The sequence below is a fragment of the Amphiura filiformis genome, chromosome 17, assembly GCF_039555335.1.
Source record: "Amphiura filiformis chromosome 17, Afil_fr2py, whole genome shotgun sequence".
In the NCBI taxonomy this organism is placed as follows: domain Eukaryota; kingdom Metazoa; phylum Echinodermata; class Ophiuroidea; order Amphilepidida; family Amphiuridae; genus Amphiura; species Amphiura filiformis.
In genome coordinates this window covers 63,080,852-63,225,030 of record NC_092644.1, presented here as the reverse complement: position 1 = coordinate 63,225,030, position 144,179 = coordinate 63,080,852, and the positions used below count along the sequence as shown (strand labels likewise).

Below are 144,179 nucleotides of genomic sequence, written 5' to 3'. Positions count from 1 at the left end.
AGACTGAACTAAAATAGTGTTATGGTCCGGGGTTATGGTGTACACACAACACTAAACATTAAACAATTCATGAAAGATTTGTTAATTGCTTTTGATCTGATTTGTTGGGGTTTGACCCTGCATAACCCAAGAAAGCTTCTTTTGAAACTGATTGTCAGCTACATGTGCACATGTGTACATATGGCTCTTTTGTACACGTGACCGACGACTTAACGTCTCCTCCGAAGGACGGAAATCACCCATGGTTCATTTCCCAACTCTAAATGCACCATAAGAGACCAGAAGTTTAAATTTAATCGACAGATGTTGCCAATTAAATTCAGACTTTATTTTTCCAGGTCACTATCCTAGCAAGTTTTCCCACTACCGGGAATCGAATCCGGGACCTAATGCACCAGAAACGAGATCTCTAACCACTGAGCCACACACTACCTTAAAATCTAATACAATCCAATTTGAAAGAAGATCAAACATTTTGAATTTGACTTATTCATTTCAGGTTTACCTGTGACATATAACTACATTGGCTGCCTCAAGGAGGCCTACGTCGATTATGATAACCTTATCGGCGGCGTCAAGATGAATTCGTCAATGATAACCTTCAATGGTGGTACCCCAATCTTTGAATGTGTTGAGCTAGGACATACCCCTCTCACATTCCCTAATAAACGATCGCAGTTGATATTGAATGAATGGACGACCGGAGAACTCAATTTAAAGTAAGAAAAAAGTACCAAACTGGCAGGGTTCGTAGTTGTTATTTTTTTGTATGTTGTAAATGATAATTTAAAAAAATAGTTAATAATAAAAGCAACATAACAAAACAAAGCATTCCTGAGACGTACCATAAACAAGGACTTAAAGCCAGAACCACATGTCCCTTTGTGTTCTCAATTACATGATACTCATTTAGGTAACAAATGGACGGTTAATTATGCCCTCCATAATAAACTTTGGGGCATATGCTTGCATCTAACTAACTGTTTAGGTGACCATTCATATACGCCAAAGTCACTGCAATTTATTATGGAGGGCATAATAAACCGTCCATTTGTTGCCGAAATGAGTATCATGTAATTGAGAAAACAAATGGACATAGGTGGTTCTGGCTTTAAGCCCGAAAAACTGCAACATTTATGTTGATATTATATTGCATTGGTACGATTTACTTAACATTGCATGTATTCAACCGTCAACGAGTGTCCAGCCGTCAATGAGTGTAACTAACAAGAATATAATTGCACTCGATGCCAAAATATTGCCCTCGTCTTCGTGCTAAAGTTGCGTCTATAAAGTATAGTATTATGCTCGTTCCATGGTTACTATTAGAAACATTTAAGAAGGAATCAAGGATATACATTTCAGAAATTCATAGGAAATTAAGAAGAAGCTGAACATAATGTAGTTTAAGTTTGACTTGCGCTTTTATGGGAGGGGTTTCATTTACAACAACAACAACAACAACAACAACAACAAAAGATGTATATGTGTTTTAAAAATACACGTTATTGCTACATTTTGGTCCATTCACGTTATTGCTACACATTGGTACATTTTGGTCCATTCACGTTATTGCTACACATTGTTACATATATTGCTACATTGTGCTACACATTGCTACATTTTGCTCCATTCAATATTGCTACACATTGCTACATTTTGCTCCATTCACGTTATTGCTACACATTGCTACATTTTGCTACACACCCCTACATTGTGCTACACATTGCTACATTTTGCTCCATACAGGTTTACCTTCCGTACATCTTTCCCCGATGGCATCTTAGTTCACGCTCTTATCAGCATTGATGACACTCCCGACGGATTCCTTAACGTAAGTGGCAGATTATATCTCATAGATTTATATCATAATCCATTATTCATTGTTGTCAATCATGTAGGACTTGACCATAATGGAGTTTGCTCCACCGTAAGATTATGTTAAATTGCCCGTAATATGTTTTAAAAGGTTCAATCTTTGATGATCTCTCCTAATCTATGACAGTTTACAAGCTTATGTGTTCGTTGTCCCTTCAATAACAGGCTTATGTGGTTGATGACCCCTTTTGAAATCTTGCATTGTCTTGATCAAACTTTGCGCCTGATACCAGCTATACCACCAGCCAGTGAATCAGAATTATTGTCGCCAGAGACGACGACCTATTGACTTTTGGCCAATGAACAAGATAGATGTTCTTAAAGAAGCATCAAAGCGTTTGTGATCATCAATTGGTCAAATTCCGGGGTCAAATTTTAATTACTTCAGAAATATAATTGTTTACTAGTGGATATGATATGTATGAGAATGATCATATTAATGTATCTTAATTTTACATTATCCTTACAACAAAAAGAACGTTCACTATTTGTTTGGTTCCAAAACCAATCCATAATTAGCACTGTAACATTTCTGGCGAGGCGGTGATGAATTTTAAAACCACTCTATTTTTGTTTTCTTTCCCATTTAGGTACACATGGTTAACGGCTCCCTAGAATTGCAAGTTGATTTAGGCACGAATGGAGGCACCAATCGCCAGAAAGCCGTAAATGTAGGCACCAGCCTTCATAACACTGCTTGGCATGACGTTCACCTTGCAATCAGAAGCGGGTAGGTTATACTACTTTTCATCAATAATTCTAAAGAACTAACTTTAAGCAAAGGTGGATAGCCCTCCTCTAAAAAACATTGATGAATATATTTTATTTTGAAAATAATTGTTCAAAACTGTTGTACACTGAGTGCCCCCCCCCCCAGAATTCCCAATAGAGTCCATTTTTTTATTATCAAAATGTTTATGAGTGCCTCCATTCAGCCCTGGCAATATAATAGCTTTTATTTTGTATATGGGTACATACAATGAAAGCTAAGGAACAATAATGTTGATCCAGACAATTAACAGTAACCTAATAAACATCTGAAAAAAGTAATTACCCCCTTCATATAATGGCCATTATTCAAATCTGTATAATGCGTTGGAAGCAGAATTTATTTCTGCACATTTTGACACCTCATTTGTAGCAATTGACTAAATATCGACGTCACATGGTACATTTAAATCAATATTTGAAAGTTGCAGTAAACTCTATTGATTTGTATTCAGTATAGTGGAATGACGTTTGTGTAATGATATCCGAGTGTTTTTGTATTGTTGTAAGTGCAACTTTCAAATCTGGACCTCACTACATTAAATTGACCGGTGTTTTATTGTTTTTTGGGCTATCGTATCAAATGAGGTGTACAAATGCGCAGATATAAATTCTACTTCCAACGCATTTTACACAATTGTAACACAATAGCCCGTTTTTGAATAATGGCCATTATTTAAAGGGTGGTAATTACTTTTTTTTAGATGTTTACATAATTAGCCTTACACAATGGAACTCTTATACCATTCAACCTAACTATTTTACTAATAATCTGATTTTATAAAAGAAGCTTTCGTTCTTTTTTGTAAATTGATCCAGGACTTCGCTTTGATGTTGTTCATCCTCCTCTGAATTACTTGTATTTTATATCTGTAGGAATATTCTATTGACTGTCGATGGTCGTATGGTTGGAATACCACACAAACATAGCATGGTATCAAGAAGCGCTATCTACCTGGGATCAGACGTGTCAGGCGCAAATACTGGTAAATATATTGCGTATGTCTAAAAATGCGTTTGTACATACATGGAGACTATAACAGTGATTTGATAGAAAACATGGTTGTTTCACCTTATGAAAAATCTTTTAAGGACTTCTTAGTAAGCTTATGTATGGTATCTCCAAAAGTGGCTAGAATACTTTGGTATCTCATATAGTATTTTTTTCAAGCTCATTTGATCTAAATGTTGACAAATGTACAAACATATTGCGAAATTATGCTAATAAAGCTGTTTCTATAATACACATGTACTGTCCTCGTTCAAGTATCACTGTTTTGCTGTACCAATTTGTCACGAGCAGTTTTGAGTTCATCGACTTACCGTCTTATATACATCACATGTACATGCACTTAATAAGCTAGAATATAACTAATTTCATAAGTTGATTACGTCACAAACTTGGGAAAGAATAAGGTAATAAAAATGTTGTTGCGTTTTAGGTTTCGAAGGTTGTATGAGACAGATTCATATCCAAGGTAACACTCTGTCACCACTCAAAGTCATCAACTCTGATATGGCCAATGGAGTTACCATCGATGGATGCCAGATCGCACTCAATCCTTGTGCGAGCGGGGAATTAGAATGTGAGAACGGTGGGGCATGTACGCACGAAACAAATGGTACAAAATGCACATGCAATGCAAAGGAATATACCGGATCAAGATGTCAATTCCGTAAGTACCTTACAAAACTTTTGATGTTGACAAAATATAAATAATAAATCTTGTGATTTACATTGCACTTCTCAGTAGCACCAACACCATTTCAAACTTATACGGCCTAGCGCACACAAGAATACTGTTTGGGCCGATTTGGGCGCACTATAGTTTTTCACTACAGTCTTTCTTAGTAGTCAGTTCTGACTTTGTGCGGAAAGGCTGCATCGTAAGCAACACTGTGCTGAGTGTAGCTGAGTGTGAATGACCATTTGATTACTTTTTCTAAACCACTGAACTGAACTGTGCAATGTGTCTTATAGTATAAGTTTCTTATTCTGCAACCACTGAGATACATTATAACCATTTCACTTCAACAAGGGCAAGACTGTATTGTAGCTCCTCTCAGCACTTGTAACAAGTTAAAATTATCCCATAACAGCTACCCATTACATCTGAGTGGGCGAGGCAAGGGTGGTGAAGCAGGGATTCGAACCTACAATCACAAGCTGCCTCCTGATTATGGGTCGGAGCCTGAAGCTAATGGTATGAAGTGTTATGGGCTATTTTGTTTCAAGAACACCATCCAAACAGGAAACATTATGTTATTTATTTATATGACAAGGCATTAAAAATCATCTAGTAAAATATCAGTCCCTGCTCCCTGCTCGAAAGAATTTATTGTCTTCGGTAATTAATGAATTACTTGCCACTAATCAATAATCTCATTAAATTATTACAGCATTGTTCAAGAAAAGTTGTGCCGACTATTACCGTGCCGGTGATCGTGAATCAGGTCCGAAGCGTATTGATGTCGACGGTAGTGGACCAGTTCCAGCCGCTCATGTTATGTGCGATTTCTCGTAAGTCTCAAACATTCTTAAACATTACTCGTATCTGCAAATGCATAGGCAGAACATAATACAATCCAAAAGTTCCAAGTTTGAGAGTTTTTGTCGAATTCCATATTTTGGAATGTGGTGGATGTATATAATAATCTTTCGACTGTTTTTAAAATTAGTAGATTAACAATAGATTAACAACATGCTTAATATTAATATAGATTTATCGTGTTAAAAATTATCATTCTGGAAATAATGTGTGCACTACGATTACCTGTAGGCCTATATTAAAACATCCTACAGTAGGTAAAACTCCGACACACCATAATATGTCCCATTTAAAGACGTAATCATATTTTCTTTTACTATATATTACAGAACGGGAAGGCTTAAAACAACCATAGAGCACAACTTCAAAGCAAAGACACTTCTCCGATCATATGGTGGACCACATCTGGATTTCAAACTACAATATCGCGATATGACACCAGAATTATTAGCTGCTTTTGTCAAACATTCGTCAGGTAATTGCAGGCAGCTATTCAGCTACTGGTGTTATGAATCACCAATAAGGTAAGTGTGACTTTATATCAAAACATAATCTTGACATACAAAACTTTATATTAGCAAATTATTATATTTTCAAACATCTTACTGGCATCTAAAAATGCAAAACAGGTGACAATAGCAGAAAGATACTATTAGATGGTGTGTCACAACCATTACGGCATTACTGCTCAAAAAGTATCGTTACATTTAAGAAAGTCATCATGATTGAAAAACCAAAAGGGTATTGAAATAATCAATAAATTTGCTGAATGCAGCATTTTATACTGCAAGTTTTGACACCTCATTTGTTGCTTTTCGATCGCGTTGAGCAAAGTTACAAACATTTCAATGGTAAAGGGTGGGATTTCAATCCTTTGTGTAGGGACTTCTGCATCTTTTGAAATCCGACACTTTACCATTGATATGCTTTTAGCTTTTTTTCATTGAGATCGCAGAGCAACAAATGAGGTGTCAAAATTCTCAATATAAAATGCTGCATTCAGCGAGTTAATTAATTTGCTTAATACTTCTTTAGTTTTAAATCATGGCGACTTTTTCAAGTGTAACGATACCATTTCCAAACAAAGATATGATAGCTAAGTAAAAACGATGATACTTTATACGAGTGAAATGTTAGTACAAAACATTTTTCTGGATTATGTGAAGATGGGAGAGCCGTTTAGGATATATGGTACGTTGTGGATTCTACTACCTAAGATAATCATTAGCTAATTTTATTATTAAACGTCAGTGTTCATTGTTGCTTCTTTATTCAGATTGGGAAAATTTACTCGTGTCTATGGACCAACAGATAATGAAATCAGCGAATACCCCGACCGATTCAAAACACAGTGTAACGGCAACAGACAAACGTAAGTACAGAAAACTGTTTTATTGACTACTTAAAGCCATTCTAAATTTGACTTGCTGATAAACCAATACATATTAACATATATTTTTAAATCGATTTTAAAATGCACAAAAAATTGGCACATAACAATGAAATTTCAGAATATCGGTCGATATATGATATAGAGCTAATAATTATTCATGTGTCATTATTTTATGGTCAAGTAACTTGCGTAAATAAAATTGAACATTCAATGCTTATGTTAATGCCAAAGTTCTTCCGGTAATATGCTATAAAAGAAATACCATACTTTACAACTGCGTATGTGTGCAGGTGGCAGCAAGACATTGGTTACATGACAAGGAACCTACCCATTACCAGGATGAGAGTTTTGAACAAGAAACAAACCGAGTTCACCAGAGCAACACTAACACTGGGACCACTGGAGTGTTTTGAATCAGGTAATAGCATTAAACCTACATCGTGCGGATGCAGGAGGTTCAATGTAGGGTTTGTGGCTATCAGATACTAATAAACGGCGTCGTAGTTGCATTATGTTGATGATTTTATGATGAACGAATTTTTAACAAGATCACACTGTACAAGAAAGATCACACACAGTGTGATCAGATTATTGTATATTAAAGACAAAAATATTAATATTAAGTGGCTTATCTGTAACTTAACAATGAAGAAATCACTTGAACGACATGGACAAGAGCGCCGAGATGCGTCGCCCTTACCATTTTACCTGTACGTATCTTCTCTCCCCTTTTCCGTTGTATTGAAAACTGACCGCTATAGATTTATGTACACAAGTGGGAAATCTACACATATGGGTCTCAAATATATTTCTTTATCAATTTGTTGCCTCTTTTCCACAGCTGCTGCTTCCAAACCAAACACAGTAACTTTCTTTACGCCTGAGAGCTACTTGACACTTACACCCTTGAAGAAGTCGTTAAGTTTTATTTTCCGCGCATCTGCAGTTGGAAATGTGGTCTTCCATCAAATGCGAGGAGACAAAATACCTAATTCAATACTTGGATACATTGCCGAAGGTAATTCTTTCACAAGATAGAAGCATATTTGTGTTCTATAAACAGGAGCTCTCTTCTTTTAAATTGGTAGTCAATGGATTATTTTGATAAATGCAGTTAAGAAAGCTGAAGAATAAGGATACTGTAAGCATGGTAAGAGTAGTCTTGTAACTATACGTCTAAATCGTTCCACCTGTTTTTGTTCGTACAGAAAACCTATTCACATTTGAGACGAATCTAAACGGAAAGACCGATGAGGTCAGTGTTGCTACCACCCGTTCTATGATAGATGGCGAATGGCATACGATTACTATTGATATCAATGAGCCCGATATCTTGTTTATCGTGGACAACGACAGTGAGATACTATCAGTACCTATAGGACAATCCATTGGACCATTCAGAGGCCGACTAAGACTCGGTGGAACTCCTGAGTAAGTAATAATCCTAAACTAGAATAAAGGCCTACAGTTTGATCAGCTCGTAATCGGCGGCAATTGTTTGGCTCTAACCACTACGCCAAAAAGTAGACACACGTTAAGAGCGATACAGTTGATTTATCTGGTTTGTATTGTGTGTGTTAAATAAAGTAGACAAACTATAGGACATGAATTAAAAATTTGTGATACTTCTGGCGAGTTTTCACAAGACACTTCTCGAAATGAAAATGGTTGATATTAATCCGCGATGTTATAAGGCCCTCCCATTACGATCTGATCAAACTATAGTTCAGTGGTTTGCTGAACAAGAATAACCTAAAATCAATCAAAATTCAAATTTTGGGATTTTTTAAAACAGGCATTGATGTGCTACTGAAGTATACAAATGGTAGCGTTAAAACAATCTGATCAAGATTAGTTCAGACATCAAAATGAAAATGGAATAAATATACGTTCGTGCACTCTTTGCCCAACTCAATGAACCACCTTCATATTTTTGCTAATTATAATAGAGTTCCAGCTGGAAAAGAAGGCTTGATGGGATGCATTTCTGCAGTGACTAAGGATAGCGTAGATATATTCCTCTATGACTTCTACAATGAATTCAAGTAAGTAAAATAGAGTCTAAGGTTTATTTTTTTAGATGAGCAGCCTAGCTTGGTTTTATTATTTTGTGCTTTTAAACACTTCTAACAGTCACTACATTAAACCGACGATGCGAGTATCTAGTGAACGGCTCTTTGCAGAGCCACCATATCCTTAATACACAATATATAATGTGCTGCTCTTTTAGGCCTAAGTAATATGCCCCGCACATTAAATAATGGGTATAGTATACAATTTTATACATACCTTTTTCGCCGTTAATAATTCAAAGATGCCACGCCCTGTCCAGTGATTTGCAGTAAGATGACGAACATCTTCAAAACCGCCCATACACAAAATATTCTTAAGGTTATGTAACTCTAGTGATTAGAAAAAAACGATTAATTGTATCATCTTCCTCTTTTATTTTGTTTAAGAGAAGAACACGAGTTTTAATATACATATATATTATATTAATTTGATTTGTCTAATTTTACAGGCAAGATGCCATCCAACCCGGATGTAAGAGCAAATGTGCAAAAAATCCATGCAAAAATGGCGCCCAATGTGTTGACAAATGGACCTCGTATGAATGTGTATGCGCTCATCCAGCTCAAAAGGGCAAAAACTGTGAAATCGGTAGGTAATGTGATTTGACATGTAATACACAACATATACTATACAATGCTGGCCATAAGTGTTGGGACGGGTTTGACAGGGTTTTTAAATAAGCCCCACTCCCCCGGTCAATGTGTAATCCTACTTTTTTGGTCACGCGCGCCTAGTGGCACCCAACATTGTTTGGTGGGGAAGGAGGAGGATCGGGGTGTTAGGAAAATGTACACGCTTGACACCAAAGAAACTCCCATTTCACCACGTTACAAATTACAGAAATAATGCTTTAATATGTACGTTTTACATAAGTGTCCCAACACATTTTGGCCAGCATTGTAGTAATGTGCAGCTCTTAAGCGGTAATTGCACCTACATTATTTCTTAGGTTATACGCTGTACACGCTGTATAATTTATAATTTGCTATCAAGTATCATTACGGTTATCCTTCATTTTACTCGTAACTATAGGGCTATTCCTTGAGATGCTTGATTCTTTATATATCAATCAGACGTATTTCTTTACTTTTCTTATTAATTTACTTGGTATTTTGTTGCTGTTTATCTCCACAGATAACACCAAAGACATGGTTTCATTTTCTGAACCTACTGTTCACCTTGAATACACGCCCTCATCGACCGAATTCCTCACATCTAATCTTCATCTTAGTTTCCGAACCTACCAATCAGATGCACTGATCTTCTATGCAAATGATCATCTGCATAACTTCGTCCAGTTAGAGTTGATGGACAGCGCCGTGTTGATTTTCAAATACAATTCTGGACGGCAGATTGTTGAGGTCATGGTTGATTCACGAGACGGTAAATATTTATTCATAACCTCATTAATAAACGCGATGCGTGCGATCCAATCATATTTTATTATTTGTGAAAACGCGAACGCAAATCGAGGTCATTAATATCTCACAATTGACCGCAAAATGCGTAATTGTTCCAATGTCGCACACAATTGACTTCTGCGTGCGCCGTATTGTGCGTCCAACGAACTTCGCGCGCGCTGTCTGCCGTATTTGGATTGCGCGCTTCCATATTTGCACAGATTCTGATACGCACTTTTGTTATTGGTCGTTTTGTTTTAGCCTGATCGATTTTGGGAAAGGGAAGATGTAAAAATTGTTTATTTTTACAAACTTTTGAGGAAAATTTTGTGTTATTTTGTAAAGTTAGAAGATCAAAGTGACGAAAGTTATGAATGAGGTTAATAACTTTGCATCGGTTATATGTATCGGGCATTGTGAAAAATCTAAACATTTTGCTTTGGACCTCGGAATATCCTCGGGGCTGCGCCCTCGGGATATTCCTCGGTTCCAAAGGCAAAATGTTTAGATTTTTCACAATGCCCTCCAAATAACCGATGCGCAGTTATTAACCTCTAAATCACACTTTTCATATGATCCTTTTTTAACACAATCTCATATTAACAATGTGAATAACAATACAAATACTAGACGTTGTATAACATCTTGCACATTTTATTTATCAGTATCTTAATTGCACAATATACTTAATTAATAGTGAAATTATAGACTCTTTGATGCACCAGTACGAATATATAGCCTAAGTAATTTGTGTATTCGTATGTTTTCATATGCGAATGCGTCATTCTGTGAAATGCATATTACCGAACATCATTATTTGTTGATGATAAAAACACAACAATTAGGCTAAGAAAACAAATCCATTCCAAATCACCGACGTTTCAGCTGGAAAAAGTGGGTAATAACTTATAAATCATACCATGGCCAAAATGCACCTGTTACCCACGGTTGTTTGATGTATATAGAATTGGCTTCATTATTAACTAAATGCAAACTATAGATGGCGCTATTTATCCTAAATCATATTTCTTTATTTGCAAGGGGTAGGTGATTAATACCGCCATTAAAACAGCCGGAATAGGTGAAACAAGCAAGAACGACATTTGATAAATATATTTCATCAAACAATAAAAATAATTATCTGTATTAAAAGCTTGAAAGAGTAATTTCCAGTAACTAAATAGCGCCACCAATGTTGTCATTAATAGATACATTTTATTTCAGAAAAAGCTACAAAAATGCTATAAAAGTGAATAATTTTGTAAAAGAGGGGAAATCAAAGTTGAGAATGACTCAAAAGCATGTGTATACATTAGCATGATATCATATTTAGCTGTTAAAGCCTAAAATTTGGTAGTAGATGATATTTTGTTTGAAAAACTAATAAATGATCCCATCAAATACCATTTGTATAAACATCTGACAGCCAATTGCCTCAGGCGAGGGCACTTTCTGGAAAGCTGTACTGGGATTTCATGGGAAATAAAGCTGTCAGGAAGAATTGCTGAACATTTTAAGGAAATCTCTAGTCTAATGATAGAAAGAGGAGAACCGAATCTAGACATTATTAATTATACCCATCTTGTAAAAGAGAAAAAAAATGATTTACCATGAGGTTATGGAGTTCTCATTGAGTTGATTTTTCTATCTAATTGTCACACTATGTTATGTAACGGTTGTAACCTATGGTTTGCCAGCTGACGATATCACAATCATATGTTTTGTCAAACAATGCACACTAACTTCACATGTGTCTTACCAACTGCACACCGATGTATAACTAACACACCACACATGCATGTTTGTTCCCTACCCTACTATGTTTATTCTGTAGTGTCCACAGACGATTCCGAATCAAACAGCACTGATACTATGGGTAGGTTGCCTTGCATCATCGTCGATTGAATGCGTTGTTATATACACTTTTCTTAGTTCTTGACACCACCACTTGTTGCCCTAGACCATCACTCGACGACAGTCGCTATTCATTATAATAGAAAATATCGTACTTGAAATTTATAAATGAAGTTGTTTTAATCTCTCTAACCTATATAATTCAAGATCAGAAAATTCCACCGAGACTCGAACTACGTATTATAGTTTATACCACTACCCCGGGACCACTACATCACACAGTCCGAGACATCAGAAGATTATGTATATATTAACGGTATATTAGACAATCGACTGGGGTTATGGTTAACTGCTGCGATCTTACTAGCACTGCGGGGCTCTTCTAAATTGGATCAAGAGCTTTTAAGCTCTTGATTCAATTACCAAGATCTTGTGCGTGATCTGATATAAATGAATAACACGAGGCTATTACTATGGTCCAGGACAACTAGTGGTAGTCAAGAATTAATAAAAGCTTGTTATTACTATGCACTGACATACTGTTTCATCTTCTTGCATTCAACTGTCACACTCCAGATATTCATCTTCTCTGTACTTAAAACTGCGTTTCATCTTAATTGTTTCGAGCGTCTAACTGTTCTTTATTCTGTAATCATGCACTCGGTTTTCTATCATTTTTAAAATCACTGCCCCATTTGTCCTTGAAGATTTTGACTTGAATATTTCGAGCACTATTCACGTTATAATAAATATGGAATGTTGGTTATTCTGCCTTCAGGATTAGAGCGACCCGTATTGACATGTTGTTTATTCCTTGATAAATTAATAAGCTTACTAAACATGAGATAATAAACTACAAAGACTGGTTGATTTTAAAATGGCCAGCACTTTATGCTTATATGACTAGCTTATTATCTGGAGTGTATAGGAAGCGACCATCTGAGTAATCAATGAGCGGCAGTCAGAGATTATCTGGTATGATTTCTTGAATGGCTTGCATCGCGGGGTCTCAAAACTAGCTATAAGCAAAAACCGATCCAATAGGAGCAAAATGAGTGATTTCGATTGTTTAAAAATTTAAATATACCTCTGGTACAAGATTGAACATTAAGCCGATCTCTATTGTGGCCAATAGACGATAAACCAAGAAACCTCCCTTCGTAGCTGACGCTCTTTAATCAACATTAATCAACAACGAATCATTCTTTGAAAAGCGACTGAAAAGTTCTAATTCATGACAAAAACGTTTCTAACAATTGCACATTATTTTGTACATTGAGAGAGCTGTTCCAGCAGTCTTTGAAGCCCTTCCAAAATGAGCCCTTCCAAGCCAATCCTAATCCTATTATTACCTTAATTTCTTTAGAAGCTATGCTACTGAATGACGGAGCTTGGGTTGATGTATCCATTGAGCGAGATGCTGAGATTACTGTGTTGAAGGTTAATGGAGAAATGATGCAAGAAGCTGGAGAACCAGTCAACTTGTTAACACAATACCACGATGACCCATTCAATGGTGCGGAAGGTGAGCTTTAGAAATTAACATTTTACAAAATCTGAATCGGCTACAACGTTAGTCAGGTGAAAGTATCATAGGATTGTTATCTTTTAATGATTGCTTACAGAACTTATTTTAATTTAGTTATTAGTTGTCCATGATTAAAAGCACTGAAATTAAATGAAATACTGGAACTTACGTTTCGTTAACACAATCTTTCGTCCGAAACTATCGGACATCATCAGGTGACTGATTCAGGTCAAATAGGCTTAGAAGAAAATTGAAAGCGACTTACAGCGTTGTAACACAGAATGGCCTTTTTGAGTTCCAAAGAATGCCATTTGGCTTGCACAATGCGCCCGCGAGATTTCAAAAGGCAATTCAAGATGTTCGAGAGGTCTCAATTGGAATTGAAGTAAGAAAACTGCATTAGTAAGCAACTTCTTCACACCCATGCAGCCATTTTTTCACCTATTTCCTCTCTGCCGTTGTCTTATTCTTCACATGTGTCATTATTTCAGAAACCGTCATGCCTCCTCGCGTCTTCGTCAGTTCTGACAAGGTTGACAATTACACATTGGCACTGATTGGTGGAGCCCCAGATTTGATGACGTCATTGCCTGGATTACAGGGATGCATCAGAGGTTTCATGATTGGTGATGAGCATTTACCCCTAAAACCTCTGGCAACTAGAAAGATGCAAGGTAATGTTGGTTTTCTGTTGTAGATTAATCAGTAGTTGCATGTATTTAGTAATATTTAATCTAATAAGTTAGAGATCAAACTACAATAATATTTTTCAGAATCTTGTTACTAATCTCTTTTATAGCCAATATCAAAGTAAATCCAGAATAATAAAATAGATATAACAAAGTGTACAAGTTGTAATTTAATTATTACACTCTACAACCTTACCTTACCCTCATGAACCATCAAGGGTTCTCCTGGGAGGACAAATACAGAAACCTTTTGGAACCTTGATTTCTATGAGTAATAATAGCCCATTGCTTTAAAATTTAAACAATAACGGTTCTATGAAATTTCACCAAAAGGAATGCTGCTGGTATCTTGTCATTGAGCTATTCTAGTTAAAATCCATACACCCCATATGGAATGGAAGACATTACCGTAATATCTCACACAGGGGGGTGTAGATTTCAAATGGAATCACACTCCCTGTGTAGGAGATTAAGGTAAATTCTTCCATAGGCGGTGTATGGATTTTAACTTGAATAGCCCATTAACAATCAGAACGAGGTATATAAGAAGTTCAAACTATGGACTAAGTTGGTAACAGAAAGGGATAATTATAATATCGATGACTTTCTCTTTTTCTTATCAGGTGTGTCCACACAGTGTACAGACAACTGTGCTCAAGGTGCTTGTCAAAACAACGGTGAATGCACTGAGTTATGGAGCAGCTTCAGATGTAATTGTACCAGCACATCTTATTCAGGAAGACTTTGTAGTAAAGGTAAGTACCAATAAGACAAAACAACTAAGATAAATTTATTTTAAATTCAGTGGTTATCTCTCTTTAAATGGGATCTTCTATATAAAATATACACTGCCCTTGTGGAAGATTTGTGCAGGGCCAATTATTTACTTGGGTCCTGATGGGTGCAATGTTCTTCTTCTCAAAACCATTTATATTTATCACAACATGACCGTGTATAAGTAAATACATTATTTTTATTGAGTTTGAAGAGTTCCACAATCCACACTTATAAGTGAAAACGTTTGACTTGATCCGTTGAATGATGTTCTATCAATTTTGCTCGTGAACAGATGTTGGTGCAAATTTCCAGAGTGCTAGCCTCTTGGTGTACCCATTTACACTGTATGAGGATGAGTCAGATAAAAGTACAGAGATGGATAGTCTTACGTTTGGATTCAGTACCGAGACCGATTCAGGAGTGCTAGCATACATCAGGAGTGATGATGAACAACAAGATATGGATAAATCTATTGTGGTTAAGCTTATGGATGGTAATGTGGAGGCTAGCGTAGACTTTGGCAATGGACCGAGTAAGTACTAGCTTGTATTCAATTGAAGTGAATCGAATCAACTTATTGTCCTAAAAGGTTTTTAAAGTTCATTCTAACTTCTCACTGTTTATTGCTACATTCTTTCTATCGTTTTAAACACTCTTGTTGCTGAAAATTCTGAGGCAGGAATTAATTCCTTATGTTTGGATCAAAAGTTTAAATCAAAATAACTCTTGTTGCTTATTTGTTAAGTCCCCCTTCTTTAAATCATATACGTGGAAAAATAACTGATAACAAGATTATTTACTTTGAATAGAGGGAGTTACATTTGTCTGAAAAAGGAGCTGTTTTAAATGCGTCAAAAATTGTGTATTTGACGAATATCCCGTTGTCCAAGTGATCTATACTCTATATACTTTCATCCTTTCCACCAATCTGTAGAACTGTAAACTACCTCTTGAAATACATTTACATGTTCATATTATATAATGTTATGATCATTATTTTTTTCGCACAGCAACTATCAGCATTGAAGGACCTTTCAACGATGGCTACCGCCATGTTGTCGCTTTCAAACGATTTGGAAACAGAATCTTGTTTGATGTAAGTATACTATACCTTATGAACTATGAATTTATGAATTATTTGGTTATCCTTTTCAATATCAAGTTGCGCTTTGAACCATGTATTTTCCTCATGCACTTCTGTACCAGCTGTCCAATATACATAATGTAGGAATACAAGTCATATACTTCTATACGGTCTTAACATATTACTGTAAATGTTGTAATTGTCATATCTCTATTTATTGGTCATAACTTATTCTAGGACTCTTTTAACCAATCTCTGATATACTTTATTATGCGCATACAGGTTGACAATCAAGATGGTAATTTCACCACCCTTACGGACGCCAGTCCCGTACAATTCACCAGGAGAGCAGCTTTGGTCGCTGGTGGTGTTGAATATAATGTGACAAGATTCGGACTTGATGGAGCTGGAGGCTTTCAAGGATGTATTGCAGGTAAATAAATATTGCAAAATAGGAGTGTTTTACCAAATCTTGACTCCATAAAACTCTAACTTTTTTAACCATCATACCTCACTCATATCCTAGTCCAAATCCATCCCAAAGTCGACACCTCACATTATAAGCTAAAACCAAAACCAACCAAACGCCAATAATAATCATTGTAGATTCTATAATACATTGAAGTATTGGGAAAAGGTTAAAGGTCATTGGACCTCGACCATTGTCCGAAGTATAGTTAACGGAATTAAGAATCATTGATCTTTTCCTAATTGCGGAGTCAGTGAACCCGTCAATTGATAATGATACGGTTAATACATGCACAAAAATAAAGGTTACTCCAAACAGCTGTGGAACGTATAAATAATCCAAACCGTTAGTTCATTAACATATAAAATAAACAATAGCGGTCCAAATATTGAGCCTTGTGGAATTCCACAAAAACTTCGTTGGCCATTAGACTTTGAACCATTTCCTTTGAACCATTTACACCAATTATATGATATCTACCACTAAGGGTAACTTCTGGGGGTAACTTCTTCCGAACCAGTTGATAACATGATCATTGTACAATAGTTGAAAATGCATATACAGCTCACACTCTCCCTTCCCCACCTCATATTTTAATGTTGGAAGAGTGAGACTCTATTGTAGAAATGGCGATGATGTTGTCCAGACTTGATCAACATTGCAATAGGGGAGTGGATGTTGAGCAATTTACGTTTTGGAGTGGCAATTCCACCAGGATTGATTTGTAGTTTATCCAGAATTAAGTCTTGTATTGACAGTGTTCTGAAAAATAATCCTCGCATTATTCTACGACCACAGAGTTCATGACTTTACGCAATGCCATAACATTTTATTTGTTTTATGTACTAGTGCTATAATAGCTTATGTAATAACAAGCGTATATATTATTGTTTTCCCATTACTCTAGGTCTTGATTACAATGGAATCAAACCTCTAGAACTACTTTTCGGTGCATATGCTCCATCGGATTCTATTGGAGTGTCAAAGGCTCAATGTGCCATGCTCAAAATGGACGAATCCGAGTCATCAGATGGCGACAATGGTGATGGTGATATGACTAGTGGCAAACCAGCTGGCAGTGGTTCAAGTCATAGTAGAAGCTCAGTAAGTTAAATACTACCCAGAAGAACACTATTTAAGCTAATGATGGAGATTTTCTAAAACAATAAGAGGCCCCTATTTTCTTATTTTGATCTATTTAAAATATTTAAATAAATAATAGCAATGATTAAATTGCAAAAATAAAAATAAAATCTGTAAATGCTTTTGAAAGCTTAAGTGATAGTTTTGATAATGACATAGCCAGACAGGCAGCTGCCCCTTGTAGAACACATTGTCTCTCCTCTTTGCTCCCTGGGATGCTGACAGCCGTGATATTTCAGAATTTTAGACATTTTTGACCACTGATTTTTGACAATTTTACCTGAGAATCCCCTTTCTTCATTTTCCCACCGCCCCTAAATCCTGACGCCACTGCGTTTTGTCTAGATACTATATGGCATATTGCATTTTAATTTGTTTTATTAAATCCCATTACAGCAGTCCGGAATATCTTCAGAATGGAATGTCAAACCAGCTGAAGGAGTAGAGTACGTCGAACCCAAAAAGCAGAAAACCAAGATCGATCCAGAAATTATTAAATACAGTAAGTTTCAGCATTAGGGCTGATGCATACTTTGTTTTTTGATCGCATATTATTTGATCTAACAAGTATTTCAATTTGTTTTTGTAACGAATGTTTGTTGACGATAATATTTGACATCCAATATCGAGTAAAAACACATTATCGATTTACGTCAACAAATATTTATTAAAAATTACTAGAAATATGAGTAGAATGGAAATGAAAACGAATAATCTCTTATATTACCTTCCAGTCCACTTCTATCACTTGCAAATGACCGATATTTTGAAGCAGCCTTTGTTTGTTCAAGTCTTGATATCATGGATATAGAGTAACATGGCTGAACATGGCTGAAAAAAAATGCAAAGGGAGAAAGCTTTACTTTGTTTTCTTCCGATTAAGACAATTGAGTAATATAGTAATTTTGGAGATAAAGTTGCAACAAAAATGAATTGAAATCAATTTCAAATGACATTATAACAAATTTAATAAAATATATTTTCATTCATTTTTCTTTACTTTTTCTAGGCATCATAGCAGCTTGTGCTCTGGTCATCTTACTCTTATTAGTGTTGATTATCCGTATGGCATGCAAACTAAAACAGAATGATAAAGAAGAAGAAGCAGCAACCATGGAAGAAATGACACCATTACGTCGTAAGGTAGGTATTTGAAACGAGTAGAAGTGCGTCAAATTTTATCACAATTTATTCTAATGAAAGTTTTATAAGCTTAAAGGAAGTCTCCGGCAATCACATCATAAAGCCTTATATGTTAGAAAAGTAATTATCATGCACAAATCACATGGTTTTATTTAAAGCAACTTCATATTAACTATTAAAAAAACGAATAAAAACAGTCGTCTCTCAACACGCAATATTCAAAATTCCCGCGTCGAAATTGTCTAGGCTAATGACGACATGGTTATTTGTGCTCAACTGTCGCCAGCCTTCATTGTATTACTGGGACATCATTACACCAGATAATTTCGGCGCCGGGGAATTTTGAATATCGCGTGTTGAGGCACTGCTGTTTTTATTTGTTTTATGGCAAATATGAGTTTGTTTCAAATAACACCATGTGATTCGTGCTTGATAATAATCTTCCTAACATATAAGGCATAATGTTGTGATTGCCAGGGACTTCCTTTAATGTGAAAGAGTGAAAAACTCACTCTCCAATGAGTAAGAGTGAAAATCACTCCTAAAAGAGTGAAAACCACTTCGTCAAGATATGATATAAGGGACATTACTGGAAAAAGAGTAATGTCCCTTATATCAGACATTGAAAGAGTTATTTCCATTCTTTTAGGAGATGTTTTCACTCTTTTAAGAGTGATTTTCACTCTTTTGGAGTGATTTTCGCTTTTCTCACTCTTTTGGAGAGCGACCTTTTCACTCTTTTATAATGCTTTAAGTATAGCAACCAAAATATCAGTCAAAACAGACGTGTCTAATGTCTAGAAATCTTGTTGAAGAAAGGTTAATGAGCACTGGATGTGTATCAGTTAAGAATTCGTCGCTGTTGTCCATGGGTTCCCAACGCAACAACAAAAGAACGCTCTACCTCATTGGTTCATTATGGTTAAACTAATCACTCGTTGCTCAGCGACGGAGTTTAAATCAACTTAATGTAGCTGCTTTTAAGACATTAAGGGCTTGGATAGCGATGTTTAGGCAGTATTTTTGCGGGACCTGAAAGCACATCAGATACACCAAACTGCATTCTGAATACGAGGACTATCCTTCTGATGTCAAATAATTTTGATTTTTTACAAATATATAATATCTCCAATACGAAAGGTCAAACTTTTCATATGATGGATGGTTTTTCATCCTAGCTACGTACACTTTAAGTACATATCACCAATTTTATAAAGTTTAAAAAAAAGAATGCAATTTGGTGTGTCTGATGTGCTCTCAAGCCCACAAAAAATACTGTGCAAAGGTGGGTGACCGATCCCTTAAAACATCCTTCCTTTCCTATTCTAGGATTTGGAACAGATAGATGCTGCTCCTACTAGGAATAGAACATTAGCAGAAGGAGTACCGGTATCGAATTCCAACTCATATACACCAGTACCTCGTGAAGATCCACAACCACTGCCATCACAACCACCATCACAACCACCACCATCACCTCAACCCCAACAACAGCAGCCACCTCAACCACAGCAAGTGCAAAGCGAGCCCCAGGTAATATTGGAATGGCACCATGAGTCGCGCTAATGTTTTGTTTAGCTGCTTGGCTTACCTTGCTCAAATTGCCATGTGATTTCTCGATATGTTGTATCAGTCGTCTGATCATACCAATTGCTATCGACTCATAATTATTTTCTTTTATCGTAACATTTGCTTAACTATTTTAGCTATAAGCACATCGCTTGTGCTTCATTTCTATATCAATGGCCAATCTTCATTGCACTGAAGAAACTTCTGCCTTTGCTGCTTTTAACTTTCTTATCTGCACAAAGTTTTACTGCTTATTAATATTATATGACAATAATCATGATATCGGTTATAGGTATATAAAAGAAACTTGGAAATGTGTTTGTGCAATCTATCTTAAAATCCCGTGGTTCTAATGAAAACAAAATATTCAAGTTGGAGAGATGAAAATAAAGTTATTGTTACTTCATACTTGCATTGAACATGTAAACCCATCTGTTGTACATCAGAAAGTTAAGATACGAAAAGAAATGAGCGTTTATTAGTAGAAAAGAATTAACAATTTCTACTTCGGAGATTAACTACAAATTTGTGTTTGATCCCATTTGTTTAGGCCCCTATATGATATGTAATAGTCAACAAACCTGTTTAAGGCAGTTTAATTAAAACTTCAATCCAAAGACTTCATAAAGTTGTAAACATCCGAATTAAGCATAAGATTGCTTTTGCTTGTCCCAATTTGTATCAAAAAGTACTTGATCATCATCATCATCATCCGTTGAAATACGTCTTACAGGTTGTAGCTACGGGACAATTTACCGTTGAAGCATCCCCTGAACTAAAAGATGAGCCACCAATCCCGATGATAGATGATGATGTAGATGATGATGAGATTACTGAAGCCACTCCTCTTACCTCTAATGAAGATATCCCTCCTCCTGTGCCTACCTCGGCTCCTCCTCATTGTAAGTATTCATCATCATGATGTTGTGGTTATGGTGATTGTGGTTGTGGTAGTGATGTGTACATGTATAGTGGTGGTACTAATGGAAGTACGGGGTTACTTAATTGGTCGACTCACTTTCGATAATGAAACAAATTTCAAAGTAGAACACTCTGGCGAAATAAGAAAAAAATGTTCGACATGAACTAGAGCAAAACTGCCGTTTGGTAAATGCTGGTAAAAGTGTCTTCTTGTATTGACCAAGATATAAACAGATAAATATGTTTTAAGCAGATGTTGCAAGTTGCTGTTTTTTTCCTTTCGCCTAAAGCGTCCATTCTGATCAAGTTTAATAAAGGTTGTAGGTTCGATCCCCATTAGTTAGGGCCAGCGTGTTGTGTCCTTGGGCAAGACAGATATATTTTGTCTTGCCTGTTCCACTCCATTCAGGTATGAGTTGTTTTAGGGATAGTCATAACACTGTTGTTGTTGGCAGCCATGGTCTGATATATCCTAATGGCAGCGGGATAAATGTCAAACACTTGGGAATATAGTTTGAAACTGTAGAATTCTGACATTTATTATTTGCTAGTGCTAGTACATAATGAAGCTGGTATTTATGATAATTTAGTGTCACTTCCCACCGTATCACTAAATGCCCGATGTTACTTACTTTGTATTTTTTTCTCACTATTTTTTTCAGTAACTCCACCTCAGCCGAAGAAAGATATTCCCTCAGAAGACGCCCCCAATGGACACGAGAAGGACGTACCCTCAGAAAGCGTTCCCTCAGAAAGCGCTCCCTCAGAAAGCGCCCCAAACGGACACAAACCATTGGTTAAAAATGACTCCATACTCAGCGAATCAGAAACAGCCGTCTAAAGATACTCAGTGACTAATGACGGCAAACATATTTCAATTCTTAATATGAACATGAATTAGTGAAAAGAATTTCATGTAAATAAATTAGTAATCAGAGCCCGTGGTCTTTAAAAGTATAGTCTTTAATAAAGTTTTTGGGTGTGTGGGTCTGTTAAAATCTTAATAAACGGGACTAACCTCTGGGACGCCAAAGCAACAAGACTCTAAGAGTGGAGGCGAAAGTAAACGTAAAAAGTAATTAAAAGTAAGATTATGAGAAGAATGTCATGTAAAATGTCTTAATAAGTATATAATGTTGGGGGAAAGAGACATAATATATACTGTGAGAGGGAAATAAAGCTACCCTAAACGTCTTTCTGCATGTGCGTAAATCCTACTTAAGTGCAATGTCAGTAGATCATGCAATGTTAGTGGATCATGCAATATCTGTAGATCATGCAATATTTAATAGGTCATGCAATAACCGGATGATGTGCGTGTCAAGATGTGCAATAAGTGAAAAGACAATTACAACAATACAATGTGCAATATTTAGCTATAGACATTCGTGTTTAGATTGTATTCACAAAAGATTTAGAAGAAAATGTAATACTTGAATTTGATCATTGCGTGGAAAATGTATATAAAATCAGGGACTTCAGGGCAATAACAACGTGCTGTTGTTTTGTTAAAACTATAGTGTTCATAAGTATTTCTCAGATTTGTCATGTAACCATTTTTATTTAATTAACTGTTCAAAGGCATTTATTATGGTCAAGATAACTTAGGACAATTATAATGGTCCGTGGTCCTAATGACGAAATACTGTCTTCAACTGTATATTATGTAGGTCTATTGTTTTTTGTGCGATTGTATGTTTAGATTTAAGATTAATCCGAATTTTGACGGTATATATATGACAGTAATGTAGATAAAACATATAATAATAAAATTTCTTTTTATCTGTTAACTGTTAATTACCTGAAATAGTAGAAGAGAAAAAGCACCAGACTAGATGAGAGCTAGTTAGATATAGACCTAGTAGGTCAATGTAATGCACGTCGAGTAGTGTTGATTTGTTGGTTGGTTATTGTAATGCATTAGACGATAGAATAAAAACGACTGTCACAGTTTATGTATTTATCATTTGTATTATTTATTTATTTATTTATTTATTTATTTATTTATTTATACAAAATAAACATCTACCAAAAAGTAATTACCCCCTTTAAATAAAGACCATTTAATATTCCTAAACGGTTAATCGTATGCCAAAATTGCAATATGCAGTCGAAGCTGAATTTATTTCTGCGCATTATGAAACCTCATTTGTTGTAATGGTCCCAATATTGATGTCGCAACGTACATTTAAATGAAAGCAACTTAAGATTTGAAAGTGGCAGCAAAGTCCTATTGCCTAATTGTATTCAGTCTCCATGGAAGAAATCTTTTTTCTGCGCTCATTGGATTATTCTTCTTGTTTCGTGAATTTGGAGGAGGTCAAAACATGTAATTATAAATTTAGTAATAAAAAAATGTCATTATTCATATCAGTAGTAATTGTTTACTTAATCCCATATTAATTAAAAACATTACAAGTTAAAGGCTTAATGTACGATTTCCTTCAAATTTTAAATTTGTCATTATATACTCAAAATGCTGAAATAATACTAGTAATAATGATCGGGAATGGTTTCTGTCCATTTTGAGCTGAAATAACGAGGTAACGTGAAAGAAACACTGCTTGTTATTTTGGCCGTTTAACACGCAGTTCTATGGGCGGACATAAAGTCATAATTTCTTGAATTATGACTTTATGTCGAACTTTGCTCTGTTTACCTACAAACACAACAAATTTGGCTGATTCCATTTAGGTGCAAGTTGTGACATGTGTAAACATTACAAATATGCCAAAAAATCAGGTTTGAAAAAATTAACCAAATTCATATTATAAGATCGTACATTATGACTTTAATGTTTTCTGTGACCAAGCTGTTGTGAACACCTCCCAATCAGTAAATTTTGAATCTAATTTTACCACTGAAAGGACAATTTGCAAAACCGTAATTATTGTAGGCCATTGATGACCTTGCTAGTCAGAAAAAAATATTCTTTCTTTCAAATCTTAGGTTACTTTCATTAAAATGTACGCTGCGAGTGCGACATCAATATTGGGACCAATGAAACAAATGAGGTGTCATAATGCGCAGATATAAATTCTGCTTCGACTGCATATTCCAAATTTGGCATACGAATAATGGTTATTATTTAAAGGGGTCCAAATACTTTACGTGTTCAGTGGCGTATCGGGGTCAGTTGTCTGAGTAGGGCAAAGATTTTAAAAAAGCAATAAAAAAAACCCCCAAAAAACAGGGGACATCATTTATACCGCGACAATTGGACGCGCTACTGTGCGGAAAATTTACTATTTGAACCAAAAACAAAGGTGGAAGTGCGTTTATCGGCCAATCTTCAATTTTACATCATTTTAGCCAAATAAAGTAGGCTTACCAAATAACATTTTGGTCAATTTCTAATGTAATTTAAAGGGGATTTTTACAACCAATTATTATATCAGTGGCATACTGGGTGAAATTTCTAAAATGGCCAAAATTACACATTTTTCTACACGCACCAAAAAACACATATTATGACAAAATCGCAAAAAAACTTATACAGAGATTAAGTTATGGGTTAATCTGGAATTCCAGATTTTTTTTGTCCAAATTTCCGCACTTTTTTTTACATTTTCAGCCCGGTATGGTGCGTTTTAGTTCAGATTCACGCGCTTTTCCAGATTTCTTTCCAGATTTTCCATGTTTTTTTCTTCAGGCCTACTTACATCCCTGCTTATACTTTTACACTTAGGGACCATTCACAAACACTTGTTAGCGGGGCCTGATGCAAAAAAATTATCGCGAAAATCCCCCTTACAGACCTCGAAAATTTCAGCCCCCCCTTTTTTATATGAAAATTATGGGTCAACCCCATAGAAAAGCATATAAACTCAATTTTCCCAGGAAAAGTTGTGGTCATTTTTTCAGGGCCCCTTAGGAGGGTCCAAAATTTTCAGGGCCCCCCCATTTTTGCATCAGGCCCTCCTAGCAAGTGTTTGTGAACGGTCCCTTTTTTGAGCATTTTTCCCAGTTGCTTTACTCGCACAAATGTAGCTACGGCACTGCACTGTATGTTTTGCAAAAACAAATTGTTTAGACACCTGAGAAATTGAAAACAATAATTTGTCCCCCAAAAGGTCATCAGCGTCCCCCTCCCCTACATTTTGATTTTGCCCAGGCCCACAGGCGGGTCAATATGTGCAGACATGTGGATATTGACCCGCCAGTAACACGCCTCTCACGTTAACGCTCTCCCTTGTATCACAGATCCTACTTGTATTGAGTCTCCGATCAGTCTCACGCCCGGGGTCTCACGACACAAACTTCCTCTTCCCTCTCTCTTTTCCTCACCCCCGTCTCTCTGTATGTGTCTGTCCGTCTCACTATTTCTCTAAATCTATCTGTCTGTCGCTCGTTGTCTGTCATCTATCTGTCTGTCTCCTGTCGAGTGGTTTGAAATCAAATCGATAATTACCGGTATTGCAAGAAGTGGTAAAACTACATTGATTTGGGTTTTGTACGTGCGCCAATACCAGTATACTATATAGTAATTTATGTGCTACTATACTAATTCTGTAGCATCCCGTAGTACTTCCTAGTGGTATGATATACCAGGAAAGTTGCAACGCATGTAACATAGAAGAAATATTACTCTTTAAAATAAAAAGCGTTTTTTATTGTTTGCGTTTTTGTGTATTTGCGTGAGCAAATTTCAAACCTTTTGTATCTAAAAGAAATCAGTAATATGTGGCCCCTTTGGTGTATAAAAGTTAAGAAGTACACAAAAAAACAATATATTGTAAGTAAGTGTCACTAAGCAACATTATAGTGCAGGAAATTGAGATGATAATACTAATAATAACACTAATGATACTACTACTACTACTACTACTACTACTACTAATAATAATACTAATAACACTTCTACTACTACTAATAATAATAATACTAATGATAATAATACTACTACTACTAATAATAATACTAATAATAATACTAATAACACTAATAATAATAATAATAATAATAATAATAATAATAATAATAATAATAATAATAATAATAATAATAATAATAATAATAATAACAATAATGATAATAATACTACTACTAATAATAATAATACAAATAATAATACTAATAACACTAAATAATAATAATAATAATAATAATAATAATAAAAATAATAATAATAATAATAATAATAATAATAAGAATAATAATAATAATAATAATAATAATATAACACTAATAACACTATAATAATAATAATAATAAAAATGAATAACAATGATAATAAGATTTTGTATTTTGATGTTATGGTGTTGAAATAAGTTGATTTGATTTGATTTGAAATGGGCCAAATGATAATTGTATACTGCTGAAGTTAGTTTTTAAACCAATCATAGCAGCTACACCACAACTGACAGAACAGAAGTGATAGGCACATAGCTCTAACAACAACATCACTACATGAACAGACAATAAACATATTTCAACACATAATTCAATAAAACAGACCTCATTAACTTCAATCTGATATAACATTATGCATCTTCAAATAAAATCTGAAACAAGGAGGTGAATCTCTCATCTCATAAACATCACAAGTAACTTTTGATGCACGCGGCGCATATCAGAGATGGTAGACATACCTTAAAAGGTCATGGGATTGGATGATAGTCACCACGCACGCTTATACCAGCTTTGATATACTTTGACTACCACACACACATACGGAAATGATTGCAATTTCTTGTCTTCAAGCAAATAGCATAAATGCCGTACAACATTGTGGTAAGTCTTTAACATATTTTATTTTGTAGGCTTTAATATGTAAAACTAATTCAGTAATTTGATTTCAAGTGATTTCAAATTAAAATCTCTGTAAAAATGAATTTTTAGGGATATATTAATTATTATATTAAAAATAGCAACTTAAAAAAAAATTTGTTAGATTTTACCAACTTTGACATCCCCCCGCATAAGTGGCCATTTTGGTTTTATGCAAATTTCTGCATCTTGCATTTTTGACAAGATACTTACAACCCAAACCATTTCTGTTGCCATTATTTCTAGGTCAAACCATATATTATTGACTGAACTATGAGTACTTTTGAGTATAGTCCTCTAGCCGGCGACGGTAATTGCTGATGTACAGCATTTCACAAACTGAAACTTTCCATTCAAGAACGCACCGGCGGTTAGACGAGTGTCGCCGCTGTTATAAAAGCATTTTCAAATAAATAGATAAATATGTATTTGAGGATAAATACAGTATTTAATAACAAATGCTTTTGTTATGAAAACAGGAACAGTTGAACGAACTTCATTAGGTTAGTCGATTGATTTTCGATGCGCAACATATATTATCCTCAAAAAGAAAACCCCTGATGCTGAGCTCGGCTTTGTTCTCCTATTGACCGTGTATCTCAACCTTCTTTTAAAGAGTTTGTGTATGTCATAGTCTATTAGGCCCTATATCTATTTTGTGTTTTGATATGCGTGTGAGAATCATCATTCTCATTTTCTGCTATGTTATCTTTACCATTTTTTAGTGTCATCTACAGCAACATTGTCAAAATGGTGTGTGAAAGCGACGGTCAATACACGTTGGACATACTGACTGATGATGCTCTTTTGCATATATTTTCTTACCTTAATATACTGGACAGGTCCATTGCAGCAAGGTGAGTGCACTTTTCTCTGTACAGATTGTAAACAAAACAATTTAAACATGAAGAAGAGGGAGAGACGGGGAGCGAGAGAGGGATAGAGTGAAAGATGGGGGGGGCAGATGGGAGAGAGAGCTGACAGACAGGCAAGACCATTATACTATACTATACTTGTCTCAGACACACAGAAATTGGACGGATAAAGACAGAGAGAACGAGACTGGATGTTGTTATCGGAGAGACGGAGTTTTACAATGCATGATAAAGTTTGATTTATAGTAACATTCCTCCTCTTGATGTTCGTCTTGACTCCTTCACTGCACCATGTAGTCAAAATACCTGCCAACTTTTATTTCTTTTGCTCCTAATCTTCACACACCTTATACTTTCATTCTAACTCCAGATGTAACTGTGCAATCTACCCACCTTTCAGCCGTCTAGCTTGCACTTTGTCAAAGACGTTCTTCCATCATGGACCCAAATTGTGGAACAAGTTACCAGAACACTGTGTCTGTTTTGTTTTGTCCCCGGCTCCCCATTATTTAATTTTAGTTGCTTGTGTTGTAGGGCTTCGCTTCCAGCATTTTGGGTTCGGTTTGTGCTTTTTGCCAAATGTAATAAATAAAAATAAACTAAGAAATAAATATACATTTGCTGCTAATAAATATATTACTATTTCTTTGTATCTTACAGAGTGAGTCGGCGTTGGAATTGTCTAGCGAAACAAGGCGAGCTATGGAGGAACGTGAATCTCAATAACGGAATCCACACTTACAGCGAAACATCACAATCGTACTATATTCTCTCTTATCAAGAAGCCGCTATTCTCAATCTCATCAACAATTACCTAGGACCATGTTTGAGGCACATTCAATTTCATATTCCAGTGACGAACAAAATATTACGATTGCTTGCTTTACGCTGTCCTAATTTAGAGATGATTGATATACAGGGTGATCCAAGCAAAGTAGATCTTTCCCTGATATCCTGTAAACTTATAACTATCTACTTACATCTTCCATTGGAATCTGTCAAGAGATCACCCATTGGAAAATTCGCATTATTTCCTTTATTTCGTCTTGAGAACTTCTACCTTCAACATGGACAAGTTACAGATAAACTACTCTGTCGACTCATGCAGAGTTACAATCTTCACAGTGTAGCTTTTGAAGGATGTCACTGGCAGTTGAAACCGTATAAAATAGCACTGATGAGTCTTTGTCTTCCAGAGTTAACGCATCTTGAGCTTGTCTCCTGCCAGTTCCCTTCCTATAGATTTTTGAATAGACTAGTTCATCACGTTGCAACGAAGTGTACGCATCTGGAGAGTTTTATATTAATACAGCCTTCTAGTATGGATGGCGCTCCAGCAGATTGCAGCAGTCTTATCATAGAGATCTGTGATCAGAAGAACCTAAGACATTTACAATTAGGTGGTATTCATGGTTTAACCGTAGAAGCAGTTGTTCTAATGTCACATTCATTACCCAATCTCACAGATATCGGATTCATACATTGTCATGTAACTAATGATATAATGAAAGAAATCAGCCATGGATTCCCAAATTTGATATCTTTAGACATTACGGGTAGTAAATGTCTCTCTAATATTGGTTTGAAGCATCTTCAAAAGCATGCCAATATAGAGATCTTAAAACTAGCGTCATGCGAGAATTTAAGTTGTGACGTCATTGTAGATACTGTTCTTACATTACCCAAATTACATACACTGGTTTTGCCAGATACAACCAATTATGAATCATGTGTAGAAATTTTAACGTCCAAGAAACCAAAACTTGACATTCTAAACGCTGGCCTTTTAAATCCATAATGTGCGATTTCACTCAAGTTTGATTTTGGTTACCAAAAATGATGAAACAAATAGATAGACCGAGATAGGCATAATGCGGTAAAATGAATGTTTTCTAGGCCGTATTTAACTCTACCAGGATTTAATATCGCAGTTACAACATTAATTTCATAACATTACAAAATATGCAAAAAATCAAGCTTGAAACTTCTTTGACCAGTTTCATTAAAAAAATTGTTCATATAGGCATATGGCTTTAGATCCACAACAATTAACATTTTGGAATGATTTATGTAATTCGTTTGTTTATTTTGTTTGTTTGTTTGTATGTTTATTTATGTGTTTCTTTTTTCTTTCTTTCGTTCTTTCTTTCTTTCTTTCTTTCTTTCTTTCTTTCTTTCTTTCTTTTCTTTCTTTCTTTCTTTTTTTTTTTTTTTTTTTCTTTCTTTTCTTTCTTTTTTTCTTTCTTTCTTTCTTTCTTTTTTTCTTTCTTTCTTTTCTTTCTTTCGTTCTTTCTTTCTTTCTTTCTTTCATTCTTTCTAAACATTTAACACTTTTAACACCGATTTTAACATTATTTAAAAATTGTTACCACCATTTTACACTATTATAACGTATTTATGTTTACCACTTCCGTTTAGTAAAATGAACACATGTTCAAATTTTTAAAGAGTTTTAAGTGTTTAAAAAGGCGTTTCGCAATTGGTGTTAAGATATTAACACTTGTTTTTAAAAGTGCAAACAATTAAAATGCAATTAAGCCTATTCCATTGTTATTGGATTGCAATATTATACCCATATAATGACTTATTATCAACTTATTGAAATATTGATGTGCTATATAAATAAACTTTATGCTTATTATATTTTTAATAAACTTTATCAACTTGAACTTGTTGCTTCCTATCCCTCAATTTATTGTTGTTGTGTTTACATCTAATTTGTATACATTTATTGTGCTATTCCAGAAAATAAGTGCACACCCCCCTATAGAGGAGTAAATTTTCAATAAAAGAAATGTCTGGATCAGTTTTCCAGGTTTGCTTCCTCAAAACGACTGCATTTCCAGTTGCCAATTTTACTGGAAACAGCTTAGAAATGCAATAAAGTGTATAAACAATCACGGAATTGTTCGAAATAAGACCCTCAAATTTAGGATTTTCGATTGTGAACTATTTTGTGCTGTACTTTTTTTTTTTTATATTTAGACACTTTGAAAGTTTGAATTTCCAGTAATCATAACTGTATGGTCAAAACGTCTGAAAATCCAAACTCCTCTATATAGGGTGTGTGCATAGGGTTTATATTAGCTCCATTATTGTAATGCACGTAGAAAATGAATACAATAAAATATAATCCACATTATTTCTAAAGATACACATACATTATTTTATCAACAAATATGACATTGCGATTTGAGCCCGGGGATTTGAGTTAGTTGTGTGTGTGGCAGAGGATGATTTAAGGAAGCCCCATCATGCACCGTAAAAGTGTTATCACTAGAGTTTCAACTGCCACTTTACTTTTCAAATCCCATTGAACTCTGTGCAAAAGATGTTGTTTTAGAATTGCCCGTGTGTCGTCATTACTTGGTCGATTTTAGATCTAAAGTGATGTATGCATGAAGGATAATTCACACCTTCTGTAGATAACATAAAATGTGAAATCGACCAACCTTTAGAAGGTGTTTTTATTGTAAATATATCTGTCCAAATTCAAATTTAACCATGCACGTGTGTATGCAGTGGGCGGGCAGTGGTGTCATGTTCACTCACACAGCTGTGCTAACCGCAAGACTTCTGGGAAGTGCTTAAATCATCCTCTGTGTGTGTGGTATGTGTGCATTTTGTACGAGCATAGATCAGTGTAATCGGTATTGCGGTGAGTGGTAAATCGACATTGCCGTCGGTTTTGCATGCGTGCATGCACTCTATGATCATATCGTGTGGGATAGATACGGAAGTAGGTGCATGCGGGTATTCAAGTCTTCAGGTGTATTTGTGATTTATATGATTGGGTTCTGTGCCGAAATGATAAAACTTGGATTTAATTTTAGCCCCCCATTTACACCTGTAAACGGAATACACTTGCTCGTATACTGTGTAATAATTCTGATTTGACAAAGGAAAACTACATGACTATAACAAGATTTTACAATCATTCGTAATAACAATTGAATTACTCATACTTATAATTAATTAAAATTATATTTTGACGTGTGGCGAGAGAAAATAATCTTAAGTTGAGAGAGTAGAGACAGAGTTGAATTGAATAATGAAATTCGGATTATTTAATTATCAGTACACGTGTTTATAATGTTATCTCAGTACGTTTTCATATGATTGAATTTCTAAAAAGTAGCTTTTATTATTAAATATTGTAACTCGAGATATATATGTCCTCAATACCCATGTATACCGACAACAAGAAAGAGATTTTTAAAGTTCACAACAACTAATGTGTGTTAGAGACGGAGTTATGAATGGGTTTCATTCTGTATATTTTCGCATTTATGGAGAGAAAAGTCAAGCATGCATACCGGTATCGTCGGTTTGATTGTTTTTCATAATAACGTGTTTGGATTAAGTGTTTTTAAAAATGTGTTTCATTATCTTATACAAAAAAAGGGGTCACATATTTCAGATACCCTAGAATATAAAAGTATGGAGTAAACGCGGTAAACGTGCAGGCAGACCCGTAACTCATAGTGTTTATCAGCAGTGATACCAGGCGAGATGCCGTGTAAAATCCCGGTGTAAAATATCCTAGGTAAAGGCAATGGAGTCAAGTTACTCTCAAGCGCCTTATATGGATACTGCTCACGCTCCTCCATGTACTTCATATACGTACAAACTTCACTCTTTCAGAAAAATATCTTGGAAGTTTTCATGTTTTAAATGAATTTTTACTTTTTTTTTTTTTAATCGTGCAATTTGTACACAAACTTATTTATTTTTATTTAGAAAATATACTTTGTATGCCGTTAATTATTGTATATTAGTTGCGATCCTGAACTGCTTGAGGAGAAAATGCTATGGGCGTCGAGTAGACACAGAGTGATGGATGTAAATGTAAACAAATTCACCTCTCCCTGAAAAAAATTAGTTGATGCTATCAGTCACTCTCAGCTCAAGGCGACGAAAGGTAAGCTGATTTTTTTTTTAATTGATGTGTTTGATTTTTTTTCATGTGATAATGTTGATATTGAGCAATTTTATATTATTATTATTATTATTATTGTGTTATAATTATTATAATTATCGTTTATTGTTTTGTTTAAAACGTTTTAAATCATTTGTCAAATGATACAATAACCATTATGGTACAAATAAAAGATTTGTGGCAACTTTTTTTATTTTTACACCTTTCGTTACTTTTAAACCCAATAGTTAAACGTTTTCTGTCATTTTGTAAATGCTAATGAAACTTTTTGTGTCGGTTGGGGTGTACAAATAATTGCCCAGGGAAAACGACTTTTAAAAATCATTTATCACAATTTTGCTATAATAACGTTAAATAACGGGTCTCAAAAAGATTATAAAACGTTTTAAAATCTTTGATATTGAAATAACACAGTCTTATCTTGTTGAAACAGTTGCCTTTTATACAAGTACAAAATGTGTTCAAAACGTAACGAAACGCAGACCCCCATGGTACATTTACAACACGTTTTGTCATCATTTGAAGAATATTATGTAGCAATTCTTTTTGCGACAATGCAAATTTGTGTATTTTTTTTGAAAATGTTATGAATACATTTTGCGTCATATGCGACAATGCAACATTTGTGTAATTTTTTGAAAATATTATGAAAACGTTTTGCGCCATATATATTACCATAAAATGCAGTGTTTTTTCATTATCTTTTACAGGCTTGTTCAAGTTCAGAAATGCATGACTGTAATATTGATGCTCTGACAGATGACGCTCTACTCCATATCTTTTCCTTTTTAACACTTTTGGAAAAGGGCAGAGTAGCAAGGTTAGTATTGTAACTATTATTCATGCTTTTGTTCAATATAAGCAGACATATTCTGTTTATACTCCAATTAAAGCTAATTAAACTCAATGGAAAAAATTATCTCAATCTCGCAAAGTATTGAGTGTATTTCAAATAGAGTCAACTAAACCATTAAGGCAACCCTATTTGAAATTCCTTCTCCCTGTATGATTAAGAGCGTGTCTTCTGCAAAGCATGGTGTAAAGATTTTAACTAGAATAGCCCGTTTTTGTCTGAATTCCTTCTATACAGAAAGATCCATTCGTATAAACTTTGCATACAGTTTCATATCTACTAAATTTCGCCAAGTCCAAGTAGACGTAGAAGAAGATGATGATGATGAACACAAACAAAATCTAACAAACTCCTAGAGCAGGGACCCTGACCCCATTTGTTAATGATGACGATGATGAAGAACATGATGATAATAATGATGAAGACATATAAAATCTAACAGAGAATGTAACCCCATTTGAAATGGGCCATTTCTTGATGCTGACGTTGATGCTGACGTTGATGATGATGATGATGATGATGATGATGATGATGATGATGATGATGATGATGATGATGATGATGATGATGATGATGATGATGATGATGATGATGATGATGATGATGATGATGATGATGATAATGGCTCCTTAACCTTATAAGTATAATTTTCTTTCTTTCATTTTACTTTCAGCGTCTGCAAACGATGGGACACAGTGGTATCAAATCCCAGTCTTTGGCATAGAATTGATCTCCGTAAACTTATTCGTAAAACCAATGCTACCACCAGCCAATCTTCAACCTTCACTGATTGGTACTGGACATTTCCACGGGACTCTTCTATGGTTCACAATCTTTTACGTAAATACGCCAGTGGCTCACTGAAGCATCTCCGAATCAATGTGACGGTTGACAAAGAATTGCAGATGTTGATAGAAGATCGTTGCGCACAATTGGACTCACTGGAATTTGAAACAGACGGAGAAGACAATAGAAATGCATTGTCTTTTCTTCCGTCTAAATTAAAGCGATTATATCTTGCATTGTCACCAAGAACAAAATGGCGGCCTTTATCCGCTGAGTTTGTTTCTCCTTTTAAGCATTTACAAATTGTATCTCTTCGTTACGTAAGCATTAATTATGAGTTATGCACCTGTTTAATCGAATCTGCGCATCTTCGTGTGATGAGATTGGACGGTTGCAATTGGCAAGTGTTACCAAGTGAATTTCGGTTTGTATCCGAACATCTGTCTGAGTTACGAGAACTATATCTCATTTCATGCCATTTCCCCTCTCCATCTTGCATTTATGGCATCATACATCATGTTTCCAGCAAATGTAAGCATTTGAAAAAGCTTGAACTGAATCAGCCTTTTATTATGGGTTATCAACGCATAGGTTTGAGCCACCGATTGGACGGTATCCTTGAAGCGATTGGTAACTGTAGAAGTGAACTGGTGTCTTTGAAACTCGCAGCCACAGTTGGTCTGACACTAGATGGTCTTATTACAGTAACATCTCTAATGACAAATCTCAAAGAACTGTCACTTGTATCTTGCGTTGATATTACCAATGAGTTTATGCAGCTGATTAATAATAACCTCAACTCGTTGAACTTTCTGGATATTTCTGGTTGTAGAAGAGTAACTGATAAAGGTTTAAAGTATCTGTGTCATCACAGATGTCTTGAGCAATTACATCTTTATGGATGTTCGTGTCTTTCAGAAGATGCAGTTTTGATGACGATCAAGGCACTGGTTGAGATAAGAATTGTGACTTTACCTGGCTGGAGAGGATACGATGTTTGCGCTGATCTGTTGCGAGCACAGAGGCCAAAAGTAAAAGTCAAATTTTGGTGAGATAAGATCTAACCCCAGAAGAGTACAAAAACACTTTGAATCTGCACTAAATGAAATATACTTATTTTTTGAAAAGGACTTTGTTCCGTTTCCAAGGAGCAAAACTAAAGAATGATATATCTAGTGATTATAGTGTGCAATCATGGTGCAATGCAAGTGCGTTTGTGCCATAGGTAAGTGTGTCTTGAGCAATTACATCTTTATGGGTGTTCGTGTCTTTCAGAAGATGCAGTTTTGATGACAATCAAGACGTTGGTTGAGATAAGAATTGTGACTTTACCTGGCTGGAGAGGATACGATGTTTGCGCTGATCTGTTGCGAGCACAGAGGCCAAAAGTAAAAGTCAAATTTTGGTGAGATGAGATTAACCCCCGATGAGTACAAAAAGAATTGGAATACATATTTTTTAAAGGACTTTATTCCTTTTCGATGGAGCAAAACTAAAGAATGATATATAAATGAATCATTGTATTATTGTGTGCAATGCATGTGTGTTTGTGTCCATAGGTATAGGGGTATGGAGGTGGATGTGTGTGGTGGGTGTGAGTCAGTATAGCCAGAGGGGGGAGGGCAGCTTCCCCTTCCTGTGAGACACCTCACCTCCGCCGGATGCAGGCCGCCGAGATATTTTAAGATTTTACAGTCTTTCTTGCCCATTTTTGTGTACCTGTTGAAAGTTGCCTTCCTTTGCAACCACTATAAAAATCCTGGCTATGCCACTGACATATGAGGGTGTGGGTGGGGGTGTGTGTAGGTGATAAACATTCACAAGTGAACTATAGATGACAAAATAAAACAGAAAGACAGTATGAGTTTCTTTTCAGCATTATTTAATATTTGAAGAAATACCAAATCCACAATATTAAACTTGAAATAAAAAATAAAATAAAATTGCACTGCTGGTGTCTATAATTATCATCTTCTAAGAGAGGCAAATAATTATCTCCTGTTTGCAATAGAGTTCAATATAAAATTCACAGCAACTCTTTTTTTGAGTGAAAAACTCAGTAGACTTGACTAATACGAATACTGTAACAACAGTGGCGCATCAGGGGTCAGTCATCAGGGTGTGCATCGTTTGGCCAGGCATGGCTATACCAGGCAAAAATTGTAAAGTCTTCATGCTGACCAGTTCCAAACCGACTTTACTGGAACAATTGAATGTCATGCATGCAAAAATGTTGCCCATGCTCAAGATTAATTTTGGTGTAAAACAGGTCAAAAAGATGGTGCACACTGCAATCCTGATTCAATAATGTGCCAGATAGATTGAGTGTCCATCACAGTAACAGCTGTTGGAAGGTGGGGTGGGGGAACTTGCCCTTGCCTAATAGAAGGGTGCACGCCATGGTACAGTGTATAATAACAAGTTAACAAGACAAATCATATCATACTTGTTGAGAATTTACACTTAATAGCTATTGTACTATTACATCATGTATGCACAAAAGCAGCACATAGATATGTGTGCGCCTGTACAGGTCATCTGTAGAGTTGGACACCCAGCTCTCTCCCTTGCCTGATGATAATACCATTTGTTCCCATCATAGCATTGTCAAATTATACAAATGATAATTTTTATCATATATTTTCATAATACAAAAGATTTGTTTGTCATATTTTCAAAAGGAAATGTTAGAAATATCATAAATATTGTTACATTGTTAGCGAAAAACTCTGAAAATCCTCATAGAATTGTAAAAAAGTAACACATGTTACAGAAGATGATTCCAACAAACTCTGAATACCACTGTCTTGGCAGTTATGACGTAAGGCTGAAATGTTTATCATAAACCTATTTTACAATGGATTTGACCATCAATGTGCAACTTGAGGCATATATTTATTATAAATTACAATTAACATTTTAAGATTTTGGTTTTCATGCCAGCTAAAGGAAACAAATTTTTTTCTTTTTGGGCCGGGGGTCTGAACATTTAGTGCATAACTGGTTTTACACATTTTAGTCAAAGTTGGTGAGGATATTCTGCTAACAATGACAATGACAAATACATTACATTATGAATTCTAAAACACAATATCCACTGTTATGGTTTTACCAGTTCCTTATATACATGTACAAAAAAACATGTAAATATCAAGTGATGATAAATTTCTCATTAACAAAAACCAATAAAATTGCTTTCACAACATAGGTTGCAACAGTTACCAAACATTACTATCTTATTGGCACGTGTTTAGTATAATTATATTTTCTATAAACAGTTACTCTTCGGAATGTATAAATTGTGCAAATAGTATAACAAGCTTGGTACAAATTTACAGTGGGAATTTTTGACAGTTTCTTTATCAAAATACACATACATCATACATGTACTTAAAATTAATACATTCAGTGCAATAAATAGGATGGCAGTTCACAAATCATGACCTTATATAGTCCGTGTAGCTTTCCTCAAGTCAGTAAAGTAAAATCAAATTTGGTATTAAACTGTTATTTTTTAAAGAAATTTGTGCTAGTTGGATTCCGTACATCATTTTTGTCTGAAAATGTATACTTATTATTGACATCTCATCATTACATTTCAAGATACAATAAAAAAAAAAAACCACACCTAAATTATGGCCTTGAGAAAGGTATACAGACTATAGCCAAGGTGGGGGTGGATTTCCAAAATCAAGGTGACCATTATGACAGCAGGGATGTGTATTAAACAATAAAAGGTTGCAAATTTTGAGTCTATTCCTTCTATCGGTTTTAGTTTCATAACTTGGTTATTTCTGCATCATTTTCCGTCATCAATATCTCAAATTAAAGAAAACATCCTTGTGGACATTATGGCTACCTTGATTTTTGCAATCGACCCATACTTTATAATACAAGGCCCAGATTCATGAACTGTTACCCTATTTATTGTGCTGACTGCTGACTGTTTATATAGACTTGTGTTCTTTAACAGAACCTGATTGAGATATTGTCCATCAAACTCAGAACAAGTTATCACAGATGCATATAATCCCTGCACATTACTAAAACCATGTGCTTGAATCAAGTTTATTTTCATTTGACTCCAAATGCAATATTATCACTTATAAAACAAACATTTTCCATGTTCATGTTTTCCAAAATTGCATTGCTATTACTTCTTTGTGATGCTTCCAATGGTACAAAATGGGCATCATGTTCATACGGTATCTAGTATCAATATCATATATTGACAATAGTGGAATATTCATATTGCTCATAGAGTTTACTATAGAGGGCAGTATTTCTCTTTATTAGTGGTGACTTTAACTTTGCTCAACTGGTAATAGGTGAGATACATAACATCATGGATTGATATAGAAAGCCTGCAATTGGACGCATATGAATAAACAAATACTTTCACCTACGTCATTGCAATGTTGAACGAAGAATAATATATAATATCTATTATTTATATGTAATATTGGATGGCTTTGAGCATGATACGAGAATATACCACATGAGTCATAAAAATACTGACCAAGCTGAGGGTGACTTCAGTAGTTTCATGACGAATGCAGTATATTCTAGTATTACACAAAAAGAAGCCATTCAATATTATTATTATATAATATGAAGCTTTTTGATGCTTTTTGCATGCCAAAGTATCAAATTAAACATGTTGGTGCCATTTGGAAACCAGTCATTCAGTGTTATCATTTTCATCATGTTCGCCTGTGGTACAATACACCAAACTGACGCGTAACATAATCAATTACGCATGCTTTGGTCTCTCTAGTGTGCACAGTATAACATGCTATGAGTTGCGCGCCAACGCAAAATGTGCACACCTGTTCAGTATCAGTAAATCTTGCATGGTATTACTGTGCACTATTAAAAAATTGTGGTATAGATGAGTTGACCTCAATGTTTATCAACAAAGGCAAGGGACTGGTATATTGATACTTGAGTGAACCCCATGCAACCACTACACTGTTTAATAGCCTTATTGTGATGTGGCGGGAGTTTTAAAAACACGAGCCCTGAACACAATATGATGCGTGTGCATACTGCCAGGCAAAAAACAATGCAAATTGTGATGATGCGTGCGCATACTGCCATGCATTGACATCAGAAGTCAACTCATCTGTAGTTAAAAGCTTCATATTATATAATAATATGCAATGCTGTATGAAATAACCTTTGTAATGCATTCCCTTTCTCAGATATGCTAATTATTATACACTAACTTTTCAATGCTATTCATGACAATCCAATGAGGTGCACTTCCTCACTCCTCACACTCCTTAAATCCTTTCTTTGGAATTCCTTGGTCTTGTCATAAATTACCATAGCAACTACACAAGTTGACAAATACATAATACAATTCAACATTCAATAATGGTATTTAACAATATTTTACATCATTAGTGCTTTCAGCCAATCTGCATTCAGTCTTCATCAAGGCACAAACAGTGTTCATTTTTAATAATACAATCTTTCAAAACAGAATTTTTGATAAATTTTAATAATAAGCATATATCATTTTCAGTAAATTATGAAAAACAAAACAAACATTTCAAAACAAGATAAGATCAAGCAACATCAGTATTGAATCAAATCAATTGATCAGATGTAATCATTAGCCCAAATCAAGGGTTTATTGCATGAAGGACTATTACAATAGCTGCCTGGTGTTAGAAGCTGTAAGAGTTGACACGTTGATCACTTGAAAGAACATAAGTAGCAAACGGCAGCTATAATTGCAGATGAACCCTCAAAATAAGAAATCAGGATTATATGTGGTATATATTGAAAGGACTTTTGGGCAGGATCATAAATGGACAAAAGGAGAAATAGCAAAAACATCTGCCAGGGGTGATTTTTTTCACAATTTGGGTTTATTGCAAATTTGTGATGTTAATAATGTTTAAAAATTAATATTGTCTGATAATGTTTCAGACCGGAATATATATAACTGCCATCTTGTATTTTTTCAGACATTTTTCAAGGTCATTCCTACTCTCACATAGTCAATAATATTTTTAAATTCAATTTCAATTTCTAATTTTATAATACCATAACTTACGAACTCAATATCTTTGCTTAGGAATGTCCAATTTCATTGGGGAAAACGTCCTTGTGGAGCAAAATATCTTTATATTTAAGATATATAAAAAACTCAAAATTGATAAACTGCCCAAAAGTGCCTCTTTTTATACCACGTCACATATTCTCAAATCAATCAAATAACACTATTCTTTAATACAATTGGTGTATATTGTGTACCTTATATTCTGGAATTTACAGTAGTTCCCAAATTTGATCCCAAACACACAAAGAAACATAAATCTTCTCTTGGATGATCCTCATAAAACAAAATGAAGTATAATAAACATGAGAAACATTTTTGTTAAACAAATATTAGTTACGTAACATATAAACTCAAAAAAGGCATCCAAATAAAGACTAATACTGATAGGCAAAGTAAAGGAGCCCATTTCATACTTTTGTCTGTAATAAACGGCTCGGGTGTGCAGTTTTATGAAAGGGGGACATTTATAGAAGCAAATTTTCTTAGGAAAAAGCTTACAAATCAGGACAAAAATTGAAAGTATGACCGATATCCGGTTCATTTACGGATTCAATAAGGCGGTGCTCACATTTCCAGGATATTCTTGTGGTAAACAATACGAAACAACATCTGTAAGTGTATTTCAACCAAAATGTGATTTACTTAGTGAAATATTCTACCATCATTTGGCAATGAACAGAATAATATTTGGTAGGATTTGAAAACCCATAAACTCCATATAATAGCAGCAATTTGGCTGGCATATATGTAAAGATGCATGGCAGTTGATTTACTTTTTATGTAAATAATATATACTCTTTGGATACTGAAAGAGTAATAGTAAGTCCATCCATAATCGGTCACCAGGCACCAACCAAAATATGTTAATAACCAGTTTTCTGGGGAGAATGACTTCATAAATTCCTCATTGCACAACTGGTTAACTAGTCAAGGTCTCAGTGCCATACAGGGCTCCTGTATTACTCAAAACAGTGAGTTATATATATTTGATCATAATATATGTTATGAATGATAGTGCTTATCTTGCTCTAACTGAAAATCATGCTGCATGGCCAATATGGCAGCATCCTTGTGCAGTGAGCACTCTATGAAAGAAAGGCCGCGTGGTCTGGGGGATTCCTGGTGATTGATAATACCAAGTATTCAACAGAAAAGTTGTTGGCCTTAGCGGCTTACTATTCAAATGGCTTTGAAATACCGTAAACGTTCGCCTAATGGCGCACCTGGGCTCCTTAGCCTTGGGGGTAAATTTCATGTACAAATAGAGAGCTCCCTCCTCTAAAAATCCCAACAAAATTAAGGGTATGTGCCCTTATTTGCTGGTGGGAGTTTTATGAGAGGGCACTTTTAGTATGTGTCTAAAATTCAAGTTATGACAAGGGAGCCCATAGCGCCATTAGGCGAACGTTAATGGTATGGACTTGGGTAAACAATAAACAAACAAGCAAACTTTCTCAGCATCTCTCTTTTTTAGACATCTTCCAACCATCATTATTTTGACCCCAATCAATTTACAATTTTTCATCGCAGTCATCTCAACTCTCCTTATCTTTATCTGGATCCTCTTCCTCCTCCTCCTCCTCTATCTCCTCCTCATCTACCGGATGATGTATTGGAGGGCTGCTAGGGATACCGTTGTCATGGTTATGGCCGCATGCATGCTGGTGGCTTGTCCAATCCTTACGTTGACAGAAACTACTGCAATAACTCACTCTATGGCAACCTGTGCATTCGCTAAGTGCCTCACGACCACAGTTCATACACGTCTGTAAGGTGAAACAAAGTAGAGTTCATCAAATCTCAGTCTCAAAAGATAATACAAAACTACAGGTATTCAGCTGACTTCAGCTCACTATTCAGTGGTCTCCACTATACTGAGAGCAGGTCTCTTATTTTATCCCTTGAGAAAGAAAAGTTTTGTCTTTTCGAAACGTCGGGTTTTTAACTTTGTTTATATGTCTTATGTTACTCCCCCATTGGATGTTGTGTCATATTTTCCCTGTTTTTAATTACAAGTATATAGGCACATGCAAACATTGTAAGCCTTATCAGTGGGATATGTAATTATAACGTTTTTTAAAAGAGTTTGCACAAGGAAAGTCTTCAAATTTCCAAACATGGAGTTTATTCAGACAATGTGTGCTCGTAGCGTAAAACATTTGGTATTCTGCACTATTTTGGCACATGATCAGGGTGAATTTTGGTGGGAAACAGGCTCCTTGCCTTTTCTTTTCCTCTTCTTTTCTTTTGCCTTCCTGATTTTCTCTTAAATTTTTTGTTAGAGGGGCAATTTTCTCTGTCAAATTTTATCAGGGGGCACTCTGCCCCCTTTGCTGGCTACACTACTGAACAAGAATATTTTGCTAATTGTGCAATTTGCACAGGAAGCGGTCTACTTCCCAACAAATATACAATTACCTTAATAAGTTGTGCCGACTTTGCATTGGCTACTGCCTCTACTTTTTCTGCTCTGGCTTGGGCCATGGCCTGAGCTACTGCATTATCCTTCTCTGCTCTAGCCTCCATCATTGCACGGGAAAGTTGTAACTGGGCTTCCATCCTGGCATGCGACAGAGCCTACAGGGTTAAACCACAAGAAAAAACTGGTATTTGTAAACCATTTTATGTGATAATTTTGGGTTTTGGGTCCCTGAATTAATGTCTGATATAAAATTGGATGGATATAGCACAATACTCAAATTTATTGGTTGAAATATGAGCTTTTGAATATTTGGCGAAACCGATAAATTTGTATATTAAGTAACAAATTCCATCCAATTTTATCATTAACTCTCTCCACGCTGGTGTTGACTGCAGACAACAATTTTCAAATTTTTCTTTAATTCAAAAATTTCAGAATTGTACATTTTTAAATTTGAAATCAGCATGAAAAATGTATTAAAATGAGTACAAACAAGCCTAGTATATAGGTTCAGAGGCTCTTGAGGTAGCTCTTGATATTTTGAGAAATATCCCAAAACTTGCACTTTTATGTTGAAACCTATGGCTTGCATGCAGAGCATTAAAATTATGTAATTTGATGATACTTTCTTACCTCTTTCTTTTCTGCTTCAAACTGTATCTTTGCCTGTGCTACAGCAGCATCTTTGGATGCCATTGCCTGTGCCTTAGTCTGGTCTATCATCACCTTCAACTGCTGCACTTGTTGTAACAATGTCAGGGCCATCTGATTTCAACAACGAAATCCAAAACAAGAGTTCATTATTATTTTAACTATACAATTAGGTGACACAATAAAAAGTGTTCTATGGGCAGAAGGACCTTTGCAGTAGGGTTGGACGATAATCATGACAGTGTAGACAGAAGGCTTGAAGTAGTCAGCCTCATTCCAATTAGAAAGTGCAAGAGTTTGGCTTGCCAGGCCATGGTGAATTACTCTCCAGAGAGTTGAGGGGTTTCACTCAAATTGTGAGTGGAAGAGTACTTGAATAATAAAAGTTCCCCTACCTACTGACCGATACATAAATGTTCACACAGCCCATTGATGTTGCAACTTTAGAGACTCTAAATCTCTTATAATTTGGCAAAATCAAAGGAAAATTCTGTACATCAAAATTACTGTCATGGTTCGACACATGCAAAAGTAGCCCAATTTTAGGCATTATTATGTTTTGGTGAATCCAATTGTGTGTAATGACTCGATCCAACACATAATAATGATAAAATTGGATATTTTACGCCCAATATTTATTGGTCTTGCTATGAGTTTTAAAATATTGGACTCGACTATGTCTCGTCCAATATTTTAAAACCCATAGCTCGACCAATAAATATGGCCTCAATCGATCCAATTTTATATCAAAATGCGGCACGACTTTCAATCGATCGTCAATCTGCCTAAATTGTGTCGTTAGCATTACTGTGAGTACATACTGACCTCTTCTAGATGCCACCAGTGTTGCTGGTCAAAGTCTGTTGCCTTGGGTGTAGTAGGTGGCATTGGACTCAACACCAGGTTGCCATCGGTTACTGTCAGATGACCATTCTGACTGTCCAGACTGATGGACCTTGTTTCATCTGCAGCTGTGAGTAGATAAAAAAGAAAAGACAAATTAAGAATAAAGACTATCACCCATGACTTCAGGACCTTGGTTGGGCTATAGGATTTGAATTCCAGTAAAGATTAGGATAAGGTTTGGAAGAAGCAGAAGGATATGAGTTGGAATCAAAAGAAGTAGAGATTTATGCTCAGGTTAGGCTCCAGTTTCAAATTGGGATGCAAAAACTTGCTGAACAGTATGGGAAACAACCCAAAAAGATTGATGTCCTATAAACAAAACTAGCTTCAAAAGGAGGGGGTGCTTAAAATGTTTGATTACGTTTTTTTTAGATGCTTACTGAAAACTTATTTTGCGCCACTTTCAGTTTAATAACAGACAAGGGAAGAAAGGAGATCAGCAATGAGGGAAGGGGGTCAGCAATGAAACTAGATATATGTTTACAGGACATTGTCAATTTTGGATTGTTCCCTTAATTAAAAGACCTCTTCTAAAATATTAGTGCCTGCCAAAATCAAAGCAAACATATCCATTCCATATATATTGTACTCCTGAAAAGAAATTTACCATTTGATATCATTTTCCATCTGAACACATAAAACATTCCAAAGAAATGAGGATCACATTAAAAATGGATTATTATGTACCATAACATTCAATTTCATTCAAATATGAAATTCAGGATCTGCTCATTGTTAAATGCTAAAATCTCCAGTCATATTTTTGTTTGATTTTGTTCATTGGAGTATATAGCAAATTTTTTTGGGTGCCATATTTTAAAGAATTTCTATGGCATGTCAAAATTCGGAACAGGTGTATGAGCCCAGGCTTGGAGCAGTAACCAACTACGACAGCGAATACTATCAGACGGTGATTGATGACTAAAACAATATAAGCGCCCACCCAAAATGACTTTGTTAAGTGCCCTAGGCGGATATTGGAATGAATACGGTACATGAAACCAATCTTGACAGGCTTACACTTACCATCTTTGAGTTTGGGCTTCCTCTTCATAGTCGGTGTTGGTGGTAAACTGTCACTTTCATTTCTCTTACGTCTCTTATATGGCACAAACAGACGTACTGGACCAGACTGTAAAAGATAAATATGATCCACAAAAATGTGGTCAATATGATAAGTAGAGACTATGGAAATGTTAAAGAAGTCCCTACCTCACACTACTTGCTTGGTTTGATGCATTTTCTGCCCATTTGAACTTGGACACTGTTGTCTTAGTGGAGATTTCCAAGGCTTTTGACCTTCTTGACCATATGTGTCTCAGGATACAAGATAGTTGCAAGCAGTATATAGTTAGTATCCAATATCATTCTTCTAAGAATCTTTTAGTCCCATTATTCATGATCCACATGCATCCACTACTTTTAACAAAAAGATAATTCATTTTAATGTTGACAAACTCAATGTCATAATTCTTTCAACTTGTTTTGTTGTATGTAGCATGCTGTGTGCAAATGAAAGGGCTGGTCTGGAATCAATGGGCTATTCCAAGAGCTTGGCTATTCCAGTTGAAATATTACACCCCATGGAAGACATGACCTTAATCTCCCACACGGTAGCCCAATCATGTCATGAAATATCAGATGTCATGAAATATCAGATTTCATAAGTCGATTAAGGGAAATCTACGGGAAGAAGTCATTATTTATTTTGGTAGATAAAAGTAGTTTCAAATCATACCTGGACGTTTGAGTCCGATCCGACCTAATATAAAGAGAAATAAAAGATTTTATGCTGCAAATTTGCACCTCTCGTTAGTTGTGCGCGCAGTCATTATCCCAAGCAGTGCCAACATTCAATATTTGTATAGCGATACATGTGTTAAGCCTCAATAAACTGAACCAGAGACTACTGGTAAGGGGACAAGCTTTGCATAAGACACAGTGAAGAAATTTAGTAAATTTATATCATAGACAACACACCGTGTGCACAGTCTTCCTTCATTTCAATAGTGAAAATTGAGGGGATTAAAAAGAGATGATTTTGTAGTTGTGGAAATTTTAGGTGTGACTAACGCGCACACATTTTCTAATGCATGTGGGAGCTTTGAGCAAACATTTTTTTAATTAAGCCCAACTTTGATGACTATTTTTTTGATGACTATTTTTTTTTATGACTATTTATAGGTAAAGATGTAGGTGGCCCAAGTGCATGAATGCAATTAAGGTATGATCAAAATATGGGTGGTGCAAGCAATGGCTATTCCAGTTGAAATCCATACACCCCCTATGGAAGACATGAGCTTAATCTTCCATACAGGGCGTGCAAATGGAGTCACCTGAATGGGTAGGTCTATTTGAAATCTAAAGCCTTTCTCTGTGGGATATTAAGGTCATGTCTTCCATAGGGGGTGTATGGATTAACTGGAATAACCCAATATATATAAACAACCAACGCAACTGAAATCAAATTCTAATCAAAATTAACTTGGTGCATGTAAACCAATTTATAAGTATAAATTTCATGTTTAAATTTCCTTCTACATTATGAGGACATACTACGTGTACATGTTGATCTGTAGTAAACTACCACCACCATGTCAAAGTCCAACATTACAACACCTGCTTGTAGTATAAAAATATTGACTGCTATAAGGGGCACTGTTAAAACAATACACCCAAGGTGATGATCCAAGGCAGAACTGATGGTTACAGCACGGTTTTAAGATCACAAAGTGCTATAATTTTAACCATGTCCCGAATATATAGCAGTCAATATTTGTTTTATAATTTATACCATAGGCCTACTAAACATATAGCTTTTTTTGTCATCTGATTTGGTAAAAGAACCCTTCTGCAATATTAAAATACAGACTTCTTGGCCTTATAATGCATGTAATTTTGTGAGCGTTTCCCAAGTCTGTGTTTACATGCTTTCTTGCTCTTCTGGATGCTTTCAAGTTGCTGATGTGACAAATATTGTCAATCCCCATGGGGTACATTAGTTTATACCTTTCCTTGTATGCTGTACAGTGTATACATACACCTCAGAGCTGCAAGGAGATTGTGCATTCAATAGTTTGTTTCAATGACAAAATTCTCTGAAATAGCTTCAACCAATCAGATGACACAAATCTATTTGAGGATAATCGCACTACTATGACTATAATAGTCACAGTCATGGAAAGCTATAATGAAAGACAGAAATAAAAAGATTTTATCGCGTCTGATGTCACTGTCAATTACGATCCTTGATTGGTTTACACATGTTAATAGCGTGTAAAAGGAAAGCTGATTTATCTGGTGCCGATCGGAGAAAATAGCAGCAAATGGCGTAAAATTACGTACTTCTACAAGGCAAAAAGCAACTTCTTTAGGCATTGTTGACATGGTGCCTTCGCAAAAGAAAGTTTCCTGCTATAAAGACCTAACTTTTGAGACGGTTTGTATGTTTGAAGGTGCAAAATTAACAATAAGGCACCCAGTTATACCGCTGCATCCAGCAAGTCATCATCACGACAATTGTAAACAAACCGTGCTCGAGTTTGATTGACAGATGACATCAGACGTCTCTGTCTTTCATTATACAGTATGGTGATAAAGGACAAAGGTACATCACCATATCAGATACTTACCACAGATTCATCATCACAACATGATGCACAGGTACATGATGCTGCATGAGGTGTTAATATACCTTCTTCAATCAGACAAAACAGCGTTCTCCCTCCATACCGGATACTTCTCTTCCAATCCTTGCTGTTACCTCGTCCACACAGACTTTCAAAGCCTGATGGCGTGTACCAATTGCCTTCAAATCGGACGCATCTACCTTTGCCACCTGAAATCATGTGACACGATAAGAAAACATTATGACTAACTTAAAACATTATTTGATGATGTTTGGTAGGTATATAGCAGTGTTGTATTTCCGTGATAAACTACTACAAGCACGCTCGTAATATCATTATGCATTTAAAGTGTATTTTGGTCAATCATACATAGTAATGCTATTCTAATTTAATTATATTGATTTAATTGTTACTACCTAAATGTATTGATATTTATTTATACCAATGACTCTTGTTTACATTTAACTTTATTACTTTGTTGAGCTATTAGTATCACTTGTATATTGATGTTGATGATTGATGAAAATAAAATATGAATGAATGAATGAATGAATATAAAGGCTTAAATTTAATCTAATAAATTTGTTACTTTTACTAACTTTGCAGTAAAGAGGGGCATTGATGAAAATAAAGCAGGTCCTTGGTCATGGATATACTGTGAATTTGGCAGAATGCCAAATATTGATTTGTCTGTTTCTTAATTTATGAATTTTCTTGAATTATAAAACAGAAGATCACAGGCAAAAATGACACTCCTTATCAAGCCTTGGGATTTCTTTGTAGAACCCATACCATTCCTCTTGTGTGCCAGTTTTTTTAATCATGCTCATCTCCTCTGCCCTGCCTTAAAACAATTAGTTATAATATCGCTCCAGCCGTTTTGAAATGAGAAGCATATACCCATAGAATAGTATCCTGTGCTGTTACTTTTTATGTTTTTGTTCACACCATCTAAACAAAATATATCTTGGGTGTTAACTTTTACTGGGTAATATTAGAAAAATAAGAGCTTTCTTCTGATACCAAAATCTCAGTTTTTATGAAGACAAATGAGGATGAGGCTGTTGGTCTGGTCACAGACCTTTCAGACCATCAACAAGATGTTTCAAGTAATTTAGAGACAGAGATTATGGTTATAATGTCTTACCAGAGCCTAGTCTATGCTTATGTAATTCAGCACTTTTATTTCTGCATCTGACAGGTAAGATTGGCATATTAATTGTGTCATCCCATGTATAGGCCTTTCTCTCTCCTCCGGGTGTGATTGGTGTACAGGGTGTGGCTGGTGTCTTGAGTCCATCAACAAGATGACTGGCTTCCTGTCATAGAGTGAATGATAAAGAACATCCTCCCTTAATCTAATTCTAAAATTGGTGCACAGTTATAAAATGGTTCCCTTGACAGGGGCAGCACCATGAGAGTTTTGTAAGGCAGGGGGGCAATGGGGAGGAGAAAAGTGAAATTATATTACTGCTCAAAATAGTGGGGTTTTCTGTGATTTTTGAGAGCGTCCTCCTTGGCTTCGCCTAAATCCATTGGTAATAGGTCAGTATGAGTAAATCCAAATGTACTACCAATTATTTTGTAGTAAAACAGTATGGTCGATATAAAAACTAGAATTTCGCAGTTCTTGTCTTGTGTTCTTGACACAAAGTGTTGACCACAATGCCTCCACCTTGACATGCATAATTTTCATCAGAGCATTTTCACTGGGGTAGTGCCAAAAATTAAAAAAAAATTGAAGGAAAACAAGGAGTTGAGGAGGAGGTATGCTTAGTTACAGCAGTTCCCTTCCACTATCATTTTTAATACCAGGGACCGAATATTTTTTAATACCGGGGAAAAAAATCAAAATCAAATAAAAACTGCAAATGAGCTTAAGGGCTGGGGTATGAACGTTTGGACAGTATTTATTGTGGGACATTAGAGCACATCAGGCATATCGAATTGCATTCTGAATACTAAGAATGTCATTCTGATATCAAATAATTTTGATTTTTTGAAATTCGCAATTTAATACACATTTTATGGCAAATCATTAAAAATTGATATTTTTGATATTTTTAAACAGTACTTGAAGTAAACTTTATAAATCTGATGATTTATACTTAAAAGTGTATGTAGGTGGGATGAAAAGCCGACGATCAATTGAAAATTTTGACCTTTTCAGATTGAAGATATGGATTTTTTTCCCAAAACACCAAAAAAATTAGGTCTTTTGGGGAAAAAATCCATATCTTCAATATGAAAGGTCAAAATTTTCAATTGACCGTCGGCTTTTCCTCCCTGCTACATACACTTTAAGAATATGTCATTAGATTTATATAATTTACTTCGAGGACTGTTATATATCAAAAATTTGAAAAATATCAAATTTTTATAATTTGTCATAAAATTTGTATTATATTGTGATTTTCAAAAAGTGAAAATTATTTAATATCAGAAAGACATGCTTCGTATTCAAAATGCAATTGATGGGTCTGAGGTGCTCTCATGTCCCACAAAAAATACTGTCGAAACGCAATAAACGCTCATTTTAGATCCCTTAAGTACACAACCTAATGGAAACCTATGGCATTTGTAGAGTGCTAATTGCCACCCTCCTCCAAGGCACATGCTGTACCAGTTTCGAGAAATTGCACAACCTCAGATTTTGATTTATGCAAATGAATTTTTATAATATGGCTTTAAAGAGCAAAGTGGACGGACAGATCGATACATCAGTTTTGATAAAAATACACAAAAACACAGAAAAAACACACACACAAAAACAACAGCTTCTCTTACTTGATGCACAATAGTGACAATTTGATGTGTGGTTTTGAGTGGTAAAGTAGCATCTTGTACAGACACAGGCAATCCGTCAGCAGTTAGTATGGCAGTAGGTGTGGCGGTGAAAACTTGGTCTGCTACAGAGGTGGTTATTTGTGGAGCGTCAGGAGAGCCTGCAACTTTAAAATTTAAAAAAACATTTGTTTCATCACTGATTAAATTAAATTACCTTAATATTGTGACCCTCTAGCACATATGATCTGTTCCATGAAATAAGCATCAAATCTTTACGCCCATTTCATGTGAGTAGGTCTGGTCACATTAATTTATGGGCTTTTTGGAGATTTTCAATTATTTTTGTTATTTTTCTTCTTTGCTCCATTACTTTGTTTCTAAAATTGTTGAATGAAAAGACATGCTAGGAAGATCTTGGTTATCATAAATTATAAACACATTGCAAACATTTTCTTCAAGCTAGGTGTGTTATGTTGTGAGTCGGTAAATTACCGGTTATATTACCGGTTAATTTACATGGTAAATTACCGGTAATTTACCGCCATCTTAATTTACCGTGGGAAAGCAGCACCCCCTATCAAGCCCCCTTGATGAAACCCAAATTTTGAGGGGTTGATCATGGCTTGACTGTGTCATTTTATAAACATTTTAAGCAACTGTACTACTCAAGGTAAAATTTTTGTCACAAATATGAGTGAACTTGTGACTAAGAATGGCCGTTTTGATTTCACATCATTCTGAATATAAATTTGTCTCTGTTTTACCAAAGTATTCCCTGTGTATTTTGGTTACCACTGTAAAACATTATCATTCATTCTACATGTAAGTTGTGATTTCCATCCTTGAAGTATAACTTTTGATTAGTTTACTTTTAACCAGATCCAAATATTATGAATGACCAGGTACATTACCATCAGTCATGAGATAGGTCTACAACGGAAGTTTCAATTGAATGAACACAGCCTAACAATTTTTTTTTTGCGTATAACTTTTAAAAGCTGTGTTCATTCAATTGAAATTCCTAGCACAAAAATTAATGTTCTATCATGAAAATGAAAACGGAATGTAGTTTTCTCAGATGTTATATATAGTCCAGGACTCCAGTGCCAAGTGGTTAGACAGGCTCTGTGTCCGTGTGTTGTTTAATATGAGAGAAAACATTGAAACACTTGCTAAAAATATACGTAAAATACTACCGTACATGACTTTTAATTTGTTTCACTTACAACTTCAGCTTTATTTATGAAGCTGATTTTCATCTGGAAAGCTATATTCAACAAAACAGGAATGTGTTCAAGTATCTATGTAGCGCTTAATATGAAAAGAATTGAATTTTAATCGTTTAATTTGTAACTCTTTTATAATTTACTTAATTTACTTATTTTACCATTTTTTACCGGTAATTTATCAGTCATTTTCTGCCATTTTTAATTTACCGGTAAATTAACAACTAGGGCTTTGAAGAAATAACAAAAATATTGGGCCTCCCCATTTTTATGATGTATTGACAAAGACTTTGCAAATGCAATTTTACACATAAATTCAACAGATTTACATTTGGAGTTGGATGTCTCTGGCAACAAGTTTCCAATTTTAAAAAGTATTTTCCATGGCATAGGGGGCCTATAAGTTATCATGCAGTGAATAATAGGATGAAATTGGGTGGGCATCACAGGGCAACAGCCCTATTTCCAGAGCCCGAAGAACAGGTGAATACAGGTGAATGGTAAAAAAACCCAGTAATATCAAATAACAAGGGCCTCCCTCACCGTTTTTTGAAAAAAAAAAAAAAAAAGGAAGGTTTTTAAAAAAAGGAAGGTTTTATTTCAAACTCTAATCGTGACCCGCAGGTCAAATTGCTAGAATTGTACATTAAACACACCTAAACAGACACAATGCAATTTGCAGGCAGCAGCTTAATCAGCGCCAATATTGCAACATTGAAACAAGCTATACAAACATCCAATCCAACCCAACCACATCCCCAAGTAGGCAATGAGGATAAAGTGCCTTGCCCAAGGACACAACACGTTATAACGAAAGGGCTCGAACTCACAACCTATGTATTATGAGTCGGGCGCCTTATCCACTCGGCCACACGTGCTCCCGAAAAAGTCTGGACGATATTTTGAAATATGCGATATACGATCGATCACGGTTGGATCGAGTGCAGCTGTTGAAAGCTGCATTCATTCAATTGGAATTCTTACTATAGCCATGAGACATTAATCATTATTCATGATTCTCTCTCAAATTAAAAAACAAAACAAAACACCTCTTCGTTTAAAACAAAAAGATGAGAGACAGGTTATAGTCTCATATTGGTATTATATGCATTTATTTGTATAAATAATTAAATATGATACATTATGCAATAAAATACAAATTGTAATTTCTGGACAATCCATCAATCAGTGTGACAGTGTGATCATTCATGCTGGAGTCTGACCGAGTCCGAGGTCCGAACATCATTGACTGCATGCACTGCATTCATGCATTTATCATGTTTATGACAATCCATGGAAGCTAATCAGCACTAAATCAAATAGTTCTTCTTTCTCCAAATGCTGCGCAAAGATCTGGAACAAGGTAATAATTTTGCATGCCCTGTCCCATGTGTGGGTACCTTGTTTGTACCGGGTTTCGCCTACCTGCGTTCACGAAAGTGTTATCATCGGCCGCACTCGGAAGGTCTTCGGCGATGACGATGCCCGCAGCTTCGGCAATGCTCACTGCAACTTCCGCCGTCACTTCGGGATTCTCCATTGAATGCCCTCGTTTTACTCTAATGAGAAATTTTACGTCCTGCAATCCTCTCCAATACTCAGAGATATACTTATTACTTGTTTTAGGGTGTCTAAGAGTTCATAAAGGGAAAAGAAAAAGAAATACAGCAACTCGGTTGTGTTCGTATTTTATTCGAGTATTCGTCAAAATGGCTTCTACGCGTTTCGGAAATATTATTGAAGTCTTTTCACAGTCATAACTTCCTCGTGTCAAAGAAATATATTCGTGTGAAGTGTGCGCAAAAGATTAGTTCATCGTATGAAAAGTAAGTTTTGCTTTCCTGTCGACCATACGCAATCATATTGAAAGGAAAAGCATGCGTTTGGCACAGACGGATCCCGACGCGCACGGGGGGGGGGGTATGAAATGGATACCAGGCTGGATTTCGAAATTGCATGTTTCGATTTTTGCGTATAATTATGTCTAGCATTCCACTGGTTTCTTTTGGCTTTATTATGCCTATGGGGTATATTAAAGGCCCTACGCGTTCTTGGAATTAAGGGGTGGGGTATTAACGTTTGGACGGTGGGACATTGGAGCACATCAGACATATCGAATTATCGAATTGCATTCTGAATACAAAAAATGTCCTTCTGATATCAAATAATTTTGATTTTTTGAAATTCTCAATGTAATACACATTTTACGGCAAATGATTAAATTTGATATTTAACAGTAGGCCTACTCGAAGTAAACTTTATAAATCTGATGATTTATAGTTAAAGTGTATGTAGGTGGGATGAAAAGCCGACGATCAATAAACACCAAAAAAAAAAATTGGGTCTTTTAAGGAAAAGAATCCATATCTTCAATATGAAAGGTCAAATTTTTCAATTGATCGTCGGCTTTTCCTCCCAGCTACATACACTTTAAGATTATAATTTATTAAAATTATAATTTAAGATTATAATTTGTCAAAAATATGACAAATTATAAAAATTTGACATTTTTCATATTTTTGATAGGCCTATAACAGTCCTCGAAGTAAATTTTATAAATGACATATTCTTAAAGTGTATGTAGCTGGGAGGAAAAGCCGACGATCAATTGAAAATTTTGACCTTTCATATTGAAGATATGGATTTTTTCCCCAAAGACCTAATTTTTTTTGTTGTTGGTGTTTTGGGAAAAAAAATCCATATCTTCAAATATACGAAAGGTCAAAATTTTCAATTGATCGTCGGCTTGTCATCCCACTTACATACACTTTAAGTATAAATCATCAGATTTATAAAGTTTATTTCTAGTACTGTTAAATATCAAAAATATGAATTTTTAATCATTTGCTATAAAATGTGTATAACATTGCGAATTTCAACAAATCAAAATTATTTGATATCAGAAGGACATTCTTCGTATTCGTAAATAAATTCATCAGGATTGTCCATAATACATTATTTACAAAAGTTCTGTTGTACAAATCCAAAAGTATTTCGGTATAAAGATGTTAAACATATATCTCAATGTCGTACTACATCATAGTACTTTCTCAAATTGACTGATCAACTCTCACACATCTTCGTATTCAGAATGCAATTGTCTGATGTACTCTAATGTCCCACAATAAATACTGTCCAAACGGTCATACCCCAACCCTTAACGCTTCAATAAAAAAATATCCGATTGAAACAAAAAAAAAAACTTGAATGATTCTTTTGATTTTTTTAAATCAAGAAAATTGCCAACCCTGGTTTTATACTCTCTTAATTCCAAAGACTTTTAAAAATAAGTCTAAACTAGACTTAGCTGTGGTCTAAGACCACGAACACAGCCGTGTTGTGACCCCTTAATCACCTTTGACCCCAAAATATATGAAAACCCGATAGACATTGGCTAATGTCAATGCACGTGTCCACGTGGCATCACTTTGCTATGCTTTTTGTGGCAGAAGGGGTATTTTGAAGGTATATCGGAAGTGACCCCTTACTGACCTTTGACCAGAAATGTGTGTACACTATATAGACACTGTGTTATAACAATGCATGCGTGCAAGTGGCGTCACTGTCCTACGTAATTTGTGGAAGAAGAAGCATTTTAAAGGTATTTCGTTTTATTCCGGAAGTGACCCCTTAATGACCTTTGACCCCAAATAAAATAATACCACATATAAACTGGGTAACCACAATTCATGTGTGAACATACCGTTACTGTCCTATGTTTTTCTTAGCAAATAAAATTTTTGAAGGTTTTTCGTTTTATACCGGAAGTGACCCCTTAATGACCTTTGACCCCAAATCTGTGTACACCCCATAGACACTGGGTAATAACAATGCATGTGTGCAAGTGGCGTCTCTGTCCCACATAATCTGTGGAAGAAGATGCATTTTAAAGGTATTTCGTTTTATACCGGAAGTGACCCCTTAATGAGATTTGACCCCAAATACAAAAATACCACATATACATTGGGTGACTGCAGATCATGTGTGAGCATACCGTTACTGTCCCATGTTTTACTTAGCTAATAAAAATTTTTGAAGGTATTTCGTTTTATACCGGAAGTGACCCCTTAATGACCTTTGACCCCGAATCTGTGTACACCCCATAGACACTGGGTAATAACAATGCATGTGTGCAAGTGGCGTCTCTGTCCCACATAATCTGTGGAAGAAGATGCATTTTAAAGGTATTTCGTTTTATACCGGAAGTGACCCCTTAATGAGATTTGACCCCAAATACAAAAATACCACATATACATTGGGTGACTGCAGATCATGTGTGAGCATACCGTTACTGTCCCATGTTTTACTTAGCTAATAAAAAATTTTGAAGGTATCTCGTTTTATACCGGAAGTGACCCCTTAATGACCTTTGACCCCGAATCTGTGTACACCCCATAGACACTGGGTAATAACAATGCATGTGTGCAAGTGGCGTCTCTGTCCCACATAATTTGTGGAAGAAGATGCATTTTAAAGGTATTTCTTTTTATACCGGAAGTGACCCCTTAATGAGCTTTGACCCCAAATAAAAAATACCACATATACATTGGGTGACTGCTGATCATATGTGAACAAACCGTTACTGTGCTATGTTTTACTTAGCTAATACAAATTTTTGAAGGTTTTTCGTTTTATACCGGAAGTGACCCCTTAATGACCTTTGACCCCAAATCTGTGTACACCACATAGACATTGGGTAATGACAATTCATGTGTGCAAGTGGGGTCGCTGTCCTACGTAAGTTGTGGGAGAAGATGCATTTTTAGTTGAAATCACGTTTTTGACCCCTGTGACCCCTGCGTGACCTTTGACCCCGCGAGTTTCATGTGACATGTAGGGGCATGGTCATTGATTATTGTGACCAAGTTAGGTCAAAATCGATGTAAGCATGTGAGTGCTAGAGCAAATGTAATGGTTGACAGAAAGAAGAAGAAGAAGAAGAAAGAACCTGTAAGAAAAAAGACACAGCCGTGACTAACGTCACGGCTGTGTAAAGACTTAAATCCAAGGCGGACTTGTTATAGCAGGACAAAACCCCTTGGATTTAAAAACGAAACTACCTTAGATTATAATAATACATAGGCCTATCCAGGATACATTAATAGCATCCAGGCAATACGCCAGTGACCGGGGCCAGCGAGAAGTCCATATGGTTACATCAGACAACTTTTCCAAAAAACACTCGTGTTTTGTATCTGGAAAGTAAGCTACAGACTTGCTAATTTCAGAGTAGAATAAAAGTACACTTAATCCTGCCTTGAATTTAAATTATTTTAAAAATGATATTAACATTTCGATATATGTTACACGATGGTCCATGGGGCCAAAGGAGGCATTTTTGAAAATTGAGTTAACAATTCCCTTCAAACATTAGGCTATCATAATACTGAAAACACCAAAGGTCTAGCATATGATTCTAAAGTTATGAAGTCATGATGTCTATTTAAGCTTATTTATTTTCTTGGTTTTTTTACTCCATATTTTTGCATTTATCTCAATTTCAAATTTGCCGCCTTTTGCCCCCCATGGACCAGATCGTGAACACTTTTAAAACCTATTTTGGTCATTATTATGTTTTGATGGATACAAGTTGTGATAATATTGGATCCAAAACATAATAATGATAAAATTGGAGGCGTTACGCCCAATATATTTATTGGTCTCGCTATGAGTTGTAAAATATTGGACTCGACTACGTCTCGTCCAATATTTTAAAACTCATAGCTCGACCAATAAATATGGGCTCAACCGATCCAATTTTATATCAAAATTGTGCTGGGATAGGTCGTTTGAACAGATGATTTACCACATTCGCCTTGCTATGAACATTGAATTGCGTTATCTGTTGACCTAATGAGAAAAAGTGTTTAGGGTCAGGGGGAAGTGTTAGCTTTCGTTCGATATGAAAAAAATTCTGATTGGATAAAGGGAACACTTGAGGTTTCGACAAAAAACAATCACAGAGGTCTATTTTCCAGCTAGAAGCTCACACAGCTCTTACGGTGCTATGCACCCAACCGCTAAGATTATATTATAGTATGGTTGCTTGGAAGTTCTTGGCCGAAAATGTGGCTCCTGTGGAAACTGTGCATGGTTTATAGAGAATCGTTTTTGTACTGACAAACCTTTCATATGTTATGTTGGAGCGTGGGTTCGAGCCCAAGCGAAGACCATGGGTTTTATTTTAATTTTTAGACCCTCGAAGTTCTTGTTTCGCGTGGAGAAGCTTGGAGAGATATTTGGTTTGATTTTTTTCCCTGTTTTTCTCCGGCAGAAAATATCATCCCCGTACTTTCCTGTACTGTGACTCATGATCATTTAGGGGAAGGTGGGGCATAACGGAACACTTAACTTTGAGGATGCTCTGTGACGTCACCATAAGTAATATGACTGTAAAAATTATATGTTCAGTTGAAGTTTGTATTTACCTTTAATATACCATTAACCAATATAACTTGAATCTTACAATTTTTTATAAAAATGAAGAAATATTTTCAAAAAAAAAAAACCCCGTTTTTCCCCACTATCGGGGCAAAACGGAACCCCCCTATGGGGCAAAACGGCACCCTGGGTGTAAACTTATATCAGTTGTTCCATCGGTAGGCCTTAGGCCTAGTTATATGTAGGCCTATATTCAGTTACAATATTAAGTGGGCCTACCATCTCTGTGGAGTGAGTGGTTAACTTTTAATCATTAATTCTATCTGTAGGTCTAGTTATATGTCTATGTTTCAGCGAAGTGTTTACCATGTTCGAGTAGGCCCCTAGATAACGCCTACATTTCCTTGAGTGAAGACAAGTTATGTGCCTAGTAGGCCTAGTAGGCCTATAATATGTAGGACCAATATTTGATCAGAAAGAAATATTCAGTAGGCCTACCATCTCTGTGGAGTAAGTGGTTAACTTTTAATCATTAATTCTATCTGTAGGTCTAGTATATGTCTATGTTTCAGCGAAGTGTTTACCATGTTCGAGTAGGCCCCTAGATAACGCCTACATTTCCTTGAGTGAAGACAAGTTATGTCCAATTGGGGCAAAACGGAACTCATCTCTGGGACAAAACGCCCCGGGGGCAAAACGGAACCCTGTTCCGTTATGCCCCACATTTTTTAGAAATAGGTTGCATGCATAATACATCGTAGCATATAGGCCATGCACTTAATACAGCTCATGGCTAGTACCTTCGTGTTTACAATATACACAATTATTTGGGAATCCGATATTAATGAAGTAAAATTTCAGCGCATTAAACATCTACATATCTTACACCAGACGGGTAGTAATTTTTTGACTCGATCTTGCTCAAATGTCAGTGGATTGTTTCAGATAAAATTTTTGTTGTAAATCGTCGTAGCCATACTTGTGTTCCTCAATATAATTTGCATAGACGGCAGTATTGCGAAGGCCTATTTTTCCAGGTGGTTCCGTTTTGCCCCGGGGTCCGTTATGCCCCACCTTCCCCTACGCCTATTTGAAAATTGGAAGCCGATTTCTTTTTCTAGGAAAGTTGTTCAATGATCACCCCTGTGTTAATTGGTCTTGGATCAGTGAAACTACGGTGCAGAATTTAACTAACGACGCGCCGAATCGGACTTGCGATAGTCGCAGTTCTGGCGGCCGTCCGACACCACTTACAAAACCGGCCGACTCAAAATATCTTGATTGATGGCAAAATACTTAGGCTGTCTTGTAAAATCCGTGATGGGCAAATCGATTACTTCTATTTAATATTCTTTACGATAGACATGCGCGAAGATTTTTGGCGACGCGTCGTGATATGCGAATCGCAGTACATAATAGCTTATGGGCGGCGCCACAGGGGGGCAGGGGGGAAATTCCCCCCCCTATGATTTGAAAAAAAGAGGTAAAAGGAAGGAAAAGAGAAAGAGAAGAAGGAGAGAAAAAATGGAGGGGACTAGAATGAGAAGAATGGGAAAAACTTTTTTTTCGCTCGCTACGCTCGCAAAGTGGACCTTTTCGGCTGGAGTGAGGGGCGACTACCCTCCTCCCGCCTACGCTCCTGATAACGGCTAGCGCGACGGGCGTTGTCGTGCCGCACAACAAATTTCCAAAATTGGTATATACCCCCCGATAAAAATACCCTGGCGCCGCCCCTGCTTAGGCCTATATAATGAACAAGGGATTGATATAGGCTAGGGGGTAATGATATGATTATCATAGATGGTGTTGATGGATAATGAAGGATGACCTATTTTCTAAGGCCCCATGAAGCGTGAAAATTGGCACTTGGATCGCTAAAATGAGGTTAATTTGGTCAGACCATATGTAGGCCTACAGGCGTCAACATTGGGGCGATGTAAGGAGCACCCTGGCAAAATATGGGGGGGGGGGATTTATCCCCATCCCTCCCGGGATCTAGGCCCTATTACGCCTATGGTTACACAAACTTGCAATAAGTTGCCTAAATATTTTGCAAAGTTGCCCAAGTTTCATAAAGTTGCATAAAATTGTGCAAAGTTACTCCCAAAAGGCTATAGGGCCTATAACACAAAGTTGCACAATATTGCAAAATATTTGGCAATGTCGAATGACAACTTTGCGCAGTTTAGCACAATTTTACGAAATTGTTGTCAATTTTGAACAACTTAGGGTAATTTCCCCTGTGACATCGGCCTACTCCCCATCAGAATCTTGGAATTGTCGAAATAGTCTGGAATTCTGACGCAGATCGTAGGCCTAGACCATAGACCCTAGAAAGGAATCATATGAGCCGTTTTTCTCCACGATGAGTCTTGAGGGACATTCAGTTGTAATTTTTCAAATTTTTGGATTTTGCCAAATTCCTTAATTTGTTTTTACATTTAACGAGCAAATTAGACCATTTTCGATGAATTCCGAGTTTTAATATCATTTTCACTCCTGTGTGGCCAAAAAACAAAACAGCACTCTTGATAAAAACAACCAACAAACAACAACTGACAAACAAGTAAACCAAAAACAAAACCAAAAACAAAACAAAACCGTAAAAACCAACTAGCTTTGACTTTTGCTTATCAAGGGCCGTGCAATAATTTAATAAGAGCCGGGACGGTATAGGCCTACAATTAGGGGGCGGCCTGGGGGTACTCAAGTTTGGTTTTGGTAGGGACGTGCCGCTGAGAATTTGAAAGTGGACCCATAAATATACCAATTTTTCAAGAAATTTGGACCCATTTATATACCAAAAGTCAAAATTTTCGGCCAAATTTAACCCAAATTGTCTTAATTTTTACAAATTTTAAAATTTTGGGAAAATTTTGACAATTTTGGCTAGATTAAGGAAAAATTGGGCTATTTTCCGAAAAAATTGAGAAAATTTTGAAAAAAGGACCCATTCATATAGGCCTACCAAAATAGGCTTTGAAAAAGGGGTCATTGCGGGGGGTCATTGCTATACCAGAAGGCTGAAAATGCTACCCATATTTGCGGCACGTCCCCGTATGGTCATTTGTACTGAGTACCCCCCTAGTCATTGCACACAATCTTTGTCCTAATTCTCAATCCGGCCCCCCCCCCCCATACAACCTCATCGGATCATGGAGGTAGACTACGTCCATGATCGGATTGCAATACTCGATATCACAACTCAATATCGCCCATCTCTAAGGTCATTTTGTTTTGGAATGACATGACCGGTGAATCTGAAAGCTGACCCGTATGACTAATTTCATTTATTTCGGAAGTTAAAATGGAAGAAATGTTTGCTTTTGGAGGCGAAATGCCTGTAAGTAGGATTTAGCATAATCCTTAGAATTCTTACGTTTCAAATGAAGCTCATTGTGGCCATAAAGAGCTCAAAGAAATGAGTTGACTTGGTTTGCAAACAATGTACATTGAACATGTACAGTATATCTGCACGTTATTACGCAATGGCCATTGCATTTATGTGGCGAGTAGTGTTTACATGCGAAAGTTGTACAAACTTGACATGTAGACAAGCAGGCGGTAAAGGTAGCGCTCGTCCTCTTGTTATCCTATACTATTCAGCAAATTACTTCAGCGGTGTCTGTCTGCTCGATGCTCTCTGTCTGATTATCACGCAAATCAGCTCGTAATCGGCGGTGGGCCTTTACTTACATTGATTGACTATAAAGTAGGTATCCTAGGTGAATTCAAATTTGCCATCAAATTGCATCGTTTTATATATCAAATTAAAGCCCTTGAGTAAACTAAGCCAAAACTGAAAACCTTTTTTTCATAGCACTTTCCGTAGCAAAGTTACATCTTGTCAAAGATTGACTTTCATCAAAAAGATTCAGCTAGCAAAATTCCCCAAAACGGCATTACGTGGGTGTTTCTAGATCTTAGGCTCATGGCGATAGCAGCTTTTTTTTAATGGAACTGCTGTCAAAATCCCTCTAAAATTCCATGTGCGATTTGATTATCACCATAAAAAATCATATTTTTGGGTCAAGTGAAGTATAGAAAACATATTTATGTAGGTTTCCTTCACCCACCTATTCTCGAAAAAAATTCAAATTTCTATGTAAATATGCATTGTGTTGGGGCCCCGGTCTCGTAATTCGCTGACTAGTAAATGTGTTAACTAAGGTTTGCCTAGGTTACCTATATAAAGTCAACGGGTCCCTGGCGGATTCCTATAAATGGCAAACCAAATAATTTTGAAGTGGGTCTCTGATTTACCCCGTTGACCGTACACCTTACACTGAATAGACTATAGCTCTATAAATAAATCTGCTTCATATGCATTTACTTTATCTTTATCATCAATAAAGGGTATTAAAAGAAGCATTTCAAATGTGCAATTTTTTTGCCCAACTTTTAGCTCATTTTGTGAGAGCCGTTCATAGTTGTAACAGCTTTCTAGTACTGAACCCTCGATATACAGGAAAAAAATTAATGTTCCAATTTTCTCTAGAACAAACAAAAATTGACTCATAATTTATTGGGCAAGATTTAGTCTAGTACCCAGCCAAGCCTCAAAATAAACAGGCACCCAGGAGCCATTTACCCAATGGTCATAACATTTTGGCTCCTGGTCCACACTTAAATCATGTGAACCAGGCTCTACATTTTTTATTAAAATAGAGCCTGGTAGTTAAAGCGGATTTTGTATTTAATGTACACATACAATTAACATTAAAATGACTCTTAGCTCCTTAAAAATGGCTCCCTGGTTCGCTAGATAATCACAAGACAAGGATACTGATGGTCCAGATCTGCTTATTTCGAGGCTTGTACCCAGCTATTGTTCCCAAGCACCCAAATGATATATTTTCCTAACCTAAAAAATGTCAAAGGTCAAACGTTGACCTCTAAAGGGTCAAAATTTTAACTTGCTCCGATCTTGATGAAAATGGTTTCAAAATCTTTATTTTGATAAATGATCTTAAATAATGCTAGTTTAGCAATAGGGAGGTTTCATGTACGCCACAGATCACTAGCCCTGGAGGCACAACAACGATATTGGAGCACGTGAAAATGAAATATCACCTACAGAGTGCTAATATGTGACGTGTCATGTCAAAAGGAGACACTTTTGGGCAGGTCATCAATTTTGAGGTTTTTGCATATCTTAAATAAAAATATATTTTGCTCCACAATGCCGTTTTCCCCAATGAAATATGACATTCCTAAGCGGAGATACTGAGTTTGTAAGTTATGGTATTATAAAATTGGAAATTGAGATATCGGCCTTTAAAAATATTATTGACACCTGTTATCATAGGTGTTTGTTATAGGTCACAGACACATTCTGAATTTGACTTTACTGATAGGTTGGATAATGTCATAACTAAAATTCCAAATGATAACGATGTTATTATTCTTGGCGATATGAACATGTGCAGTATTCGTATACCCTGTGTGGGTAAGTCATACTTCAGTATGACTTACCCTGAACGTCCAGATATACGCGTAAGATATAGAGATATTGCACGAGAGCCTGCCAATTTATTCTTCCTATAATATCAATTTCATTAAATATACGAAGTCACAAACTTACAAACTTCAATATGCACTTCAAATACTGCAGACCAGCTGTTAATCATTACCGATCCTTTAGAATAAATAACTCTTGTTGTTGTTTGATGCAAAATGTGATTTCACTTTTCCGCTTTTTCCTCCATGAACTGTCAAAGTGTGCCGGAAATGGTGCAAGGCATTATGGTCGGTATCTAATAAGTTGCCAGATAAACAAAATATGCAAATAGCTTATGAATATTAAATAGATCAACGCCATCGATTTATTAAATACTCAGAGACGCTTATGTGCGATTTGTGATCGCTGGCGATATGAAAAATAGATAATTAATATTTTAATATAGATTTCAGTGTTGCCAAGTCAGCAGTCGCTCAAAATTTATAGAGAAGTATGACCTGACCAGCAGGATGACACTAGCCAGGTTAAATGTCGCAGTTCAATAAAGAGATGATATAGAGGCCTTGCATTCGCTTATCGATTGGCTCCAAACAAAGGAGTTGAAGCGGTGTCCTTCACCGTAGTTATGGCGGAGTGCAGTCCATTCAATCAAATGTTGTCATCAACCTATTTGATCGTAGTGCAGGGTTATGTGTGTGAGACGAACTGTCACGGTAGATTGCAATCATGCTTTTGTTGAATGCATTTGAGTACTCCGCCATATTTACGGATGATACGTCACATGGAAGGCCTCTTAGAGGCCTTCCATGTGACGTATCATCCCGTAAATATGGCGGATTTGCGGAAACAATAAGGGAGCGATCGTTATTTACGCCACGGTGGGGGGTCTCCAGTCAGACCCCCCAGTAAAAACTACAAATTGCAAAAAATTGTCCGTAACATTTTTTTTTTGTTTTCCCCCGCCCCTGAAATTATTTTTCTACTCAATGCCCCCCCCCTCAAAAATTGGTGTCGCCGCCATTGAGGGGGGGAACCCTAAATTTTGTGTGGGCTTTGAGGGGTGAATTTTTGGTAGAAACAGGAGGGGGGATGTTGAATTTTCAATGGAGTAATGCGGAACAACAAGGGGGAATCCCAGGGGGGATGGTTCTTTCTTCTTCTTCTTCTACCGGTGAGTACATTCCTCTCTTCGAGAGTATCGTCGATGTGTACACCCCCCCCCAATGTTGAGGTCTGGTAGGCCTAATGGGTGTCTGTCCAAGTTGACCTCATTTTTAGCCCAAATAGTGCAAATTACGCACCTCGCACTACCTTGGGTTGCCACAAATTGTTTGCGCTGCAGTTTGACCCCCCACACCGACACCGCCTGGCAAATAATTATTTGGTGCAGAAGGGACACTAAAATGAATACACGGGATCGATACACGTGAATTGCTATGCACGATTTTGATATCAGACGAAAATCTTCTGATACCGGGTTAGAAAATGATGAATATCTCCCGTCATGATTTTTTTCTCAAGAAACCAGATTTGGTCTCATAAACTTGGAAATACGTGTTGAACAGATATGATAGTCGCTAGAATGCGCTTTGAAAATTGGCCGTGCGCTTTGAACTCAAAATTTGACCATTTTATATTGCGTTGGTCCTGTTATGGACTACAGCGTGCAGCGTGTAGTACAGCTGCACTCACTGTAGGCAGTATAAAAGTCGATGACCATTGACCTCAATGGGGTATACAAGCTTAATCACGCACAACCAAGATCGATTACCCGGCTATTGTGAGTAGCCTTAGTTATGTCCCTCGACTAATTATTAGTTTAAAAGAGCTTTAAAGGTTTGAACCAAATGGCTAATCGTGGCTGTGGATTTAACCTACCATGGCGATTCCTGCCATGAAGATATAGGGTCGAAGACACTGTGCCCCCCGCATACACACCCAACCAGTGTATAATCCCACCCACGGGCCGGGCCCACGGTGGGGGGTACTGACTCAAAATGGGTAACGGTGAGGCGCGGCCACATTGACCCCCATTTGAACTCCCTCGACCCTCTCACCCCCTAATTGTTTGTTTTCTTGAAGTCCCCTTTTTCACAAATTTGTGGGAACATTCTGATAATCTCTCACTGAATGATATCAGTTTTTTCAGTAGGCCTAGACTATTTGTCTCGATCCAAAAATGTTCCCAGTCTTATTGAATAATCCATTTTGGGTCCAATTTTTCCCAGTTTCACTGAAACACCCCTTTTCCGGGTCTAGGCTTTCACCGAAGACCCTAGTTTCAACTGCTGTCCGCATATCCCTGTCACTTCGAAAGTCAAGTGCCCCGCACCAAAAAAGTGACACGCTTTAGATTGTGAATGTTCATTACATTTTCATATACAAAATAAGTGTATCCACATCAATGTGGCATCACCAGTGCCATTCCTCTCATGGCTTCAATAACAAATCGTATATTTCTACGAGAGGCCAGTCTAAAGGTATCAGCCAAAATCGGGACGTTATTTGGGCGCACTAGTCCTAATGTTATTGTTTCTTTTGCCAGTCGCTTAACACGCAGCAGTCGCTTAAAGTTATTTCACGCCGTCGCAGTGTGGAAGATGTGTCAGCCAGGCCCAAACTAGTGGAGGGACAAAATCAAAAATCCCAAAATGCCGACAAAGTGAACCAAATATCCCTTTCTTTCTTTCTTTCTTTCTTTCTTTCTTTCTTTCTTTCTTTCTTTCTTTCTTTCTTTCTTTCTTTCCTTCCTTCTTCCTTTCTTTCTCTCGTTCGTTCTGTCTTTCGTTCTTTCTTGCTTCCTTTCTTTCTTTCTTTCTTTCTTTCTTTCTTTCTTTCTTTCTTTCTTTCTTTCTTTCTTTCTTTCTTTCTTTCTTTCTTTCTTTCTTTCTTCTTTCTTTCTTTTTTCTTTCTTTCTTTCTTTCTTTCTTTCTTTCTTTCTTTCTTTCTTTCTTCCTTCTTCCTTCTTTCCTCCTTCTTTCTGTCTTTCTTTCTTTCTTTCTTTTTTTCTTTCTCTATTTTTCCAATCAAAACAGGATAACATTTTGTTAATCACAAGAAGTCATAAATGTAGCCTATTGTCTGCAATCGAGAATGTCGACTGCAATAAAACGACTGGACAACAAAACTATTAAGGTGTTGCCACACAACCTGTTTTGGTAACATTCTACAATCGTTGTCACCAAAATCAATACACACGCAAATATATGCAAATCAAAATCGATCTGACAACGCCAAGCCTGGTCAAAGGTCAAACCTGGTCATAGGTTAAATTTCAATTTCTTTTTGTCGTAGTCGAGATAGCATGGTGAGGCAATGATTCTGCTGAAGAATTTTTATCAATTTTGTTCATCAATATAGTGGCGATGACCAGTGTTTACGTACATTGAGGACGACAGGTACGCTTTGTTCGTGATAGGGTAGATTAGATAGCTGTACAAATTGTACAAAATATCAATTTGATAATGACCTGAAATTGTTTACAAAAATAAATTTCTCCATACGTTGTCATTGTACCCAGTGGTTCGACATTTACAGTATTCGTTTTGATTCCTATTATAAGAAATATCAAGAAATGCTCAGCCAATTTGGTTTTAAACAGCTCATTTTAACACCTACTAGAGTTACTGCTACTTCTAAATCAGCAATTGATCATGTGATATGTAATAACATGCAAAAAATCAAGAAATATGGTGTTATCAAGTATGGTGTCAGTGATCATTATATAACCTATTGCACAAGGAGTAGTATGAAACAAAAGTCATTTTCTCACAAATGTATTCAAATCCGTTCTACAAGGAAGTACAGTAAGGACAGTTTTGTTGAAATTTTAAACAATGAGAATTGGTCTTCGGTTTACAACTGTACCAACGTTGTTGAGGCATGGATGTCTTTCTGTGATCTATTCACCACTATCCTTGACTCTGTAGCTCTTAAAGAGATTAGAATAAAAAATCATTCTGAACCCTGGATCACAGCTGAAATTCTTGAGAGTATTCGGGAACGGGATAGTTGGTTGCGTAGATCTCGGAGAGACAAACATGACCCTGAACACTACAATATGTACCGTATGTTGCGTAATAAATTACACAATGACATCAAAAATGCAAAACGAAATTATATTGTTGATAAACTTGAGGAAAACAAGGATAATCCAAAGCAATTGTGGAAACAACTTAAAACCCTTGGGTATCAGAAAAGTACTTAGGAATCTAACGGTATTGTTTTAGATGTTGAGGGTGAAAAGCTTTTTGACAAAAGGGATGTTGCGGATCATTTCAATCATTTTTTTACTGAAATTGCTTCAAATCTGGTTGTAAACTTCCCAAACAATCTACTCTTGATTATAGTGTTGATACAGACACATTTAAAGGAGTGTTTCGTGATCCTAGCATCCTCTTTTTATGACATTTTTCAGTCAACATCCACGAAAAAAGCCTATTCCCAAAATTTCAGTTGATTCCGATTTTATGCTTATGCGAGTTATGCATGATTATGTGTATTACACTGCTCCATAGACAATGCGTTGTAATTTCGTTCTGGTGCACCAGAACGAAATTCAAATTTCACAATATCTTTGCAAAACGAATTAATCTGCAAGAAATATTTTGTACATAAACATTATGTAGCCAGAGGTTTCCAGTGATATAAAAATCTTTTTTTGAGAAAAGTTGGGGGATGAGGCTGTGGATCACGAAATGCCCCTTTAAAGATTTTTATAAGAATGTTCCGCTGACTCCTTTGAACTTCAAGAGGTTTTGCGAGGAGTTTATTTTTGAGGAATTAAACAGTCTTAAGGGGGTACTACACCCCAGTGTTAAATTTGTGACTATCTTTGCATTTTTCTCAAAACATAATAACACAGCTGGTAACAAAAGTTATGTATATTATAGGGCATGGAATCCAGTTACTACACTAAAATTGCAGTGAACCAAGATAAGCGGTTCATTTTATATGATAGGAAATGAGGTACATCCTAGGCGTATTCTCATTTCTTATCACAAATAACAAACAACTTGTCTTGGGTCACTGAAATTCCAGTGTAGTAATTGGATTCCTTGCCCCTATGATATACATATCTTTTGTTATCAGTGTATAATTAGTTTTTGAGAAAAATGCAAAAATAGTCACAAATTTATCAAGGGGTGTAGTACCCCCTTAATACAAGCAAGAGCACTGGACTTGACAACCTTCCAGCCCGTTTTATCAAAGATGCGGCAGAGGCTATTAAAGGGCCAATCACTTTCATTATCAACCTTTCTCTTCGGTCTGGCATTGTTCCAACTCAAATGAAATTGGCAAAAGTCATCCCCCTCTACAAAAAGAAGAGTAGGCTGGATGCAGGTAATTATAGACCTGTTAGCATTCGAGAGATCCCAGTTGTCTCCAAAATTTTAGAAAAGGCTGTCTTTTTCCAATTGAACAAATTCCTGGTTGAAAATAAACTTCTTTATGAACTCCAATCTGGCTTCAGAGGATCATACTCAACTGACACTTGCCTCATTCACCTTCAAGATCATGATATCAGAAAGAAAACTGCTGCTGGCTTCTATACTGGGATGATTTTATTAGATATCCAGAAGGCTTTTGACAGTGTTGACCATAAAATCTTGTGTAACAAACTGTCTGCCATGGGTGTTAAGTCCACAGCCTGGTTTGAATCTTATCTTTGTGATCGTAAACAAATTGTTCAAATTGGTGGGGTTGAGTCGGATCCTCTTGACATAACATGCAGAGTTCCCCAAGGCAGTATTTTAGGTCCTCTTTTATTCCTATGCTATGTTAATGACATGTCCACTTCTATTAATTGTATTATGTTGCAGTATGCTGATGATAGTGCTTTGATATATTCCGACAAAGATCCAGAGAGAATCAGTCATGTTCTTCGTGATAACTTGGAGAGCTGCAATAAATGGCTTATAGAAAATAATCTCTCTCTACACACTGGTAAAACTGAACTGATTCTCTTTGGATCGAAGCGTAAGGTCAATAATGTTTCTGATTTTTCTATCATTCTTAACAATGGTCAAATAATTAAGTCTAAGCATACTGTTGTTTATCTTGGTCTAGAACTTAATCAGTTTCTTGATGGTGAGGAAATTGCAACCAAAATTGTGAAACAAGTTAATTCTCGCTTGAAATTCCTCTACAGACAAGCAAATTTTTTAATCAAAAGTGAAGAAAATGGTCTGCTCAGCTCTTGTTTTGTGCCTGTTTGATTATTCTATTTCCTCCTGGTATTGTGCCATTTCTAAATATCATTCAATCAGATTGCAGCGAGCTCAGAACAAAGTTATCAGATTTATCCTCGGAAAAGATCACATGTACATGTATCATATTAACCAAGCTGACTTTCAGGATTTAGGCATTTCGAATATCAGAACAAGGGCTGAGCAGCTCCGCTTGAACCATGTTTTAATATTTTTCATGATGTTTGCCCAAGCTATATGAAAGAAAACTTTGTCAAATTATCTCATCTTCATCGTTATAACACTAGGGGTAGCAATTTTAACTTCCAAGTTCCAAAAATCAAAACAGCAGATTCTGCTTCCTTTTTTTACAATGCCATCCATGATTTGAACAAACTACCCGAAAATGTAAAATTGTGCAATATAAAATCAAGGTTTAAAAAAGATGCTAAAATTATCCTCTTAGACCACATGGTTATATAGTTTTTAATATTGTAATTTAGGTGTTTCATGTTTTAAATAGTTGTAATATATATATATTTTCATTGTTATTTATAAGGACCCTTTGGAAATAAGTCTCTGACTTTAAGGGATATCCTTGGCGTATTATCGTGTCAATTTTTATGTTTTAATTTGTATTTTGTAATAACTATGTTCTTGTATTTATGTTCTGTGCAATATGTTATTTGACTCTTACGATGATATGCTTAATAAACTCAAATCAAATCAGACAATGTTGAGAGTAGGAATTACCTTGAAAAATGTCTCAAAAAATACAAGATGCCAGTTATATTCCGGTCTGAAACTATCAGACAATATTTTTAACATTAATAACATCACAAATTCGCAACAAACCCAAATTGTGAAAAATTACCCCGGTCAGTTTTTTGACTATTTCTCCATTTAGGATCCTGCCCAAAAGTGTCTCCTTTTGACATGACACGTCACATATTCCTTACAAAGCATGGGTTTGAATAGCGCGCCAAAGATTCACAGAGGATGATAATAGTTTGTTTGTCCTCCACCACACTTGACTAACTCGCAGTGCAGGTCATTTTTATCAACCTTTCGTGCAAGCGCCCTATAGGATGTTTCTTAACCTAGATTTCGCATCAAAATAGGTCAATGACCATAGCAACCCATTGAGCTTGACATGTTTTTATGTGAACAACTGTACATACATGTAAGTAATGAAACAACTGCACATACATGTAGGTAATGAAACAACTGCACATGTTGCTAACTAGCATTATTTAAGATCATTTATCACAACAAAGATTTGGGCACCATTTTCATCAAGATCGGAGCAAGTTTAACGCTTGACCTCATGGTAAAGAATGGTACATCCTAGATAGGTAAAACTATACATTTTCCTGCTGATGTATCATGTGAAAATATGATCAATTTTTATTTGTTGTATTTACTATTTTTAGCCTCTGGACGAAGGCCCAGAAGAAGAATATGATGAATTTAATGATGAAACATTTGGCGATTTTGCGGAAGGTAAGTAAATCTTATATAAAGTTGCATGGTCAAAAAATTGACACAATGCATAACATTACATCAGAATGCATACATGTATAGATAGTTGCCAGTATAGATAAACTCGGAATATTGGGGTTGATGTCATCCTTGAGGGGCATGGCAAGTTTCTGCTCTCAAGGATGCCACAGGTATGCGGTCGGTCAGTTTGCTCCATCTATTGCACTTAACCATTTCTCATGCCTGACAGGGAAAGGTAACGTCAGATGCAATCCCAAGGTTATATCTGCTGCTGACCATAAAACTATTGAGTATATGATATTTTGTATGGCTTAAGGGGGTACTACACCCCTGCCCAATTTTGTGCCTATTTTTGCATTTTTCTTAAAAATTATAGCGCATTGGGGACAAGTAAGATATGTATTTTATAGGGGCAAGGACTACAACTACTGCACTGTACATTTTAATTCAGCACAGGCAACAGTTGTGGAGTTACAGTCAAAAATGAGGGAAAACCAATATTTGATCAATAAATCAATAACTACTTGCTTTAAGTTGCTGAATTTTCAGTACAGTAGTTGTAGTCCTTGCCCCTATAATATACATATCTTACTTGTCACCAATGTACTATAATTTTTGAGAAAAATGCAAAAATATGCACAAAATTTGCCAGGGGTGTAGTACACCCTTAACATTTGTAAGTTGAACCTAAAAACACCAGCAACGCCAGCATCAACCTGAAACTAGCAGAATACGGTACATGCTTACCCCCTTTCCTCCCTCTACCCCTACCCCTGGCAATGTTAAAGAGCCAATAAAGGACAGTTTAGGGTACATGCAGTCCAAATATGTTATTGTGGCTATTAAATGTGAATTAACTTGAGAATCTGAGATGATGGTTGTTTTATCAACCTGTCGTACGGAAAGTCTGTTTTTTTATCTACACAGAACCTTTACCTTCTCCAGTAACATGTTGTTTTTAATGTACCGCTCACAAAGTCATATTACATCTTAATGATCTTTAACCACTAAAGTATGTTGTACGTTGTACCATAAGTTGGTAACATGACCTTTGTCCCCTAAGATGCATGCATTTTGTTGTAGGTCATATTGGACCTTACACTGGACAGACTATAGTTCCATAATTATAAATCTGCTTCATATGTATTTACTTTAACAGTTGGAGATTGGGAGAAAGCCCATGAGAAATTGGCTCAAGGTTTTGGAGACCTGGGCCTGTCAAGACCATTAAACTTTGATGATGATGATGATTTCTTCAAAGCAGGAGATGTCATTGATGACTCGGGATTTGATAGTGCTCAGAAACGGAGAACTCATGAGGTAGGTGTATAACGTAGGCCTATTGACCCTGTGCACGGTCATCTCAAAACAAGGTTCTGCTTGCAAAGTGTGTGTTGCCTTGCGTGCACCTTATATGCATTCTTAATCATTACGGCGTATGTTAATGTAAAAACATTCTGATATGTTTCATTAACATGTGTTTTGCGCAACACATTTGCGCAAAGAATCTCATTTTGGTATGAATATGATGGATCCGTGCAAAGGTTCAATACATAGGAGGCTCCAGATGATAAAAGTTGTGGATTTAGTCTTAGAAATTTCTTCCCAATAGTCAAAATTGTCAAATAGGCTACATCAGGGAAAACAGTCAAGTAAAACTGATGGGGTTTTAAAAGCTCTTAAAAGTTTTGGCTGGTAACTTTTTACCTGGGCTGGTAACTTTTCACCTGGGCCTGTATTATTTCAGTTACAAGCCTGGCTTGGGTACACTTATGAACAGGAATCTATGACATGAAGAATGTCATCAAACATTAAATATATAGTACACCATGTGGGTGTGTGGCCGTGTGTGTGTCCGTACAGGAGGATACTTATAATGATCCCCAAATGGGGTTGTAATGGAGTCACATGACATTTAAGTTGCGAGGAGAAAATATCAATCTTTCTGCAATTTGTTCTAAAACCAACAATGATTTGATAAAGTGATTGTTTATTGTTCATTTAGTAAAGCTTTATTGTAGGCACGGAGTTTTATGCGTGATTTAAAACGGCAAAATCTTGCGGCGGTTTTTTATAAAGCGCCAAATGCTTGCGAAAATTCAAGTCAAAAAGCGCTTAAAATCGTTTTCTAGTATTTACCCTGCTGCTAGTCAACCACGTGTTTCCGGCGGGATTATTTACTTTTGATGCAGTATATGACACAAATTTCTCAACAGGATACTACAAATATATTTGTTGATTTTTATGATTCTCTTTGTTTTCATAAAATGTGCTGCTTTAAACATGATAAAAAGACAATGCAATCACGAAATTTTTTTAACATATTTATCCATGGTCGCTGCCATCTTGGCTTGACTTTTTATATGCAGCTAAATATTCATGAAAATTGTACCTTTTCCATCATTTTAATGACCCTATAAAATGGTATAAAACACATTTAAAATTAAAAGAATATACTGTATAGAAATTGAGGTCTTCAAATAGCATTAATGAATGGAATAAATGGAATAAAGTAGAATATATTTGGATTAAATATACAGATAAGAATAAAAACTCACTATAATAATACGGAACTGTATGCCTTTAGATTGTTCACTGTGATTGGTTGAATTACACTGCAATAGGTAATTTGGACCAATGATAAAAAGGCTCTCAAAAATTATGTCAAAAGTATGTCAACAACTAAAACATGTGGAAGTGTACATGTTCAAGAGACCGACAGACCTTGTGAATGTACACACAAACAAGAATGGTGTTGGGGCAATGGAAATTGCCAGGCAAATTGTTCATTTTTTGAATATTTATATGCAATAATTGTAAAGTAAGTTAAGACAGTTTTAGTGAGAATGTGAGATTTTCGGTAAATTTGTTCAAACCAACATTGAAAAGTAGTGTGTTTGGCAAAATTCTCAAAATTCATGATGGACCACCAAAATCGCGATGGACCCCCAAAATCGTGATTTTTTGCGCTTTTTGCGCCATCGCGCGAAACTCCGATGCCTACTTTATTGTGTAAGTCAAATTGAAAAAGGCAGTATAAACCTAAAATCAAATTTAATAATGCTTTGAATATGGACACTGTCCATTGGACAGAGATATTAGCTCTGAAATAATTACTACAATTCTTGTAAACGGAAAAGAACGCACAATTGACATTTAGAAACTGGTAAATTTTGGTTGCCAGGTTTTTAAATCTAAATTTTAATTTCTGGTTTTTTTTTCATAGGATGATTTGGAGAAGAGCATCACCCAGTTTGTTTTGGATGATGATGATGATGAATTCTTTGACCCAGCCATCATGGGACAATCTAAGCAGTCCAGTCAACCTATAGCTATTGGAGTAAGTAACTAATATCTGGTCGGGCGTCCTAATCAGACAGGATTTTGCCTTTTGTATTAATATAGAGTTGAGGCTCCTGTTGTGTGATGCCGAACCACAAATCCTTAAGGGATCCAAAATGAGCGTTTATTGCGTTTGACAGTATTTTTTGTGGGACATGAGAGCACCTCAGACCTATCGAATTGCATTCTGAATACTGAAGCATGTCTTTCTGATATCAAATAATTTTCATTTTTTAAAATCACAATATAATACAAATTTTATGACAAATTATAAAAATTTGATATTTTTTCAAATTTTTGATATATAACAGTCCTCGAAGTAAATTATATAAATCTAATGATATATTCTTAAAGTGTATGTAGCAGGGAGGAAAAAGCCGACGGTCAATTGAAAATTTTGACCTTTCATATTGAAGATATGGATTTTTTCCCCAAAAGACCTAATTTTTTTGGTGTTTTGGGAAAAAAATCCATATCTTCAATCTGAAAGGTCAAAATTTTCAATTGATCACTTTTCATCCCACCTACATACACTTTAAGTATAAATCATCAGATTTATAAAGTTTACTTCAGTACTGTTAAATATCAAAAATATCAATTTTAATGATTTGCCATAAAATGTGTATTAAATTGCGAATTTCAAAAATCTAAATTATTTGATATTAGAATGACATTCTTCGTATTCAGAATGCAATTTGATATGTCTGATGTGCTCTAATGTCCCAAAATAAATACTGTCCAAACGTTCATACCCCAGCCCTTAAACCCCTGGATGCATTGACGAAACAACAGCCAGGCAGAACATTTAGTGTATAACAATTGTGCCAGAGATCACTAATGGTCCCCAATGGTCAGCTGTGAATCTTATTGGCATTTATCATTTAGTTAGCAATTAGCTTGTTTAGCTCACTTCTGTTTAGGTAGAATGGATTTACAACCTACACCTGTTTTACTAAATAGCCATTTCAGCTGACAAGGAATGTACTATTCCAGTTGAAATCCATGCACCCACAATGGATGACATGACCTTGAGATTTGAAATGGAGTAACCCATTCAGGTAACCCCATTTGAAATTCAGGAACATTATGAAATATTAAGGTCATGTCTTCCATAGGGTACATGGATTTCAAATGGAATAGCCTAATGTTGACTGACACAACTCCTGTAAACAAACAAACAAACATGTTGACATAGTTTTTGTTGCAGGAAATTTTGTTTTGAATCTGAGAACAGGTTAGAGGTGCTATCATCAATAAGGTGCATAAACTCTTGAATACCATTCCTCTCAACCATTGCATGAATTAAAACAACTAAAGCATGAATTCTGTTTGTCCTCAAAACATTTTGGTTGTCCCCAAAATATATGTCCTGTTTTTGAGTGCAAATAATCCAACTTAGTGGTTGTCCAGAGGATAAGTACATAGCTCAATATGGTTGTCCCCAGTGATTTTTGGACAAGAGGACAAGAGGATAAGTGCTTATTTCGAACACTGCTCTCAACCATCACCTAGTTATAGGTAGTAGGCTCTATTGTTTCTGGTATCTGGCTCAAAATAAGCTAAGGTGTCATAAAAGTGTAACACACAATTATTTTTCCAGCTCTTTTCTTTTGGTCTCCAACCAGGTTTAAATTATAGTATGCACATATATCGTTCATAATACACTAAAAGAAAGATAAGTTATAGACCATTTACTTCACAAATTTAATTTTATAGCCCTTGCGTAAGTTATATTTGACAGACACAATTTTGATGATTTTCTGCAATCAAATAAAAATTTATAAAGTATTACATAAGGTATTTTGTGGTTATTTAGGTGTAGGACCTACAGCAACTGATTGTGGAAAAAAATGTGTCCAAATATTACAATAAGGAGGATAAATTGTTATAAATAAAATATGTGTGTCTGTCAAGCCATAACATACGCAAGATGTCTGTCAAATGTAACATACAGAATAATAATTTGGCAAAAACAGTAGTTCAAGATTGGAAACTGAATAAAGATTACATGCAGTTTATAAATCACATGTTTTAAAACACTTTTATAAACTCTAAACTATCATCATAATGTGAACATCAAGTGATTTTTAATTTTTTTAAACGTATTGCGTATGTTAGTGTTACTTTTGACAGACACATACAAATCTTATGCATAAAACTTGCATACAAATGTTTGACAGACAACACTTAACAATGGATTGTGTCATCAAAAAGCTTCTCCTCACAAAGTGATAGTGCCACAAAGCTAGGTGGAGCTAAATGCTATGTCATGTAGCATAATTAGCTGTATCACCCTAGTTTAGCAGGAATTACAGCACCGCTTGCATGTATGTTACTATTTGACAGACATTTCAAGACAAATTTTAAAATTGTTATATGTTCAAAAAAGATGGCAGCCACTTGATTATAATATGGAGAAATGAAGTTATTTACAATAGATTTACCCTTTAGTTTATGCTTCAAGTCTTTGTTTATAAAAAACTGAGGGACTTCAAAATCAATCAAAAGTTTGACAGACAATAGTAACATACGCAAGGCAAACTTTTAAATCCTTTTTTTTGATCTGTTAACTTATAATTCATAATGCCTCTTTCTGTTTTTTTGATTACTGCACCATTTTGGGAAACAGGTCACATGAATTTCTATAAGGATCCATAAAAAAAATTAAAAGCTGTTGAAAAAAGACGTCTCTTGGCATGTTACAAATAAAAGTGTAAAAATAGGCATTTTTACAGCTATTTTTTATTTTTTTCTTTTTTTATTATTTAGAGTGAAAAGATTTTACTTATATTGTGTATGCTATGTCTTTACTACCTAAACTTGCCACTAAACTAGCAAATATTCCATTTCTATAATTATTATTTTTAAAAAAAGATGTCAAAATATATGGCTATAATATGACACCTTAGCATATTTTGAGCCATCTACAAGAATACCAAAAGACTATAGTATGAATCGTCTCAAGTTGAGAGTAACACCATGTTGGATTTTGCTAACCTAATCCTGCGGGGCGTATACACAGGGCGATTTGCTGGCGACGCAATCGCGTAAGCGCATAAAATCTACCACATCAAAATCCGACGTGGCATTACTCGCAACTTAAGATGAGATAAACTATTGCTGCGTACTCTTTCTAAAAGAATAATACTATTCATTGAACCATTCTGTATTGATGTTCTTGTTGACTTGAAGAATTTGTGTTAACCTGAATAACTGTGTTGATTGAACATTCCTTTGACTTGTTTTAGGGTGGAGGAGTAGCTGATAGCAACATGAGCCAGTTATTTGGTCCCTCGTCTCCACCATCTATCTTTGATCCAAGTGACTTCATGTCGCCTTCCAGGGGAAACATCTGGGGATCGCCCAGCATGCATCAGACTCCACCACTACGTGCTGCTATGACTGTGCCTAAACCCAGAGCCACCGAGGACCAGCTGAAGGCAATGTTAAACATCGGGGGAGGAGGAGACAGTAGTCAACCGCCTCCCCTTGAGGTAAGCTTGGGCAAAAATAGCTCTAATGCTGCCGAGTCCAAGTCAAATACCACTCAGGATTTAAAGGCTATATTGAAAATTGGAGGAGGAGGAGGAGAGATAGGAGGAGAAAGGGTAGCTAAGCCAGTGCCCATGCCCCCTGTTAAGGTAAGCTTGATCATCTTATGAATAGGACTGTTACCCACTGCTGCCCTAATCTGGTAAAGGATGTATTGTCTGTTTCCATATACCATTCTCTCAGTCAGGGTTGTTCATCTATTGTACTTACTCATTTCTCACATCTGTCAAAGGAGACACCCTTACAAAAAATCCCTATTGGTTTGTACTGGTCATTTCAGTTCTAGTCAATTTTTGCAGCATATAAAATACATGTAGTACAAATCTGGAAGTTGATTTCCCTTATAAAAATAACACTTTTGAAATTGTTTCACCAAGCGGTATTTACTTTATGGCATGCATGCTTTATGATTTCCCCATTGAGTACAACAATAAGTGTCTCATGTGACACGTGTGAAAAAAAGTTGTAACATACATAGAGATTGAAACAATGTTAATGTCTTTTGCCATAGGTCGGTTAACAGTATAGCAAATATTTTGGCAAAAGAAAATAGCCTAGATATTATCTTCCTCTTATTGACTTAACCAGTTGCCTCCTTTTAGCAAGGGAAGGTCATTGAAAAAAGTTCACCAGAGCAATTGCAGAAGCAGAAAGCAGAATCTTGGTCTCTTATGGGTCAGCCATCTTGTTATGACCATTAGTCAGCCAATCGGCATAATTCTTTATCATTTCTGCATTCACACTCTTATACGCTTGTCGCTCGATGCACAGCGCATACCACCAAAGAATTAAAAAATTTACTTCAGGGCTTCAGTGACCATATAACATACCAGATGATTATAAATGAATGTAAATTACTACACTCAAAACTGCAACATAAGAAATTACCAACTTTTCAAGATCTTTTAAAAATATTTTGCGCATCTTTTATCACTTTTATGATTTTTATTTGTAGGACACAGCAATTGTCAAAGCAGTCTCTGAAAAGAAGCCTCAAAAGGTGTTCACCCTTGAGGAACTTGAGCGTGATCTTACTAGTAGAGCGCCCCCACGCAGGACGGTATCACCTATTCTTGGATCTCCTCCACCAGCTGCTAATCTGCCTATTGGAACACCACCAAGACATCACTTTATGCATAAAGCTGCACCAGGACCAGGACAGGTGAGTTAACAACATGTACCCAAGGTTGGGGAAGGGGTATAGAACACTGCCATTTTTGGGTGGTATGTGTCATGGTGACAACCCCTCTTTTCAGGCTCCTATACAGATCATAAGACCCCTGTTTTAGGCTAGCCTCAGTTCTTGTACCCCTAGGCATGAGAATTTTCCTGCTCAAGCAGGAATTCCTGCTTTTTTATTGTCCGAATATCCACATGTTTATATATTTTTAGCCCGTTTTGGAGATTTTTTGGCACATTTTAGGCACTTTTTTCCTGCTGTTTCAAAATTTTCCTGTTTTGTCATGGTCGTGGAAATCTATTCTCATGCCTGACCCCCTATTTTGATATTTTTCTGAAATTTGTAGCATTTTTTATGTTCTATTTGCACTCAATTTAGCCAAGTCTCCGTTCCAAAGACCCTGTTTTATGGGAACAAATTACGTCTTGAGATTCTACCTTTGAGAAATCTATGCCACGCAATCCACGCATAATTACTCATAAATAAATAAATAATGGGACATATATGGAATATACAAGAACCTTGTTTGAAGCGTGCTTTGGTTCGTGTGAATTATTGATTGTTATTGTATTTTGTCATTTCCTTTGATCCAGTCACCTGTTCAAAATGTTACCATGAGTGCTCCTCGGCCACATCAGTCTTTACCGCCACAAGTAGTGAACAACTTAACTCAACAAATCCTGAAAAATATCAACGGCCGTATATCCCCAACTCACGTTGCTCAAATGATCTTACACATGCACAACACCAGCGGGAGGGTGTCACCCAACCAGATCACCCATAAACTCATGATGAGCGGTCCTCCGCCACCAATGTCATCATCGCCTGGGAAACCACCACCGAGGATGATGCCACCTGGAATGGGGCCACCACCTGGGATGGGGCCGCCTCCTCCCATGATGCCATTCTCCCCTGGGGGTCCGGGTCGTATGCCACATCCCCATACACCACCTGGACCAGGCATGCATTATCCACATCCGAGAGGTAGACCTCCTATGGGTTACATGGGTCTGACTCCGATGCACCCAAGGTAGGTATTTATGATTATTTTATGTATCTGCAAGTAATATATCAAACAAAGTTAGTGTTGAACTTTTTAGCTTAAACCCAGGCTCTAAAACAATTGTTGTCAGAGTTGACCTACAAGGATTCACTCCTCAAGTGGCTTAATGATATCTAATAAATATTATATTTTACTATAAAGATAATCATTGGTTTTTTATTTCCCTTTGCTTTCATACAAGGCGACTAGGTAACTTATTGCTGTATTTAGTTTGACAGAATTCCTCCATATCATACCTGACACTTGTCATTTGAAGGACAGATCCTTAAAAAACTGAAGCTAAATTACCTCTGATTAGCAAAAATTGGGAGTAATACATTTTGTTCCACTGGTCTGATTTTCCGAAATTGAATACCAGAATTTGATCTCAAATACCAGGACAGCTCACAACACCTGCTGTACTTTCACATGTCAACACAGTAACTTTTAAGCCCCTGTAAATTGCCAGAGGGCATATAGTATGGTGTGATCTTACAGCAGCTCAGTCCAGCTATGAATAGTGGCTAATGATGACAGGTTGACCAGTGTGTGTTAATACATTCTTTAATGCCCATGGCAATTACTAACTATCAACGCTGAAAATAGTCTTGCTTCACAAGTTTTTAGGACCTGTCAATGTGATGACAATTGTGATGATCAGAATGTGTGTTGCATACCTTTCTTTCAGAATCCCTCCATTACATGCCCGCACTGATCCTGGACCAAGAGGAAGATATCAACCTAGATACCCACCAAATCAATACAATAACCAGTAAGTACACATCGTGGAAATATGACAATATAATTAGATGCTAATAATTGCACATCAATTGTGAAGGGTATTGTGAAAAGGTAAAAATATTTTACTTTTAGAACTGAGGAATGTCACAAGAGGTAGGACTGTACGCAGAATTTTTTTGGGGGTGCAGATTTTCCGGGGAGGTGGGAAATATTGTGAAAAGTGGATATTTGCAAAATTTGGATCTTTTTTTGACCAGAAAAGCATAAAAAACCTGATTTTTTTAAAATCGCTACACTCGCTAATTGTGATTTTTTGGGACTATTTTATATTTTTGCTTAGGGGAAGAGTGGAGTCGCACCCTTCAAAAAGGTCCTTCAAAAATCAAACAGGCTAAAATGTAGTTACAACTAACGACCAATTATAGCAAATATGGTACTTGCGCCTGTATGAATTAATCTAACAGGCCGCGACGAATTTTATTTTTTAGCTTGCCCGTTCGAGCAGGCAATAGTCAAAAATTGGTTGCCCAAAATTGTCTGAAAATTACCCCTATTCATGGCAACAGTTGTCGACAAAGTCACATACTCATCATACATTGCATAGTATTAGTAAGTGTGCCGAATTTCAGTTTCATTCTTACAGGAATCCAATTTTTTTCTCAGTTAAGTTGATACATAAATGAGTATTCATGAAATTAACTAAAAATAAACATTTCATTCACTACCGTTAGTTTCTTGTGGAAAATAATGTGCATTTTATGTGAAATTCTGTCAGTAAAGTCGCAGCGATTTACGTATCTTGCCAACCACTAATGCGTCTCAATCTCGATGTATGTAAATACATGGCAAGCTGACGTCATTGGCGTCATATTATATGCACAGGTTCTATATTTGGCTAAACTATAGTATAATACCAATACATCACGTAATGTCATGATGTTCATCAGCATGTCTGCCAGTCTGGTATGGGATATAAGTGCCTAGCATCTGAAAAATGTTAATTCCTTTTCAAGAAGTTTTCTACTTTGTCTTGACTGTTTTTTACTTCTGTTAACATGCCAAATTTGAAAGAAATACTCCGTTTTGCATCATCACAAGCTTTGATTGGTTTTAATTATATCTTGCCCATTAGGGCACCAGAGTTTTAATTGCCCAATAAAAATTTTAATTGCTCCGGGCTATCGGACAGGCGATTTGTCGCGGCTTGTAATCTAAAGAGGAAGATCTTATAATTTTGATCATGTTTTTTTTTTTTTGATTCAGGAATAGAAATCGCATGGACATGCGCCACCAACGCCCATATAACAACAGGCGTCATGACAATCATCGCCCTGACACCAGAGGTCCCAGGGATGAGTATTCAAATCTGATGAGTACAAGGGAGAAGGAATGGGTCATTAAAATTCAGATGTTACAACTGCAAAGTAACAACCCATATATTGATGACTATTACTATCAGGTGAGGAGTTCCACAGGGGTTGGTCCTTGGTCCAGGGAAAATTCATTTAGCCCTGTACCAGGTGACTTAGATGTGAACATTCAAGTCAAAAAGAGGAAATATGGGTCATAAAGTTCAAAAACATTACCATTAGTTTATCAGTGACTAAGGATTCATTTCAGGATGGTAGTCATAGGTTCATTAAAGTTACAATCTTTTAGACTCTGTTCAGTATAAGGTGGAATATGACCCCACTCATTAACCTTTGTTATCTCATACACCCTGTCCAAAGCTATGTTCCATCTTTCTCTAAATGGTCTTTGACACCTAAAGTATGTTCTACTATAAGTTGGGAACATGATTTTTGCCCAATCCAAGCAGTTTGGTTTATTTATTTGACTGCAGAGCAGACAACTACAAAGTTTATCCAAGTACCACAATCCATAGCTAGTGAGGCAAAGATCTGGTTGTAAATTGTTGTTGCTATCCCTCCCCCCAACAACAACTTCTGTATATAAGTCGGATAGCTTGTTCTGTGTTGCCCTGGTCTCCTTTTTCTATGTAATGTTGATTTTCATCAGAAAATGTACTCTTGTGTAATTGATAATTCTTTGATAATTCACAGACCTACATGCAGAGGAAGAATGGTAAAGACAAAGATCAAAGCAAAGAAGGCGTCCAATCAGAAGACAGGGATGAAGGCAAAGAAAATAAGCCTATTACACCTCAACCTAAGCAGGCCGAACAAAGGTCATACCAGCCAAGTGAGTGCTACTTACAGTCAAATAAGTTATGTCAAATTATTGATATTACTCATGGATTAAACTTGAGAAGGCTGATGACTCTGTGTAGTGCCATATGACATAAATTATGTGGAATCTAACCAGGCCCCTGACACTCGGTACAAAATGCCTATAACAATATGGAGTCACTCAGCGCTAGTCGCAGGATTCAACAGCATTGCGACTTCTATACCACTGGTCAGGTGTATGTTTATGACAAACGGTGAACCGTGCTAAACAAATTGCAATGAATAGCACTTGACCTGGAGAACACCTTTTTGTACCACCGTTTTGTACACATATTTTTGCGTTCACACACTTAACGTACCCCTTCAAATGCAAAGTGAAAAGTCCAATGCGTACAAAATCTTGAAAATGTACACTATCATATATTCTGGTAGTGATAAACGATGAAAATATACCCTTCTTATTTTGAGAATGAACCATGGGATTATGGCTGTAGCTATTGGGGGTCAATGGGGGAACAAGTTGGTAGTAATAAATAGTATCTATTAGTGAAAATTTTCGGTCTACCTCTTTTGTCTGCGCACTCGACATTGTCCCCTCAGTTTTTGCAATCTGAGTGGCTCCTCATAATTTACTTTTAGTATTGTCAGATCCAATATATTGGGTTCTCAGTCACACATGGGAACCAATGTAGTGTAAATATACCTCCAGCAATGCTACATATTGACAAACATTTTAATTGTTTTAATTTTGACAGCTCAATTTGCCGGTGCTCTGGGCCGCTTAACATCATCAAGTGTGAACAATCCCCGTCAGATTATTGATATACACATAGATGCTAGCAGTGAAGATGAAGAGGTAGCTATGCTCATTGATAAGATAATGACAATTTAATCATTACAAAATATTACCCCTACAATTATGGGGGTGATAATAGTACTAACCATAGTGTTAGTAATACCCAGGTAATTAGAGTAAAATGCTATTGGAGAAGCATATTTGTGTTCATCCATATCGAAACGATGCACTTGTCGGCTGCTGCATGTGTCTCATTTCACATAATAGCTAGGATTATTAAATAGCTAGGAATAAGTACCAGACTCATATCCAAAGTGGAGGTTACTTCAAATTATCCCCAAGTCACATGGTTAAGGAATGTTCTTTGTATTCCAAAACCATGTGATTTGGGATGATTTTTGGTATTAATCCTAACATATAATGTCCAAAACTCAAACTTTAACCTTTTTTGGACCCTTTGGAATAATGGGCTGTTCCCAACACAAGGCCTTGTCTTTTGAGGCGAGTGAGAGTGATCACTCGCCATCACTCGCCTAAAATTAATCTGCTCTCCTCAGTGAGGAGAGCTTTTTATCACTCACCTGAATTTGGTGTAATAATAATACAAGTGATTAAAATCACTCGCCTACTGCTCACCTGGCAAGTTTTGAGGAGAGTGGTTTGTCACTCGCCAGTAATTTTCAAAAGACAAGGCCTGCTGAACACATTATAGTCACCCTGATAAAACAATTACTGAAATCATTTTTTCTACCAAACTGAGATTTTCGATGTGCACATGCCAAAGTCATTGAACAATCATGTTTCATTTCATTTCTTCTTTTCCAAGGAATGGAGGATAGTTATGCAATTATTATATATTTTGACTACAATGTAACCAGTCAAATCAAAAAGGCAATATAGAGGCCATGCAATGAAAAGTGCTATATTTAACGATTTCGTAGGACAGATGTTTCAAATGGACAAATCATAATATCAAATTGTTCAGAAGAGTCTGGAGAATCTTTTCTGCTCTGTTGGCAAATTTGTAATCTGCACATTATATTCCTTTTCCATGGCAGCGGTAAAACTAGGTGGAAGTGAGGCATAGAGGGAGGAGTGTCTGGTTGAAGTACATTGCATACTACTAATAATAACTTCATTATTTATTACAACAGAGTAAGGCCAAAGAACACAGTAGACGCCGTCGTGTGTTGCTATCTATTGAGAGGGTGTACACATTATTGTTAGCGGTTGATGACCTTGAGAAGCAGGTGTTAGCATTACCAGAGTCTGATAGAGGTCTAATACTAGAAAAGAAACAAGGCTTAGTGTCACAGATGTATGCGTTACTCAGAGCTGATATGTCAAGGTAAGGATGCCGGCCTACTTGAAAAATAGTATTATACTTTTATGAAAGTAACATGCATTGTAGAAAGGTACCACATGCCATACCCCAGGGGTCCTGGGCAACTTCAGAACTCTGCGGGCCAGAAATAAGCTATCAAAATAACACGGGCTGCAGATTAGTCGGATGCCACTTTTCAGGTTTAACCTGAATTCAGGGTTTTTATGACTCCAAATACCCACAGTTTTATTTATTTTCAGCCCATTTTGGGTTTTTTGGCCAGCATTCACATGCTTTTTCAGGTTTTTCTGACCAGTTCCAGGTTTGTTGAGCGAAACTTTTTTGAGTGGTATCGCTGACTAATTAGGACACTCTAAAAAGGTGAGGTGCTATGTTTTGGAGCCTGTTCAAGAGCCCAGAAAATTTTGAATTTTAGAAGCAAACTTACCTATTTGTGGGCATTCTGTGAAGGTAAATAATGTCAGCATTTCTTGCTTTTAATCTTTTGATGTAGGTCTAATAATCCATGGCTGAAATTCTAGACAAGACATTGAAACACACACCCATAGTGTGAGAAATGTTGAAACCTTTGGATGTCTTATCAACAGCATTAATTATTCAGAAACAAAGCATTTCTTATTTTAACAACAATTGTGTTGAAAGCTGTTGCTGTCAACATGCAAGTCTCCAACATGGTAAAGCAAATGATTTTAGTGATTTCACCTAGAAGACCTACCAGTAAAAAATATATTATTGATTCTTGGCCTGTGGATTTGAGGCTTTAATGTTAAAGTAACAGACTTTCCTGTTTTCCCTTTTTTCTAGACAGTGCTTGATTTGAGGTTACTATTCCAAACCCAGGCTACTTTTTGTACATTACAATACATACAGCCGGTAGTATGGCCCTCTATAACAATACACATATTGTAACGGAATAATATTAGTTACCCCCTGTTTGTTCACAAAATACGGGAAAATATCTATGGTCTGGTGCCGTATTCCATGAAGCCGAAGACTGAATGGAATACGGCACCACACCATAGATATTTTCCTGCATTTCATAAGAACAAACAGGGGATAACGATTTTATCCATTAGTGAACATGAATTTTATTATCTTCCGACTTGTTTGTAAATTATGTTAAAGGAATTTAATTTGATTATCTTACTGAAAAATAGGCCAGTTTCTTCCTTGCTTGAACAGTGTGCAAGCCATGCTGCGCGTGAAGTATCATGCGAGTCGTGTTATGCAGACGCGTGCATTTTAGGATTGCGCAGGTTATACGGGAAATATTACCTGCCTGTATTAGGAGTATGCAGGTAATAATACAGGTAATAATACAGATTTGTATCCAAATGGTGTTTGACCAATGAGATTGCAGAATACATATCAACTAAAGGATAAAGTGTAGCATCAGCACGCCATAGCCTATTCCCTGGGCAAAATTGTCAGGAAATGGATTTGTTATCCACTTCCATCCATGATTGCATGTGCCGACAAGAAATATTACAAATTGTTTCTTTTTATCTGCTATCTCCATGAACAGATCTGGAAGTGATCATTTTGTACAGGTGCTATCCATACGTAAAGGACGCAAACTCATATCCAGGGTACTTCCATATTTGGACAAGGAACAGGCACTGACTGTGGTGCGAGGCATTCTACAAAACTTTAGTTTCTTGTTAAAGCGCGAGATGCAAGATTTGAAGAAAGAATCACCTGAAGAGGTAGGTACTACTAGGAGAAATTTGATTTATTGTAGCCTAAAGCTGAAACACAAACACCAACAATAAAACACAAGTCAAGTGCAAAAATTTCATACAAATGTAGGAGTGGAGTTGTGGGGGCACACATGTTGTGTAACATGTGTGACAACCCTTAGCAGCGGTGCAATTTGATATAAAATTGGATCGATTGAGCTCATATTTATTGGTCGAGCTATGAGTTATAAAATATTGGACGAGACGTAGTCGTGTCCAGTAAAATTGGAACTTTTTATATTAAAACCGGGGAGACCCGTTTTTTTCAGAGTTCACTGATCAAATGCTTGCTAACATGTCCCGTGGATGTCAGCTTATGTGTACACACGTCGAGCACGATGCCCTGTGCAGTATTACACATAATATGATCGGCGAGCGTAGTTCACGCATTGTAGGCGCTGGAATGAAATCACAATTTTCTTCGCTATACCTCATTTGTTTGGCTCAAAATTAAAAGGGGATAATGTGATCAGTGAAAGCATTTAAATAGGAATCTATGCAAATCACACATTGCTTTAAAGAAAAGATTTTGCAGCTATTTCAGACTGGGCCTAACCCCTTTCTTGTATATATCTTTTGTGTAACTGACATTGTATTAACATGTTTTCTTGTTTTTTTCTCTTGTAGACTCTACCCCAGCTATACCCTCCAGTTGTCAATGTTGTAAAATCCACTGACTTGAAAGAGTTAATGAGCCTTGTAGCGAGTCTAATAGCAAGACAACCAGGAGTGTCACCTAATCGTAAGACAGGCTCATCCAGTGTAGTGACTAGTGCTTTACAAAACAAGGTGAGAGTTATGGAGTAATAATAGCTTCCAAAGAAGTTAGGACCGCTCTTGCTCTGATTGACGAATGTGCCCTGTTATTGAACAATGGGCTATTCCATTTAAAATCCACACTACCCCTGTGGAAGATTTTGGAAATAAATTCCACAGGGGGAGTATGAATTTCAAATGGAATGAACACATTAGGCAGCTCCATTAGAATTTCATATGCATCCTGAGAAAGATTCAAACTGAATCTTCCACAGAAGGAGAGTGAGTTTCAAATGGAGCTACCTAATGTGTTCATTCCATTTGAAAGTCATACTCCCTCTGTTTAAGATGTTTCCAAAATCTTCCACAGGGGTAGTGTGGATTTCAAATGGAATAGTCCAATATAGGCGAGCTTTAAATTTGTTCACTTTGTAACACTCCATGAGCGCCAAACGCAGCTTTGAATCGTAATCAGCCAACCAAATTACCGGTCTGTAGTTTTGATTTAGAGGTATTGTTTTTAGCCCCTGGTGTGCATCTATCGTCTCATATAACATGGGCGACATCATTATTTTAAGTAAAACAACGAGGCGAAGCCAAAAATAATGATGTTGCCCATTATGTTACACAATACTGATGTTGCCTGTGTTATAGGCTAAAAACAATACCTTTATTCTCATTCTTAAACACTTCAATTCAAATAAAAATATCATACAAATTTTACTCAAATTAAATCTACATTTTGCAAGGAATTACCTAGGGCTTAAAATCGATCAGTCTCGTTGTTGCTGTGCGCCTCCGATTGGTCCAAATAGCGAGTACGCGTATTGTGTTGACGCACACGCGCTGCCCTGTGTGATATCGTGTCATCACACGGGTAAAGCTGGGTAAGAACCAATAAGATTGCAGGAACGTTCTCAAGTGTTTAAGAATGTGGGATAAACAAATTGGCCAATTGGAACCCCACTTCTGTGTTTACACTGTGTACGCTCTCAAAAATGGTCTGTACATCTTTGCTAGGCATTATAGTAATAAAGTCAAATCTGGGTTATCCAGTCATGACGGGTTTCAGCACTGACTAGTTAGGTGAAAAATCTGAAAAAGAAATTGGCTTAAATTCTACATTGATTGATACAAAAACATACTATTTTGTGCTCGGAACAGTGTTGCAGATAATAAAAATGTCCCTCAAGTATATACATTAAAAGCATGTTTTCTGTTCCGCTGGATAACAGGAATAGAAAAGATCTGTATTAAAGAGGTTGAACTGCAAAGTTAATTGTGGAGGTTGACCCCCTCCAATCACTTGTTTCTTGATAAATAATTGTTTGGTAGATGGGTACATCTTGTATTCTTGCGTACAATAGGTTGTAGGATATGCAGCTTCTATTGTTTATGATCATCTACAATCCTGAAACAGGTGGTCCCATTTCACACATAGGCTTATTTTGCCATTGTAAGATGCCCAAATCACTGGCTTTCCTTAGAAGTATGGCAGTCCAATTTCAACTTGTTGTCAAGTGCCTCTCATATATTCTGATACAAGCGTTGTCAATGGGGTACTTTTAAGATGTCTTTTAGACAATTTGACTACTGTATTTAGTGAATACACTCTATGTTGGCATAGGAAATCATGTTAGGGTGGGATTTGATACATTTGAAACAGGATAATTTAGTAAGAATACGGAGAATCCATATGGAAATGCAAACATAGCACATTGTAAATCGAGTGTGGTCTTTTTTAGATAACTATGTATTACTATTATAGTACATTGATAATTTGTGCTGCTACTTCTGTATTATGTCTTGCTTTTGTTTTAAAACTCTTTTTTTGTTAGCGTATAGAGACTGCCTGGCATGCCGCTTATGTCTTATGTATATATCATTAAATAAAACAACCTGGTGACTCATTTCTATCCCTATTTTCAGTTTGGTGTATCGGTGGTATTAAGTATGATGAATCAAGGAGAAGAGATCCATACCAACACATCTGTTATTGACATGGAACAAGATGTACAGTTTCAATGGTATGTAATAAACTTGGTATCACAAATATTTAGAGTTCCAGTATGCTATGATCACAAATGTGTGATCTGAGTGCAATGAACATGTACAACTCTGCCGTACAGGTCTCAAAGAAACCCTGTACATGTAAAAGATAAAAAAAGTTGTAGACTATTGCATTGCATGCACAAGCGTTGCGCTTGAAGTATATCATATACTCTGCCAATATACGATATTTAGTTTAGCTGTCACATTGGGATTACATGAGTGCCATTGATATATCACATTGGATAATTGTGTCGGGGGTCTAGTGTATAAGATGTCGAGGCTCGAGTATGTAGCGTGTTCTAGAGTATAATATGCGATCGAGACTGCAGTACTCGCAACTAAAAAGGTAAACAAGTTTTGTTCATTTCAGAAAAAGGGAGTTTTCATGACAGTGATTTTGCTAATTAAACAGTGTTTAGTTATATTATTGAATAATATTTAACTGAAGAATGAGAATAAATGATAGGGATTTTTGTTTTAACTCTCCTCTATGTGGCGGCATCCACTACATCAAAATATTGGACCTGTCTGTCGGTAGTCTATCATACGGTAGACGATAGTAAAACCAAAAATTCTATATGGAGAATTAAAAAATGTTGTGACAAGTAGCTTCACATTGTTGTGGACTAGCAAAGATTTGTTATTAACGACCAAAACGATGTCTAGACCCTTTCCGCTGATCAGCACACATGTGTAAAATGTACAGAGCAGTGAAGGGGAAACCAAAGGGGAACAGCATGTCGATGGGTTAGTGCATGGTGGCTCTATCTGTAATGGATGCCCTATATACATACTGAGACGATTTTTTTTTTCTCCGTCTCAGATACATATGACAATTTCTGCTTTCTATAGACACATACAATAAGTCAGATGGCAGCTATTGTAGATCTCTGCACATTTATTGATGTTCTGGATATTTTATGAACTGGAAGAAACCATATTGGGCTGAGATACTGTGGTAATCACATTCAACCTCATTAGCACCGTAACCTAATTAGCTCCAACCTAGTGATGCTCCCTTTCAGTACACCTATAACATGAAATTAGGTCAAAGTATAGATAACATCACATAGGAAAGCAGTCTGGGTTTTGTGTTGCAATGGCTGTGCCCTTTGTCCTACATTTCTTGAGATACAGCATTCTGAATTTCAACTTGGTTTTGCCCAATGTTTTACATTGAAAATGTGTAGTTTAACATCAATTTCATAGTTGGAATGATAGTACTACAGTGAAATGGGCTATTCCAATTGAAATCCATACACCCCATGGAAGACATGAGCTTAAAATCTCCCACACAGGGAGGATGAATTTCAAATAGGATATACCTGAATGGGGAACACCATTTTGAAATCTACACCCCCGTGTGAGCGATTAATGTTTTTTCTACAAAAGGGTGTATGGATTTCAAATGGAATAGCCCAATGACTTCCCAGGGTGCTAATTATGTTATGGTTGAGTGTTAGTTCATATGTGAAACATGTGAAGTAATGTGATACTTGTGTATGCATTAGACATCAACAATATGGGAGTGAATGTTGATGTTCGTTGCATATAGGAGTGGAGAGACTAATGCTTAGTATGTTACCTAATTCTCACACATTCCCATGGGGGTTATAGATGTAGGTTATCATCAGTTGCAAGTCACATCTTGCCATCTATCAACAGATTGATCTGTCTGTTGTTAATGTTTTATGTTTGATATGTCTCAAGTTTATAGAAACATAACACGTTTATAGAAAGACAAGGAATAAAATAAACCCAAAATAGCAAAAATAGAAATACTATAATGCCAAAGTAGCTCTTTCTGGTGTTAACATTGGGTATTTGGTAAATACCTCAAGTATGCAGCTTATAGAAAAACACAAGTTACACAAAAATAACAGAAAATTTGGACAAAACTGATAATTTTGATGCTCTTTAGCACTGACTGTTTGGTAGATGTCTCAAGTACTGTAAAAGTGGTTATTTTTGAGTGTGTAAATTTTTGCGCTTTGCCGATTTTTAACCATTTAACTTTTTTTTTTAATTCATGATTTTGAGTTTTCATACATAGACCTATACATATAAAGAACATAATATATGTGTGTTTTAATTTTCGTGGTAGCTGTATTGAGCATGAAAATTTATGTACCGCAAAAATTTCCACTTTTACAGTATAAAGTTTATTGTCAAATATCTATAGGGCAGCTATTCAGATAGGGTTCTTATGCGCTTGATTACTATGGTATTGCCATTGAAGATGTGTGTTTGTTCGTATGCTCTAATAATGAGTTCATGTAATAGGTTACTTGTCATATGTTGTATGATATCCTCTTGAAATCCTCACAATATGTACACTGCTAAGACTTTGACTGTTTGTTCTTGTTTACAGGATTGAGTGTGTGAATCAGGTAGCCAGTGATATCTGTATTGTGTCGGATACTTCCATTCCTGAGCCTTTGAGACCCAGCAGCTATGATAAAGTCCTTCCACATTTTGCACGCTTTGTTAGCAAACAGTCATATAATGCTCTAGATAGAAGATTAAGGTAAGATGTGCCCAGTGTCCACATGCTCAGACATACACCCACACACCCACACGCACATATGTGACACGATCAAGGGAAATGAGTCGGATGTCGCTAATATTGATTTTGAGATATTGGCAAAGAAAGTGTTAAAATTCTTTTGTTTTATATTGTTTTCAGCGATTGATAAATTGGCGTAACTTCAGAAAGAAAAGTCGTATCAACATGTGGTTTTCAGTTTCTGAAAGCTCTAAATGTCCTCTTTAGAAACACGTGTAAAACTCATTTTTGACCAGGGCCGACATGTGACTCATTCCCTTGATCATGTCACATATGTGGACAACACGAAACAGTTTTTACTATCCAACCATGCACACGCTCAAGTTCAGGTTTTTCTTGCCTTACTCTGGCTGATCATGGTAAAGTTTTTACTATCAATGTGCAATCTCACCCGGCAACTGCGGACCCTGCGGTCATTAGACTGTCCCACAGTCTGGGTTCCATCTGTGGGTTAATAATTAGAGCTAAAACCACCTTCTCCTTCACTCTAAAGATTAAAACAACACACCACTAACCCCGGGCAGGGATACCAGTCTTCCGGATATTTCCGGAAATCCGGACCGCGCGTATTTTTTTACAAAATTTCCGGTCGCAAAAAAAAAAAATCCGGTTGGAAGGAAAAAAAAAATACGGTCGCGTCCGCCCGGCTCTGAAAGAAATAAAATAAAATATACTGCCCTCTTTTGTCACATATTTGTCAACTAATCACTCTCATGCTCAAGAGCACGTGCCCGTATGCATGGTACAATACGCAGTGTTTTTGTTGTAGCTGTACACCTCTAGGGATGAGACAGAAACACGAAAAATGTGACTTGATGGCTGCAAATTCGGAAGCCTTGATCGTATGAACGTGCGTTTTGTTTTGACAATAAAGTATTAATAAACTTTTAACTTGCGTGTGTGGTATTGAATTACGGGTCGAATTACGATCGGATTTGCTGTTTATCTTGCGATCAATCATCACAATGGAAGTGGATAGGAAAGCAGATATAAAGACGATCGATGCTGGAGTTAAAAATCGGTTTAAATGGCAATTATGGCTGGAGTGGAACAGAAGGATGATGCAGGACGGTTTTTGTCGGATTACATACGGAAAGTAGATGCTGCAGGGAAGTATAAATGTACTCACTGTCAGGGTATATATTCGTACGCTAGCAGTGGAAATAAGGCGATTTTAAAACATGCTAACTCAGGTGGTCATAAAGAAAAACGTGAGCTTTTAAAGTCAAACCAAACTTTGCCAACCATGTTTCGTGTATCGCAAGCTATTGTGAGAGGAGATACAGATAGAGAGGAAGCAGGGCCTAGTACTAGCGAATGTACATTACCATATGAAGAGCTTTGTTGTAAAACCCCTTACATCCACTTTTGACTTTTTGAGAAAAACAGCTTTTTTTAATTGTGCAAGTATTACTTGTTCGATTTGATTCAATTTGGGTTTGGATAAAGTGTTGATGAATAGAAACTAAAAGAATAGGTTTGGTACAATTTTCAAGCCTTCCTATTAATTTTATTATTTATTTTATATCGCACCTTTTGTGGATGTAAGGGGTTTTGCAACAAAATAAAATTACCCCTTTTCTAGAAACCACCTTTGCAATAAAATTTGAGCCCATTTGTTTGCACTACTTTGTGTAACTTGACTAATGCTTTCAAAATCAAAAAAGAAAAATTGAAATATCTCATTTACTTTTTTAATTGTGAATTTTTAATTAAATTCGGAAAATGGCATTTTTTGTTATTTCGAGCTACACCTTTTGTTAATTAAAATGATTTTTTCAAACATAGTGACCCCAAAATATTTCCTTTTGGTTTTAATAGGTAAAGAACATTCCAGGCTACTATTATAAGTCAAACAACCACCAAAATGTGTATTTATACCCACACTATACTGTCATGTCAATAACTCATTTTGGCCAAAAGTGGATGTAAGGGGTTTTGAAACAAAGCTCTTCATATGTTCAAGTAATTGCACAGAAGATAAAGAATAAGCACAAAAAACACAAGCACAAGACCCAAGATACCAGGAAACCATAGGTAACTTGTAATTTTAGCTGTATATTTGTAAATCATTTGCTTTAATTTTTAATCTGTTGACATTGTAACTTCCCCCTAAAAATAGCCTCCCCTGTGGTGTAAAATGTGCAGAAACTGTCTGGCTTCGGGGGGCTTCGCCCCCTCGACACCCACAAGGGGCTTTGCCCCTGGACCCCACCAGGGGCCCTTAAGGTAGGAGCATCGGATAATAGACCCATGCAGGAAAATAGCCACTATTTCAAATCAGAATTATGTATCCATTTCAAATATATAACCAATTGAAGATAAGTCTTTACTCCACTGATTTTTAATGTTTCATGAAAATTTAAACAATTCTTATGTTTTTCTTTATTTTTTGAAAATTCCCTAATTTTTTCTACTAATAATTATTGCTAGCCTAAAGGAATGTGATATGGTCTCCATAGTTTGTGGGGTGGTTAGTAAGCCTATTATCTAAATTCTCTCGCCAGATTTTTTGGATAAAGTGTTTATTTTTTGAGAAAAATCATTTTTTCTATTTTTAAATTAGGGAAATCTAGAAACACCCATAACTTAAAATAGAAACACTATATTAAAAAAAGCTGGCGAGAAAAGTTTCTAAATTTAATAACCTTTCATATGACACCTTGTTTGTTATAATTGGCCCTATGGTTAGCTCAGACAATAATTATGAAATTGGGTCATTCAGTGTTTCTAGATCAAATCAAGAAAATTTGAGCAAGTACTAACATTACCTTCAAATATCCCCTATATTACTGACAAATATATTGGAAAAAAGTCACTAATATTATTTGGTAACATTTTTGTAATAAAAGGATCCAAAGAGCAGTTCTATAAATGGGATAGAAAGGAGAAAAAATAATATTTAAACATAGTATCCATTTTCAAACTTTTACCAATTTTAGTGAACGAGGCTTAGTGTCAAAACCACTTTATGTGCAAAGTCAATGGGGCTTTCTAATGATAAAAAATGGCATAACTCAAAAACGCTTTGTTGGCAAAAATTAAAACTTGGCAGGCAAGTTTTTCTCACCCAACTACACATCCTGTATCATTTTAAATCAAATCTGTGCATGACACCGTAGCCGATGTTTCTACCTTAAGCAGGCCCCTGGACCCCACGCCGTGAGGGGCGAGATCTCCACTCGCTCCGCTTCGCCTTAAGTATTTTATGAAATATTATTTTCCTTCCCAACTTCAGGAGGCAACTGGCATCCCTGCCCGGGACCACTAAGCCCTAATTATAAATGACAACAAAGTTATAGTGCTCCTAGAGCACTGTGTGTCGATGAAAACTCAATTAATCTACAGGCCAACTGGTTCATTTTTTTTATAATAGCTCTCCTAAATCCAGACTGTTCCGCTTTGATAGTAAACTGACTTCCAAATAATTATCAAGCTATGTAACGTGACTGTGGCGTCAATTATGATAGCCCCGCCTCATTGTCAATTCAAATATGGTAGGCACATAACATGCATGACCCAGTTCTATTGTCATTTTGCGCGCACGTTGGTTATGATCAATGAAAACCTATTTCAAATATCGCCTTGCTTGCTGAGATCTACATTGATTGGTCAGGCTAAGTAGCCGCTTACACAAACGCCCGCACAAACGGCAAGACAGTGAGACCACGGACGTGATATATAGAAAACTCGTCTGATCCAGGATCAGTAAAATTGAACTCCCACAAAATGCTGGGAGCTGGAAGGCAACTTGCCTACACATTGGAAGGGTTCATGTATCGGGGTATATTTAATGTTGTATAATCTACATTACCAGTCGTTCTCCATGGACCCGAGGGAGGGTCTATGCGGTCATTAGCAATAATGCTTTCTTATGTTGTTTTACATCTAGAAACACAGTCTAGGAACTGTGAATATCCACAGTTGCTGTGCATTCACTGTTATACAGAGATTTCTCATATGTGTCTCCTTGTTAGCAAACACACACCCACACACTCACCCCTACATATTTTTATGACAGTCTTATTGACCACCTAGCCATTTCCTCCATACTATTTGTTTTTACTGTCTTAAGGGGGTACTACACCCCTGGCCAATTTTGTGCCTATTTTTGCATTTTCTCAAAAATTATAGCGCATTGGTGACAAGTAAGATGTATATTATAGGGGCAAGGACTACAACTACTGCACTGGAAATTTTATTTCAGCACAGACAACAGTTGTGGAGTTACAGTCAAAAATCCCCTTTACACATTAATAAAAAATTTCCGCTGTTTTTCCTACCGCACAAAAATCTCACATCTGACATCGGCAGACGTCAAAATAGCCTAAATCGTAAATCTCAATAACACTCTTCATCTTGCCATAGTATAACCACCTTGAGAGATGAAATAGTGGTCTATTCTTGTCAAAAAGTTCATCCCACATATTAAAGTTTAAAAAAAATAAAGAAAAAAATTAATAAAACCACATTCCGCATTATTTAGGTTTTTAACTTGGGAAGAGCGTTGAGACAAACTATTAAAATAAGATGGTCCTATTCAGGATTACATGTCCTTGTTATAAATTAATTCTCCATTGTGTAACATAAGCACTCCATTTAACATGTAATGTTGGTATAGCCAGACTTAGTGTAAATATTGAGGCTTGTTGAGAGGCAAAAAGTAGGGCTTGATGAGGAGATTTGCTGTGAAATGAACTTTTATACTGACGGTCTTATTGATGCTTTGACAACTGGCAAGGCACAGGGTTGCCAAAAGATCTCAGCCCGAATCGTGGGTCAAATAATCGAAAAGTCGCCCAATTTTTCTCTTTACCATTAGCTTCTATGGGGCAGGAAACTATCGGAAGTCGCGGGAGCCAATGTTGAAAAGTCGCCCAAATTTTTTCTTAACCATTGATTTCTATGGGACAGGAAATTGTCAAAAGTCGCGGGAAAAATCTTCAAAAGTCACCCAATTGGGCTACCAAATTGTGGGTTTGGCAACCCTTGCAAGGCAATGTAATTACTGTTTGATTAAGAAGTGGGTCAATGTAGTCTAGATCTGTTTGAAAAGTTGGAAGATTTTGTATTGACACAGAAATTGATAAATGTCTGTAAGATATCTGTAAGACTACTCAAAAATTAATGGACCAGACTTGTTTATTAATTAGCATATTTCAAAAATGGCATTAACCCTAACGCGACTGAAATTCACTAAAGCTCACTATGAAAACCATTGCACATACATGCATTGCATGTGATGCCATGACGCAATCAGCCTAAGACATATATACCCATGGAATTGCTGGCGGGGCCAGCAAAACCCCAGTGGCTACAGGTCGGTGATCTTTTGCATGGCATGCGAGGGGTCCAAAGTTTGAATCTCGGGGGTACCAGGTGACTTCTTTGTTCATCTTCTCTACTTTTTTGTTTCTTCTTTTCCATCTGATAGCTAAAAGCCATGGGTTGGGTTATAGGGTTAACATTATAAATCGGATCAGTATCATATCATTCAGTATTGTTCATGCAACAGAACACTTGCACTGCCAAGTACTGAAGTCATATGACATTGAAGAACACATTAGTGAGCACCATGAGAACAGAGAAGAAAATCAGGATTTATATTTTCGATAAACTCAATAAATCCTTGCAGTTAGACCCGAGCTGTCATCGTTTGACGTCACACAGACTTGCATTGTGCAGTAACGATGTTCGCTTAACGATGTGCGCATCAGCGTGACGTGAAATGACAAGAATTTTTTTTAACAGGATAGGTCAACTATTGACCTTTTCGGTAAATCCCATAAGCCTTTACGGGTTGACCTGTGATGTCGTCATGTGATGGGAACATTGTTACTGCACACATCATGGCTTTGAAATGCACAGTAGTGATGTTCACTAAACGATATGCGCATTGGCGTGAGGTCAAATGATGACATCTCAGGTCTACTGGCAAAGGCGTATGGGATATAGACGAATCTAATTTCACGCATTCCTACACCTCAATGGCAGCCAAAGCTGGGTCCCTGTCGGCTCCATCTCACCCAAAATGTGAAATGATGTTACACATAAACAAAAGAATGACAGTTTACAACACAAAAGAATCTAACATCGAATTTTAAGCAGCTTTAATCCACCCAATTGGGCAGTCACAACACCAGTTAGGTGCTGCGTGGACCCAATAATGGCCGACCAAATCCTGACCATGACTTGGCTCGTTGGATTTGTCTATACCAAAAAGGTCAATTCACAAGCATCTTGTTTTGTTTGTATTTTTGTAGGGTCCATGTTATGTGCATGTTTATTATATGGGTCCATATTAGATTATGGCGGATCAAAATTCAGAATTATACTTTGTTGATTCAACATAATTATTATTTGAGTCAACATGGCTTTTTATTCTTCTTCCTGTTTTTTTGATGAGATGCGATAGTTCAATCCTAACCACAGTGTATGTGGGAGATATGTTTCAAGGACTAGAACTAGTTTTGTTCAAATTACAAAGGTCTCTTCATCTTCCCATCATGCACAACAATTTTTACAGAAACCGTATTGAAAACTTTTGCAGGTTGACATTAAAATGTCAACCTGCAATAGCAACAGTTTGATTAGTGAATCATGGGAAGGTTTTCAAAGTATCAAAGGATCTAGTTGTTGATCAAAGGGTTTTTTTTTAGCAGGCCTTAGGGACCCAGCTGAGGGTGTTATGATGAGGTTGAATCTGGGTGATTATCCTGTGTATGTTTGATGAGGATAATTGATAATGGTATATATTTACCAGATGTAGTGGGAAGCAAAGGCAAGGTTGTTTATTTGAGAGAGCGGGAGGAAGTTTTGTGTAATAGGTACAAAATTACTGTGATGGTGTTTTCATTGAAATAAAGCCCTGAAAATGACCAACACACTGAAATTGAAAGCTGTATTTTGCACAACTCATTGTGCCTGATTGCATCACATACTGTGAATGAATATCAATATTGATTTGAATGTGTCATATTTATATCGGTCTGATGAACAGCCAGGCAGACACTGTTGACAGTAAAACTTGAACAAATGGTATGATGCGAGACAAGACCATGTGCTGTGTCTTGTCACAATTGGACATGATGAAAGTCAAATATATGGCAATATTAAGGTGATACTGAATATGTCAAGAGCCAGTGTTTTCTATGGAGTGCTGTCATTTGATGATATCAATGTCTTTAGGCAGCTGTTTTGCAAAATCATCTATACCATTTTCACCCTGATGTGGCAGTGATGTCAGTGCGCATTTCATTGGGCGCAGCCTCAGATCGCCAAGTATTTGCTCAAAGGGCTGGTGTACACATGCACGCACTAAAGAAGCTGCATAGATGCGCAAGCAAAACAGCTGTTTCAATGCGTTGACGTCACGGGGACACATATTATGTATCGTGTAATTATTACTAATCTACCGGTACTTGCAGTTAAGCATCAGATGCAGTTAAACTAGACAATATGGAACTAGCAAATAACACAGGGACATATATTATGTATCTTGTAATTAATAATCTACCGGTACTTGTTTTCCTCATGTTTCTTGGTATTTCCCTGATGTTGATATGCTTTCAGTGCTTGGAAAGTTCTTTAGAGTAATGAATATTTCAACAACGCAACAGAGCAAGACATGGTAAATGACTGACACAATCTGATCCAACCAGACCAATGAGGCAATTTAAAAAATCTAGTTAATTATCATTAACTCTAACACCAACCATGCTTTTTTGCTTGCGGAAGTTAAAGAAGATAAGAAAAAGGAGAGCAGATGAACAAAAAAGTCGCTTGGTACCCCCAGGATTCGAACCTTAAGACCCCTCCTGTGCCTCGCACAAGATCACCGACCGGCAGCCAAGGGGGTTTCGATGGCCTGGCCAGCGATTCCATGAGTATATGACTTAGGGTGATTACGTCATCACATCACATGGGATGCATCCATGCCCGGTGGTTTGTGGCATTTTGTGGTAATTACGGGTGTTAGGGTTAATCAATTTGCTCAGAAACCAAGTGTGCTATATTACAGAACATACTTATTCGCAAAGTTATGGCCTTTCACAACACCAATTTTCTGAAATATTCAGATAAAAAATGTGAGTGTTGTTTAACCAGTTTTAATTTTGCTTTTGATTTCTACTATCAACACATATAAAGCTCTTCATTGACCAGTTTTCTTATGTCTGTATTGTTTTTCACTCCCTATTTTTGCCTGCATCTCAATTATTTGCACATTTGGCTTGGTCAGATGAGATTGGGCACTCATACAAGCATCACACAGTGACTATCTATAAATATGCCCTCCATTGTTTGTTAAAACAAGTCTTAGAATAATGAATATTTCAGCAACATCCAAGTACGCAAGGGCAAGGCAGGAATACCAGTATACAAATCAGACAAGTGGATGGTCATATATGACCGTACAGCACGAATGAGCCGTAAATGTCCTCAATTGTATTCTGAGTTACAGTGTAATGGGCATGAAGGTCGTATTCAAAGGTACCTCAATTTGGTGCTACGTGTACCTCATTTAATGAGATACACGTAGCACCAAATTGAAATACCTATGAATATGACCTTCATGCCCATTTTACACTGTAACTCAGAATACAATTGAGGACATTTACGGCTCATTCGGTTGTACGGTCACATATATATACCCACGATAATATTGACAGAGGAAACAAACTATTGACTGTCCATTTATAGAGTCAACAATAGAGAGTGGACTTGAAAGTATTTGAACTTGACAGAGGTGGCCTGATTTGTGTACTCAAAGAATAAATTCATGTGAAATGGAGTGAAGATGAAATGCTGAAAATAAAAGTGTCAAAATGTGTATGCCAATCTCAACAATAGAGGCCGTCAGCCTTTCGCCATCTTGTGGGTACAAATGATCTGTGTGTTCATGTGTCGGACACTACGCGCAGGGCGCAGCTTGCCACGCAGCTTTTATCGCGCATCAACGCGGTGATTTTGCTGTTCACGCATGGAGAGCGAACGACCATCACAGCGTGTACCCACAAGATGACGGCATATGACGTCACGCTGACGGCCTCTATACACTTTCACAAATGATTTTGCTATTTTATCATCTTTACCTAGTCCTACCACTAAACTAAAGTAATATTCAAAAACTGTAAATAATACCTGGGATTGTTTACAATATTTTTATGAGAAAAACTAATAAAGAATCTATTAAAATACCAAAAATGTCAGCAATTGGACTTTCCATTATCCTAGCAAATAGTCTCAATCAGACATTGATGTTTGTAAAGTAAAAAGTTATAAAGAATAAAGGTGTCACCTTATAATACCGGCTAAAAATACATCATGATACACACAATGATACAGTTACATAATAATCCTGACATTCAGGCAGATATGATGACATCAAACAAATTTGTTGCAAAATGCTATATTTAAGTTTAAATTCACCATGTCAAACACTGAACTTTGGTACGTATCATCTGTAAACAGTCTATTTTGGCAAAATAATCCATTGAAATTTTTAGTGTTAGTTTATAAATGGCATACCCTTAAACAAAACAAAATAAGCTAAAGAAGCTACACAATTGATCTGGCCATATCTAGAAATTACATTTCATGTCACACAACCTGCTGTGGTTGATCGCATCACCAACTTGACTTTGAAGCAGACATTGAACTAGAACATGTTCTTCACATGAGTAAACATGTGTGTGACATACGCGTGTGGAGTGCCATGATGTCATCCCCTAGGCATGCTTTGACAGTTTTGAGTTCACATTACACATGTTATTGGTTGTGATAGAATGCTTCCTGCATGGTTATTATGGCTTTTTAAAGGATTCTGAAGTTGTCTGTCAAAATTTAATGTAGTCTTGAGTAAGCATAGAGCCAACACCTACGTACGTATGTAGGGGTGTGGGTGTATGTTTATTTATTTGTTTGGCATGTTTGGTTGGTTGTTTTTGATTACACGCAGTATTGATTTCATCAAGTTACAGCCAGTGGTGGAACCAGGAATTTATTTTTTTGGGGGTGGTGTTATTGGGGGTAGCCCTACTAGTCTGGGGCCTTTTGATTGTGGTGATCCAAAATCATGCTATATCATGAAACTTGGCTATATCCAGAGAACGGCTAAACCCAGTGACTGCTAATTTCAATTTTCAGGTGGAGCAGTTAGTGGGTTTTAGCGGTTCTCAGATATAGTGTGTTTAAAAGTCCGTATAGTAGGGCTATTTGGAGGTAAAGTGAATTTGTTTTGCACAAAAATGCTGCAAAAAGTGGAAATTATGATAATTTTGGTTAAAAGTGGGGGGGGGGCAAGAAAATATTTGGTGGCCCCCGTTGTGCTGCCACTGGTTAGGCCTAGATAGCTTTGGGTGAGATGCTCAAATTTGGTGTGTGTGTGTTATGTGATCAGATAGGTATTTGAAGCCCCCTAAAAACCCAAAGTTCTAACTGGATGCTGACCTGGTGTCGTCACTTTACATTCAAAGGCGTAACACATGATCGCTCCTAAGTCAAAAAATACCCCCTATTTTGCGGTTTCAAGAACATTTTCGCTATTTTTACCCCTATTGTACACGCAAACGGGTACAAATTAGCCTTAAAAAATACCCCTATTTTTTGCATTCCAAGTACACTTTTACAAAAGTACCCCTTTTTTAACATTTCAAGAACACACACAAAAACACTTGTTCTGATTCATTGTCTTTTCTGAGGAGAACTCTGTTGTCCTTTTAATATATATAAATGAGGAAAATAACAGAAAAATATATACAAATACATCCAATAGGATGCATCATGTGATTTCAACATTATCATGATTCACAAAAATATACCCTATTTTTTAATTTTGAGTACACCATGGTAAAAAACAACCCTATTTTTTAAACATCGCGAACATAAAATGTTCGCGAACATAGTTTAAAAATAACCCCTTTTTTCGCGAAATTGGGAACGATCATGCGTACACATAGTCAATGTTAAGTGACGACACCGGGGATGCTGATTTTCACAGTTCAACTTGAGGTGATGCTGCTGACTGCATAGGCCATTGTGTGTACACTGGTAAGAGTATTGCATCTGTCGAAAGTCACATTCCTAAATTGGGCCTAAACTGTGAGTAGTGATGTTTGTAAAGTGTAATGTTCTTATGTAGTTTTACCACATCAAATCTTTGCATTGGCTTTTTTCCCCTAGCTATATTTACATCTTGCTACTAAGAATGTGTTTCATTTAAAGTATTGTGCAAAGTCCAGAGTCAATAAAACTGACATTTTGGAAAAATAAAGTCTACATCCTTTAAGTGTGTGTAGGTGATAACGCTTATTGTAAGAAGCTCTTGGGAAACTTGGGAATACTTAGAAAATACAAAGGCCCATTTTAGCTGAAGTTGTACACCGACATCTTTTGATCAAGATTTGCCCCATTTTAAGGCTTGCATTAACTGGAGCTCAATACACCATGCTTCAACTTCATTTCAGCCTTCAAGTGCTGTTTACATTTCAACAATAAGGACATGGCTGATAATACAAAAATCCAGAATCTCTCTTTATTTCAAGTGAACAAAGACAGAGCAGGTGTTTAAAAACACCTGCTCTATGATCAAAAATACTTGAATGGAGTTACCTTGCAAATTTCTACCATTCAAAGTTCCTCACTTTGATTAAAGTGCCAAGGTAGTTCTCAATTAATCTTCAGAGCATCACAACCTACTAAAATAGGACAAGTGAAACCTAATATCAGAATTGATTGATTCTAACTAATACATGAATGTCATAATGAATTCTTTTTTCTAAAAAAAACCTACCTTATTATAAGTAAACTTGTGGATAATAATTTTTTTTCACAGTTACACCTGTGACCATTTGCTCTTCAAGAACTTGTCTTCAACAATATCATTAAACTGGTATCAGGTGGCTTACATCGCTGGAAAAAGTGCCAAATTTGTTAACGAAAACCAATAGCGCATGTGTGTGAAATAAAAAGAGCAACTACACCTTGATTAAAGAAACACTATTGCCAAAAATAATATCTTGCCAGATATGACCTTGTCATCCCCTCAAAGTAACATGAACTAGCAGAGAGAGATTAACGAAATCCAATATCAGGTTTAGGCTTAACAACTATATATATGTATGAATGCATAATTAAGTTTAATTTCATGTGAGCAAAATTAGCTTAACAAATTTGCGGAAGAAGCATATTTTTTTACCAAGGTACATCTATGATTACATGCATTTCAAAATGGTGTTGTTTTTCAAGGACATCGCAGATGTTCATTAACATAATTACTTAAACGGGTATCGGGTAGCTCACCCCAGTGAAGAAAGCTCAGAATACTGCCAGTTATAAAATGAATAGCAATCATCTCCTCTGTGTTCCTCACCGTGGTTAAAATGAGTGTGATTAATGAAACTTAATATTACGTTGAATTGAAATACATCACCAGTAATGTTTTAATGTATCAAAGTAAAATGTACCATATGTATGAAGTTTACCAAGTTAAATTGAAAATATTTTCCACATTGCAATCACAATATTGCGTCCTAGATGAATATTAGAGCCAGATATTTACAACCTCCGCAATGAAAATTCTCATCATGTGATAAATTTCTGGTCATTGCAGAGAGTTGCATTTCGTTCAACTTTGTTGAGATATTGCAGCTCTGTATGTTTCTGATTAGCTGCTAGGAAATCAAGGTCGCGTAAACACCAAAGAAAATAAAACAATAAAGTCACATCTTCCCTGCTATATATATATTGCATGAAGTTTCAATTTTGATAATGCAATACTTCGTTAGAAAAAAAAACCATTGCAGCATCGCCAGATACTGAGATAAGGGAGTGTACAGCGGCCTTTACACCTGGGACCACCTGTTCCGCAAGAGTTCTCTTTCAATGACGTCACTAGATGTTCACTTACATGATCTGTTAATCTAGTATCAAGTGGCTAACGTCAATGAAAGCAGCTGGAAAAAAGTGACACCTTGTATGTGGAAAAACTAATATTAATTTTTGTAGAATAACTACATGTATGGAGCCTGAGATGTTAGTGTTACACCAAATTCAAATCTAAGCCTTATGTTAAAATCTTGCGACCTGGTCATTCCAAACATACATGTAACCCTAATCATTTAGATGCCAGCCATCATTCTAAAACTCTTGGTCTACTATTTCTAACCGTTTTATCTTGGAAGTTGTGGAAAGGCAAGTGGTATATTTTGCATATTGCTAATTTTTTTGCCTTTATTGCTGAAAAAATGTAAGAATAAAGTGGTCAGAGAGTAGAAACGTGTGAAGCATTTGTTGTGTCTGTTATAGATAAAATAGTTGGCCTTGAGTTGTCATGGTAGTAGACGTAAACACTTTATTGAGTTGACTGTGGTTTGAGTTCCTGGAAGTTGTTATGTCATGATAAAAAGTTGCTTGTTAAGTCTAGATAATTATCAAAGGTAAAATGAATATGATTTGGTATAGTTTTAGAAAATCTTCTTGGTCATGAGCAGAAGGTAGTAGGCTTTCATGGCCCTCTTTCAATTCTGAATGTTGGTGTTTACATCTTTAGTGTATCCAGCCAAGTTTTGGAATGTTCATAGCTTTTGTGGGTGGGGTTTTGCTTTCATCGCTTTGCAGTAGAAAATGCACTATTTCTCTATTATGTCTGTTGTAGCTGAACTTGGGAAGGATTGCTTGTCGTTTTTGTCAGTGTGTGCTGAAAGTATATGCCTGGGTCTGAATAGGAACAGGTTCAAGCCAATTGCTTAAGGGCTCAGAGAGTGACGTTTGCAGAGTATTTTTTGTGGGGCATAAGAACGCATCAAACACACCAAATTGCATTCTGAATACGGGGAATATCCTCCTGATATCAAATAATTGAAATTTTTTGAAATTCGCGATATAATACAAATTTTATGAGAAATTATTAAAATTGAAAGTAAATTTTATAAATCTAATGATATGTACTTAAAGTGAATATACAGCTGGGAGCAAAATCCATCCTCCATCCGAAAATTTCCTCCATCCGAAAATTTGACCTTTCGTATTAAAGATATACATACCCCAACCTAAAAATGTTAGGTCTTACCGTCTTTTGTTAGTTGAAATGCTTGAGGGCAATTTATGATACATAGCTACTGACCATTGCCCTGCAACCAGCAAGTAAATGGTTATGCCTCCCCTCTTTATTTAGGAAGTAAGGGTAATGCAGTATTCATTAAACCCATTTCAATATGCATCTGAAGCAGAAAAACGTAAACTGGCAAGGCGTAGCTGTTTACTGCAGAGGATGTTTATTTGCATGTAATGGATACTTTGCACCATTTGATTTCAAGAGACATTATCGCTTTAGTGCTTTAAGTGCACACACATGTCCGCAGCGTAACTGAGGGTGTGTTGTAGAAAAAAAGGTTACATAACCATGCGCAATGCTGTGCGTATATTGTTTCACACTTCACTGCATTTCAGAAGCAATGAGACACATAAATTGCTAATTGCTTTTGAATAATGGACTGTGAACCATGAGATAATAGAATGAAAGTTACAGGTGGGTGGCAATAACAAACCCTATTTGATCTCATAATCTCATTAAAATTAATTTCCAGGCAACTAAAGAAAAGTCATTTTTTTCTCTGGCCCCTGTGGAAATATTAGTATGTAAGTCTATGGGCCATTGTGATACACTCACCCCTCATTGGCTTCTAATATCCAATCCACTGAAACAATGAACTTAAAACTTGGAATCGGATGGTTTTGACGATATTATAGGCCAGCATGAAAGTTAAAAAACACTGTAAGTGTATGAAAAATCCCTGGGGAAAAAATCAGACCACCAAATTTTAAGTAAGTTCAAGTTACTATCCACTACGACTGAGCTGTAATGTTTTCAGAGCCTGTTTTGAGATATGGTCCATAAACATCTCAATAAACAATAGAAAACAAAGGATTTCTCTAAAGCAAAGGATTTGTATATCAATGTAAAGTTTATTTTGAGGAGAACTTGCTTGCCCTATATCTGGAAAACTGAAAACGCTGATATTACAGTCCATTTGTAGATATGCTACAACGGGCCAAGATGTCCATTTCACAGCGGCATGCATATGGCAGCAATATGACTTGTTACCATACTTCCTACCGTCCATGTCAGCATTATAGTGTTAATGTGCTAGTGATGTACACTTGGTTGTAAGTCTGTTGACTAATTGTCATGTGAACACCTGTCACTGAATATGTCGTATCATTACTTCCTTAATCCTTCATGTACCCACCTGTTCGTCTCTACTCACAACAAAGATTCATTTCACCTAAACATGGATCTGTAGTAATCATAGACGACTTCTCCACTCACGTGATACTTGTTCTAGTTTCATCCACTTGTTTCCTGTTTTTGTATTTTCTCCCGTGTTGTGTTATGAAGATAAAGTTGACCATATCTCCCTTTTTTGTTATTTTGTGAAACTAAATAGCTTTCAAGGTGAAAACGTACATTGTGTACCTTTCAAAGGGGGTTGATTCAATTGATAGCCTCATTCTACAACTTTAATCCATCAAAAGCAGATTTTGGTATCAAGTCACATTCAAGTGAGAGGTCATTTTTTTCTCATACATTTTGACAGTTGGGCAGTATGAACAAAAATGGTAATTTAATGCTATATCACCCTGGAATTTTGTAGCTGAACCAAGAGCTGTAGGCATTCTTGTATTATTTGTGATATTTGTACAATGTGTGAAATAAAATACGTTTTTAACAAATATATAGTGTGAATCTGTCTGATTTTTACCCTTTCTGATGTTTTAATAAATTTATAATTATAAGATATCACAAAATATTGTTCATTCCACACAGTAAATGATCATTTTAAATGGTATTCATTTACTTGCCCCTCTCCCTCTGAGAAAAGCACAACCCGATAACCGTGCGTAAGCAGTTGAAGGACTGGTGGATCAAGCCTACACTATATACACGTAGTAAGCGCCATAAAACATGATACGATTCATCGGATGATTTTAACGTGATTTATAACATGCATATTCATGATCGATGAATGATGAATTATTCATAGATAGTATTTATTTCGCATTTTAAATAGAGAAGGGTGTGCAACACTCGCCGATTGACCAATCAGAGACCCGCATTATCACCTTTCAATTCTGACAACAATGTCACACCGATGACCTCTCAATATTTTGCGTGATTTGCGTGACCTAGAAATTCGAACGCACTTTCACCCGCGATTTTTACAATTTCTTGTCGGAAGTGGGAGCAGGTGGGAATTTCACTTTGTTTACAAGTGAGATGCGATCGTGAACAACCGGAGATTCGGATGATGTTTTCTTAATTTTGTGAGTAATACTGTATATTCCAAATGAATTCACTGGGGGACTGATACATGAAAATACAAATAACCAACTGAGTAAATTTCACCGAACTGAATAAAATCATGAAATTATTCAGAGACACTGACAAATTTCAGTACAATACATCACTGCATCCGATGTAAGCTTACAAATAAATATTAAGTGATAAATATAACATAATGGAAATGCTACCGCCATGCGCGCGTAAATCGACGGCATTCACAATTCTACAAGTAGTCATGGTAGTGCCACTGGTAGTGGCTGTCATCTATGCATCACAGATCCTGGCATGCATGGGCCCAAGCCGCCTACATGCATGCATGGTAGTTCAGTCAGTAGGCCTATAGTCTGTCCACATAGAAGTACAAACCAAATTTGTGGCACCTGGGGTCGATGCTTTATGTCACATGCACTGCGTGTTAAAAAACGCGTGACGCCAGTAAATAGCGTGGTGCGCTTCGGTAAGTACAAATTGTGCAATAGTTGGCGCCGCCAAAGTCAAAGAAGCAATTAGGCGCATTGCACTGACGTCTGAAGAATATATTCTCATACCTCCAGTTTCCGAGGTCTATTTACTTTGTACTTCTAAGTGGACAGACTATACCCCATAGTACGTACAGCCACAGCACATAGTCCGCCATGAAAAAAAAAAAAAAAATTATCAAATTCGTGGACATCGTGGAACATTCAACTACGCTTGTTACTCCGCCGACTAATCATGCTAACTACACGCAGCATAACGCTACTTCTACGCGTCCATATTAGCGAGGCTATCTGCGTGCATAACTGCTTACTACGCACAGCCACGCAAAGAGTATGTTCCACGATGTCCACAAATTTGATAATTTTTCTATAGTACAAGGAACTTATACGATGTCCTCATTCACAAACTGATACTATCTGTCCATCGTATAAGGCTATTACCGTACGATAATGTGCTGAAGGAATATTACACAGTCAAGAATAGGCTCCATCATTTTTTTTGTTCTGATCCCTCCCAGTCTCCCAAAACATCAAAACAGTAAAAGCATTGCACATTTACTTACTTAAGACTGTCCTTTTTCATATATTAACACAGACAAAGTAGGGCAAAGCTACCTACATGTAGAAATGGTCAAATTTTGGCAAGAAATATCTCTGTGTAATCCTATGTAAGTCCCATATCACATCGTTATCGGCGATCGTGATTTTTTTTTTCTGAAGTTTGGCTGGTACCCACTAGTGTCATGCACGTGACGCGACACAGCTAAAATAATCGACCGGAAATCGGGGATCATTAAAACGCCAACAAATTTCAAAACACAGAAAGCAGTAAACTTAATGGCGAAGCGGTCCGAATTTTGAGCCATACAAGTTTACGTGGTGAACTAATGCCCGACTGTACATCATGACATGTGTACAATGTATGACTGCCGCAATGCAATAATGATAGTATTATGAAAGTATACATTTTCAGGAAGGAAATTAAATAAAAGTTGTTATGATTATGAATGATAGGGATGTTCATAAAATTTTGAAGTTCAATATATTTAGCTGAAAGTTCTTTCATTTGAAAGAGAATTGAATTACCTAAACAATAAGGGGTCAATCATGTTTCTAGTGCATATACTTTTGAAGTTACAGACAAAAATAGTGTCATCAATTTGCCCAAAAGTTTGTGTGTGAAATTGTGACAGCCATGCAGCAGGCACATGTACAATGCACACTACTGTATGTGACCCCAGATGACCTCCTATTCTTTACTGTAAGAAAGCTGTTTTGGATGGTCTTGATTTACACACAAATTGCTTTTGAGCTAAATCAAGCGTCGACTTGGTGGAACATGGATTGCACTATGTGATAGTTTATGAATCCAGTATCATGCCAGTACCAACATATTAAGTCAACATCACTAAAGGTTTTGGTTGTCAAAATTAATTTTTACTGATTTTCTCCAATGAGCCCCACAGTAAAGCCATTTTTGGACCGTACATGCACATTCCACTTCCCTATGGATGCATAGCGCCACCTATAGTGTGTGATGTGAGCTGGCCTATGAATGACCACCACCGCCGCCCGTGGTTCGGGCGCCCACACAAGTCAGGCGCCGCTCTGCAAAAATACACAGAGTCAGGCGCCGATCTGCAAAAAATAGAGGGGGCACGCGCCGGGTGCGCCCCCTCTAAATCCGCCCCTGATAGAACTAATATTTCAAAAAATCACTTTCACCTCGCAAGCTTTGTAAACCTTAAATAGCTCAACCATTGTCTCACGGTCTATGCACTGGCACAGCAGCACAAAAAATAGTAAAAACAGTCTCTACAACTACATGGTCTGTATGTACAGACAAGCTCTAGTCTCAGCATAGTATAATTTGGTTCACCTCAAGTTTGGTAGTGATGTCAATTGTCAATGCTTTTGTGCGGTTAGGCCATAAAACGTGTCGACAAGTCACACCTGAATGCGGGCATGTACATTCAGTGAGTTTAAGTTAATGTGCGCGATTCGAAATGTGCACATATGTCGATCACTGCCATGTGTACAGTCTTGGGGTGGTCATAATTTTTGATTCATCAGGCAAAAAAAAAAAATGTTTGGTTGCCCTCAGAGACCGACCCAAAAAATTAGAAATTTTGGTTGGGCTTTTTTTTTTTCCATTCACTCTTTTAGAAGCAACCTTAAATTTGGACAGTATTAAGGACATTTTATAATTGTTATTCACTCATTTTATCTATTAAAGGGGGGTAACCCTATCGGTTTAGGATATGGATTCTCTTCAAACTTACATACAATGTCAAATATTGTCCCTTTATCCATCTATGTGAGAAAACGGAACAATTTCAGCATAAATGTGAATAATTAGCATAATTAGCAAGCCAATACACTGGTACGCCTGAATTGCATTCTGGTCAGGCAACACGAAACAACGGCCGAAATGCGTATGTCCCGGTGGAAACAGGAAGTGTTCGCCTTGGCACTGAAAACCGGCTCGCCCTGTACACTTTTATACCCTCTATTCATACTGATTAATCTTAAAAAACATTACATATTACTGCGCTCATTATCATTCTTGACAAGATAGCCCATGCTGTATTTACTTCGCTTAATTATTTCTTTATTTTTAGCTATATGATGCACATTTTCACATATTTATGATTTTTCTTTGTTTTATTTTTTAAATAATTTTTTAATGGGGGTGAGGTGCTCTCATAATTTTTTCATATTCCTCGTATCATGCTTGACAATATAGGTCATGTTTCCTTATTTATTTCGCCTCTTATGTATTTCTTTATTTTTGTTTTTTGTTTTATATCATTATAGCGCCATCTATAGTTTGACATTAGGGGCCTATTTGAAGTATTTTTATGGATCTAATTGGTACTGGGGTGAAATCTTCCGAATCTATTCCGATTTCATTCTATGACTACCCAAAACTCCCGTGTCGTGTAAAATGCGAACAACTGGTATACCTGTAAAAACCGCTGTGTTTCATGATTTCTCCGGAAATACATCGAATTGGAGCGTCAAATTTCAGGATAGAAATGAGAAAAATAGTATCTATTATGTGATACCAAAACCTCATCAACATTGAAAAAAATCGGGGGGATGATGCTGTCGATCGGGTTACGGACCTTTAAATGCATATTTGATAAAAAACACAAAGTAAATGTACATTTAAATTCAGTCCAAAAACACACAATTTTTTTCCTTAAAATGATCGAGCATTTGTGAATTGGAGAAATTGGAGGAAAAACACATGGAAAAAAAAAAAAAGATCGATCAACCAACCCTCGAAATTTTTGTCTTGGAAGGGCAACCAAACAATTTACTTTGGCCTCACTAAATTTTGATACTCCTACTTCTATTTTTGGTTCATTTCATTTTATTAGAAAAAGGTATTGAAATCTTTAAAACTAAATACCCAATTACAGCAAAAGTATACATATTTGGAAAGCTTATGTTCCAAGCAATGCAACTGTGCAAAATGGAAGTTAGTATTCAGGGTGTGTAAGAAAAAATATAGTGTGATATCATGAAAAAACCCTGGTTTTACTTGAAATTGATAATTTATTGCATTTGCTATTTAGTACTTGTATGAATGAAACAACTCAAAAGAAATCTAATTTTGTTACAGGCCACACTATGAGCTTTAATAAATTGTATCTATAGTTAGTTAGCTATGCAATGAATAACTAAAGTGGTGATACAGGGTGTAAAATAATAAGTAAGTTCATGCACTTACGGGGGTACTCCACCCCTGCCCAATTCTGTGCCTATTTTTGCATTTTTCTCAGTGCAGAGTGTACTTCCATCATGTATTTAATATTCAATTTCCTGTAAATTTCATGAATACAGGTAATAGTATCATCAACGACAGGCACAATCATGGTCAACCAGAACCAGCACGATGACAGTACATTGTATCTCAGCTGAGCTGTTGAGAATGAACATCTGCAGGGACTTCTTGCTATACTTCATGGATGATGACTTCTGTTCAAAACAGAAGCAGAGGAAGAATACATGCAACAGGTACTTTATTTTTTATGTGTTTTTTTTTTGGGGGGGTTGTGAAGGCAAGCATGACAGTGGCATATCACTGGGGCAGAGTCAGAGCCCCTATTGCCCAGAGCTGCCAGCATTTGAATGTTGACAAAAGGGAGATTTCCTGTTGCAATCAGGGAGATTTGTCAAAATGTGTACATCTTAATGGATGAAACCATTTCCTTTTCAGGGAGATGACCAAAATTAAGGGTTCTGAAGGTTTAAAAGTAGGGAGTCTCCTGCTAAAAGAGGGAGAGTTGGCAGCTCTGTATTGCCAGGCGGTTGATTTAAAGTTTTGGATGCCCATCCTGGGATGCCTATTTTCAAATCACCCATAATATATAACAGTTTCTGCTCAAGTTTGTCTGTAGCACTGCATGATGTGTCATGGAGTTACTTGAGGGAGGCCTGGGAATCACTCATTTGAACAGTAACCGGAATGAATGAATGAATCTTATCTCCTTAAAATAAACCAAATACAATGAAATTTAAGGCTGTGACCTATAGGGTAATGACGTATTCGGGTACCCGTGGTAAATTTCGGTGGGTAAACCGGGTACCCGTATCAACCATTCATACATACTCATGATATAACGACGCTTTCTGATTGGATTTGCGCCCGCTTTGTGCTGGTCATAAATACCGCTTATGACCAGTACGCAGGGCATAAACAAGCTGCGCCACGCAGCATTGGAACCCAATTAACGTGATCCACGATTTGCTAGTGTTGCGCACACGCGCATGTCACCGCGCCCATCTCACGCGGAGCGCAAAAGATGCCGCGTATCACGCGTTGCCTCCCGGCCGCTGACCTCATGAGCCGAGCTGCTTCCTGCAAGTAGGCCTACTCATTTTCTTCCAATTTATGAAGGAAAACGGTATGGAAATGTTATTTAAACTTGTAAACTTTTATTATTTTCGTCTGTATTGCCTTGCTAAGAATGTTGGGTATGTATGAACGGGGTTCATTCATAGGATTGAGGGCATGATCGCTGTTTATGCCCTCAATCCTATGAATGAACCCCTAATTTATCTTTTTAAGTTTTCGGCTTTGTAGTGTCCCTGGACCTAGAGCTAAATGCTGGGATCATTCATGGTTGACTTATTAAAAAAAAAAAAAAAAAAAAAAAAAATTGTAGGCCTATGTCATTTGAATAAATTTGTACATGTCATACTCTATTAATGATTTCAAAATTGATACAAATTCAATGAATGAATAAGTGAACAATGAATTATCCTAGCATTTAGCTCTAGGTCCAGGGACACTACAAACCCGAAAAAATAAATAATTTTTTTTTTTAATTCGGGTAATCCGTAAATGGAATTTATATCCGGGTATGGAAAAATTTTGCCATTTTGAAATTTAACTGTTGAAATATGGTGCAAAAATGGAATAAATTTGCATGAAGTACTGAAGAAATTTGCACTTTGGGGGCTACAATGGTCAAATATGAGGTTAATTTGGTCAGAAACCCACATACAGGCATCAACATTGGGGGATGATTGTATGGACCATTTCCCTGGCAAAATATTGGGGATTTATCCCCCATCCCCCGGGATCTACGCCTAATCGCCTATGATATATATATTTTTATTCAATGACTTTTTGTTTATTCTTACCAAAAATATACGACCGCTTTTTACCGCGACAGTAGTACTACTTCCAAGCTCTTTCGTGCTCAATCTTATGATGTATACTACATGTAGTAGTTATTAGTTTGACAGGATGTACCCTTCTTAGGTTATAGCAGAGAAAGTCAAAGGTCACATTTTTGGTCTTAGGGGTCAAAAATATCAGAGTGCTCTGATTTGGACAAAAGGTGTATCAAAATGTTTGTTTTCATACAACAATTCAAATAAAGATAGGATTTAACAATTTAATTTCACTTTCTATGTGTTGCAATAGGTGCAGGTTAATAGGCCTCAATGGTACTTGACCTATTTTGCTGTGTTTTGAGAAACTTGATGTGAATCAAAAAATGCAGTACTTGGTCAACTATATAGCTTCAACTTGTTTGTGAATGGTGTGTGCCAATGTTATACTGAAAATTTCAACACCTTCTGTAAATAGATTATAATACCCCCTCTCTCTTTCTCTCTCTCACTGTTTTTCAGAGTCATAGATCCACCATGGATATCCACCTGAGTTCTGATTGATCAGCTCAAGAGCAAATTTCCCTGCTTGTGGTATTAGAGGGTGCATGTGATACATTGTTGTTTGCTGCATTCTCTTCAACATCAGCCAGGATGACTTAAAATGCAGGACCTTACGATTATGTCGGCCATCAATGATGTGGAAGCTTCTGATGCTGATGAAGTAGACCTGATGCCAGACCTGGTCCAGTGCGCTGATGTGACTGACTCTCCATAGTAATAACCAATTGCACTACCCCGCCCCCAGGAACTGAGACATTGTTATCAGCCCTAAGCCCTCGAATTAAGGATCTTAAGGAACTTTTTTAGGGCAAGTTGGTAATTGCCTTAGTTTCACTGAAAAGGCAAGGCAGCACAGCACTTTGTAATATTTCAAGAGGGCATCATGGCAACTGTTGAAAATTTGAGAAGGGCACCAAGGCAATTTCTCAAAAGTGAAGAAAACACACACAAACATCAACTTCATTATAGGGCACGGCAAGTAAATTGCCTTGGGTAAAGGACATATTTTGAGGGTATTACAGCAGTAGGGATGGGCACCCACGGCAAAATGCCATGGGTGCTTTGGGTTAATTCGATGGCTGATTGTTATTACCAAGAACAGTGGAAACTTGTTGATATCAAATCTGTCAGCATAAAATTCTTGATAACACACTTTTTTTCCAGCGTACCGATGTGAAATGGATGGGATTCTGTTGCAATTACTCCAGATTCTAGAAAAATGCAACACTATTTTTTTTTTAATTAAAGACAATATCTTTGCCAATTGTAACATAGCTAAATCCTAATCCAGAGGTGTAGCCAGGATTATTTATGGTCCCCAAAGTCAAACCCCAAATTTTTGTCCCATTTGTCAATTTTTGCTATAGTTTGGCTATTCCCCTGTCTTAATCCTTTAGTTAGTTCTATACTTCTAACAATAATGTCCTTTTTTTTTTTACAATTTGAGGGGAATTAGCCCAAAACATGCAATTGTCCATGTTTTCTGTCAATTTTAGTCACAAATTCCAAAGACATGGTAGAGTCTAAGTATTCAAAGTCTTTAATACAGACTAAGAGTGAGCTCATAATTAAAAAGTTAATGTTGATTATTTGAGTATAGTTAAGAACAGAAAATCTGTTTACTAAAGAATAGAATGCATTATTAGTCTTTGTACTTGCAAGTCTTTGGCAGGACCCTCCATATATTGGGAATGTGCAAGCTCGGGGGTGAACTCTGACCCTCTGCTTTTGGACCTTACTCCTATCCCTGACTACACTGCAAAATATTTTTCACCCCCGAGAATTAAGTTTCACCCCATGTATTTGGATTTTCTGCAAGCTCGGAGTGAAAAACACGGAAAACAACCCCTGACTTTCGGGCCTTAATGCTACCCCTGGTCTTTGGGCTTGATTGTCACAGCCAATGAAAAATGCCATAAACATGCATTATTTTGGCCCTTAAATTATTGCCAAAAATTGACCAAAATATTTGAATGATATATAGCAAAGGTGTATCTTGTTCATTTGATCAGATCATGGAAGTACTTACTTCCATGATCAGATATTGATTAATCCAAATTTTTAGTGGTCAAACCTTTTTGAAACAGTATTGCTGATTGATTAAAATTGATTGATTTATTGGGAAAGTCTATCCTGATCAATAATTTTCTACTACAAACTTTATATTTATTAAATAATATAAGAATTAATTTCCTGAACAATAACCTGGTTTTTGGTGTGAATTTATTTTGCCTCATCATATATGTACATAAGGGTATCAATAAAGCACCATTTCCTTTTGCCAGCCATCACTACGAGGCTGGTCGAGTGCAGATCCGTCGAACACGCTTTTCAATATGGAATAAATGCTAACCTCATCGTGATATCATCCAAGCAGCAAAGTTCATCCCATTGGAAAAGCGTTATCCAACGGATCTACAGTCGACCATTCTGCTACCCATGGCCAGAAAATTGCTTATCTAAGTTTGTTGCACAACATATATTTATTACTGCAACCACTCGGGTATAAGCCACCCACCCTAGACGGCAGATTTCACTTCAAAATGGGGTGGGCTTATCGGGAAGGGCTAGTGCTTGAATTTAAAAATAAGAACAATCACCCCCCATTTGTATATGTCTAATGTGCCAGTAATTTCTATCATCTATGTCAATTTCTTATAAATAATAAGGAATGTTAATTATCAACTGATATTTTTTTATATTTGTTCTTAAATATGAGAGCAAAGCATTGATTTGATTTAAAAACTTGGCCAAAATTTAGTAATGGGCTTATACCGGAGTGCACCCTTGTTCCCAGAATGTTTTGAAAATAGGGGTGGGCTTATAGTCGAAGGTGGGCTTATACCCAGGTGGTTATGGTATTTACCAAATTCCCCAAACTCCTGGTCTGTGACATAAACTTTGACATAATGTGGGAATTTTCACACAATGTATTAAAGCTCATGTAGTGTTGTGTACTTTGCCAATTTTGAAATACCTTGGGATACCGGCTTTTTTTAAATTTATGATTTTTCTCGCAGTACTATACATGAATGAACATAATTATTTGAGGATTTATTATTTACGTGGCATGTGTGTTAAGCGGAAAAGCACAAATATTAATGTTCTGTGAAAATGCCCACTTTTACAGTATTCATGTGCCATGGGGAGGGCTAAATTGGGATGAGCAAGAAATAATTTCTGGCAGGAAAAAACTAAAGTATATGGGATGCTATACAACAGGCTGTATCAAAATGATTGATACACAAATAGTTGTGATATTTGCAACATAGAATTCTCTTGAAATGACAAAAGTTTATATATTGATCCACAATTGGGTTATTTTGTGTTGCAGTCTTGTACATACTTGTACTTGAAACTTGGGTAATAATCATTTTGATACAACCTTATAGTAGGCCAACATATGGCTATACATAGTGATCAAAAAACTACCAAATACAAACAAAACTAGCAAAGTTTTAATTTAAAGCATGAGCAAATTTTGGGAGTTATTTTATTTATTACATGGAGACTTCTGGATACACAATTGGAATTTAGAAGTTAGTTAAATCCTGTTAAAACCGATATCAATGTATTGTTCTCATCAAAAGGTTTCAGAAAAAGAATAGTTTAATCTGCCTCCGACATACAGTTCCCGAGTTATAGGCAAAAGGTCAAATTTTGGGGTCCACAGGTGTCCACAATTGAAAATGCTCCTTTTTCATCCAATACATTGTTTTGGATGTTTTGTTCCATATCAATAGGTCAATGGTCAAAATAGGTCATATAATATCAACATGCAGGGCTCAATTGATTTTGATCTTTTTTGCCCATGTTACTAAGATAACAAAGGGGTAACAAAGCACCAGAGATATGGTAAACTTCTTTTTTTCTAACTGTTTTTGCAAGCAGAGCACTCTGAGACCATTTTTATTAAAATCAGAGAATTTTTAAATGTGTGTCCCCCCCCCCCTGTGGAATCCAAATTTTGACATTTGACCTTTTCCACTATAACTGTACATCTGAGATAGGTCAACCTAAAATTATCCTTATGACAAGAGGAATACATTGACATGGTTTCTAACGAAATTTGACCAACTCTGAAATTTCACCCCTGCATAAACAGCCTTTTTGGATTCATGCAAATTAGGCACTGTTCCACGCTCCTGTGAGATGTTGGCCCAATGGAGTAATATTCTAAGTCCAACATGCTCCAAGAGCATGTTTTGAATGCACACTGCTCCAGGAGCATATTATATGCTCCTGGAGCAGTGTGCATTCAAACATGCTCCTGGAGCATGTTGGACTTAGAGTATTACTCCAGATTATTCATGCTCAGAGCAGCTCTTCCTGGAGCATAATTTAGGTCCAAAATCTCTTTGAGATTTTGGCCCAAAATTATGCTCCAAGAGCAGTTGCTCCAGGAGCATGAATAATCTGAGTAATATTCTAAGTTCAACATGCTCCAGGAGCATGTTTTGAATGCACACTGCTCCAGGAGCATATATATGTTGGACATGCCCTTGAGCATTGTGCATTCAAAACATGCTCCTGGAGCATGTTGGACTTAGTTAATTACACCAGATTATTCATGCTCAGAGCAGCTCTTCCTGGAGCATAATTTAGGACCAACATCTCTTTGAGATTTTGGCCCAAAATTATGCTCCCAGAGCAGGTGCTCCAGGAGCATGAATAATCTGAGTAATATTCTAAGTCAACATGCTCCAGGAGCATGTTTTGAATGCACACTGCTCCAGGAGCATATATGTTGGACATGCTCCTTGAGCATTGTGCATTCAAAACATGCTCCTGGAGCATGTTGGACTTAGTTAATTACTCCAGATTATTCATGCTCAGAGCAGCTCTTCCTGGAGCATTATTTAGACTAAGTTCAACATGCTCCAAGAAGAGCATGTTTTGAATGCACACTGCTCCAGGAGCATATATATGTTGGACATGCTCCTTGAGCATTGTGCATTCAAAACATGCTCCTGGAGCATGTTGGACTTAGTTAATTACACCAGATTATTCATGCTCAGAGCAGCTCTTCCTGGAGCATAATTTAGGACCAAAATCTCTTTGAGATTTTGGCCCAAAATTATGCTCCAAGAGCAGTTGCTCTAGGAGCATGAATAATCTGAGTATTCTAAGTCCAACATGCTCCAGGAGCATGTTTTGAATGCACACTGCTCCAGGAGCATATATATGTTGGACATGCTCCTGAGCATTGTGCATTCAAAACATGCTCCTGGAGCATGTTGGACTTAGTTAATTACTCCAGATTATTCATGCTCAGAGCAGCTCTTCCTGGAGCATTATTTAGGACCAAAATCTTTTTGAGATTTTGGCCCAAAATTATGCTCCAAGAGCAGTTGCTCCAGGAGCATGAATAATCTGAGTATTTAAGTCAACATGCTCCAAGAGCATGTTTTGAATGCACACTGCTCCAGGAGCATATATATGTTGGACATGCTCCTTGAGCATTGTGCATTCAAAACATGCTCCTGGAGCATGTTGGACTTAGAATATTACTCCAGATTTATTCATGCTCGGAGCAGCTCTTCCTGGAGCAGCTGTTCCTGGAGCATAATTTAGGACCAAAATCTCACAGAAGTACAACTACTTGGATATTGTGACATTTGATGTTTTTGCAAGCTTTTGGGAGATGGACGCATGTGAAATGGATTCTGTTGCATTTAGTAGTGGGTAATTTCATATTTAGACTGACCTATGATTACACTAGGGCTATTTTAACGCGTGCCTCACTGTCACGCTTAGTGCAATGAGATAAAAGTGTTGATGAAGTAGAGTGCGTTTCAAAAATAAAAATATTGACATTTTTACCTGCATGTGACCGTAAGAAAGGCTCTACCATTGTCTACTATTAAAGCATATCTACACGGATTGTTAATTGTCACTGTACAAATATTTTATCTCGGCACGTGCGTGACAGTGAGACACGTTAAAATAGCCCTGGATTACACAGTGTATAGTGCTATCTACTGAAGATAACAGACACACTGATCAGCATGCTGTGTAAAGTGCTATCAACTGCAGATAACGTATATACCACTGATTACTGTGTATGGTGTTATCTACTGAAGATAACAGGCACACTGCTGATCATGCAGTGTAAACTACTATCAACTGAAGATAACAGATATACCACTGATTACATACCGTATAGTGCTATCTACTGAAGATAACAGACACACTGCTGATCGTGCAGTGTAAAGTGCTATCAACTGAAGATAACAGTGTACCGTGCGGTGCTATCTACTGAAGATAACAGACACACTGCTGATCATGCAGTATGAAGTGCTATCAACTGAAGATAACAGTGTACCGTATGGTGCTATCTACTGAAGATAACAGACACATTGCTGATCATGCAGTATGAAGTGCTATCAACTGAAGATAACAGATATACCACCGATTACAGTGTATGGTGTTATCTACTGAAGATAGCAGACACACTGTTGATCATGCAGTGTAAAGTACTATCTACTGAAGATATTAGATATTACAGTCATCTTGGGCTATTTAAATGCAGGCACTTAATTAAATGCCCCTGTGGCCAGATGGGTGCTGACATTACAGGTTGCAGACAGGATGGGTCACATGGGCATTAAATTAAGTGCCTTAAATAGCCTAGGGTGACTGAGAGTGCTGATCTACTGAAGATAGCAGACACACTGCTGATCATGCAGTGTAAAGCCTCAACTGAAGGGTTATTAGTCAATAAATACAGCAACTTAGTTTTAATCCATAAACCTTACCCTAAATGTCACCCTTACCTGTAACCTAAGCCCTAACCCAGACTCTAAAATAGCAGTCAGTTGGTCACTTTTAGTTCCATTCCATGCATGTTTCAGAATTATCACCTACCAGCCCAGTCTAATTAAAAAATGACCCACCACTAAATGCACCAGAATCTATTACATATGCACCCATCTCCTAAAAGCTCACACAAAAATATCAAAAATTACAGAAAATCCAAGTGGAACATTGCCTAATTGGCATAAAAAAAATGGCCACTTATACAGGGGTGACATTACAAAGTTGGTCAAATCTTGTTAAAAAGCCGACGATACCAATTTATTCCCCTTGTCATAGGGATTGAGTATACAGCTCTTGAGTAATAGGGAAAAAGGTCAAATGTCAAAATTTGGGTACCACAGGGAATAAAGATGTAAAAATTCTATGATTGTGAGAAAAACAAACTCAGATTGCTATGCTTGCAAAAACATTTTAAACAAAGAAAAGTTTGTCATATCTCAGGTGGTTGTTACTTTGGTAACATGCAGTGGGGGTAAAATCAACAAATTATGCTGAAATTTGCCCCTAAAAGTAGACAATTCCCTAATTTTGGGTTTTTAATGGGGGAACAAGGGGGTAAGAGTTCTGACTGGGGGAATAATTTGAAACCAGTTTCATTAAAATTAGAATATTTTTCAACTGTAGCTGCCTGTGGACCCCAAAATTTAACCTATCACCTTTTTGCCTATAACTCAAGAACTGTATGTTGGAGACAGGTCAAACTATACTTTTTCCCCATTCTTATATGGATATTATCCAGAGTGGAATAACTTTGAAATCTCACACATGCATAAGTGGCCATTTTGGATTCATGCAAAAATTAAGCATTGTTCCACTACTTTGACTTCTGGTGAATTTTATTGATATATTCTTTAATATGTTTTTCTGAAAAGAATGGATGATAAATAGAACTTGCCCAATTTGCAAAACCGCAATGCCCCTCAAATAGCGAGCGAGTTCTATTCAAAAACGTGATACCCCTCTAATAGCAAGCATCTTAGATCATTGTATGAGGGCCTGCTTGGAAAGCAGTGGTTGCCACTGAAGTAGTTTAAAGATTTCACAAATCAAATCAAACCGGTATAGGAGTTTGTAGCTCACAGCCTGTCTGTACTAGGTGGTTATATGAATTATGTTGCAATTAGTGGTGGGTTATTCAGGTTAAGCCCTTATTTACCTTTGACTGGGCTACCTCTTCCACAACAGTTTAAAAAAAACACAATACATTGTCATTCATGTGAAGTCACAAATTTAGCACTCCAGTTCTTAAATATAGTCTGATAAAATGTCACTTTAATATATTACCAAAGATAATTCATTTCACCTCTTGATTTTTGCTGAATACTGGTACTTTACATTATACTATAGGCTAACTCCAGCGTGACAGACGGGACATTTAGATAGGCTCTTTTTTTTTCAAATGCCTCAACAAAAAAATCTACAAGACATATCCCAAATTGTTATACTCCAAGTCAAAGAGAACATGTCATAATTTAATTTAAAACACACAAGATGAAACCAAGTGATTCAATGGCTGTATGGTTGCAAATTGAAATACAGCGTGACAGAAAAAAAAAAAAAGCACCCATTTAAAAAAAAAGTACATTCTTGCAAAACTCTATCTGTTCTCAAGTGAGATTTATTGAAAAATGCTGTCAAAATTAAACATTGGTACATAAACTCTCAGTAAACATCATACTCAAAAAATAGTACAAAGCTGAGATTTTTATACCTGGGCTCGCCAAAGTCGTGACAGACGGGACGTGACAGACGGGACCATTTTTGAACATTTTTTACAGTGATCTTTAGAGCAATGGTGAGTTGCTCAAATATACTTAGTGGGATTTATTTTCATACAGAAATTACAAACAACATCTAATCATGATAAAATATTACCTTAAACATCATTTGAGGCCTCTCATGCGAAGGGAGTCAACCTCAAACAGCCAGTACCCATAAAAATGATCAAATTTTAGTGTTTACAATGGTTTGACTGCCAGATGGAATTTTAATTTTCAAAATGAGCATTAAATCATTTTTTATTTGCCAAAATTTAGTGCAGAATATGAATCTGAAACTAAAAAAACAAAAATTTCTGACTTGAAAATTTCCCCCCATTTGATTGTACATGGTAAGAATGCTAAAATGTGACAGACGGACACATTTTGAGATGGGATATCTTCTATACTAAATGTCAGTGAACAATTTTACTTTGTTTTTTATATGAGGCCTACTTGATATGAGATAGGAATTAAGTTTTGAACAAAAAATATATTAAAATATGGAAAATAAACAACTTTTTGATGTTTTTCTGTGACAGACGGGACATTTCAATACCCACATTTGAAGGCCGTAGTATACATTTATAATGTTACTGATGGGTTTAAATTTTGTTCTGGAATTGCAGTAGAGATATCAAAGCTAATATTAAACCACTAATACATATCTTTTGTGCATGTACACTGGGATCAGCAATACTCATAAGATCAGCAATTTCCTGCAAAATTAGGGATACACAAACCTGTTCCAGTTCCCACTACTTCAAATTGTCATAAAAATATATTAAATTGTGCAAGGCAAAAAACAAAAGTGGTTTCTGAAAGCTTTGTTAGTCTACTTTCCAGGAAACAATAACTTGGAAGCATTGAATGAACTTTTAAAATTTATGAAAATGTACCATTTCTGTGGAGTTAGCCTATAACATTGTTTGCCAAATGTGTAGATTGAATGACCAACAAGAAAATGTACGCTCTATACACAAAGCATATTTGTTTATGGCAGCTATCATTCATGAGATGCATTGTAGATTGATGTCCTGAGGTCCCTTTTCAAATCATCATGCCCCTGTGAAACAAAAAAATAAGAAGAAGAACATGATTATTTAAAAAGCTTGAATTATAAAACCATTTGATGTATGAGCAATATTATTGCATGCAATGCATAGATGACATCTACCAACATGAATTTCAACCAATGAATTTCTTGGATCTTGTATTCTATATCTACCTGTAGAAGTTTAAACTGGAGCTGGAGGTATGATTGGGAGGTCTATTTTTGGAGTCAGGGTACTGTGTCAGAACATTCAGAGCTAGAACAGATTTGAAAGCTGAAGTTGTCTGATGAGTAACGGGGAAAGGTGGCGCAGCAGTACAGGTTCTACCTCAATAATCAGAGTTTGCAAGTTTGAGCCCCAGCAGTGCCATCGTGTTGTGCCATTGTATTGAACAAGGCGCTTTACTTCACTTGCCTTTCTCTACCGAGGGGTGAAATGGGGAGCTGTTAGGAATATTGTCCATTTAGTGCCGTCCAAAGGTATGAGCATGCTTTAGGCATTGTATGGCAGCTGACACATTCTAACAACAGCGGAATAAATTTAAAGCGCTTTGTTACATGTGAAAGGCGCTGTATAAATGGCAACATTTATTAATATTGGATGTAAGCAAGTTGTTCCACTCTTTTACTGAATGAAAGAATTGAACATTGTACGATTCGTATCGTCTGGACAGTGAGCCCAAGACTTGACGTGGCTATGAAACTGCTTAACCCTAACCGCCTCAGGGTTTTTTTTGGCAACGGAAGGGAAAGAAGGAAGGAATAAAGAGAGAAAACAAAGAGAGAAGTTGTTTGCTCTGGGTGGGATTCGATTTATCCCAATTTTCAACAATTTGTTTTCTGTATTTAGTTTTGATGTTGACTGTAGTCTACTTACCAATTTACAGCAGCAGATCAATTGTATCTTCACAGACTCTTTATAGAGATAATTAATCCATTTCCACATTTCCACACATTGATAAGCTAGGTCAACTGCAAACCAAACACACACAAACATAAAAGCATTTAATATAAAAATATGACTAAGGGACCTATCGTTATTTACAGCAGGGGGAATGGGCGTTTTGGAAAAAATATCGACAGGAAAATTCGCGTCCACTCAAAAGTTTCGGATACCCCCTTGTTTTCCTGGGGTGCACCGCTCAGTCCGACACGCCGCTAGTCCGACAACACAAATTCCCTATACTTAGAGGTGCGTCAGTCCGAAAATGAAAAGCACGGCGCTAGTCCGAAAAAAAGCATGCGCTAGTCTGAAAATGAAAACCACTGCAACAGTCTGACACGCCGCTATAGTCCGAATCTGAAAACAAAGTTTTCATTCCGACACGCCGCTAGTCCGAATCCGAAATACACTGCGCTAGTCCGAATTTGGAAAACACTTCTTCAGTCCGACACTGCGCAAGTCCGAAACTGAAAACCATGGCGCTAGTCCGAAACTGAAAACCATGGCGCTAGTCCGAAACTGAAAACTACAGCGCTGAAAAACACTGCGCTAGTCAGAATCTGAGAAACACTGCGCTAGTCCGAATATCAGACTAGCGCAGTGTTTCCCGAATTCAAATTCGGACTAGCGCAGTGCTTTTCAAATTCGGACTAGCGCAATCGCTTTCAGTTTCGTACTAGTGTGCAGTGATTTTAGATTTGGCGCAGTCTCAGACTGAAAGAGTGTTTTCTCTGATTGGTCGTAGCGCAGTGGTTTTCAATTTCGGACTAGCGCAGTGTTTTTCATTTTCGGACTAGCGGCGTGTCGGACTGGCAGAGTGTATTTTAGATTCGGACTAGCGGCATGTCGGACTGGTGCAGTCACTGCAGTGCATTTCAGATTCGGACTAGCGGCGTGCCGGACTAGCGGAGTGTCGGACTAGCGGCGTGTCGGACTAATGGCCTGTACCCGTGTTCCCGCTTGTCTCCATTTAAAACTGTAAAATGCCCCCCTCCTGGTTCAACAAAAAATTTTGCATTCCCCCCTCAAGAAACAAAAAAATTTCGGGTTCCCCCTCAAAATGCCCATCCCCCCTGTCGTAAATAACGATCGCTCCCTAACATTTATAGACTAACATTGCCTATCCAATATTGTGTCATAATGGATGGGCCTGGGGGATTGGCTGGCAAATATTTTGATTTTGAATCTAGCCAAAAGACAAAATCCTTTAATTCTCAATCAGAGTAATTTTTTGTTTACAAGTAAAATTGTTTTTTCCCTAAAAATGAAGTTACTTTTGTAAGGACATCCCTGTTGTTTCTTAACCGGCACAAACATCTAAGCAGTAGAATCGTGTTTTTAGTTTGCGCACTTGTAGTACGCAAACCCATTATCATACGATCATCAAGGACAAGTGTGCTGCTGTTGTCGGCGCATGCGCGCTGTCTTATGCTGGTTTCATACTTGCCGCTTTGAAGATGATTTTGCTTCACTGCGCAGATGACACGTAATCGGCCAATCAGATTATTGGTCTGTTGTTATGATTGTGACTTGCCCACTTCCGTGTTTATGCTCTGCACGCTCTCAAAATGTAACAAATGCCGTTCTTCTCTGACAAAAACCGTAGTTCGTACTATGGACGAATTAAATTTAAAACATTTTTTTTATACTATAGGCATTTAAAACACAATACCAGTACCTTTTACAGTTCTATGCAATCATGATCCTTTGATTGCCTGTAGTCATGGTAGTGTTAGTGTTAGGCCTATAATTTGTTCATCAAGTTCGGTAGTGACCTAGGTGCTTATTTTGCTCGCCGCCCCAGACAAACAAGTACCTAGACCAGTGACTTTGACATGGACGCATACCCGGACGCAAGCAAGCAGATTATGTTCGCGTCTACAGAACATGTTGCATTTGACGCGAGTAATAATGGCGCAACAATCACGCAAACGAGCGCGTCTTTCTCTCCAGACATGAACGCTTATTTCTCCGCGTCCGACCACCCGACCAAAATCACCTTGGATACGTGGCTTCACCTACTGCCATGGTTAAGTATGGGCACTCATAGGTCTAGGTGGTATGTCTATGCTTGCCGCAGTATCGAACCGCGCGCGTAAAGTCAACCACCATGTACACGCACGCGCACACAGGCGATTTGTCAGCACGCTTGTGGCACAACCGCGAAAGAGCATTGATATCACTACCAAACTTGAGGTGAACCAAATTATAACTTTTCAATAGAGGTAGTCATTGACATTATTGTGACGTCAACGCCGCCATCTTGTGGGTATGAGTACCTTGTTGCTAAAGTTGGTTTTTTAAACTTCCGTGGTCGGGTACGCGCTGGTGAATTGCGATCGCGTAAAAGTGACAAGGTCGCCTACTACACGCCGAACAGACAACCAATGGGTCAACCGACTTGTTGTCAAGTCGTTGATCATCCAATCAGCGTGATTGTTTATTTTTTCTGTGTGTACGCTCGTAGACGCTTGGCGCACAGCTCAGACCACGGAAGTTTAAAAAAAATAACTTTAAGATCACCGCGTTGGCGCTTGACTGAAGAGGTGCACAACGCGTTGCGACTACCGCGTAATCGAGGACGTAATGTCTATCGCATGGCATGCAGTACGGCAGGACCCACTAGATGGCGGATCCCGCGGAAAAGGCTATTGCTGTTGCCGATTGCCCAGAGACCATTTCGTTCTAATTTCCGGCAGAAACCTAATTAATTAACCTCAGCAAGGTCAAGGACAATGTCAGGAATACGTGTAAGCTCATGAACATATTAAATGAATACATGAATAACGTCCATGTTAACATGTAACATCACGACATGAACATAAGCACATAAGCCAGTGCATCTCACAATTACAAACACATGAACATGTAAGTAAGCTTACAAAATTAAACATTGACTGGCCCGGGACCGGACGGGACTCAGTCAGGCCGATCAGACAGTCACATTTCTCTCAGAATTCAGCCCCGGCTTCAGCTCACGACAGGCAACTGCAGACAACAAGGCTAGTGGAAAGGTTTGTGTACTCAAAGGAATGATCAATCATGATTTCGATCAGGCGACAGGAATGCACATCCGTATTAATTTACCATGGCATGACCCGGAAGTTTTTGACTGGTTAAAAAAACAAAAACAAAAAAAACATTGACTGTAACAACTATCCGATGTCCTCAAAATTTACCCGCAAAAATCAGTTTCTAATTTCGCTTTTATCAACATTCGATTCCAAAAACAAGTATAATGTTTTTATTGTTTTAAATACCTTGTTTCTGCCGTGTGCCCGATTCTGCAGCAATAAAATATATCCATTTAGCCCGCCATTTGGTTCATCTTTGTTGACAAACTCCGCTGAAATTGAAATCCGTCGATGTGTGTGCCTGCAAAATCTCTTTGTGTTTCGCCGCCGACCCTTCGCCCCGCCCACAATTTCTTAAAACTTTTTACAGATTTTTATCTGTCCAGGCTCCGACGTCACTCTGCCCTAGCGACCAGGCTGCCCTAGCGACAGTGTGACATTTTGGTCAGATAAAAACTGCCTTCGTTGCTCACCCCATCTATCTAAGAGATCAAGCACTAATTATGCATTCAGAACTGGTAAGACTGATTTACGTTGAAGTGTTCTGATTGGTCCGCAATGTTAATATGAATATTTATCTCGAAATGTCAATATGAATATTAAGTAGATATCATGAATACGTAATGAAGTTCGGTCGTCTTTCATCTTTGTCAGGTCGAAGTATATAATAGTGATTGTGAACCGTTCGATCGGGAAAAAGTGGTGGCGCTATATTAATAATTAATCAAACCAGCAGGGACACGATACGATGATTCGATCTTTATTGAATATTTTTTTATGATATTTTCTGATTACTTTAAACAAACAGAAAGAGACAAAAATAAGATAAATGAATACATAATATTTTAAAAATGTATTTTATTTGACAAAACATTTTACAAACAATACAAGAATGCCTACAGCTCTTGGCTGAACCATTATAAATTAAGAATGCATGTGATTAGTAAAAAAACCCAACATGTTTGAATTATAAGCAAAATTGATTTGTTGCTCGCTTAGTCTGGGCACTTCACCTTTGTTTGCCCCACTCCATACACGATTGTTTGATTTGATCATTTATTAATTTTTCTAACAAAACATATAATTTTCAATTCTTGACCTGGACAATACCAGCAGCTATCACAATTATATATACCGGGTACACTTGTTTATCTTTTTATGCTTTTTTAAGGTCATTTTTTGCTACAAATTGTACATTTGTGTGAAAATTGAGGGCGCTATTTACATATATCTTAAATTTAAATTAGCCAAATAATATGACTTATTCCTTGAATTTCATGATAAAAAGTTTTTTGAAAATTTCGTTTCCATTAGTATTTTTTTCTAATACAATTATACAAGTGTGTACTCCTTGTAAAGATGCAAACTAGATTTAAGATAAATAGCGCCATTATTGTTCAACTTTTCTTAAAATGACTCTGTTTTACATGCCATCAAACAACCATATATTATTATTATATGAAAGGATTACTAACATATATACAGGAAAGGTAAACTAATATATTGTGTTAATTTGTCTGATAAGAGAAGTGGCAACAATTATAGCAAATTAAACTAAGAGTCTTGTCCATACATTTAGGCACTATATGGTCTGTAAACATAGGTCAGGCATGACCTCTACTTACCTCACCATCAACGTCCAAAATATCCATTATATCGTAAGTAACGATACCTATATATCACAAACAATATTTTATCAAGCTTAAAATAAGATTACCCTACGGTCAAGGCATCTAGATCATGCATGATGAATAATTAAACTTCACTTAACTCTTAATTTTCTATTTTGTATCCATGGTTGAATTCTTCCATTTTGTCCACTATTACAAATTCACGCCTAAGTGGTTGCTTGCCCATGAGGTGTTCAAGTCACGTCTAACACATTCATTATGGTGGAGATGGAGGTCAACAAACGAGAAGATGTGAAAATAAAAGAAGACTTCAAGTTAAAGAGAAGCTATGTGAGAGATATATTATTATTGTTTAAATACAAATTTTAAATAAGGAGCTGATTTTAAAAGTTTTGCATAAACAGCAGTAATCGAGGGAGATAACGCTGACGTAACTTCAACCAAGCTATTTTTCCCCATAAAAATCTCAAGAGAAGTGGTAAATGCTCTTTTATTAGGGAAAGTATGCATGTTTTGGGAAGGCAGTACCTTTTGTACACTGGTTTACTTTATAGTTGCACAAGTTCTTAACAGGTGACCCACTGGCCCAAATCTTGCCCTCCAGCTGCTGATATTTGGCCCTTGACCAGGTCTAAAATATACATGAAAGCATTAAGAAATAGTTGTATTTGGTCAATGCAGTATAGTAAATCTTGCAAATAAAGGTAGATATTCAAAGAACCCAAAACCAAACAACTTAAAACTGCAAAAGTAATTTGTTTAAACCTCTCAAGCACAGATTATTAAGTTTCTTGTTTACAATAGATGAAGTGTTTTCACCACCTCGCATTTCCTTGAATCTCTCAACCCACAATTTAAATCAAAAATTTAATATTACTAAGAGCAGGCCAGAGTTATAGGAACTTATGGCACAACTGGAGGAAATTAAATCAAATGTAGGCAATATGTTCCAAGCATTTAAAACCAAAGAAATAGAAATATATTATGAATTGATATTGCATATGAGATCTCCATAAGAGGCAGATGATTGCCGGCACGTACTAATGCCAATATAGTCCTGTGACAATTTGTGCAGTTTTTAGTAATGGGTAACTACTGGGAATATAAAGGAAATGGAATATGCCTTCCCTTGGTGAATATTTCCAATATATTAGTTATTGAAATTGTGGAAGAAATGTGTTTTGTATAATATAGTATTATTGCTTTGTTATTGAAGGAGAGACCTACTATTTTATGTTTGTTGACTACACTTTCTGTTATATGCAATACTCATAACATATGGATTGGTAGAGAGTGTCGTAAACAGGTGGGTGCAGCACCTGCGTCAAGTCACTTTTAGTTGATTGTGCAACTGGGCAACGCTTTTTAAACAAAAATTATGGGTAGTTAATTTAGGATTTCTTTGAAGCAAAAACTGGTTTTGTTTATTATGCGGTGAACAGTATATTGCCACCTTGCTACAATAAGGGGACAAATTTGCAAGACACCACACCTGTTCATTCAGGGCTCTAATTTAGCACTTGCCCATTGGCCAGTTGATGACAAAGTTAAGTGTGAGCTCTGCTCTACTGTATGTATCTCACGGTCCCATGTATAACAGATTAGAATCTCAATCCATGCTGCTGTTGTTGGCTGTTCATAGCTTTAAAGTACAGTACATGATTTATGCAAAGGTAGCAGTCACTGAGTGAGCTGATTCTGGTATCCTCAGTGAATAGCAATGCTTTGATTTTGTGTGTAAGTGGCATTAAGACTACCGGTTAGACTGAAAGCATCCCGTTTAGATGTCAAACAGAAATAAGTGGATTTTCAACTAACATTTTCACATCTTACGTTTCGTTAGTTATTATTGGTAGGTATCCATTTGACTCTAGAGAATATAAGCTTAAGTGTTATGAAGATGTTGTTTTTTTATTTAAGCCTCTTTTATACTTGGTCTGAGTTGCAGGAAACAAATCAATACTGTTTTGGGGCAATCTTTAGAGAGTTGTGATATTTTTTAGGATGGCAGGTGCCGCATCAAGAGTAGCGGCTGTCGCAAATATACCAGAGCATACCATAACTTTTACTTTATATTAAAGGCATACATTTGGTGTCAATGTATAAACAAAAAAGTGCAGTGTCTTATTTAAAGTTCATTTGCAAGGTTGAATCCTGTGCAATGAAATGTATAGCAAAGCTTGTTTTATCTTAATTATGATAATGGTTACTAAAACTGTGAAATGTGAATTATCATAGGAATTGACCTTTTTTTGGTACCGCATGTATACTGCTGAAAATGCAGCATATCAGGCACTGGGAATTCCCATCAAGTGCTAAAAAGACAAATAAGCATGTCAGAATTCCCAATACATGATGTGTTGATTTGCCTTTTCAGCAAGTAATGGTAATTTTTTTGATGAGCTTTGTAGTCAAGAGGAAAAAGGAGGAAAAAAACCACTGTGACTTGATACTGCAGAAGTAGTTCAGTACAGGAAGGTGTAGCAGCTTACCAATGTTCCCAATTGTGCTGATTAGTTGATAATATGGCAACTATGAGGATTAATAGCATGGCAGATGTGCATCCCAATTAGACAGGTGTCGGCGTCGCAATTAGCTATGCCTCTTTGATTTCTCTCCAATGTTGCCTATCTTAGAATTGAACACTAATCAGGCATGTCTCGTTTGGAGCATGTCTGCAGTGCTGTAATCGGGTCTCAATGATCAATTGCGCTGACGATAACGGGTCTTTTGAAAAAGGATTTTACACAAGGATGATTCGAATATTTTATGCCGTCTTTGAAGTCTCACTGGACTTGATACATTTTACTGCATTATGTATTGCTGTTGTAGCAAACACCCGTGAGTGTGCACAAATCATTGGCTGCACTATGTAACAGATAATTGCATTGAAGCTTCTAAACTTTAAAGTTATGAACATACTTTTCTAACATTGGATGTGCCCAAGTGTGCTTTGCCTAATGCTAGTTTGATTGTAAATTAGAACACAGATCCTGGCTTTCCAGGATCTATGCTTAATGCTGCCATTAAAAATGTAAATAAGTTTTACTTCTTACTAGTTGAATATACTCACATACCATGTATTAATCATAAACTGAACCACAGAACATAGTTATAATGTGGAGACATAGAATGAATATCTCATGACTTGACTTACTGTGTCTCATCATAAGCCTGTTATAGCAATCCAACTGCACCATAAGATGATGCTTAAATTGGGAAATAAATCATGTGTAAAATTAAGCAACCCAATTTCATGCCCTCATATCATGTTCCAGTGCTCTTGGAAAGTGGTTAAATGTTCATAGCACTTTCGCACAGCTGACTATTACCCCTTTTTGCAGGTGTGCAAAGCTGTCTTCAATATATGCTTTGTAAGTTCAGTTTAGAGGTTGACAATGCTTTTATAAAACATGATATTCCAGAAAAGAATAAAAATGGAAAAATAGCCAAGAAGCTAGTTTCATCGCTAGTAGGTATGAGTGATGTATTCTGTATAGGTCATGGTTATCGCTCTAAATGATGTTGTGAAGAAAAACAAACTGCAGTTTTGATGTGCTGTTTCCTGAATTGCTAAATATGCAAGGCATGTAGTTACTGCACAAAATATCAGTCCACACTTGTTTAGGTGGTTATAATTCTTAACATGATTCAACAAGAACATTGAAATTGATATGAATGTGTTAAGAATTTTGTTAGCTTTCATTTGGCACCTCACTTGTGTCATTCAAAACTGACAGGTTTTAACGATTTTGTAAAAATTGATGGGAGTTGAAAAGTTGCAAATTTTATTAATCAGATCATTAGCCTATAAAATTATTTAATAATGTACATCATGGATCTATACAAACCAGCACTGACCACTGTCTTTTCAATTCTTAGCTATATACATTTATTTTTAAAACCGTTTATGTTTTTGAAGTTACTGTGTTCAATATCCCCATCCTCCTCTCAGTCATCCCTCCTTTAATATTATGTTAAGGGCTTATATCTCACAACTTAGTTCTTCAAGCTAAATTGCGAGCAAAATTCCCACCCTTTCTTTTTCAACAAGTTGTTTCAAGTCTTCATTGTACTATAATACTACGAGCAATTGCTACTCTGCGGGGGCATACTGTCTGGCTGTTTCTGTTGCCGCAGTGCAAAGTTAAAGAGACTTTCACACATTCATTTGGGAAACATGACGTCTTAACATTGCAGATCATATCATGTAAAAGAAACATGACATAATGTCAATTTATCTGGTGGAACTCGCTGGAGGACAGGTGGCCAGGGTCACCATCGATATGTTCTTTCAGTGTTTATCTGTTCCTTTGATGTGGCAGTGAATGTATGTGATACTTAAGGTTTGCTAGTCACCACCTGTTTGCTATTGTTATGCCTGATATAATCTACTTTATAGCTTGAGGAGTTGTATTCCTCTTGTCTGATGTCTTTAAAAATGGCTTTAAAGCTATATTAAGTAGTATTCCATGTGTGGAAAGTAATGTTATGATGGAGGTAATAATTTTTCATTGCTATCAACTCACCCCCCCCAAAAAAAACCCATCCCAAAACCAAAAAGAACACCAAAAACCCAAAACCACTGTCTGTCTAGGCGATGAACATATAGGCTTTATCATGAAATGCAAAAATTTTTATGTTGTCAAAGCTATATGATCTTGTTTAAGGATCTGCAACATGTTTTCAAATAATATTGCCATTAAGCATTGCAACAGAACAGAGGTGTCATGGTTTTTAGAGTAATCCATAAACTCAGCACTTTCTAGAACAACACGATGCCCAGTTTCAGCAAAATATTTGCACTTCCCTTTTCAAGCTCTTTGGATATCTAAATGCAGGATTTTCAGACACTCAAAAGATTGTTAGAAGGCTTTACCAATATGTAAACTGGCTGTTACTGCCATAATCTGTTAAATCCAAAGCACTCCTTGCTAAGGAAATGGCGATAAAGAGCTATGGGAGAACAGTGACGGGGTCAAAAAGCTTTGTATAACTCCAAAGGTCTTACCAATCTAAGACACCCCTACAGGTATTTGATGTGTGCCGGAATGGGGACATTGATGTGTTGCACACAAATTATGTAAAAAATATTGGATTTAACCTATCAACTGGAGACTGATTTTAATATCAACAATAGGGGAAGCACTCTCATATGCATTAAGTTGTTTGCAGTCAGTTGCTCATCTCAGATAAACGGGGACAGTCCCTGGTTGCAGTGACGTACATGGTTAAAAGTAATAAATCACCTAACCCACACAGAAAAAAAAAATCTGTCTAATCTGGGACTTCTACATGTACCTTACCCCATATAGATAGAGGTCTCTGTTTGTGAAAAGGCCAGTTTTGGCATATTTAGAATACGAAGGGGTTATGCTGTGATTGTTTGACAACCAGGGACGGGCCAATAGACCCTCCCATGTATCTTTAATGTTGTAATATTTTCATAGATATGTAATGTTAACTTAATCCAAATAAAGAATAAAACAAAGCAAGTGGTACAGTGTCCAACCATAAGGGAGCTTGATAAATAATTTTATAAATAATGTGAATAAAGGCTCTTTAGGCACTAGGTGAAAATAATTCAAACTAAATTTTCTTTCCATTACATTTTGAAAGTTGCAGTTGAGTATTGGTAATAATGACCCATTTTTTCAGATCCTGACATTCCAGCTGATGGTACTAATTATCGTTTAACTGTGCAGAAATCTGATAAAATGCATAAAATAGTGATCTTGAAGAGTTTATCAATATGCTAATTTTGCATTGTGTTTTTTTTCTCTCATTTCAGATCCATCACTACCGCCCCCAGTAGATAGTACACCTGATACATCCTGGCTGCAAATCTGGTAGGCTGGCCAGTCTTCAAGATGCAAGTGTGTGTAAGTCCTGCTGCCGATGATGAGGATGATAATCATGAGAACTTGAATTTGACTAGTAATACATACAGTATATAATATATATGGCCATATAATCTATGACAGCTCTGGAGAGAGAGATAGGAGAGAGAAAGAGAGAATGGCTGTTACATTGTATATTTAAAACCATCATGAAATATTCAGCTTTATTTCAGGGGAAACATTTGTTATGTATCTAAAATGTTAAGTGACAATTGTGCTGATACATGAAATACACAACAATATGCAACCCAGTGCCATGAGTGCGGTGGGTGATAATGATGGTATCAGTATATATACTATTAAGAGTATAGTATTATAATAGTAAAAAAATGTGGAACAAGGTTAAAATCTACGCAACATGAACTTTAATACTCTACCAAAACGATAAGATCGCTAATTTTCTAACATTTATTATGAGACGATTTCCTGAAAAATCATTATAAGAAGCTATGTTAGTTGTAATGTTTGAAACTTTGCTTTCACTATTGATTTGTTAAAAACAAGAACTATCGATAGATAAAACAGGAATTGATAGAAAAGTTGGATACTACAAAATATGAATTAGTGCTTTTGTATGTTATTGTAATGATCATTGTAATGTTGCCATCTTCATTTTAACATTTCCCAATAAGAGCCTCCAATGCTTTAACAGAATTGAAATGTGTTCACACATGGGCTGTCATGTTAAGCAGAAAAATTAAGCTTGAAACAAACAAGTGTTTGTGCAAGTACTATGTTCTTTTTGACATCAAAATGTGACATTCTAAAAATCAATCTATGTGTTCAATATGGAAACTGGTGGAATGCTTTAAAATGGAAATCTCAATGTACATGTATATAGAAAGGTACCCCAAAATTAATATACGCAGTGGGAAATTTTGTTAGTCATTTTAATTAAGAAAAAAGTAAATTTTAAAATCAAGTCTGAAAGGAGTGCATAGACTTGAAAGTTATAATTTTTCAGATTTTTTTTAATTTGAACCAAAACTTGATCAAAAGTCTGTTCATCAAGTTGTATCAAATTGCAGTTTCAATTAGTTCTCACATTCTTCTAGACTCATTTTGTCACACTACATAAAAGTATGATGCTTGGTGACTCAACATGGGATGAAAGGTCCACATCAGTGTGGACCAATGTGGGCTTCTCATGTGTGTGCTGACGACATCGCAAAATGAGCGATGTCACAAATGCCCATGCACATAATAATTATTGATTGCCCATTTACTAGTAACACACTCGCTACATGCTTGATCATTTCCCAGATCTGGATCACATTGCCCTTGTAAACAGTTGCTATAGTTGATGCAGATTGATGCTGATCTCGGCGCCTGTGATGAGTTGTAAACGTGACACCATCATTCATTATCAAGCAACATTAGTCATTTGTCGGTATAATTAGTTTTCAGTAGTGACTAATTACTTTTCTATTTTTTTAAGAATTTAATCATTTTAAAATTGTGATTAATAAAGAATGATTGAATAATATAAGAAAATATTCCTCTCTCAGGAACAGTAGGTGCCATTCTGCATTAAGTGGTATGTTCAATCGCATATGAAGATAGAAGGAAAAAAGAAATTGTGCTTAACAATTGACTTACTATGTTTTATTACATTACATACAGTGCGTATCTTAAAAAAATTACAATCCTAAAAAAACTATTAAAATAGAAAGCAAATTTATACTTCTACGCTACCCAAATTTTGGTACACTCACCGGAGCGCTTTCACCGGGTCAACCGGCGTCTTCAGCAGATGTTATTGCTCTGAAGATTGTTGTTGTTAGTGATGTAGTACTAGGACACCTCCGATGACGTCACAGATGTTGGTGACGTCAAACTTGAAGAGTGTACCAAATTTGAGTAGCGTAGAAGTATAAATTTCTTTCTATTTACATTTACCGCTACGTATGAATATACATCATTAAACTATTAAAATGTTTACACTTGTTTAAACATGAGTCATATGTCAGTAGAGAGCAGAATAATTATCAACAAAAATTTTATCCCCTCTTATTTAAGCATAGAATTGAACCCAAAAATAATGGTGATTGTCATAAGTAGAGAAAATCTTAGCTGGTCTACCGTTTCTTGTACTAAATGCGGTGTGATCAATGCCTCTATGAATTGCCGATGTGTAAGTTATAACCCATCCTTTCTTTTGTATAAGTAGAAGCATACAGGTGCAACAATGTCACTTTTTTCATGTCATGATACAACACTCTTATTTCCCATAATAAGTAAATTTTGAATTCAGGCTTTTTTGTAGTCCAGATTTACACAATTTCCTTTATTTTCAGCCCATTTTAGGGATATTTTCTCGCTGTTTTCAGGATTTTTGTCAAAACTGAACTTTCATTCCTGTACACTGAATTCAACTCTGAATTCAAATTACGGAAAGTCTATTTTGTTTGCTGTGTGATAGCACGCAGTGCAACAGCCACTTGTTACGATATAAGTGAACACAAATTCAGGAACATGTTCATTTACATTTAGTAAAAAGTCATGATTAGTGATGACTTACTCATATGCACTTTAAATGAACATTTGATGATCCAATTCATCATTGGAATTATGACTTTTGAAATTATAAAAACTACAACTCGACCTGTTAACACCTATAATATGAATTCAATCAATTATGACTTCACTTAAATTGATCACAACTTTGGCCAGTGTGAACCAGGATATTACAGTCACAGAGAGCCACAAAATCCCAGCTTCATGTAAATAAAATAAAAGCTGACAACTTGCAGGTGATGGAACTTAAAAGTTCTGATCCAACCTTACATTATGTAGAAGAGTAGCTTACACATGTATTAGTGTAACATACTGGGCTATTCCAGTTGAAAGCCATACACCCCTAAGGAAGACACCTTAATCTTCTACACAGGGAGTTTGGATTTCAAATGGTTAACCTGCATTGGTTACCTGAATGGGTGGCTCCTTTTGCAATCTACAACCCCTGTCATGTCTTCCATAGGGGGTGTATGGATTTCAACTGGAATAGCCCAATTGGATGTCATGATAAGACACCTGTTAACAGCCCATGCACAAGTATGGCAAGCCACTTAAGATGTCTCTAATAATTAATGCCAAGTAATCCTGCCCCTGGGAATGCTGCTTTTCACACAATATGTTACCTAAGTTTGTCTAGTCCTGATTTAAGCCATAGTGTATGCAGCTAATGCCAAATGCCAGGCTAGTGCAACTCATCCGTGATGACCAATCTTGCTTGAGAGTAATCATTCCTTAAATAACGTATGTTTGGATGCACTGGCCTAAATCACAGGGAAGGGACTTTTCTTATGAAACCTGATGTAATCTCTTGTTTTAGTTTGCAAAGAACTGCACTACTTGAGAAGTAGAGCTTACAATCAGAAACATGATGTGCACCTTTCCATATCACAGGGTGATTTCAAATGTGTGTCTAGAGACCCCCTAGAGACAGTTCATAGAAATCCAGTTAGGATTATGTGTTGTAAAAGAGTCTCAGGCATTAAAGGGGATATCCAGTCACAAGATGGTACGTAATGCGCTGATAAGATAACACAAGGGGAGGAAGAATACGTAGAGATGACGAAAACTCTGAAATGGTAGAGGAAGAGCAAAGGAGGTGTATGCAATGCTGGCAGTGCTACGTTGGCACCTGGGGAATTTGTTTTTGCTGAAATTTGAGTACCTTGTGACAGACTATTTATATATCATCTGCCAATCATTTTCAGGATTTAAATTACTCTGTTGCGTAACTAGCATTTTGGTTGATATTGTGTTACCAAATAAAATGTTAGTAATAAATGAATGTTTTGGAGAGTGGATGGAAATAAATAAATTGTAAGATATAGCATTAATACTTATGTGCCCGGAAATGCAGTTTGAACATGTTAAATATCACCCAAAAAGACCCGTTTTTCAAATTCCGCACAATTTGCGTAATTGAAAAGTTATAACATAGAACAGCTTGCGCATACAAGTACTCAAGTGTGATGTTGTGGCCATTACTTGTTTTAGGATTGTGAAATCAATATTTGCTAGAGGATTGTGTTTATTTTCTGACGGCGAGAGATTTGCTCTATATTTGACATGGCTTTAATGCCTAGCTTTAATGATGTGAGCTGGTACACACACTGAGAGGAAGATGCTCAATACAGCTTATTTGAAGTCGCAAAGTGACGCACAGATTCGGAATAAAGTCATTCAAAAGGGTAAGACACTTAACATGGTTTGCAAGAATCATGGCTGAGTGGTGGTACAAATAGTTCATGAGGTAAGCGTGGAAGAATTCATGTGCTATTGGGTGATGATTGGGTAGTGAAGGTTGTGGTATGTTGTTGCAAGAACAACCAACAGATATTTCGCCAAATTGCTTTAAATGCATAGAAAACAACAAAATTGAAATAGAAATTGAAATGACAAGTATTATATACTATTAAGTTACACAAAAACTATTTTTAGAAATCCTTTGCGACACAGTGTGTGTGGTTATTAAAGATAAGATTGTCAAACCGGTACTACCAGAAAGAAAAGAGTAATTGACCATCGACCATTGCAATCTAAACAAGCAATTTCAGAAATGGTCACATATCCAAAGCTCTTGTATCACATATATAGTATCATGTTTCTTCCTAATTGTTTCATACATCCAGATCGGCTGCAACTGATATAGGTCCAGTGTACTTAAGTGAACCTTTGGGAGTATTGTTTTCAAGATGGGGTAAAAAGCAGAACTTGATGATATTTAAGATATTCTGCTAGCTGTAGCTTGTAACGATTTATGCATCGGTGTATATAAGATTATTCATTGTGCAGAAGAATGCATTAAGTGTAATCGATTATAAATCCATGTTTCCAACAGCTGCTACTCCCAGCATTAATACTGCATAAGTGATTGAAAACAATGCAGATGGAAATGGTTTTCACTAAGTTTTATTTTAAGTGCTATTTTCTTGCTCGATATGTCTTTGATATGATGAAGTCACTTGAGTTAAATTCTTGCACTTGAATGTTTTAGGAAATATTGATATAAAAGCACTATGCAATGTTTATTTAAACAGTATAGTCTTCTCATATTGCTTATAAAGCCTTGACACAAGTATCCAAGTGTGGGATTATATTTCATAAGAAACATAAAAGCTAAGAGTTGTGTATTACTTGCAATATAAATAGTGTAGTGCCAATTGGTTTGGGAGAAAAATAACCTGTTGAATTTTAATAGTTGGTGTCAGTTACGGAGAGCCACTTGATATTCTACAGTTAAATGCGGTATTGTTGAAGAGCCACTATGGCATTAAAGGTCTAGAGTGGTGGTTCAAAGAAGAGCAATAAGTTATCTTGTAAGCTTTATATTAACCTTAACAGCCAAGTTAGATGCCGGATATTATATGCACCAAAGGGACTAGGTAGACCAAGGGTAGTAAATGCCAAAAGCCAATCTGCTGGGAGTGAATGAATGAAAGCTGGTATTTATAGTATTGCAGAGTAACAGAATTAATGAAAAGCAGTATTAATAATCAACTATATAATCAGTTGTCAAGAAAGAATGCAAGTTTCATTTTAGCTGCTCAGTCATAGAACATTTAATTACTATTTTCTGAATAAATGTAAAAAACAGCTCTCCTGTGCATGTAGCTTTAGCTACTCCCTGTTCTACAAAAATACAACACTATTTTTTAAAATTAAAAATGTATTATCCTGTTTTGCCAAATGAAACATAGATGAATCTTAATCTTTTATTTAATTCTAACTGGCAATAAATGTTAAATTTCACTATTTGGTCAAATTTATGAATAAAGGGGCAAAAACATGCATTTTAAGGTATTTTTTACATGCTGTGTCAAGTCTAAAGACTTGTACATTTTATGCTTTCTAAATTTTGAAAAAGACATTTTTCATTCTTACACCAATCATTTAATTAAAAAGTAACACAAAAAAGTGAAAATTTGAAACTTGCATTCTGAAAATGAAACTTGCATTCTGAAAATTTGAGCAAAATGTCCGTATAGGCTATATTCAAGATTTTGAATGCTTAGACTTGTTCCAATCTTTGATTTGTTGGACTCGATTGTCAGAAAACATGCCTAAATACATGTTTTTGGCTCTTTTTAAAAGAAATTAATAAAATCATGAACTTTTTCTTTTTATCCCCAGTTAGTAGTAAATGAATGATTGTGATATGTTTCATTTGGCAGAACTTGATATTTTTTGAATCCAGAAAAATTAGTGCTGTATTTTTCTGGATTGGGGAGCAGTAAAATAATTTGGGCTATAAAGGTATACTGAAATATGATACATTCTTTCACCATATATTTAGGTTGTTAAGCCATGTTTAGTATCTTACTATTCAATACTATTACATTACTACATCTTGTTATTGAAGTAACTTTGGCATCATGTCCGCTATAGTCTACTACTAGTCTTTGTAATATTGGTGATGGATCTATTTCAAAATGTGATTCTTTCACTGTACAATAAACCTGCTATGAATTATGCACAACAATTTACAACCTATGTATATTACAACCATGTATGTCACAGGAAATTGTGTGTGTATTCCCCTATGAAATAAAGAACTTGAAGTATATTGCTATTTTGTTCTAGATTTGACCGGGTTCCCACATGGAAACTCTTGTAAAGACTTTCCACTGAATACGTGAGTAAATATACCATTTACCATTTACTACTTAATTTGATATAAGGAACCTTCAAAACCCTCTTGTAAAATTTTTTACCCCACTGTTGAATTATATTTGTTATTTTGTCATGATGCTAAAAGAATCATCATTTAAAAATATTAGTTTTTGTTTTATATATATTTTTTTTTAAATCAATAAGGGCTTTTCTATGAAAATGTAATGTGGGTATATGTGTATGTGATTTGGAGCATGAAGAAAAAGTGATTTGTTAATGTCTACATGTTCCGCTGAGGTATAACCTGAATCTATTTTATATTTATTTTGTCGTTGAATAAATGCTTCATCTTGGATCTAATATATTTAAGTTGTAATTATGTGATATTGAAAAGCAACTCTCTGGCATTGTTGTAATATGAAATATTAAAATGCATACAAATCAAATATCTCATATCAGTTTAGGTTTAAACAGTGGGGAAATTGGACCCAGTTGAAAATATTTTTTTGTAAATGCAGTTTTGAAGTTGCATGAAAGATCCTTTGCTTTAGTCCTGATTAAAAAGTCCTGACTTATGAGTCATCTAGCTTGAGGTTGTGGCACTTTTCAACACAGCAGATGACAGCATTTAATAAATGCGTTTATGATCAAAGTAAATTTTGAATGTCATCTAGTTTTGTTAATTCTTGTGTATTAATTTACTTAAACAAGTTCATAATATGCTGAGGAAGCATGGTACATTTAAGTAAATTTGTATTAGTTATAGTCCTACATTGGAAATCCAAGAGTTTACATTTAATACCGAGAACTGAAATTATTTGCAACTTGAAAAGCAGTGTCCCTTCTGTATTACCGAGGATAACCCTGAAATGGAG

The 144,179-nt window shown here is 36.4% G+C and overlaps 5 protein-coding genes and 2 long non-coding RNA genes across 16 annotated transcripts in view; 5 read left to right on the top strand and 2 right to left on the bottom strand.

Annotated features, from left to right (window-relative positions):
• The window catches only part of LOC140138146 (axotactin-like), a 44,888-nt gene extending 21,695 nt beyond the window's left edge, over window positions 1-23,193 (top strand). Inside the window, exons 8-34 of one of the 6 annotated variants that reach the window (XM_072160073.1) lie at window positions 500-719; window positions 1,750-1,834; window positions 2,469-2,608; window positions 3,523-3,632; window positions 4,089-4,322; window positions 5,047-5,167; window positions 5,525-5,719; window positions 6,472-6,567; window positions 6,879-7,006; window positions 7,430-7,606; window positions 7,797-8,019; window positions 8,538-8,633; window positions 9,110-9,249; window positions 9,796-10,044; window positions 11,896-11,937; window positions 13,285-13,440; window positions 13,935-14,117; window positions 14,756-14,887; window positions 15,202-15,441; window positions 15,920-16,005; window positions 16,276-16,426; window positions 17,370-17,566; window positions 18,002-18,107; window positions 18,615-18,748; window positions 20,078-20,281; window positions 21,051-21,219; window positions 21,901-23,193. In XM_072160073.1, the coding sequence (XP_072016174.1) occupies window positions 500-719; window positions 1,750-1,834; window positions 2,469-2,608; window positions 3,523-3,632; window positions 4,089-4,322; window positions 5,047-5,167; window positions 5,525-5,719; window positions 6,472-6,567; window positions 6,879-7,006; window positions 7,430-7,606; window positions 7,797-8,019; window positions 8,538-8,633; window positions 9,110-9,249; window positions 9,796-10,044; window positions 11,896-11,937; window positions 13,285-13,440; window positions 13,935-14,117; window positions 14,756-14,887; window positions 15,202-15,441; window positions 15,920-16,005; window positions 16,276-16,426; window positions 17,370-17,566; window positions 18,002-18,107; window positions 18,615-18,748; window positions 20,078-20,281; window positions 21,051-21,219; window positions 21,901-22,079 (4,193 nt within the window). In that variant the 3' untranslated portion in view covers window positions 22,080-23,193. Of the gene's footprint in view, window positions 1-499; window positions 720-1,749; window positions 1,835-2,468; window positions 2,609-3,522; window positions 3,633-4,088; window positions 4,323-5,046; window positions 5,168-5,524; window positions 5,720-6,471; window positions 6,568-6,878; window positions 7,007-7,429; window positions 7,607-7,796; window positions 8,020-8,537; window positions 8,634-9,109; window positions 9,250-9,795; window positions 10,045-11,895; window positions 11,938-13,281; window positions 13,441-13,934; window positions 14,118-14,755; window positions 14,888-15,201; window positions 15,442-15,919; window positions 16,006-16,275; window positions 16,427-17,369; window positions 17,567-18,001; window positions 18,108-18,614; window positions 18,749-20,077; window positions 20,282-21,050; window positions 21,220-21,900 lie in introns of all 6 variants that reach the window. The other 5 variants (XM_072160072.1, XM_072160076.1, XM_072160074.1 and 2 more) reach the window with 5 other exon arrangements.
• Window positions 23,194-26,745: 3,552 nt separating this feature from the next.
• On the top strand, window positions 26,746-29,748 carry LOC140138490 (F-box and leucine-rich repeat protein 13-like). Of its 2 annotated transcripts, none has more exons than XM_072160372.1 (3): window positions 26,746-26,971; window positions 27,745-27,864; window positions 28,543-29,748. In XM_072160372.1, the coding sequence occupies exons 2-3, from the start codon at window positions 27,758-27,760 to the stop codon at window positions 29,678-29,680; spliced, it is 1,245 nt and encodes a 414-aa protein (XP_072016473.1). In that variant the 5' UTR covers window positions 26,746-26,971; window positions 27,745-27,757; the 3' UTR covers window positions 29,681-29,748. The 2 variants fall into 2 exon arrangements, with proteins under 2 accessions (XP_072016473.1, XP_072016472.1); XM_072160371.1 differs by having other exon boundaries at window positions 26,747-26,971; window positions 27,733-27,864.
• Window positions 29,749-32,767: 3,019 nt separating this feature from the next.
• On the top strand, window positions 32,768-35,512 carry LOC140137349 (uncharacterized). The gene is made up of 3 exons (XM_072158990.1): window positions 32,768-32,803; window positions 33,532-33,641; window positions 34,348-35,512. The coding sequence occupies exons 1-3, from the start codon at window positions 32,768-32,770 to the stop codon at window positions 35,510-35,512; spliced, it is 1,311 nt and encodes a 436-aa protein (XP_072015091.1).
• Window positions 35,513-38,839: 3,327 nt separating this feature from the next.
• Window positions 38,840-53,863, bottom strand: LOC140138144 (deformed epidermal autoregulatory factor 1 homolog). Of its 3 annotated transcripts, none has more exons than XM_072160069.1 (10): window positions 53,580-53,863; window positions 50,929-51,092; window positions 49,289-49,460; window positions 48,145-48,350; window positions 46,251-46,274; window positions 45,539-45,644; window positions 44,432-44,577; window positions 43,589-43,720; window positions 42,952-43,110; window positions 38,840-42,299 (listed from the first exon to the last, which is right to left on the bottom strand). In XM_072160069.1, exons 1-10 carry the CDS (start codon window positions 53,692-53,694, stop codon window positions 42,069-42,071), a joined length of 1,455 nt encoding a protein of 484 aa, XP_072016170.1. In that variant the 5' UTR covers window positions 53,695-53,863; the 3' UTR covers window positions 38,840-42,068. The 3 variants fall into 3 exon arrangements, with proteins under 3 accessions (XP_072016170.1, XP_072016171.1, XP_072016172.1); XM_072160070.1 differs by having other exon boundaries at window positions 50,929-51,086; XM_072160071.1 differs by lacking the exon at window positions 46,251-46,274.
• Window positions 53,864-61,782: 7,919 nt separating this feature from the next.
• LOC140138143 (protein PAT1 homolog 1-like) lies at window positions 61,783-137,238 on the top strand. Of its 2 annotated transcripts, none has more exons than XM_072160068.1 (17): window positions 61,783-61,878; window positions 71,618-71,687; window positions 72,847-73,007; window positions 74,914-75,027; window positions 78,278-78,523; window positions 79,537-79,743; window positions 80,355-80,791; window positions 81,492-81,575; window positions 82,808-83,003; window positions 83,608-83,746; window positions 84,489-84,589; window positions 85,684-85,877; window positions 87,400-87,580; window positions 88,241-88,402; window positions 90,299-90,396; window positions 92,793-92,948; window positions 136,572-137,238. In XM_072160068.1, the coding sequence occupies exons 1-17, from the start codon at window positions 61,843-61,845 to the stop codon at window positions 136,597-136,599; spliced, it is 2,610 nt and encodes an 869-aa protein (XP_072016169.1). In that variant the 5' UTR covers window positions 61,783-61,842; the 3' UTR covers window positions 136,600-137,238. The 2 variants fall into 2 exon arrangements, with proteins under 2 accessions (XP_072016169.1, XP_072016168.1); XM_072160067.1 differs by having other exon boundaries at window positions 78,278-78,670.
• Window positions 109,204-116,665, top strand: LOC140138142 (uncharacterized). Its single transcript, XR_011856950.1, has 3 exons — window positions 109,204-109,310; window positions 113,661-113,834; window positions 115,962-116,665. It is a non-coding gene; the product is annotated as an uncharacterized lncRNA (long non-coding RNA).
• Window positions 125,007-129,273, bottom strand: LOC140138141 (uncharacterized). The gene is made up of 3 exons (XR_011856949.1): window positions 128,958-129,273; window positions 126,010-126,104; window positions 125,007-125,144 (listed from the first exon to the last, which is right to left on the bottom strand). It is a non-coding gene; the product is annotated as an uncharacterized lncRNA (long non-coding RNA).
• Window positions 137,239-144,179: the final 6,941 nt, after the last annotated feature.

What these genes read in the sequence shown, in the direction of transcription:
- LOC140138490 (XM_072160372.1), top strand. Translation starts at nt 27,758, where the DNA reads ATGGTGTGTGAAAGCGACGGTCAATACACGTTGGACATACTGACTGAT. An exon ending in GACAGGTCCATTGCAGCAAG is followed by an intron (nt 27,865 to 28,542) that starts GTGAGTGCACTT and finishes TGTATCTTACAG; the next exon opens with AGTGAGTCGGCGTTGGAATT.
- LOC140137349 (XM_072158990.1), top strand. Translation starts at nt 32,768, where the DNA reads ATGCTATCAGTCACTCTCAGCTCAAGGCGACGAAAG. An exon ending in TCAGCTCAAGGCGACGAAAG is followed by an intron (nt 32,804 to 33,531) that starts GTAAGCTGATTT and finishes TATCTTTTACAG; the next exon opens with GCTTGTTCAAGTTCAGAAAT. An exon ending in GAAAAGGGCAGAGTAGCAAG is followed by an intron (nt 33,642 to 34,347) that starts GTTAGTATTGTA and finishes TTTTACTTTCAG; the next exon opens with CGTCTGCAAACGATGGGACA.
- LOC140138144 (XM_072160069.1), bottom strand. Translation starts at nt 53,694, where the DNA reads ATGGAGAATCCCGAAGTGACGGCGGAAGTTGCAGTGAGCATTGCCGAA. An exon ending in TTGTCACTATTGTGCATCAA is followed by an intron (nt 49,461 to 50,928) that starts GTAAGAGAAGCT and finishes ACTCTATGACAG; the next exon opens with GAAGCCAGTCATCTTGTTGA. An exon ending in GTTGTGATGATGAATCTGTG is followed by an intron (nt 46,275 to 48,144) that starts GTAAGTATCTGA and finishes TCTTTATATTAG; the next exon opens with GTCGGATCGGACTCAAACGT.
- LOC140138143 (XM_072160067.1), top strand. Translation starts at nt 61,843, where the DNA reads ATGGAAGAAATGTTTGCTTTTGGAGGCGAAATGCCT. An exon ending in CTTTTGGAGGCGAAATGCCT is followed by an intron (nt 61,879 to 71,617) that starts GTAAGTAGGATT and finishes TACTATTTTTAG; the next exon opens with CCTCTGGACGAAGGCCCAGA. An exon ending in CTGACTCCGATGCACCCAAG is followed by an intron (nt 80,792 to 81,491) that starts GTAGGTATTTAT and finishes CCTTTCTTTCAG; the next exon opens with AATCCCTCCATTACATGCCC.